The sequence below is a fragment of the Dermochelys coriacea genome, chromosome 23 (assembly GCF_009764565.3).
Source record: "Dermochelys coriacea isolate rDerCor1 chromosome 23, rDerCor1.pri.v4, whole genome shotgun sequence".
In the NCBI taxonomy this organism is placed as follows: Eukaryota; Metazoa; Chordata; order Testudines; family Dermochelyidae; genus Dermochelys; species Dermochelys coriacea.
The window spans coordinates 7692207-7834743 of record NC_050090.1 but is presented as its reverse complement, the minus strand read 5'-3'; the positions used below and the strand labels follow the sequence as shown (position 1 = coordinate 7834743).

The window sequence follows — 142537 nt, the reverse complement described above, 5'->3', positions numbered from 1 at the left end:
GCTTTCTCAAAATCTAATTACATTATACCCACTGGATCACCCTTGTCCACATGCTTGTGGACCCCTTCAAAGAATTGTATTAGATTCCTGAGGCATGATTTGCTCACTCAGGTACCTGTCCGTGTGGGCCCTGGGCTGATTGGATATGGTGATGTTTCAAGCCCAGTGAGGTCGTTTCCACCTGTAGGTTTAGAATGAGAGCCTGTCAGGGCAGGGGATGAAATGGGAAATCAGGGGGAGCTAAGAGGTGGAAAAAGCAACTCAGCAATTGGGCCCCTCCCCCGTCGACTCAGTCTTTATGGTCACTGTAACCTCCAGGGGGTTAGTGGATTTTATCAGCTGGGGAAGGGACTGGTTCTGGAGCTGCTGGCCCTGACTTCTCTGGGCATACTCTGATAGGCAGCATGCCCCTGGGAAAGGCCTCACTGTTCTGCAGCTTGCCCTGAGGGCAGGCTTCCCCCTTCCCTCCGCCTTACATCAACAGCTGCTGCGGCAGCTTCCCCCGGCTGCATGACAAATCCACTGATTTCCTGATCCCTCACTGGGCATCCCCTCTGTAAGGCCTCTGGGCAGATCCTGGCTCTTAGCATCCCCTTGGGGCATAGACTCTGTGAAGGCTGGGCTGGGTACAGGGCTGAGAGCGGGGACTCCAAACCAGGCCCCTCACCTCTCACCACCAGCTCCACAGGGTCACTGGGATCTGACCAGACAAAGGGTTGTGACGTGCTGCCAGAACGGCAGGTGTAGCTCCTGCTGTCACCTTGTGTAACATTGCGGATGGAAACACAGTCAGGTCTGCAGGACTTTCCATGTGCTGCAGCATGGCATGGTCTCCTCCTTTGTACAGAACAACCCTCAGCCCTGGTACCTACACTCACACTGGATGGTCACGGTGCACCCCATGGCCATTACCTCCCTGGGGCTCACAGAGATGGAGGGTTTGGGATAGAGCTCTGCATGCACAAAGACACAGGGCTTCTGTGGGGGAGACGTATACCCTTGCTCCTCAGTCTGTCTGTCTGTCATTTGATCTCTCTGGGCCCAGCCCTAGGGCATTCAGCTGCCTGCCCTTGTCTAATGTTCCCTGCATTATAAACCCAGCAACAGCACAGGTCCGTGGAGTTCTTGGAAGTATCTGGGCTGGATTCTGATCTCAGTTCTGCCAGTACAAATCTGGAGTTACCTCGTGACTGCAGTGGGGTCAGAGATGGGTTCTGATCCATCGCCCCAGATCTATCTATCTATCTACCTACCTACCTGTTGATCTATTAATGAATGCAACTCTGACAAGGCAGGAGCTGGCTGGGCAGCCCCTGAGTCCTGACTCCTCTATGCATCCCCAGGTCAGGGGCAGCCAAGGAAGGCATCCCCCTATGAAAGGCTTCCCTGCTCTGTGACACTCCCAGGGGAAGGAATCCTCCCTCTTCCCCCCCCCAAATCTATAAGGTACCCCATTAATCTGTGATTCCACAAAGTCCCCATTGAGGCCCCACTTTACCTGTGTGTGTGGTCCCCAGGCTGGCTGGAGTCAAAGATTTTTCCAGCCCACTGGAGTAGTTTCTACCTGTGTGATTAGAATGAGAGTCTTTTGGAGCAGAAGGTGAAATGGGCACCCAGGGGGAGTGATAAGATGGAAACAATGACTCAGCAATTGGGACTCTCCCCCCACAGCTCAAGATTCATGGTCACTGTAATATTCAGGGGGGGTTAGTGGATATTATCAGCTGGGGAGGGTGCCATGCTGGTGCTGCAGTTGCTGGGCCCTGACTTCTCTGTGTGTTCCCAGAGAAGGAGCATCCCCCTGGGAAGCTCTGCAGCTCTCCATGGGGGTAGGATCCCCCTTCTCTCCCCCAGATCTATAAGGTGCCCCATTAATCTGTGATTTCACAGAGACCCCATCAAGGCTCCACTTTACCTGTGTGTGTGGTCCCCAGGCTGGCTGGAGTCGATGATGTTTCAAGCCCACTGGAGTTGTTTCTTCCTGTGGGATTAGAATGAGAGTCTGTTGAGGCACGGAGTGAAATGGGCACCCAGGGGGAGCGACAAGGTGGAAACAATGACTCAGCAATTGGGACTCTCCCCCCACAGCTCAAGATTTATGATCACTCTAATCTCCAGGGAGGGTGTAGTGCCAAAGCTGTAGTCACCGGGCCCTGACTTCTGTGTGTGTCCCCAGAGAAGGGAAGGGTTCCCCCCTGCCTCTGCCCCAAATCAACAGCTATTGCTCCCCCTTAATTGGACAATTCACCCATCATATTATCTCATGCCTAGCTTGGCATCCCCTTGGATATAGGGATAAAGAAATGTTATTATCCTCATTGGATGTGTGATGCATTTGAATGCATTGAGCAGAGTGTTCAATCTGTTTACGTGAATTTGCAGTTATAGTTTCTTATGTAAGCAGGTTCTGAATGAGCTTTCCCAACACCTGGTGATGAGCTGGGGAGAAGACATCAGGAACAGACATGCCCACTCTGCCTAGGTGAGCAGCATGATGGGGCTGCTTTGTCCAAATGATCACTTTTGTCTGGTGTTGGATTGCAAATCACTTTGTTATTGAGGAGGCAGAGGTAATAAAGTGTGGTTATCCTTTTGTGAATCAAGGGGAGTCTCTGTATCGCAGCGGGGTGGGGTCTCCTCCTTTATATAGAACACCCTTCATGTCCTGGCACCAACACTTGCACTGGAAGCCTGGCTGTTTAAAAATAGCCGGAGCCTCGCGAACCAGCTGAGCGGCAGCGAACCAGCGGAGCAGCGGGGACAGCAGAGCAGCTCACAGCAGGAGTTTGCCTGGGACTGGTAAGTATCCGAGTGTGTGTGTTTGCTTGCTGAGGAAGTATCCGAGCGTGTGTTTGCTGGGAGGGAGCCTGAGTGAGTGTCTGATTGGCTGCTAGCCTGCAGGGGGCGGGCATTAGGGTGTCTGTGTGTTTGCGTCAGGGAAGCCTGGCTGTTTAAAAATAGCCGGAGCCTCGCGAACCAGCGGAGCGGCAGCGAACCAGCGGAGCAGCGGGGACAGCAGAGCAGCTCACAGCAGGAGTTTGCCTGGGAGTTCGCCTGGAGTGAGCCCAGTGAGGCTTACATCTTGCCAACGTCTCTGAGGAAGCTCATAGTAGGTAGGTGATATGGAAGGGGGGGTTTCAGCTGTTGTGACCTGCACTGGATGTGCCATGTTTGTCTTTCTTCCACAGGACAGAAGCGACTTTGTCTGTACAAAGTGCAAGCTGGTCTCCATATTGGAAGAGAAGATTGAAGGTCTGGAGCAACAGGTAACGACCCTGCGTTGTATACGAGAGACTGAGGATTTTCTGGACCAAACTCAGGATAGCCTTCTAGGGGCACAAAGCTCTAAAGATGTAGAGCAGGTTGCACAGAGGAGCCAAGAGGCCAGTGAAGAAGCTTGGCAACATGTGACCTCCAGAAGAGGTAAGCGGAATGTCCGGGTTCCAGTAACACAGACACAGGTAACTAACCGCTTTCATGTTCTCTCCACAGGTACCAATGCGGAGAGTGGACCAGATGATATGTCTGGGGGGAGAAAGCGGAAGGAGACTCCGCTGGTTGGGAGGCATGAGATGCGATGTCCTGAGGTTGGGGGTTCCACGACCACCACTCCCAAGAGGAGAAGGCGGGTGGTGGTGGTCGGGGACTCTCTCCTCCGGGGGACTGAGTCATCTATCTGCCGCCCTGACCGGGAAAACCGAGAAGTCTGCTGCTTGCCAGGGGCTAAGATTCGTGATGTGACGGAGAGACTGCCGAGACTCATCAAGCCCTCGGATCGCTACCCCTTCCTGCTTCTCCACGTGGGCACCAATGATACTGCCAAGAATGACCTTGAGCGGATCACTGCGGACTACGTGGCTCTGGGAAGAAGGATAAAGGAGTTGGAGGCGCAAGTGGTGTTCTCGTCCATCCTCCCCGTGGAAGGAAAAGGCCTGGGTAGGGACCGTCGAATCGTGGAGGTCAACGAATGGCTACGCAGGTGGTGTCGGAGAGAAGGCTTTGGATTCTTTGACCATGGGATGGTGTTCCATGAAGGAGGAGTGCTGGGCAGAGACGGGCTCCATCTTACGAAGAGAGGGAAGAACATCTTTGCCAGCAGGCTGGCTAACCTAGTGAGGAGGGCTTTAAACTAGGTTCACCGGGGGAAGGAGACCAAAGCCCTGAGGTAAGTGGGAAAGCGGGATACCGGGAGGAAGCACAGGCAGGAAGGTCTGTGAGGGGAGGGCTCCTGCCTCATACTGGGAATGAGGGGCGATCAACAGGTTATCTCAAGTGCTTATATACAAATGCACAAAGCCTTGGAAACAAGCAGGGAGAACTGGAGGTCCTGGTGATGTCAAGGAATTATGACGTGATTGGAATAACGGAGACTTGGTGGGATAACTCACATGACTGGAGTACAGTCATGGATGGTTATAAACTGTTCAGGAAGGACAGGCAGGGCAGAAAAGGTGGGGGAGTAGCACTGTATGTAAGGGAGCAGTATGACTGCTCAGAGCTCCGGTACGAAACTGTGGAAAAACCTGAGTGTCTCTGGATTAAGTTTAGAAGTGTGTGCAACAAGAGTGATGTCATGGTGGGAGTCTGCTATAGACCACCGGACCAGGGGGATGAGGTGGATGAGGCTTTCTTCCGGCAACTCACGGAAGCTACTAGATCGCATGCCCTGATTCTCATGGGTGACTTTAATTTTCCTGATATCTGCTGGGAGAGCAATACAGCGGTGCATAGACAATCCAGGAAGTTTTTGGAAAGCGTAGGGGACAATTTCCTGGTGCAAGTGCTAGGGGAGCCAACTAGGGGGAGCGCTTTTCTTGACCTGCTGCTCACAAACCGGGTAGAATTAGTGGGGGAAGCAAAAGTGGATGGGAATCTGGGAGGCAGTGACCATGAGTTGGTTGAGTTCAGGATCCTGACGCAGGGAAGAACGGTAAGCAGCAGGATACGGACCCTGGACTTCAGGAAAGCAGACTTTGACTCCCTCAGGGAACAGATGGCCAGGATCCCCTGGGGGACTAACATGAAAGGGAAGGGAGTCCAGGAGAGCTGGCTGTATTTCAAGGAATCCCTGTTGAGGTTACAGGGACAAACCATCCCGATGAGTCGAAAGAATAGTAAATATGGCAGGCGACCAGCTTGGCTTAATGGTGAAATCCTAGCGGATCTTAAACATAAAAAAGAAGCTTACAAGAAGTGGAAGCTTGGACATATGACCAGGGAAGAGTATAAAAATATTGCTCGGGCATGTAGGAAAGATATCAGGAGGGCCAAATCGCACCTGGAGCTGCAGCTAGCAAGAGATGTCAAGAGTAACAAGAAGGGTTTCTTCAGGTATGTTGGCAACAAGAAGAAAGCCAAGGAAAGTGTGGGCCCCTTACTGAATGAGGGAGGCAAGCTAGTGACAGAGGATGTGGAAAAAGCTAATGTACTCAATGCTTTTTTTGCCTCTGTTTTCACTAACAAGGTCAGCTCCCAGACTGCTGTGCTGGGCAACACAAAATGGGGAAGAGATGGCCAGCCCTCTGTAGAGATAGAGGTGGTTAGGGACTATTTAGAAAAGCTGGACGTGCACAAGTCCATGGGGCCGGACGAATTGCATCCGAGAGTGCTGAAGGAATTGGCGGCTGTGATTGCAGAGCCCTTGGCCATTATCTTTGAAAACTCGTGGCGAACGGGGGAAGTCCCGGATGACTGGAAAAAGGCTAATGTAGTGCCCATCTTTAAAAAAGGGAAGAAGGAGGATCCTGGGAACTACAGGCCGGTCAGCCTAACCTCAGTCCCTGGAAAAATCATGGAGCAGGTCCTCAAAGAATCAATCCTGAAGCACTTAGAGGAGAGGAAAGTGATCAGGAACAGTCAGCATGGATTCACCAAGGGAAGGTCATGCCTGACTAATCTAATCGCCTTTTATGATGAGATTACTGGTTCTGTGGATGAAGGGAAAGCAGTGGATGTATTGTTTCTTGACTTTAGCAAAGCTTTTGACACGGTCTCCCACAGCATTCTTGTCAGCAAGTTAAGGAAGTATGGGCTGGATGAATGCACTATAAGGTGGGTAGAAAGCTGGCTAGATTGTCGGGCTCAACGGGTAGTGATCAATGGCTCCATGTCTAGTTGGCAGCCGGTGTCAAGTGGAGTGCCCCAGGGGTCGGTCCTGGGGCCCGTTTTGTTCAATATCTTCATAAATGATCTGGAGGATGGTGTGGATTGCACTCTCAGCAAATTTGCGGATGATACTAAACTGGGAGGAGTGGTAGATACGCTGGAGGGGAGGGATAGGATACAGAAGGACCTAGACAAATTGGAGGATTGGGCCAAAAGAAATCTAATGAGGTTCAATAAGGATAAATGCAGGGTCCTGCACTTAGGATGGAAGAATCCAATGCACCGCTACAGACTAGGGACCGAATGGCTCGGCAGCAGTTCTGCGGAAAAGGACCTAGGGGTGACAGTGGACGAGAAGCTGGATATGAGTCAGCAGTGTGCCCTTGTTGCCAAGAAGGCCAATGGCATTTTGGGTTGTATAAGTAGGGGCATAGCGAGCAGATCGAGGGACGTGATCGTTCCCCTCTATTCGACACTGGTGAGGCCTCATCTGGAGTACTGTGTCCAGTTTTGGGCCCCACACTACAGGAAGGATGTGGATAAATTGGAAAGAGTACAACGAAGGGCAACGAAAATGATTAGGGGTCTAGAGCACATGACTTATGAGGAGAGGCTGAGGGAGCTGGGATTGTTTAGTCTGCAGAAGAGAAGAATGAGGGGGGATTTGATAGCTGCTTTCAACTACCTGAAAGGGGGTTTCAAAGAGGATGGCTCTAGACTGTTCTCAATGGTAGCAGATGACAGAACGAGGAGTAATGGTCTCAAGTTGCAATGGGGGAGGTTTAGATTGGATATTAGGAAAAACTTTTTCACTAAGAGGGTGGTGAAACACTGGAATGCGTTACCTAGGGAGGTGGTAGAATCTCCTTCCTTAGAGGTTTTTAAGGTCAGGCTTGACAAAGCCCTGGCTGGGATGATTTAACTGGGACTTGGTCCTGCTTTGAGCAGGGGGTTGGACTAGATGACCTTCTGGGGTCCCTTCCAACCCTGATATTCTATGATTCTATGATTCTATGGATGGTCACAGCTCCCCCCATGGCCATCACCCCCCTCCCCCCAGGGCTCACAGAGATAGAGGGTTTGGGAAACAGCTCCGCATGCACAAAGACACAGGACTTCATTGGGTGACACACAAACCCCTACCCCTCAGTCTGTCTGTCTGTCATTCTGTCCCTCTGTGCCCAGCTCTGGGGTATTCATGTGTCTCTCCCTGTCTAACATCCCCTGGGTCATCAATCCAGTGACAGCACAGGTCTGTAGACCTCTTGGAACTATCTCGGCTGGGTTCTGAACTCAGCTCCTGTAGTGCCAATCTGGAGTCACCCCATGACAGCAGTGGGGTGAAGGCTGGTTTCTGATCCATTGCCCCTAACCTATCTATCTAATCTATCTATCTATCTAATACAGAGGAGGGCAAACTACAGCCCGCAGGCTACATCCGGCCTGTGGGACCATCCTGCCCGGCCCCTGAACCTCTGGCCAGAGAGGCTAGCCCCCGGCCACTCCACCGCTGTCCCTCCTCCTCCACAGCCATGCTGCCGCGCGGGTAGGGCTCTGGGCGGCGGGTCTGCATGCTCCTGCAGGGCAGCGCGTCTGGCTCTGGCCGGGCAGCGCGGCTCTAGACACGCTGCTCTGAGCGGCATGGTAAGGGGGCCAAGGCCAGGGGGTTGGATATAGGGCAGGGGGTCCTGGCGGGCAGTCAGGGGACAGGGAGCAGGGGGCAGTTGGATGGGGCAGAGGTTTGGGGGAGGCAGGGGATGGGGAGCAGGGGGGGATTGGATAGGGAGTGGGGTTTCAGGGGGTCTGTCAGGGGGCGGGGGTGTGGATAGGGGTCGGGGCAGTCGGGGAACAGGGAGCAGGGAGGGTTGGATAGGGGATAGGATCCCAGGGGGCGGTTAGGGGTGGGGGTCCCAGGAGGGGGCGGTAAGGGGACAAGGAGCAGAAGGAGTTGGGTGGGTGGGGGATTCTGAGGGGGGCAGCCAGGGAGCGGGAAGTGGGAGGGATCGGATGGGGGCGGGGGCCAAGCTGTTTCAGGGGCACAGCTTTCCCTACCCAGCCCTCCATACAGTTTTGCTCTCTGATATGGCCCTCGGGCCAAAAAGTTTGCCCACCCCTGATCTAACGCATCTCTGATAAGGAAGGTGCCATCTGGGCAGCTCATTGAGCCCTGACTCCTCTGTCTGTCCCTAGATCAAGAGCAGCCCATGGAAGCATCCTTGTGCAAAAGGTTTCCCTGCTCTGAAGCTTACCCTAGAAGCAGGAATCCCGCCTCTGTCCCCCTCAAATCTATAAGGTGCCCCTTTAATCTGTGACACCACAGAGACCCCATCCCAGTGCCATACCTGTCTCTGTGGTCCCTGAGCTGGCTGGAACCGGTGACATTTCAAGCCAAATGGTGTCATTTCCATCCGTAGAATTAGAAGGAGAGTCTTATCAGGGTGGGGGGTGAATGGGTACTCAGAGGGAATGAAGAGGCAGAAATAAGGACTCTGCAATTGGGACCTTCCCCCATGGTTCGGCCTTTATGGTAATCTCCAGAAGCAGCAAAGAGTCCTGTGGCACTTTATAGACTAACAGATGTATTGGAGCATAAGCTTTCATGGGTGAATACCACGACATCCCACTACATGCATCCGACAAAGTGGGTATTCACCCACGAAAGCTTGTGCTCCAATACGTCTGTTAGTCTATAAGGTGCCACAGGACTATTTGCTGCTTTTACAGATCCAGATTAACACGGCTACCCCTCTGATACTTGTAATCTCCAGGGGATTAATGGATTTTAATAGCTGGGGATGGTGCCAGTTCTGTGGCCAGTGGGCTCCGACTCCTGTGTGTGTCTCCAGAATGGGAGCATCCCCCTGAGAAAGGCCCCACTGCTCTGCATCTCCCCCTGGGGGCAGGGTTCCCCCTTGCCTCTGCCCCAAATCAACAGCTGCTGCTGCTGCTGCTGCTCGCCCTCAGTGCACAATTCACCCATCAATTCCCTCAAACCTAACTGGGCATCCCCTCTGCTAGGCCCCAGGGTAGAGCCTGGCTTTGAGCATCCCATCAGCACATAGACCTCCTGAGGGTGAGGCTAGCTGTGGGGCTGGGAGCAGGGATGGTAAGCCGGGCCCCTCACCTCTCACCACTAGACTACACTGCACTGTCTCTCTTGTGCTTTCTCTCTGTCTCCTTCTGTGCCACTGTACACTCTCGACTTTGCTCTTCTCAGCACCATCTCTTCTCCTTTGACTCTCAAACCGTCCACACCTAACCGAACCTTTCTCCACCAGCAGCTCTCAACTGCCTGCTGACTTTTATATCATTCTATCAGAACTTTCTAGATGCTTCTGCTAATATCTTTCCGTCCGATCTTTCTTGGACACCTGCCAACTGTCTATTTCTTTTCCTTCTCCTGCCACCTGCCAGTTCAATTTTTAGCCTTGTTTCTAACTGCCACCGTTATTTCCCTTAGTGTTGTGATCTGCTGTTACCATCCTTTTTCCTGACAATTCAGTTTGCCCACCAATGCTATGTGACCTGCAACTTCCATCTAATGGTGGAGTGACTCTTGCTTATTTAAAATGGAAGCCAGGGATACAAAACAGAATCTGGGCACCCCAAAATGGAGTTTCTCTGGTATCAGTGTAGGCCAGGGTGTTACGACATGAGGCTACCAGAGTCAAGGTGGCCGTTAAGCAGAAATCTGCACAGATACAACAGGAGACAAATCAATTGCTGATGAACCAGGAAGCCCAAGACTGAGCTATGCTACAAGAGGTAGTGAAACAACTGAAAGCCCAGACTGCTCTGGCATGTGGCCATGTTGGGACCTGTCAGGGTTCCCTTCCCACTGTGAACTCTAGGGTACAGATGTGGGGACCCGCATGAAAGACCCCCTAAGCTTATCTCTACCAGCTTAGGTTAAAACTTCCCCAAGGCACAATTCTTCCTTGTCCTTGGAACGGTATCACTGTCACTGCCAAGTGAGCTAGACAAAGATTTAGGAAAAGGACCACTTGGAGTTCCTGTTTCCCCAAAATATCCCCCAAAGCTCTTCACCCCCTTCCCTGGGGAGGCTTGAGAGTAAACAGGGTGAGCTCAGACCAGACCCTTGGGTTTTTAGGACACTAAAAACCCCAATCAGATTCTTAAACCAGAACTTTTATTATAAAGAAGAAAAAGTAAAAGAAAACACCTCTGTAAAATCAGGATGGAAGATAATTTTACAGGGTAGTAAGATTTAAAACATAGAGGATTCCCCTCTAGGCAAAACGTTAAAGTTACCAAAAAAACAGGAGTAAACCTTCCTCTTAGCATAGGGAAAATTCACAAGCTAAAACAAAAGATACTCTAACACATTTCCTTGCTATTACTTACTATTTCTGTAAGTTTAGATGTATCATTCAGTAGGAGCTGGATTACTTGCTTGGTCTCTCTCTTTGCCTCCCGAGAGAACACAAAAAACCCAAAACAAAAACCTTCCCCCACAGATTTGAAAGTATCTTCTCCCCTTATTGGTCCTTTTGGTCAGGTGCCAACCACGTTATCTTAGCTTCTTAACCCTTTACAGGTAAAGGAGGGATTTTTGCTACACTTAGCTGTATGTTTATGACAGGACCCAATCCCAAAGGGCCAGCAATTATCTACAAAAAATGACAACAGAAGACGACGTTGAGAAGTATCGCCTCAAGTTTGAAAGAACAGCCTTCTGTGAGGCCTGGCCCAAAGACCATTGGGCTGGTATCCTCCGTCCTTTCCTGAATGGGGAGGTCCAGAAGGCCTACTATGACATGGCAGTGGAATATGCTACAGACTACCCCCCATTGAAAGCTGAGATCCTGGTGAGATGCAGGGTGACAACAGCCATAACAGCCCAGAGGTTCCACCGCCCCTCTCCCTAGAGGCAGAGGGGGGCCCTAGGGTGAGGACTGAGTCGTGTCAATGTTCAAGGCCATGCAGTAGGCCCTTAAGGCTAAACACCAGGATACTTGAGAACTCCAGATGCATTTGACTGACCTGGTGATAGGAGGCCTGATACACTCAGACCACCCTGTTGTCTCATTTTCTCATCTCTCACACACAGCTTCCCCTTCTGCAGGGTTATCTGTCCCTGAAGAAATGGAGAAAGGTCATGAGGAATAACCAGTGGAAAACCCTGAACCCACATGACAACAATAGGCCCCAGGCAACGTCGTAGCCCTTTGAGGCAGGAAGGCAAGTGGGAGACCCACCATATCTGCAGTGGTAGGGGGCTTCCACATTCATTTTATTGTTGATACTGGGGCAGCAACCAGCTTTATCCAAGACAAGAATTCTAGATCCTCCCCTTTGTCATGAGGGCAAACTAAAATCCTAGCAACCTTTGTTAGTAACCAAGTCACCATCAAGCTTACTAAGCCAGTAGAAATACAGGTGGGCAGCATGCACAAAGTTCATACTTTCGCCTTGCTCAAATTATCCGACCCAAGGAATAGCTTATTAGGATCTGATTTCCTATGTGAGCAGGGATATATTGTGGATTTGACTAACCAGTTGTTCTGTGTTACTACAACTCAGGAACTGGATCATCTGCCAGTAATCATGCCTGAATATGTCATGGTATCCCCAGTGGAGGAACCAACCAGTACAACCTGGACAAAGTAGTGGCTGAAAACACAGGCCAACCAAAACTACAGGCCTTACTTCTCAGTCATGCTGATAGTTTTGCCAAACACAAACATGACTGTGGACACATGGCAATCACTGTCTTTGTGAACGGAGAAGTCATACCAGCACAAAACAATATCCTTACCCAGACCAGGCCAAACCCTACATAGCTAGAACTGTTCAGTCCTTAATGGATCAGGGAGTTCTTGATAGCTGTATGTCAACAGTCAGTTCCCCTGTTTGTCCCTTTAAGAACCAGATGGATCCTGGCACCTCACTATTGACTACAGACACCCAAATCAGGTCACACCTGCTTGTGTGGCTACTGTAGCCAAGATGCCAGATCTAATCATAGAATATTAGGGTTGGAAGAGACCTCAGGAGGTCATCTAGTCCAATCCCCTGCTCAAAGCAGGACCAGTCCCCAACTAAATCATCCCAGCCAGGGCTTTGTCAAGCCCGGCCTTAAAAACCTCAAGGGATGGAGATTCCACCACCTCCCTAGGTAGCCCATTCCAGTGCTTCATCACTGTACTAGTGAAATATTTTTTCCTAAAATCTAACCTAGACCTCCCGCACTGCAACTTGAGACCATTGCTCCTTGTTCTGTCATCTGCCACCACTGAGAACAGCCTAGCTCCATTCTCTGGAACCCCACTTCAGGTACTTGAAGGCTGCTATCAAATCCCCCCCCACCCCCCTCACTCTCCTCTTCTGCAGACTAAATAAGCCCAGTTCCCTCAGCCTCTCCTCGTAGGTCATGTGCCCCAGTCCCCTAATCATTTTCGTTGCCCTCCGCTGGATTCTCTCCAATTTGTCCACATCCCTTCTGTAGTGGGGGGACCAAAACTGGACACAATACTCCAGGTGTGGCCTCATCAGTGCCGAATAGAGAGGAATAATCACTTCCCTGGATCTGCTAGCAATGCTCCTAGTAATACAGCTCAATATGCCGTTGGCCTTCTTGGCAACAAGGGCACACTGCTCACTCATATCCAGCTTCTCATCCACTGTAATCCCCAGGTCTTTTTCTGCAGAACTGCCACTTAGCCAGTCGGTCCCCAGCCTGGATTCCCCATGCAATGCATGGGATTCTTCCATCCTAAGTTCAGGACTCTGCACTTGTCCTTGTTGAAACTCATCAGATTTCTTTTGGCCCAATCTTCCAATTTGTCTAGTTCATTCTGGACCCTATCTCTACCCTCCAGCATATCTACTTCTCCCCCCAGCTTAGTGTCAGATGCAAACTTGCTAAGGGTGCAATTCATCCCATCATCCAAATCATTAATAAAGATGTTGAACAAAACCGACCACAGGACTGACCCCTTGGGCACTCCGCTTGATACTGGCTGCAAACTAGACACTGAGCCGTTGATCACTACCCGTTGAGCCCGATGATCTAGCCAGCTTTCTATCCACCTTATAGTCCATTCATCCATTCCATATTTGTTTAACTTGCTGGCAAGAACACTGTGGGAGACCGTATCAAAAGCTTTGCTAAAGTCCAGATATATCACATCCACCGCTTCCCCCATATCCACAGAGCCAGTTATCTCATAATCCTTTGACCCTGAGGCTTTTGTCCTTCTTGGGTCTACCCTGAGATCCACCTTCTAAATACTGAAAAATAAAGCCCAAGTGGGGAACAAAAACTCTCTGGAGTGGGATTGATTTGCTCCAGGCCCCCCACAGTCAAAGGGAGAAATGCTGAGCCCGGTGAGAAGAAGGAGGTGCCATGCCACACCATGTGTAAGCCTATAGTCTGCCATTGATCTATGAAATGTGGAGAAGACCTCAACAGCGCACCGTATTTGCATGGACACACCTACCATGCCAAATTAATCAATTTGACCTCTTTTTGGTTAAAATTCACTTAAGTCTTGGGTGCAGGAACAATGAAATGCTGCTATTCTTGTTGTATGATGAAAGACCACCAGAACTGAACTTAATATGCTGCAACTGATGGGGACACCCAAAGCTGGGCCTCATTCATTAAGCAGGGGTACTGGTGTGTCTGCTCCTTGTCAGGTTTTGGAAAGTTTTTGACTCTTTTTCTGTGGGGCCTTAAGATGTAGCTCCTATGGAGAGCTCTTGTTTTTGCTTAGTGATTCTTAAACTGGATTAGGGGTGTGGGAATTCCCAAAGTGGGAATTTTCTATAATATTTGTCTGAATCTGGTTTGTACCTCGTTTTCCCCTGTGTGCTATATTGTTACCTACTGGGTGGAAAGGGACTGCTTGCTCTGGGGCAGGCTAAGACACAGGTGTGAATGGTGCCTAGCTGTCTGGGACTAAGTGGGTCATTGGAAAGGGCCTGGCTGAGGCTGACTCCATAGCAGTGGTGAATCCATGACAAAAATGACAAATCCAATGACTGGGTCTTTGGTGCCTAGCAACCAGTGCCCATAGATTGCCCTACATCTCTACAGGATGCTGAGCAGCATTTCCCCAGGTAGAGAACAAAGAACTGGGATGGGCGATATGAGGTGAGGGTCTAAGTGTTGGCTGCTGGAGGCAGCTGGGGCACACCCGCAGATGGAGGAGGTCAGACTGAGCAACACAGGGACAAAGCTCTGGGCTCTGGCTACCCAGAACGGGCTCTGCTGTAACCTTCATTTCTCTGTGTTCACCAAGGCTTCCAATGCTGGGGGCCAGTCGTCTAATAAACCCACCCGCGTGACCTGCCCCTAGTCTGGTGCCTGTTAGGACAGGAAACGTAAGTGCACAAGAAGGAGAAGTAGCAAACAATACTTCCACTAAATTGGTAAATCAGATAAAGGGAGAAAATAGAACAGTTGATAGAGCACATTAGAAGACGGGCTGTGACTTGATCACAGGGGGACGGGTAAAAAAGAATTTCAAACTGAAAAACTGAGAGTGAGTGGGTTAACACTGGGGACTAATGCATTACTGCATGGAGTTGCTCAGAAATGATTAACTGCAGCAGAGAAGGGCAATATTGCAATCTATTTGGCATGCAGACAAAAGCAACAGGGACTGGAGAGACAAATTTAGTTTTTGCAAGAGCAGGTAACAACCCCCACTCTCCTCTCAGAGCCAGGATACAATCCAGGGGTATGGGTTCCCATCCCCTGCTTTAACCTACACATTCCCCGCTCCTCGCTCAGAGCTAATAATATAACCTTCTTTCTCAAATAGTTTTACATATGGATTAAGTTTTACTTTATATCCTCTCTCAATTTGCTAAATTTGCTGCTGTTACTTTGATAACTTGACAGAGATAACGTATCTTGGCTCAGGTCTCCTTCCCTTCCTAGGTTGCTCTTCCCTGCCCCCTCACTTCTGCTCTCTCTTTGTTTTAAAAGTTAAAAGTTATAGTTATTACAGAACCTTGCACTGGTGAAAAAGACGCAGCAACTAAACACAAAACAACAAATAAACAAAGAGAAAACAAGATAAAAACTTTACTTTGAATAAGCCCAGTGAATTACTTATTTTAATCCTTCTGGAATGCAATAGCTGGATATATTCCTAGCTTTCTTGAATATATGGTTGCCAGGCAACATGAACGTTACCTCTGCCTCTAATCCTAACCACTGACTAATATTTGAAATATGGGCTTTTCTTATTTCCATTTCATAGCATATTTTTAAAAAATGTAGGTTTGTTTTGTATGTCATATATGTTGGCCTGTGTTGTATGTTATGTGTGTCACATGACTTTTTTTTTGTTTCAACAAGTTTATAATTTTTTTAAATGTAAGGGGAACGACCTATTTTAATATTACAGCTGGGGTATAACCATCATAATACCAATACATGTTTTTTGCAATGCTCACGAAGACCTCAAATTTGCAAATGACATCAAAGAGAAACTGCTGAGCTTCACAGGTTTCAGAGTAGCAGCCGTGTTAGTCTGTATTCGCAAAAAGAAAAGGAGTACTTGTGGCACCTTAGAGACTAACAAATTTATTAGAGCATAAGCTTTCGAATGCATCCGATGAAGTGAGCTGTAGCTCACGAAAGCTTATGCTCTAATAAATTTGTTAGTCTCTAAGGTGCCACAAGTACTCCTTTTCTTTTTGCTGAGCTTCAGTTCATTTGCAAATTTGACACCATCAGCTCAGGAATAAACAAAGACCGTGACTGGCTCGCCAACTACAAAAGCAGTTTCTCCTCCCTCGGTGTTCACACCTCAACTGCCAGAAGAGGGCCTCATCCTCCCTGATGAACTAACCTCGTTATCCCTAGCCTGATTTTTGCTTGCATATTTATACCTGCCTCTGGAAATTTCCACTACCTGAATCCGACGAAGTGGGTATTCACCCACGAAAGCTTATGCTCCAATATGTCAGTTAGTCTATAAGGTGCCACAGGACTCTTAGCCATCTTTATTATGTTAACCAACTTAAGATGCATAAGGGTGCATCCCGAAAACATCAGAAGAGATCAGTGCACAGTGAAGAAACCCCAGGTATCAGGAAAAGAAAAATGAAGTCCTTTATATATAACAGATTGGTCAACTAATTTCAGTCTATCATGTATGGACAATTGAGTATGCAATTGCTTACAGAGACATTATAGAAACCACTAGCTGGGCCAGGTTTAACTGTTGTTTTAAAATGTATATTAATGAGCAAAGTAAGTTCATGTGCCTGTGGTTTTAAATCTTTATCACTGAAATATAGATGAATTTGGCTACTGTGTAAAAGCAACTGTATTATTGATGTACACTTCTGTCTTAGATATTATACTAGCATTTCATCAGGAATGCACACAAGAATCCAGAGCTGGGCAAAAGACTATTCTGCAATCTGGCATCTCTCAAAATAGGAGACTCCAAAATCTAGATGAAATTATTTAGTATATTGAAAGATTATCTGAATCTAGAGACCTATTTGAAACAGGGATGATATGAAATATATGTTTGTATATATGTGTATATACAAAAAAAAATTTGACTGCCAGGTGGTGGAAACTGTCTCTAAATTTGTTAGTCTCTAAGATGCCACAAGTACTCCTTTTCTTTTTGTCTCTGAACCTGTAATTCATGGTACTGAGGGCCTGGCTACTGACGAAACAGTACATCATTTACAATGTGCATGACATTGCTAAACTATTTAACCAAATACAAATAAAAATCAACAAGCTAATGGCAGCAAACAATATCAAAGGCAAGAAAAAAAACAGATTGGTAAAGAAATGTTAAATGTTGTGGTATTTACACAAGTCTGTGGGTTTTTCTGAAACAAAACAATTGTACTTTAGTAAGCCCCAAATGATCAGTGGGCATGTATGTAAGTAGAACCCAGCTGCAGAGCCAAAAGGGACATTGTGGCAACCATACTGGGTGGCACAGAAATTTGGGTCTCCCTATGAAATTCTGCAAACATTCAGTCTCTAAGGTGCCACAAGTACTCCTTTTCTTTTTGCGAATACAGACTAACACGGCTGCTACTCTGAAACCTGCAAACATTCAGAAATTGAACCTTAAAATTAACTCACTAACTGGTGGATTAGGTCAAGCCATTAAAAAAAGGTAAAATGATCAAGATTGTTAAATAGCCCAATTATCTGGACCACACTAGTGGAAAAAGGAATTCCTAGTACTGGGGGGTGGGGTGGGGGAATTGCAATTTGAAAGGCTAGAAGGTCTTGGACCTTGGGCACCACATGAAATTAATAATTTGACTGTGTCAATTATGGTTGCTATTCCTAGATGGAAAGGGAATCCTAAGGAATTGGTATATTAATAGTATGGATATAATAGAAAATGGGACCTATAAAGAGCATTACCCCAGTGTAAAGGCGCAACACAAGGAGGAAATGAGACAAACACAGTCTGCTTTTACCCAAGCAAAGATGGTTGTGTGAGGGCTTGGCCCAAATGAACCTGACCACAAGCGAGGGAGGTTGGGTCTGACTAGTCATTAAAGAAAGAGTGAAGGAGGCGGTACATCTCGGGGATACAGTATATGCTCTGGGATACCACAACTTCTCAGTAGGGTCAACATCATGCCAGGAGAGCCAGGATGGCCAAGCGTGAAGATGAAGGAGAATGTGACCAAGAATACTGAATGGGAGTCTCTGGTGACCAATCTCTTTGCACCTGTACCTCTGCTGTCTATTAACACCACTGATTTGGTACAAAGGAAAATAGAGCACTCGGTGCCCATTGCTCAACTAATAGCCAAGTAACACACAATTGGGGATGATATTGTTCAGATAATGGAGACATCCTGGTGGGCTACACCAAAGAAGAGGTGGGCTTGCACCCCCTGGTTCATACTTTAAGCCTAATACTGATGGTGGTTCAAATGATTACCATCACTGTGGTCTTGGGAACATGCTTCTGGGTAAGAAACTTGAAAAAGAAAGCACAGAAAGGCAGGAATATGATGCAAAGAAAATGAATGCTGATGTAAAGAGAAAGAAGCAAGGGAATGTAGCTATAGCCTGGTCATTAATACATGGAGGGAGGCCTCATTTTTTGGAAGATAGAATTCGGGACAGAAATAAATTATTAGGTTGCAAACAGACTGTTTGTGCTAAATAAGATAAGTAATCAGGGCGGTAGGCCAAGAAGACATAATGGCTGAGCCAACTAAGATAAGAGGCATGGGAACTATTTACTATTAACTAGATAACAAGGGATAAAGAAAGTAGAGATGAGGTAAAGAGGAAGTCGAAACATGGTCAAAAGAAGAAAAGGAGTACTTGTGGCACCTTAGAGACTAACAAATTTATTAGAGCATAAGCTTTCATGAGCTACAGCTCACTTCATCGGATGCATCGGAAACATAGTCAGTGTGTGTACAAAGAAAAGGAGTACTTGTGGCACCTTAGAGTCTCTAAGGTGCCACAAGTACTCCTTTTCTTTTTGCGAATACAGACTAACACGGCTGCTACTCTGAGTGTGTGTACAGTGCATGTTGCACAGTGATTGGTTCCTGCAAAGTAACCAAGCCAATCCAAAATTGTGTGAGGCGATGTATAGTAAATGTAATCAGACATGTAGTATATATAAAGGGAGATTTCTGTGGAATTCTGAAGCTGCGGTGTGCCCTGCATCCATTCCCCCACCCCCCGACTCCTGTTTGAGTTTGTTGAACTCAGCGTAGCACTGCAGTATGTAACTTGCCCTTAGTATAGACAAGTTTCCTGTTAGTACCAGTCATAATTTGGGGTCAGTGACACCTCATCCTAACTAAGGCACATGTTATTCAAAACAATCTTGTTCAGTGTGTCAGATTACTGATATTGAATCCTGATACAGCCATGTTTGATAAATTGGTTACTGTCAGTTCAGTAGGTTATTGGAAAACCACATCTACGAGAAACAACTGGATCTATATCAACTGCTGATGCATCACAGAACAATGTAAACCTAAAGAGCATCCCATTCGCACATGACTTGTTATGCAAGGAAAGTTACCCACCAAAGCTTATGCCCAAATAAATCTGTTAGTCTTTAAGGTGCCACTGGACGCCTCATTGGTTTTTTTTGTGGATACATACTAATAGGGCTACCCCTTTGAAAGTTGTTGCTAGTATAGTAGGCACTAGATATTTACATAAATATATTCCTGCTACTACAGATACATCCTAATTTAGTACAATATAAGGTGGTTTGACAAAATAATGAATAGGGATGTGTTGTCTAAGATATCAGGAACAAGGAGAGGTAACAAACAGATGCCATGGGACACATAAGGGGTTTATCCCAGTCTATAAATGTCGGGGTACCTCACCTTAACCCTTTGTGTGGCTGGAGGGACAGCAGAGACTCTCGCTGCTGACTGAGCCACTCCTTGCCAGTGGGCACTTATGTGTTCGTGTACATATAACCAAGGGCGCTGGCACCGTGCCTTGAGGGCAATAAACCTGGCTGAGTGCCTTTGTCACCAAACCGAGCCAGTGGTCTTTCTATGAGTAACACCGAGAGCTGCTGAATGAACACACCGCATGTCTGCCAGCACAGCTGACATTGGGGCTTCAAGAATGTAACAAAGCTGCTGCAGCAGCAACAACATTCCTCAGCACTTAACAACAAATGTTTGTAGGAAAACAGAAAAAAGAACAGGAGTACTTGTGGCACCTTAGAGACTAACAAATTTATTAGAGCATAAGCTTTCGTGAGCTACAGCTCACTTCATCGGATGCTGTAGCTCACGAAAGCTTATGCTCTAATAAATTTGTTAGTCTCTAAGGTGCCACAAGTACTCCTTTTCTTTTTGCGAATACAGACTAACACGGCTGCTACTCTGAAACATACAAACTGTGAGAGGCTAATTAGTTAAGATGAGCTATGATCAGCAGGAGAAAAAAACTTTTTTAGTGATAATAAAGATGGCCCATTTAGACAGTTGACAAGAAGGTATGAGGATACTTAGCTTAAGGAAATAGATTCAATATGTGTAATGATACAGCAGGACACACCACACGATCCATTGTCTACAACCAAGCTCTAAGATACAACCGCATTTGCTCCAATCCCTCAGACAGAGACAAACACCTACAAGATCTCTAACAAGCATTCTCATAACTACAATACCCACCCACTGAAGTGAAAAAACAGATTGACAGAGCCAGAAGAGTACCCAGAATTCACCTATTACAGGACAGGCCCCACAAAGAAAACAACAGAACACCACAAGCTATCACCTTCAGCCCCCACTAAAACCTCTCCAGCGTATCATCAAAGATTTACAACCTATCCTGAAAAATGATCCCTCACTCTCACAGATCTTGGGAGACAGACCAGTCCTTGCTTACAGACAGCCTCCCAACTTGAAGCAATTACTCACCAGCAACCACACACCACACAACAAAAACACTAACCCAGGAACCTATCTTTGCAACAAAGCCCGATGCCAACTCTGTCCACATATTTATTCAAGTGACACCATCACAGGACCTAATCACATTAGCCACGCCACCAGGGGCTCATTCACCTGCACATCTACCAATGTGATATATGCCATCATGTGCCAGCAATGCCCCTCTGCCATATACATTGGCCAAACCGGACAGGCTCTACACAAAAGAATAAATGGACACAAATCTGACATCAGGAATCATAACATTCAAAAACCAGTAGGAGAACACTTCAACCTCTGTGGCCACTCAGTAAAAGATTTAAGGGTGGCAATTTTGCAACAGAAAAGCTTCAAAAACAGGCTCCAAGGAGAAACTGCTGAGCTTGAATTAATAATGCAAACTAGATACCATTAACCTTGGTTTGAATAGAGACTGGGAGTGGCTGGGTCATTACACATATTGAATCTATTTCCTTAAGCTAAGTATCCTCATGCCTTCTTGTCAACTGTCTAAATGGGCCATCTTGATTATCACTACAAAAGTTTTTTTTCTCCTGGGGAAAGTTTTTTTCTCTTGCTGATCGTAGCTCATCTTAATTAATTAGCCTCTCATAGTTTGTATGGTAACTTCCAACTTATCTGAATGTATATCTATATATATCTTACTATATGTTCCATTCTATGCATCCGATGAAGTGAGCTGTAGCTCACGAAAGCTTATGCTCTAATAAATTTGTTAGTCTCTAAGGTGCCACAAGTACTCCTGTTCTTTTTGCGGATACAGACTAACACAGCTGCTACTCTGAAACCTGTAGGAAAACAGGGCACAAGCGGGCAAAATGCCCAAAGCTTGATGAAACAAGGTTTGTCTGGGACAGAGAGGCTGGGTCATCCTCTGTCTATCCAAGAAGTCAGCCTTTAGCCAGGCTCTGAGAGTGAAACGTGATTTGACCTGTCAGAGGAAAGCAGTCACACAGCCAGCTCCTCAGGGGCACAGGGGTGGTGACAGACGGGTTCCGACATCAGGCAGCGATGCACATGTCCTGTTGTACCCTCCTGGGCTCAGGCACCTCTGACCCGCAGTGGGAGTGGAAGGTGGTGGTGGTCAATGGGAAGACATTCATGGGGTGGAGAAATTCTGGGACCGAGAGAACCCTTGTCAGACCTGTGTGGTGCAACCCCATCAAATGCTGAAGGGCTGCATAACCAGGGTTAAGGTCCCAAATGTGGAGCCCTTTGCCTTGCCTACGGCTCAGATCGCTGGGCAGATGCAGGAAGGATCGGGGAGGCTGGTAGTTGGGGTCTCCAGGATATCAGCTCTAATGTCATTGTGGAGAATGACTGTATCCCCTTAGGAGAAAATTCAGACCCTGTTTCATTACCAGCCAAGGGTTTGAACCCCACGAGCCAGAAGGCTCAGAGTGGGGGTGTCAGTGAAAATGCAAATAGCGTGGCTAGCAAAAAGGAGGGGATTTTCCCCTTGGTTGTAACACAAAAGAAAGGCTGGTAAGCCCAAGACACCTTCCTGTCTGTTACAAGACACCTGGCTTTGAGTTTCAGAGTAGCAGCCGTGTTAGTCTGTATTCGCAAAAAGAAAAGGAGTACTTGTGGCACCTTAGAGACTAACAAATTTATTAGAGCATAAGCTTTCGTGAGCTACAGCTCACTTCATCGGATGCATTTTCCACCAAATGCATCCGATGAAGTGAGCTGTAGCTCACGAAAGCTTATGCTCTAATAAATTTGTTAGTCTCTAAGGTGCCACAAGTACTCCTTTTCTTTTTGCTGGCTTTGAGTGGAGCAGAGGAATGTCCCCCACCCATCTCCACACAGGAGATGTGAGTCACACTGGCTCAGCCGGTCATTTCCCTGAAGCCTGATGCTTCTGACTGAGGGTCCCAGCTCAGGACCTGCCCTCACTGAGGAAGCAGAGGCAGAGCTGAGCCCTGTGGTAGCTGAGACCCCTGCTGAGCGTGGGCAACACCCACAGGGCAGGACGGCTGCCAGACAGGTTTGCCTTGTCCAAGCGGGAGAGAAGCCCCTGAGAAAGATAAAGCAGCTGGAATGTCGCTGCTGGCAGAAGAAACACCTGGTCAGAATGTAGCCGGGGTCAGGGTGGACTCTCTTAACCAAGAAAGCCTGAATCACAGCCCACCTGGAAGGGGGTCGAGAGAGGACTCAGCCCAGGGGGTGAGGACAACAGATTAACCCCAAAAAAGGGGAAATGGGCTCCTTGCTTACGCACTGCCCTGGGGTTGAGACACAACCCCAGAAGGGGCCTGCCAATGTGCAGGAGCACCCTGCATCCCTGCCTCATTAGCCCCTGGGACATAAGAGCCCTAGAGACATGGCTGAATTAAGAGCAATTGCTCAAGTGGTCACTTCCTATCCCACCCCAGCCTAGGGGTAAGGACACCCCAGGCTGTAGCCAAGACGGCTGACACATGGAGGAAGGTGGGGTCCTGCCACTACTTCACTCATTGGCCCACAGGGAGGAGAAAGGAGTGGCAGGACCCCATCCCAGTTTCAAACAAAGATTTTGCGGTGGCAGAAGGGCTGGGGACTGCATGAAAACTCCTCCTGTGCCCCCTGCTAGTATCATCCAACTGACCAGACCTAAGGGAGGATGTCAAACTGCTTTGCGCTGTGTATAGGAAACTGTGAATTTGATTTGCAACTGTGCTGTAAGAATCTTGGAAGCGCTGGGAGGAACAGGTACCGAGAGGATGGGAAAGATGCTGTGGCATCTATGGATAATATCTGTGGGTTTGAACTTCCCCAGGTCACTAGTAAAAGTGACCCTACTCAGTTCAGCATTGAAAGGGAAAGGGATATGTCAAAGTGGGAATTTTCTGTCATATTTTTATGAATGTTGATTGTGTCTGTTTCCCCTGTGTGCTGCATTGTTGCCTAGTGGGTGGAAAGTGACAGCTTGCTCTGCGGCTGGCTAAGACACAGGTGTGAATGGTGCCTAGCTGTCTGGGACTACATGGGTCACTGGAAAGGGCCTGGCTGAGGCTGACCCCATGGCAATGGAGAATCCATGACAATGACAAATCCAATGACCAGGACTTTGGTGCCTAGTAACCAAGGCCCATAGATTGCCCTACATCTCTGCCGGATGCTGAGCAGCATTTCCCCAGATAGAGAACAAAGGACTGGGAGAGGGGTGTGAGGTGAGGGTTTAAGTGCTGGCTGCTGGAGGCAGTTGGGGTCCACCTGGAATCTGATGGATAGAGCCCAGCGCGGATACAAATTTCTATCTGCAGATAGAAATCGGTATCTGCTAAACTGCAGGACTCTCCTGGGAACCGCAACGGTGAAAGGAAAAGACTATGGGGCCTCTGCTCCCAGGAACAAGCGCTCCGCACTGGCAGCAACTCCTGGCTGTGCAGCTGTACCACCCCCAGCCCTGCCCCCAGGGGGGCTGTACGACCCCAGAAAGGAGCGGCCGCTGTGTGGGAGGGCTGGGAGCAGGGCTGGGGGTGGTACAGCCACACGGCCTGGAGGAGCTGCTGGCACAGGGTGCTGGCTCCTGGGAGTGATGGCCCCACATTCTTCTCCTTTTGCTGCTTCGGTTTCTGGGAGAGCCCTGTGGTTCAGCGGATACCAATTTTTATCTGCGGATATCCACATCCACAGATAGAAATTTGTATCTGAGCAGGGCTCTACTGATGGAGGAGGTCAGACTGAGCAACACAGGGACAGAGGTTTGAGCTCTGGCTACCCAAATGGGCTCTGCTGTAACCTTCATGTCTCTGTGCTCACCAAGGGCTTCCTGCACTGGGGGTTAGTCAACAAATAAACCCGTCTGTGTGACAGCGCTGGCTGTGTGTCCCTGCACATGCTGGTGTAGGGGTGCATTGCTCCCTACAATTGTATAAGTCTCCCTCAGTTGTCTGTCCCAGTGGGACTCCCTGAAAGGTGGTGCAGGGGGGCTGAGGGCCCAGAGGTCCAGCCTAAGGAGGCGGTGAAGCCACAGGGTTTCCCCTGGACCTGGAGGGTTCTGGCACACTGACGGGGTTCTCCCAGGGACTGTTCCAAAGCTGGGGTTGTAGCCCTGATCCTGTGGCTCCGTGACAAGGGGATGAGCCTTTAATGTGGTTGGGGGACAGAGCTGCTGTACAGGCAATGCAGTAGAGACAATGGCAGTTGGTGTTGCCCACTCCCCAGTGCAATCACTACAGGAATGTCCACTTCACTAAAACCCCGACAGCAACACGTTGCAGAGATCAAGTCTGCAGACTCAGGCTCTTGCTTTGGCACTAAAAATAGCTGTGTGGACGTTCCTGCTTGGGCTTTGAACTCAGCATAATTGGGGACCACTAGCAGGAATATTTACCCCACCCCCAACATATAATAAAAAGCAAAAGGGGGGCCCCTTGAGCTGCTCCAGGCCTAAGCAATTGCTTAGTCTGCTTATGCCTAGCACTGGCTCTGCCCAGGAGCAATCCAGAGTCACCCCCTGACAGAAGGGGGGTCTGGGCTGGATTCCAGGCTGACACTGATGTTAGATCCGTTTCTCCTGTCACTGCAGTGGGTGGGTGAGGATCTCTTTCTCCTCTCTCCTCTCTGCTTAGTGGGGCTCCGAACTGTGATAGCATGTTGGGTTTGGAATTTTGGGCTCAATTCAGTTTTCAGGGAGAAGATCTGGTTTGACCTTAACATTAATGTTTCCTCAGCTCTCCCCTGCCCCACCCTGTGGATATTCACGGCCCGGCACCCCACTCTGCCAGAACAGCCTGCACTCTGCAACAGAGATGGCTTGTTAGTGATCTGACCCCAGAGCAAAGGAGACACTTTCCCTCTGAATTCTCAGGGTCCCCAATGAGATGTGACATCAGCCCTGCCTTTGTCGCCTTTCACACCCTGGTCTACGGTCGGCCCCCCACACCATGGCCTCATGCCCTGGTCTCAGATTCCCCGACCCCCTGGGCTCATGCCCTGCCCAACTCCAATACTCACGGAGGAAGAGGACGGTGAGATCACACCGCATGATGGACCCGTTAGCGCTGCCACCAATGCCCCTGCTTCACAGAGCCTGACACCCAAGTGAGCCCGACTGAGGAACTGAGCCTCAGGGAGCCTGTGATGCTCTCCACCCATTTCTTCATTTTCGTGTGGTTTCTCTGCAATGTCCTGGGGACATATACTGCAGTCAGAGCAAACTCAGGTCCCTGCAGTGCACAGCAAACCACAACCCCTCTCCGGGCTGACCACAGCCCTTGCTCCCAGCACCTGCAGACCACAGGACAGGGGCTCCCCCGACCCCACACTTGAGCTGCCCAGTACAGGATTGAGAGGTGTCTCAGAAGATGTCAAGAGGTGCCCAAGTATTGACAGCCTGCTCCCAACCTTCTCCGCTGCATGGTCTAGCCAGGGTGCCCCCTTCCCTCCTTTTGTGCTGGATCAGAGCAATGAATCCAGCTAGACCCGAATCCCTGCCTCCGTGGTGCAGCAGATCAGACCAGAGGAGGGTGAAAATCCCCCAGAATGCACCTCACTGAGTGATGCTCTCCCTTCCTGACAGGGCCCAGCACCTACGAGGGAGCAGGAGGGTTGAGGGGACTGGTAAATTCCATTCTCAGGCAGCATCTCTGCAGATGCTTTTCTTAGTTGAGTCCATCTATGGGAACCGGAGCTGGGGCCAGGGCACGGGTGGTTGTAGATTCCAGCCCCTGCATGGTAGGGGGTATAGTTTCCTAAAAGCAGAAGCAAGGAAATTCAGAAAAAGGATAAGCCACCCCAGAGCTGACTATTGATCTCAGGCTGAGTTTATTTCCTGTGAAACAGACTGAAACCTGTTCCAGCAATGGTGAAATAGCTTTCTGCTCGTATAAGAGACTGGCTGGAGCTGGGAGCCAGGATTCCTGGGGTCCATCAATTGACCTAGTCATGGGGGAGTGGGGTCCAGTGGGTTAGAGCAGGGATGCTGGAAGCCAGGACTCCTGAGTTCTATCCCTGGCTCTGGGAGCGGACTGGGGTCCAATGCATTAGAGCAGGGGTATTGAGAGCCTTGGGTCCTGGGTTTTATCTCCAGCTCTGGGAGGAAAGTGGGGACTCAGCACCAGCCTTTCTTTCATGTTAATCACAATTCCCTGTTTTCTCCACCTCAGTGCAGTAATTTGTGGGGGAAGGATGCCCCGGCAAGGGCAGGTGGTGCTGGATCCTGGACCCGTGGGCTCATCCAAGCCAGGGAAGTCTATGGTCTCTCTTAGCCCTGCCCATCCCCCTCACTTCTCTCCCCGGAGCTGCTTTCCTGGGGTCTCACTGCCACTGGAGCGAGGGGCATGACCCTGCAGATGGAAGGACGGCTGGATGGGCACAGACAGATGGGGGGATCTGCAGTGATGGACAGACAGATTGTCCTGTCTCACAGCTGGGGACACTGAGGCTCCAAGAAGGAATTATGCCCCCTCCATGCAAAGCAGGGATCCCAGTTGTTCTCCCCTCCAGTCCCATGTCTCCCTGTCCACCTCCTCCCCCAGTCACTCCCCCAACCACCTGGGTCTCTGCTCTGAGTCCCCAGCTGGGCAGTCTCTCTGGGGAGAGCCCTGAGCTGAGTGCTGGGCCCTGGTGTGGGTGTGGGGGGGGTCTCCCCAGTGCTGGATGGAGGGGAGTCTCCTTTTCCCCCCAGATCAGGAGGCCTCGGCCTGCACCACACACAGCCCCCTAGGCCTGTTTTGCAGCCATGGCCAATTGCAAACTCCTGCCCCATTGCTGCCCTTCGGTCTCTCCGGGTCAGGGCCTTGCGGGGGGAGTCTCTGGAGCTGGTCCCTGTCTCTGGCATGGTGCCTCGGCCCCAGGCGAGGCAGATCCCAGGATCTCCCCTCAGGGCAGTGGCAGTAGGGGAGTGAGGGATAGCTGGAGTCCGAGTGTGGGTCCTACCTGACCAGTTTTGTTGTGGGGATTAGCAGGGCCTGGGGCTGCCCTGGAGAATGGCACAGACCCACCCCACCCCATACCCTGAATAAGGGCACTCCCCTCCCCATCCCCCAGTTACAGGGCCCTGGCTATTTCCAAACCCCAGATCTGCCCCACACAGCACACAGGACCTAAGGGTTGGGTCGCCTCACAACTGTCTGATGAATAGCCAAGAGGGGGTGCTCAATTGGACCTGTGACACAAGGGCTCTGTGTCCCTCCCCCTCATTCTCCCCTCCACCACATGCAAGGGGCTCTGTGTGCCCCCCGCACCCCATTTCCCCCACGAATCTCATGTCTGTTTCGGAAATACACCAGTCAAGGTACCAACAATTTAAACCCCATTTGGACAATGGGCATAGCTGAGATGGGCGGGGGGGGCATTATACAGAAAGGCATTAATGGCAGCTGTCACAGTTGCAGGGTAACTGCACCTGCACACACACCCCCACCTCCATGGGTCATTTCAGCAGTGCCCAGTCAGGTCTCAGCTCTCCAGCCATCACTTCTGGGCAGGGACCCTTGTCCCACTCTCTTCTGACCAGGGGGTGTTAAGGTGGCACAGCCTCCTGCCTTACACTGGGATATCCCCAGCAAGCCTGTCTGCTTAATGGCCAGCACCTGCGCCTTGCTTTTTCTCCAAGGGACAACATATTGCTAGCAGTTGCCACCCAGCTCTTTCTAAGCCAGCACCTTTATTTTTAAGGTAAAAGCACAATGGAGAAACCGTAAATAAAAACAATAAAAGGATGTAAACAGATGCTAAACATACCACTGGTCACCCATTAGTACAGCCGTTCCTTGGGTACGGCGAATCAGGGCAACTGCCCTGGGCCCTGCACTTTGGGGTGCCTCACGGGCAGGGAGGTGAGGCAGGAGGTGGGTGGGCGAGCAGGGTGAGGAGGCGAACAGGGAGGCACGTGGCAGGAGGGTTGGGGGGTGAGGATGAGCCCCCTACCAGATCCTCCCCCTCCCCCTAGTGTCTCCTGCCTGCCGGCAGGCCCCACCAATCACCTCTTCCCCCTCCCAGCACCCACCACAGATCAGATGTTTCACGGCATCAGGAGGCGCTGGTGGGGAGGGGAAAGGAGTGAGGGTGCAGTGCTCTTGGGCTGAACTGGGTGGGGAAAAGGCAAGGCAGGAAGAGGCAGGGAGGGATGGGGCTTTGGGGAAAGGGGTAGAGTGGGGGCAGGGCCTGGGCAGAGCCAGAGGGAGCACCCCCTTTCTAATGTCCTGGGCCCTGCACACCCCTAGGGACAGCCCTGCTCATTAGCCTGATGGGGCCCTAATTGGTCAAAGTCTTGCTAGCCCTTCCAAAAGGGTCTCCCCTGCACTCTTGGACAGAAGGTCCAGTTTGTTTCCTGCGTCAGAAAGAAGGCCCCTTGTCAGTTCAAGCTAATCCTTTTTTACCCAAAGCCCTTTCTTTCCCTTCTAGTCTCCCTCAAACACAGTTTCAACCAGTTTATGCAACCTACTCCAGGGGGTGGAACATCTGTTTCCAGTCTCGGGGTGATCACTCCTACTACTTTAGTTCCTGCAGGAATTGCGGTACTCCTACCCCGTGGAGTAGAACACAATCACATGTAAACTATTTCCCTCTTTCATTTTTCCTGATTCCTCCCCCCGTGACGCCTGGAGCATTCCCTGAAATGTTGGAATTGATTGGTGCGATACAATGTGCCCTTGTGTCCACACCCTACATGCTCCAGCCAGTGGGGTGGTGTAACTGACCACGCCTGGCACAGACCAAGAGGAAAGATGCTTACTGAGGGGCTGAGCCAGCCAGACCAGCCTGGCTGATGTCACAGGGAGGGAAGAGAGAGAGTGGAGCAGCGGGGGCTGTGTGCGCAGCTGTCCTGGACTGTGATGTTCCATTATTACAGCAGGTCTGGGGTTAGTAACTGCTGCAGAGAAGGGACAGAGATTGGCAAAATTTAAAAGTAACAAACTCAGAGGATCCTAAGGAGTACTTGTGGCACCTTAGAGACTAACAAATTTATTAGAGCATAAGCTTTCATGAGCTACAGCTCACTTCATTGGATGCATCAGAAAGCTTATGCTCTAATAAATTTGTTAGTCTCTAAGGTGCCACAAGTACTCCTTTTCTTTTTGCGAATACAGACTAACACGGCTGCTACTCTGAAACCTGTCAGAGGATCCTGACATTCTCCATTCTCTGAAGATGTGACTCTTCCTCCTGCCCTAGCCCTCCCTGCTGCTAGAACAGGTTTATCAGCAACCAGCTAAGGTTCTCTCTTGTCTTTTCCCCACTCCTCTTTTTTTGTCTCTTTTTACATTTCCTGTATTTTCACAGGGTTTGCTTTCTATTTTCCATTCACAAGCCTGTTTACTCCCCCACACGATTCCCCCACCCTACAGCCCTTCCCACATGCACCCCATCCAGTCTCACCTCTAAAATGTGTTCTTTCTATTTGCTCCCCATTAAGTCTGCTGCAGATGGTCTAATAGCACAACAATTTCAGTTAATGATAGGAAGGATTGTACCTGCCTAGGGTGGGAGATTCAAAAATGCCTCCGTAACTGTGAAGTTCATGTCCCATGGAACGTCACCTACCCCTGGTTATTACAGACTCTGAAACTTTCCTAAATTACCTCCTACCCACTGTGCAGTGTGTACAGGACACAATGCTAGGGGTTGAAGCTTTTGTCAGCATAAATTTACAAAGGAAAACATTAACTCCTCCTTTTTCTTTCTGGAATAATGTGGCCAAATCAAACTCAGATGCATAAAAAAAAATCTTTGTAGGTTCATAAATTTTAAGGTGCCAAAAGACCAGCTTGATTAGCTAACCTGACTTCCTGCTTAACAGATTTACACTCAGGAATTCCTGCATCCAGCCAATAAGTTGTAATAGAGCTAGAACAGATCTTTTAGAAAGCCGTCCAGTCGCCATATAGAAACACTTAGGTATGTGCTGGATTCTCCATCATGTGAAAAGTTGTTCCAGGAATTAATTATCTCCATGACCAGTTGATCATGATCGAGGGGTTGGTGACTCACAGCTGGTTGGTGACCACTGGTCTAGATAATACTTAGTCCTTCCTCAGTGCAGGGGACTGGATTAGTTGACCTATTAAGGTCCTTTCCAGTTCCACATTTCCATGATTTCTATGAATGGTGGTGTTAGGATCCAACAGGCTGTGGAATCCAGTAGAGCTGGGCCTTTGAGGGATTCTGTTCTGACTTTAACATGACAGTTAAAAGCATGAATTTGGTGCTATTCCAATGAAATGTGTGTTTTAGGGTCCAAACTGTCTGTAAAATCTAATAGAACTTGGTCCTTTTGTGGTGAAATGTTTGTGTTTAACCTGCTCTATAGCGCTTGCCAAGTAACAGCCATGAAAACAGCACTGATTGACCAAGTGGATGTCTCAGGGTCCAACAGATCTGGGCTTTTTTGGTTCCAATTTCTGTTCTCAATGTGCTCTGCAGCGATCTACTTGTGGATGTGTCATATCAATATCTAGAATACTTCATTATGAAATACATAACACTGGCCCTAGCTCACTGCATGCTTAAGTTGGTGTCTGTAAGAGGGTCAGCACCCACCTCTCAAAAGTGCCCTCTTCCCTGGCTTATAGTGCCTGCAATCACAGGTCTTCAGCAAATCACCCCAAGCCACATTCACTGATCCCAGCTTCTGGGGTATACAGTCTCAGATTCATTTCCCAACCCTGGTAGGGGCTGTAGCACTAAGGCTTCTTCTGAGAGCCTCTGCCTTCTTAAACAACCCATCTCAGTACCCACAGCTGGTGTCCTTTCAGCAGTCCTCCCTGAGGGAAAGAATCCCTTAGTTGAGACCCTCCTTCCAGATCTCAAGATGTCCTCCCACACTCCGAGGGAAGGGACCCTAGTTATTAGGAAGAGACAGGCAAAAGTAATGGGGGATTTGATTATTAGAAATACAGATAGTTGGGTTTGTGACAACCGAGAGAATCGCATGGTGAATTATGGGCCAAATGTGAAAGTTTTGGATGTACAAGACATCCAGATAGAATTATCTGCAGTGCTGAGGAGGAGCTGCTGATGGTACAGGTAACAACAATGACAAAATTAAATACATCATAAGCAGAAGTCTGCCAAATAAGCAGTGGGAACACTGAATGATTGAGGTACTAAAGGAGCACTCAAGGAACACAAGGCCATTGTGGAGAAGCTAAATGAATTCTTTGCATCAGTCTTCACTGATAACTGATAACAATGAAAGTTGGTAGAAAGGGTAGGAAAAGGAGACAAAGACTGGATTAGTCCAAACAAAAATAGCTATTGATGCCACCAAATGTTTGTGTTAGCGTTGTGACTGATAAATAAGGGAAGGGTAGGGACTGGAAATCAATGGACCAAAGTTGGTGTGTCAGAAATTAGGCCTAATTGGTGAATGAAATAATGACTTAATGGACTTGTAACAAAGGACAATATCCTGGATAAACCTTACTGAAGTAAGTTAAACCTTATTGAATTAATTTTAATACCTTTGTGGTCTATTGTATTCCAAATGCAATTGTTTCATATGTTGTAGAATTATATGTAACTTTTCTAAGAGATATGACTAATGTAAACCTTGGGGAAATGTTAAGCACTTCAAAGAACTGGCTGGGACAATACATGTGAAGTGCGTTTCCTAGCAGGCACACGGGAGGCCTTTTGAAGCTATGCCCTGAGGAGAAAAGCCCACTATCTGCTGATTAGCTGCACCTGGAAACCCCAGATCCAACTATCCAACTGAACTGTAGAAAGGGTGGTCTAAACTTTTCATGAGTGTGCTAGTTCTGAGCTGAGGCTGTTAGGAACTTGTGACCACAGAAGCGATTCATTGGTGGTATTTGAAGGACTAATCACCTGCCAGAGCCCATGCTGCAGTTGGGGTGATCTCAGGTAAGATTACTAGCATGCATGTAGGTTCTGTTATTGTTTTAACATGTTTTCTCTGTAATGCTATTACCCTGTGAGTTAATGTGCTTGCTTAGAAAGAGCTGGGTGCTAACTCATCAGTGTGCAATGACACTGCTGTTAGTCACTGAAGAGAAGGGAAAAAGCAGCAAAGGCAGCCTGGAAACATCCCAGTCAGGAGGGAGGGAAACAAGGGTCTCCACCCAAGGGAGATGACAGCTGGGGAGCTGGGAGCCTAGACTGGGTGCCCTTGCTGGACAATAGAGAGGGGAATATAGGTGCAGTTGCCCTGAATTGTGACAGGGCTATTTCGCCCGCTACCTCTGCCTGTTTGGAGCTTTAAAAAGGGAGATTTGGGGGACCGAATTGGCAGAGCAGACCCCTGGGATTCCCTGGGGAAAGGTTGACAGCTGCTGCTTCACTCCAGAGACTCTGACTTCAGAGGTGGGAAGCACTCACTGGGATGTCCAGGCCAGCACACCAGTGAGGAAAACCATCCTCAAAGCTGGATCATAAACACTCCAGCTGCATGCACATGAGATCCTACCCTGTCTTCCCTTCCCTCCTGTGCTTCTTTCCAGCCCTCGCTATCTTCGTCCCATCATCCCCTCCTCTCTCTGTTCTTTTCCTGAGCCATTTTGTAAGAGTCACATTCCTAGATTTCAAGGCCAGCAGGGACTCTTGTGACCATCCAATCTGACCTCCTGCATAGCACAGGCCAGAGACCCTCCCCTGGCAAGCCCTGCATCTAACCCTTAGCTTGTGGCTAGGCTGGAGCATGGAAAAGACATCCAAAATTATCCAGTTCCCTGCAGGAAGCCCCCTTCTTGTGTCTTTGCACGGTCCTTCCTCAGCCTCCTCCCTCCTGGGACCCTCTGTCACCTGTGTGACCCCAAACTGATACTGGCCATTCCAGGCCTGACAGACCCCAAACAGCCAATCCCATCCCCCCTGCTCCCAAACAGCCAATCACATTCTGGCCATCCCCACAGCTTGGAGAATGGATGGATGCACGCCCCCAATGGGGGGCAGTAAGCAGAGCTGGGCAATGTGGGGCCGAGCCCCTCCCCTGCATGCAGCACAGGAGCAGCTCGGCCAGTGGGTGGCACTGCAGAACCATGCAAGGGCTCCTGCTCCCCATGCTGGCTCCTCTCCGTTCCCCATCTCCACAGGCTCCACCCCATTCCAGTTACCATCTCCCTTGCTGGAGGGAGCCCACCCACCGTCACTGCCAGGAGTGGGGGTTGCTCAGAATGGGGCTGGCTCCCAGCTCCAAACACTCAGCCAGTGGGGTGGTGTAACTGGAGCGGAGGGGCGGGGGGAAGCCGGAGCCTGTGTTGTTGGGGTAGCAGAGCCTGGGGAGCCCTACGAGGCAGCAGCTTTGCAAGCAGCCTGCAGCCCTTGGTGGCCTGGCTCACACGTGAGCTCTGAGCAGTGTGGCACTGGCCAGGATCACCAAGCCTGGCACAGACCAGGCGGAAAGATGCTTACTGAGAGGCTGAGCCAGCCAGACCAGCCTGGCTGATGTCACAGGGAGGGAAGAGAGAGAGAGGAGCAGCTCCCCCAAGGTGGGGCTTGGGATAGCCAGATTCAGGACTCGGTTCAGCTCCCTCTCCCACCCCAACTCCTGGGTTATATGCAGGAGCCAGCTGGTTTGCAGGGACCAAGGGTCAGTGTGGATTTCCCCTTCTCTGCCTCATGGGAAGCACCTGATCTCCCATCTCTGTCCCAGCCAACGCTGTGGGTCCCTCTGTCCCATCCCCCAGACTTTCCCCCTCCCTATAGTAACCAGCCCCAGATGTTCAGTCCCCCCACAGAGGAGCCCCCTCCCCCAGCTGTAACCATCCTCACCCCTGGGCCCTGACCCCTCAGCTCTGCTGGAGACTTTTGCAGATGGGATCTTGGCACTGGAGGGGAGAGGGGTGCACTGTTCACTGTCTCCAGGGGGCACCCCACGGCTCTATCCAAAGGCAGGGCACATTCTCCAGGGGCCCCAGTCCAGCTCTCATGCACCCAGCGCTGTGCCAGTGACCCTGCTACACTGAGCCCTGACTTCCATGGAGCTGCCCATGGCCTGTCCCTGTACTGTGACAGTTTGTGCAGACTCAGGGGATGAGGGTGAGGGGTTCACATGGCTCCCCCCAGCCCCAGACACCTGACCATTTACCAGCCTCCTGGCTCCCCGCCATTGTGCTGCCCATCCCCCAGCCTGCTCCCGTCCCTGGACTCCCTGGATAGCTCTGTGTCATCTGCACCGGTCTCCCCTTCCCCCGCTCACCCTGCTCCCAGAGGGGGAATAAATGTGTGAAACAGCCACCGCAGGACGAGCCCAAGCCTGGGGGCTCCTCTTTGGCCCTGTCCACACCAGGCCAGTAGCCGCAGTTGGAGGCTCGCCAGCTAAGACGTTAACTAGCCCGGCTGTAAACCCTCGTGCAGGCTGAGCGGAGCCCTTTAAACGTGTGTGAGCTGGGTGTCCAGGCCCAGGGGAAGCACACCCGGTGCAGGCTGAGTTGTCAGGGCGCTGTCTGCACCAGGCTTGGGAACAGGCTTGGTGGGGTGTCAGAGCGAACGCCTCTGAACAGCCGCACGTCCTGGCAGCCTCGGCTACGCACTCGGACACCGTCTCCATTCAGATTGGGGGTAAAGCTCATGTTAGGCCTTGTCCCCATGGGAACGTTCTCAGTTCTTGTCACCTTTGTCAGCTGCTTCCTGTGCAGACGCAAGGCAATATCAGCAGTGAGGACCTTGGTAGCCAAACCCAGCACCCACCTCCATCAGCTCTCGGTTCAGTTTCGGCTGCTCTCTTGGGGCAGGAGACCAATGAATTACGAAACGTGTTTACCAATGAAATATGCTAGGCAGACAGCGATCACGTAGGCAACAAATGCTTCCCTGTTCCGCTGAGATCGCCAAGGAGGGATATAGACCAAACATCCACCCCGAGCACCTTCAGGAGCCAGACAGAGACTGAGCCACGTGACGCTCGAGCCGCAAGGAGGCCACATCCTTTTGGGACTTGCAGAGATGACAACATGGGAAGGTGGCTTGGGCATAAGCTCAGCTGTGAATGGACCCGCTCTAGGTACGGGGGGGGTGTCCCCACGGGGTGAGGCCAGTGCAGTGATGCCCTTTCCCTGGGCAGACAAGAGCTGTGTCTACACCACAACCGCAGCAGTGGCCCAGCCCAGCGCTGTGGCTACGCTGCTGTGGTGTCGTGATGCAGACGCTGCAGCAATGGAAGGGGCTTTGCCGTCACCGTAGTTAATCCACCCTCCAAGCTCGGTCGACCTAAGCTATAAGTGTCGACCAGACCAAGCCTCAGCCTCCTTCAGCTGGAATAAAGGCACCCACACAGCCCTCAGCATGGCTATAACTGCATGGAATGACCCTCGCACACTCAGTCCAACCCGTGCGCCTGTCCTGTGTCCACCAGGCCTCCGTGGATCAGTTCTGCTGACTCCCTGTGAACCAGCTCTGGGAACAACCCCTGCACCCCATGTGTCCCAGAACCAGCTGTTCCAAGAAGGGTTGGTTTGCTCAACATGTTCCAGGAACATGTATTTCACAATCCAATGATATAAATAAAGCCACAGCGCAGGGCACAAGGGTCACTCCTCTGTGGGCTCAGTTGTGCACACCCACTGGGTCACTGCAGGAAGGTGCGGAGGGAAGGGTCTCTGCAGTGAGAGGCCTGTCACATCCCCTGCCCCCTTGGATTCCTGCCTCCTTGGGTGCCTGCCCCACCTCCCCAGTCTCCCAGCCTGTGACTGTCAGAAGCAGGGGCCAGCGAGTTGTATCTCCACATGGTGCCTTAGCACCAGCAATATTCAGAGCCCAGGGGCCCAGCTCCACCAATATTTGGGGCTGGGTGTCCCTCCCCGACCCCACCTGCCACACCCCCCCGCGCCTCCCCCGAGTGTCCCCCAGCCCTCTCTTGCTGCCCCCGGCCCCCCACGCGCCTCCCCAGGTCCCTGGAGCAGAGCATCCCTGCCCCTGCCTCTGCCTCTTCCAAGCAGCTCCATGGTCCTAGTGCCCCCAACTCCACTGCCAGGGCAGACTGACTGAGCCTGTCCTTCCACCTCAGACCCTTCCCTTTTCTGGCAGGACCCTCCACCAGCACAGGGCCCCCCCCCTGCAATCACCGCTCCTGCCCCATGCTGGGCAAGGAGGCAGCCCCATCCCTCGCCCCCAGGGAGGCTACAGTCAGGGGCCACAGCAGGGGAGGAGGCACACGCAGCGCCCCCCGGCACCCACCGTGCGGGAGGCAAGGGAGATTCCTGCACCTGAGAGGGGCCCTAGAAGCACAAGCAGTGACAGTGGGGGGTGAGTGTGCTGATGGGGGGCGGGAAAGGGGGGCTCCTCCCCAGAGCTCACTGTTGCCGGCAGGGAAGGGGCTGGGGGGAGTCCTCCTCTCTGGCTCCTGTCCCGGAGCAGCCTGCCTGCACCCCAAACTCATCCCCAGCCCTGTCCCACCCCAGAGCCAACACCCCCAGCCAGAGCTTTCACCCCCTCCACACTCTCAACCCTCTACCCTAGCCCTGAGCCCCTCCAACACCCCAAACATCTTATCCCCAGTCCCAGCAAGAGCCCTCATCCCCCTGCACGCCAACCCCTTGCCTTAGCCCTGAGCCCCTCCAACACCACAAACCCCTCATCTCCAGCCCCTGACAGAGCTCTCATCCGCCTGCACTCCAACCCTCTGCCCCAGACCTGAGCCTCTCTAACTCCCCAAACCCCCCATCCCCAGACAGAGCCCTCACCCCCCACACTCCTACTTTCACTCTGAGCTCCTCCCACACCCCAAACCTCTCATTCCCAGCCCCAGACAGAGCCCTCACCCCCTACACCCCTACTCTTGCCCTGAGCCCCTCCCATACCCCAAACCCTCATCTGCAGCCACACCTCACAGCCCTCACCCTGCACCTCCTCCCATCCCCAAACTCCCTCCCAGAACCTGCACCCTAGCCCCCTTCCGCAGCCTAGGGCCTGCACCCCAGACCTCCTCCCCCACCCAAACTCCTTTCCGGAGCCTTGGGCAGGTGGGGGGCGGAGTTTGGGCGGGGGCGGGTTCTGGGCACCTCCAAAATTTCTACAAACCTGCCACCCCGGCACACTGAACTGAGCCTGCCACTCTCACAAGGACAATTGCCTGTCCTAACGCCTGGCCACGCTGCCCCACGAGGACTGTGCTATGAACATGGGATTTCGCGGGTGCCTCCTGCTCCCAGATGGGCACCCCCTTGGCAGGAGCTCAGCTGCCTGTGCTGGAGCTGGGAACACAAGGATCCCCATCCTCCTGGCCTGGTTTTGGGGTGAGTGGCCTTTTCTCTTTGCTCTGGCTTTGAATAGCCCTGGGGGCAACCTGTGATTCTCCAGCCCCACCCATCAGACATGGCTTAGCTGTGTCCTGGGAGCCAGAACTCTTGGGGTCTATTCTGCCTTGGGAAGTGGAATGGGGTCTAGTGGATAGAGCAGAGGGTCTGGAAGCCAGGACTTCTGGGGTTTATTCCTGTCTTGGGAAGGAGAGTGGGGTCTAGTGGATAGAGCAGGGGGTGCTACCAGGATCTATCTAGCTGCATGTATGATTTTACAATAGAATTAGTTTAACTTTTGTTAAGCATTAAAAGAGTAAAAAGAAATTGGCATGTCTCTGAATCCTGGAGGTGTTTCCCAGATGCCCTGGGCTGGTCTCTTTAGGAACACGGGACACAGGACGCGTCATATAATCCTAGTCACACACTTATCAAGCGCCATCTTCATGTGAGTTAGCACATTCTCCCCTTACCCATTAGGAGGCTGTTCCTGAACCTTCTTCTCATTTCCAGCCTAACATGACTCCATATCCCCACTTGTTCTTGTGCCAACAATTTCCTTTGGCATTACCTGGAGTTAATCCTGCTTTGAGCAGGGGGTTGGACGAGATGACATCCTGAGGTCCCTTCCAACCCTGAGATTCTATGATTCTGTGAGTAGCTCTTCTCACTCTCTGTGGTTCCCATGATGGATTCGTACAGAGCAACCAGATCCCTGCTCAGCCTCTGCTGTGCCAGCTAAACGAGCCAAGCTCCTCTTGTCTGACCAGCCTCCATCCCCCGACCGTCCTAGCAGCCCTTCTCTGCACCTGGTCCCATCTGAATCCATCTGCCTTGCACTTAGGTGACTAGAACTGCACACGGGATTCCAGGGTTCCTGTCCTGCTCTCACTGTGTTTGTTCAGTGTTTGACGCTTCATTTCTTAATTATTATTTATTATGCAAACACAAGAATTCATGTTACGGCAGCACTGTCTGCCGAGCTCAAGGTCCTGTGGTGCTGGGCTCTGCACTGGCAGGATGACAGGCAGTCTGTGTGCTCGAGAGCTCAGTTTAAATGAAGAGGATAGAGAGGGGGATAGGGACACAGAGAGGGGATGTGATAGCAGCTGCTGGGAATGGACCCTGGTCTCATCACTCCCCGCCCAGTGCCCCTCACTGGTTGTGTCGCAACACACAACCAGAGACAGCCATTATCCTGCTGGCCTCAGTCACTGTTCCTAGATACAGCCCTTCTCAGACTCAGGTAGGCACTGACAGAGCCTGTGAGACAAGGACAAGTTAATATTACAAATCTCAGCTCCCTCTCAGCACCCACCAGCATTTCCAGAGGGCCAGCAACCAACTTTGTAAGCCCAAATAAAGAGACGATGGCTCTGTCGCTGGACACTGAAAGAAGAGCTCATCACTGAGAAAGGTTGCAGATGACACAATTGTGAGAATGTAAATAATGAAGAGGACAGGTCATTGATTGAGTGATCTGGGCACTTTGTAAACTGGGTGCAAGCAAACCATATGCATTTTAACAGAGCTACATGCAAATGTATATATCTAGGGACCAACAACATTGTCCATACTTACATGTTGAACTCTCTCCTGGGAAGCAATGAGTCTGAAAAGGTTTGGGGTCACGGTGGATGAACATGAGCTCCCAGTGTGACACTATGGCCAAAAGATCTGCTGTGATCATAGGATGCATGACCAAGGGAATTTCTAGTATGAGTAGACAGTTTATTTTACCTCTGCACTGGGCACTGGTGTGACCGATGCTGGAATCCTGTGTCCAGTTCTGGTGTCCCTAATTCAAGAAAGAGGCTGAAGAATTGGAGAGGGCTGAGAGAAGAGCCATGGGAATGAGGAAAGGATTAGAAAACCTGCTTTATAATGATGGACTCAAAGAGCTCGATCTTAAAAAGAGAAGGTTAAGGAGTGACTTAATCACAATCTGTGAGTATCTACTCATGGAACAAGTATTTCATAATGGGTTCTTCAATCTAGCAGAGAAAGGGAGAACAGGATCCAATACCTGGAAGTTGAAGCTAGACAAATTCAGGCTGGAAATGACTCATTTATCAAGGGTCGTGGTGGATTCTCCATCACTGTCAGCTTTTAACTCAAGATTGGATGTTTTTCTAAACAATCTGCTCTAGGAGTTATTTCATGGCAGGTCTCTGGCCTGTGCTATACAGGACTCAGACTAGATGATCACAGTGGTTCCTTTTGACCTAGGAATCTATGAATCTGTAAAAATCACTGAGTCAGACTGAAACCTTCTACCACCCTATCAAACTGTGTTGGGTGTGCAGGGCTGAGGAAGATTTTGTGAAGCCCCTGGAATCTCATAAAGCTGCTGAAACACTGCATTCAAAGTTTCTCCCTTGATTTGAGATGAGCGACATTGGGACCCCACTAGGATTCCAAGTCTGGTAAAGAATTCATTCACTAGAATGAACGTAGTACATTGGTTCATTTCATACTTATTAGCCATGATGGATCATAGAATCATAGAAGATTAGGGTTGTAAGAGACTTTAGGCGGCCATCTAGTCCAACCTTCTGCTCAAAGCAGGACTAACACCAACCAAATCATTCCAGCCAGGGCTTTGTCAAGCCAGGCCTTAAAAACCTCTAAGGAAAGAGATTCCACCACCTCCCTACATAATCCATTCCAGTGCTTCACCACCCTCCTAGTGAAATATTTTTTCCTAATATCCAACCTAGACCTCCCCCACTGCAACTTGAGACCATTGCTCCTTGTTCTGTCATCTCCCTGAGAACAACCTAGCTCCATCCTCTTTGAAAGCCTGCTTCAGGTAGTTGAAGACTGCTATCAAATCCCCCCCTCACTCTTCTCTTCTGTAGACTAAATAAGCCAAGTTCCCTCAGCCTCTCCTCATAAGTCATGTGCCCCAGCCCCCTAATCATTTCCGTTGCCCTCAACTGGACTCTCTCCAATTTGTACATATCTTTTCCGTAGTAGGGGCCCCAAAAGTGGACGCAATACTCCAGATGTGGCCGGGACAGTGACAGAGGGGAATAATCACTTCCCTCGATCTGCTTGCAATGCTCCTACTAATGAGGCCCAATATGCTGTTGGCATTCTTGGCAACAAGGGCACACTGCTGACTCATATTCCAATTCTTGTCCACTGTAATCCCCAGGTCCTTTTCTGCAGATCTGCCACTTAGCCAGTCAGTCCCCAGCCTGTAGCAATGCATGGAATTCTTCCATCCTAAGCGCAGGACTCTGCACTTGTCCTTGTTTAACCTCATCGGATTTCTTTTGGCCCAGTCCTCCAATTTGTCTAGGTCACTCTGGACCTTATGCCTACCCTCCAGCTTATCTACCTCTCCCAATGAAATCCAAACTGATTATTAACTCACCCGCAATCCTGGCTTCTTGCTCGAACTCCAGTGCTCCAATTTTCAAACCCAATTTCCCCCATTTTTGGAAGGACGCACACTCCCCAGTCATGGGGCATGACTACATTGCACACAGAGCATACTGTGGGGGTGTGAATTGCAGAGCACACCAAAGAGCTGCACTTGGACTGTCCTGTGTGGACGTTGCTGGCGCAAACTGAAGTTTCCTAATTCGAGTTAACATGCTGTTTGAAAGACGACTATGGTAACTACATTAACAATGCCCACCTACACTAGGCGGGCAGGGGGAGCTCAAACACTGTAACTGTCTCCCACACACACACTAGGGAGAGTGCAAGGCCTGGCCAGACGTGGGGGGAACAGGGTGTGTCATGCTCCTGTTCCAGATGTGGTCTGACTACAGAACTTGTTTGTCCACTCCAGTTGAGTTCACCGTTAGATCCTTTAATGCCCTGTCAGGTATGGCTGAGGTTCGGCTCCATCAGGGATGTTACACACAGCGCCACCCAGTGGCTGAGCAAGCACTACAGGTTAACATTCCAGTCCATCTCCCCCATTAAGTTCCATGTTCCTGCCATTTATTCACACTGTCACACTGGCTGTGAAGTTCAGGACAGATCAATCTGCCCAGTGTCTCTAACCCGTACTGGGTTCCTAACTGTAAAATACCAATGTGTAGCAGCTTGGCCACCTGGGTGGCCATTAGTTGCAATGATTGCCTGGGGTAGTTTTGGAATCCTTGAGTTGTTGTCTACTTGTTCTGCGTCTGCCGTCTGTCAAGTTTGCTCTGTGGATTGTTCCTTCTGAGGAACTAACTGTAGCTGTTGATGGTTTCTGTTGGATTCCCCCGTCAGTCTCAGTCACATGTAATCTGGGTGCTGCATTCTTTTCCTTGACGACAGGTGGAGTCGTCCATTCTTTTTCTTCCTCCAATTCGATGTGAGCACGGTCACCGGGTTCCAGACCCAGCAGGTCTCAAACAGAGTGATGGCTCTTGTAAACATGTCTTGTCGTGTAGGGACCAGTTGCCATCACTGGCACTGGGTGGGTTATTTGGCTGTCCTCTCCCCATGCCAGGAGAGAGGGGAGGGGACAAGGTGGATTTGGGACTCTGGGATTGAGAGGGCCTCTGACCAATCAGAGAACTGTGGAGGAGGGCCAGTGGGCAATAGCCAGCACCCCAAGTCAGTCTGATTGACCAGGCAGCCGGGCCAATCACGGAGCCCAGCTCAGATCTAGCCTTCATGCATGTTGGGGAAGGAGACAGCGAGAGCAGCCCCCGGGGAGGAGCTGGGGTGGGGCCAGGGAGAGGCCGGGGACTGGGTGGGGCTGAGTAAAGACCTAGTACATGTGTGGGAGCTGGCAAGTGGGGCGGGGCTGGGCTGGGGTCAGCACGTCCGGCGAGGGTCAGTGATGGGGACAGCACCAGGGTTGGTGAGGGGGTGGGGCCAGGGTTGGTCGGAGGGCAGGGTGATGGTCAGTGAGGCAGGCAGGATGTGTGAGGGGACGGGGACATGGTCACTGAGGGGAGTGGAGCCAGGGTCAGCTAGGGAGGTGGGGCCAGTGAATGTGGCCATGAACAGTGAGGGGACAGGGCCAGGATTTCTGGGAGGGGGGTGTCACAGGTCAGTGAGGGGCGGGGTCAGGGACATTGAGAGGGTGGGGCAGCAAGGGGGCAGCGTGAGGGTTGATGAGGGTCTGGAGGCGGGGCAGGGAGTGGGGCCAGTGAGCAGGGTGAGAGTTGGTGTGGGGTGCAGGGCGAGAGTTTGTGGGGGAGCCAGGCCAGGATCAGTGAGAAGGGTAGGGTGAGGGTTGGTGAGGGGGGGTGGAGCCAGGGTTGGTGAGTGGGGCACGTCCTGTGAGTGGGGCAAGTGTTGCCAAGTGGGATGAGAGGCGGTGGGGTGGCAGGGCCAGGATCAGTCAGGAGGCAGTGTGGAGGATGGGGCAAGGTTCAGCGAGGAGTGGGATGAGGGTTTGTGAGGGGGGTGGGATGGCAGTTTGTGAGGGGACGGGGCCCCACCGTGACATGGTGACAGGCCCAGCCTGGCAGGACCCTATGGAGGGGAGCGAACCCAGCAGCAGAGACAGGGGCTGCAGGGGAGCCTGGGGGATCATGACCTCACTGTGAGGGAGCAGGAGACAGGCAGAGACCTAGCGAGGGGGAGTGAGTGAGCAGCAGAGAGGGCTGAGCTGTGGTATCCTAGAAACTGCCGGTCCCCTGTACTGCCCTGAGACCCACCATGCAGGGAGCCATGACTACCCTGGCCTGGGGGGTTTCTGGCAGCCCCTGAGCCAGGCTGATGACTGCAGCCATCTCTGCAGAGACTTCTCTGATCTGGTCCTGCAGCAAAGCCACTGCGTTAGCCGTGCACGGCCTGGACTAAGGCAGCCCCACCTCATAGTAGGTCAGGGAGTCCGTGGCTCAGAGGAGGACGGGTTTTTCTTTTCTTGATTTCTCTCCTTTTCAGTTGACCCTTGGCCTCAGTGGCTGAGTGGTCTGATCCCCCGGTGAGTACTTGGCTTGGGCATTCACCAGTGTGCGAGATGGGTCTTTGTCACTCACGAAAGCTACTGGGGAACAATATCTAGTGACCTTCTGAACTAGGCTCTCTGTTGGGGGGAAGACGTGGGGCTAGCACAAAAAGAAGAAAAAAAAGGGGGAAAGTCTGGACACTGCTGTGATCATTTCTGTGGAACGTCGAAGAAAGCCATAACCCAGGGGATGGACATCACCCTCATCACACCCCTTTCAGGCACTAGCAAACTGAAGAGAGAAATTTCAGCACCCCAGAGAAGACACTGTTACTGTTAAAAGTGTGTTAGTTTGTATGTGTACATACAGAGTAAATAGTTCGGTATGCTTCCCATCCAGGTGTAGGTCGTAGTGTGATGATGGCTTTAGTATATTTTAAACCTTTCAGCTGCTTAGTATATTCTGAAACCTGCTAATAAGTTTTTTCCCAGTTTCAGGCTGTTCCTGAGAGAGATTAATCTGTTGTATTTGAGTTGGCATTTTGTGTGTGTTCCCCTTTAACAGTTTAGGTGTGGATAAACCTACTACCCCAGTTAGGGGAATGTTATTTATTGGGAATCTATCTAGTAGCCAGGCAGGAGCACTCCAGCTCGCAGATGGACCCGACATGGATAAGAGGAGAAGCTGGGGAGGAGGTATTGTGGTGAGGGGACAAGGCAATTTGGAACCCCCTGTGCAATAGTTTCCATTGTTCAGATTCAGTCCTGAGGTCTCACGAGCAGCTGTGAGGTCCCACAAGAGGTAGGATGACTGGTAATTGGGTTGCAGCCTTAAACCCAATTCCAGGGTGTTCTCAGGTCCCAGTAGGCAAGGCCCTGCTGGTGTAGCCTTGCTAGATAAATTGGGGGGAAGGAAATCCCCTGGAGTTACTAGTGTCCCTCCCCTTCCCAAAGACTGTGCACCATACCCAGCCTGTTCCTCTGGGTAACACTAGGGTTGGTAAGAGATGGGTTGCTTCTCACTGAGATAACTTAGGGTGGAGTAGGGTCCTGTCATAAATATAAAGGGAAGGGTAACAACCTTTATGTACAGGTTTCAGAGTAGCAGCCGTGTTAGTCTGTATTCGCAAAAAGAAAAGGAGTACTTGTGGCACCTTAGAGACTAACAAATTTATTTGAGCATAAGCTTTCGTGAGCTACAGCTCACTTCATCGGATGCATTTGGTGGAAAATACAGAGGTACAGAATCACTTACCTATAAGGGGTTAATCAGTTCAATTAACCTAGCTGGCACCTGACCAGAAGGACCAGGGGGGAAAGAAGATACTTTCAAATCTGGGGGGAGGGGGAAGGTTTTGTTTGTGCTCTCTTTGTGTTCCCTCTTGAGACAAAGAGAGAGACCAAGCAGGTAATCCAGCTCCTACTGAAATTATACATCTAACATTACAGAAATTGTAAGTAATAGCAAGGAAATGTGTTAGATTATCTTTTGTTTTAGCTTGTGAATTTTCTCTATCCTAAGAGGGAGGTTTATTCCTGTTTTGTAACTTTGAAGTTGAGCCGAGAGGGGAAATCCTCTGTGTTTTAAATCTGTTTATTACCCTGTAAAATTACCTTTCATCCTGATTTTACAGAAGTGCTTCTTTTACTTTTTTTCTTTATAATAAAATTCTGCTTTTAAGAACCTGATTAGTTTTTAGTGTCCTAAAAACCCAAGAGTCTGGTCTGTGCTCACCTTGTTTACATATTTGGTTGGTATATTATTCTTAAGCCTCCCCAGGAAAGGGGGTGAAGGGGTTTGGGGGGATACTTTTGTGGGGATAGGGCTCCAAGTGGCCCCTCCCTGAATGTTTGTTTAAATCACTTGGTGGTGGCAGCAATACCATCCAAGGACAAGGAATTTGTGCCTTGGGGAAGTTTTAACCTAAACTGGTGGAATATAAGATTAGGGGTCTTTCATGCGGGTCCCCACATCTGTACCCCAGAGTTCAGAGTGGGGAAGATACCCTGACAGGTCCCATTTTACAATACCCCACCCCAATGACATTACAATAAGCTCAGTTTTGCCTTTTTATCCGATTTGGCAAATCTCTTCATGTCTGGCCCCTTTGGAGATAGGCTGTTTTCCAAAGTTGGACCAGTCGTTCAGAGTTGTTTTCCCAACAGGAGTTGTGCAGGACTATATCCAGCAGCTGCTATCAGCGTTGATCTGTAACTCAGAAGAACAAAGAATGCGACTTCCTGCTATAGGATTTTCTTGGCTGTCTGTACAGCTCTTTCAGCTTCTCCGTTCACTTGGGGTAATGTGGGAGGCTCACAATAAGATCAAAATCATATTTAGTTTGGAATGACAACTTCTGCTGCTATGAATTGTGGTCTGCTGTCTCTCACTAGTTGCTCTGGAATACCAAAGTGAGCAAAAGTGCACTTCAGTTTCTCCATAACACTGTGATATGTCTTTCAAGTACATTATCTCTATATACCTGGAAAAATAGTACATGATGACTGGGTAATGACAGCCTCTGAATTTCCATAAATCTGCAGGTATCTCTTCAAGGTCTCTCTGGTAGAAATGTTTGTACACTGTACAGTTCAGCAATGTCTCTTAAGTTGATTTGTACTGGATCTCCTTTCAAAAGCCCAATATCATAAGCATATAAGAATGGCCATACTAGATCAGAACAATGGTCCATCTAGCCCAGTATCTTGTCTTCCAACAGTGGCCAATGCCAGGTGCCCCAGAGGGAATGAACAGAACAGGTAATCATCAAGTGATCCATCCCCTGTCACCCATTCCCAGTTTCTGGCAAAAAGAGGCTATGAATACCATCCCTGCCCCTCCTGGCTAATAGTCTTTGGTGGACCTATCCTCCATGAACTTCTCTAGTTCTCTTTTGAACCATGTTATAGTTTGGGCCTTCACAACATCCCCCCACAAAGAGTTCCATAGGTTGATTTTGTGTTATATCATCAAATCCTCCAGTGAGTTCTTCCACCTTTCTCACTAGGCCCATCGTGGCTGACAGGCTGCTGCTGTGAAGGCTGATGGTCTGTGGTTGTTGAATCACATGCATTCTGAATGCAAAGCTTTTGTCTTAATAAGCTATTTTTGTGGTGAACTGGCCCATGCGTTTAAGAGTACCTCCAGGGCTAGTCACAGTCCTCAGGTGACTTCAGCTACAGGAGGATCTGACAGGGTGCACTTACCCCAAACTGGATGGGGAAGAATTAATTCCTCACTGTGGGTGGAAGAGGCCACACCCCCATGTCCCTACCTGGCATGCACCAAGTGTAGCACTTCTATAAAAGGGAGCAGCACAGCTCAGTCAGGGCAGACTGCTGGAGAGGAAGGACTCACGCCCCAGGTTCCAGCCCGGGAGCTGTCAAAGCCCCAGACTGCGCAAGCCAGAGGTGCCAAGACTCAGGCACATGCCCAGGTACCTGAGGACACCACTCGGAGGTCACAGCCACCAGGAGCAGCACAGCCTAGGGAGACCAGAGACCCAGAAGATGTCTAGACCAAGACAGCAGGAGTCACAGTAGGAAGTAGCCCAGGGAAGGACTAGCCATTGTCCCTACGGCAGATCTGTATCAAACAGATCCCCCCTAATGAACCTCATCTGTGTTTGTGGGGAGGAAGCTGTCCAGTCCCAGCTGCACTCCAGCCGTAGAAATTACAATACCTTCGGGCAGATATCAAGGGACATGATGGAAAGGGGCCATGATCAGGACGCTCTGCATTGTAGGGTTCAAGTGAAGGAGCTGCAGAATGCCTACCGCAAAGCCCGCGAGGCAAACAGCTGCTCCAGTGCTGCCCCTGCGACCTGCCGTTTCTACAAAGAGCTGGACATGAAACTTGAGGGCAACCCCACCTCCACTCCGAGTACCACCGTGGACACCTCAGAGCACAGTCCAACAAGGCAGGAGGAAGAGAAGGAGGAGTAGCAAAGCAGGAGCAAGGGTGCTGAGAAGGAGGAAGACACCCCGGCATCCCTAGGTGCATGCAGCCAGGAGCTGTTCTCAAGCCAGGAGGAAGGTAGCCAGTTGCGGCGGCCAGTGCTTGGGGAAGGACAAACACCGGAGGAGGTTCCTGGTAAGCGGCTTTTATTTTGGGAAGGAAGTTATTCAGTGCGGGCTCTTGGGGTTAGGACTGCATGCATGCCTAGATGCGGAATAGGGCATTGGTTTGCTCTCTCACATCGTGGTAATTGGCTTCAGTGATCTCTTCAAAGGTCTCATCCAGAACTTGGGCAATGCGCTTAAGCAGGTTTTATGGGAGAGCCACTGTGGTCCTTGTCCCAGTCAGGCTAACATGTCCGCGCCACTGCTGCACACAGGCAAGCTGCATATGGGCGAGGGCGGAAGCTGGATTGTAGTAGAAGATCCTCCCTTGCTTCCCAAGTCACCCTTAGCAATGAGATATCTTCCAGGACAAACTCCTGTGGAAAATGTGGGGACAATGTTCAGTATAGGGTCCCCTGCAGCTGTTGGCTCTCCCCAAGACACAAAAACCCAGAGGACAGTACAGCCATGAAAGAATCAGTCTCCCTTGACCCTGAGCTTACTCACCATTTTGGGGCTCCCAGGGGTTATGTGTGCTTGCTTTTGGACAGGCAAATTATGTGATTGTGTAGACTGTGCTTGCCCTCCTTAAGTATGGGGGAATCATTGCTCTGTCTGGTGTGAACAATGCTGCCTCTGTTAAGTGTTGCATTTGCCTTTACAGATGCAATCTTGAGATCTCAGCCGTCCGAGTTATCACCGGCTGAGAGGCTGCAAAGAATCAGGAAGAGGCCACATAGAAGCAAAGAGGACATGCTTCATGAAGTCATGCAGCACTCCCTTAATGAAAATCAAAAAGTGCAGGAGTGGCAGGAGAGTGAAAGGAGGGTCCTCCAGCAGAATGCGGATCACTAGCCCAAAGCACAGAGCAGCTGATAAGCATCATGGAGCACCAAGAGGACTCGATCCAGGAGCTCGTAGCCATGCAGGCGGAGTACTTCCGCGCCCAACCCCCCCGCAGCCCTTGTCCCAAAACTCTTTCCCTTGTGCCCCCATGTCACCTCCAACCCACTTTCCCCAACATCCGGGTTCTTATTGCAACCAGCTGGCTCTAACACCTGTAGCTTCACCACCCAGCCCTGAAAACTAGGACTCTTACCCACTGCACTCAACCCCCATCACCATGCAGTGTAGCCATCCTGAAGTGCATCACTCATTGCACAGCACTCCAAACAGGAAGGCTAAGTATGGTAACAGGACATATGTAAACCTGTGATTGTACTGTTCCCCACTCCAGCCCCTTGCCCTTTGTGTTTCCCAAGCAGTTGTTTTTCTTTTCAATAAATGCATTTTCTTTTCATTAAATGGATTTTTTTGCTTTGAAAACATTCTTTATTATTGCATAACGTAAAAGATACCTTAGCCCAGGAAAGCAACATCATACATAGCAAACACAGATTCCTACTAATATTGGATCCACTGCATTTCACTCCCGTGCAGGGCATCAGACATTACTGGTGGCTTTCAACCTCAAATTGCTTCCTCGAGGCATCTCTATCCTTGCAGTCCCGCACTGGGCCCCTTTAATAGCCCTGCTCTCTGGCTGTTCAAATTCAGCCTCCAGGTGTTGAACCTCCAAGTTCCATGCCTGAGTGAATCTTTCACCCTTCCCTTCACAAATGTTATGGAGGGTATAGCACACGGATATAACCGTGGGGATGCTGTTATCAGCCAGGTCAAGCTTCCCATACAGAGAGCACCAGCGGCCCTTTAAATGGCCAAAATCACACTTCACAGTCATTCTGCACCGGCTCAGCCTGTTGTTGAACCACTCCTTGCTGCTCCCTGTGTAGAGTTTCATGAGCCACGGCATTAAAGGGTAAGCAGGGTCTCCAAGGATCACAATGGGCATTTCGACTTTCCCTATGGAGATCTTCTGGTCTGGGAAAAAAGTCCCAACTTGCAGCTTCCTGAACAGACCAGTGTTCCAAAAGATGTGTGCATCATGCACATTTCTGGGCCAGCCTGTGTTAATGTCAATGAAATGCCCATGATGATCCACAAGCGCCTGGAGAACCATAGAGAAATAGCCCTTCCAATGAATGTTCTCAGAGGGTAGATGGGCTGGTGCCAGAATTGGAATATGCGTCCCAACTATCACCCCTCCACAGTTAGGGAAACCCATTTGTGTAAAGCCAGGCACAATGTCATGCACATTACCCAGAGTCACAGTTCTTCTGAGCAGGATGCGATTAATGGCCCTGCAAACTTGCATCAACAGGATTCTAACGATCGACTTCCCCACTCCAAACTGGTTAGCGACCGATCAGTAGCTGTCTGGAGTTGCCAGCTTCCAGATTGCAATAGCCACCCACTTCTCCACCATCAGGGCAGCTCTCAATCTCATGTCCTTGCACTGCAGGGTGGGGGCGACCTTCTCACACAAACCCATTAAAGTGGCTTTTCTCATCCGAAAGTTCCACAGCCACTGCTCGTCATCCCAGACTTGCATGACAATGTGATCCCACCACTGAGTTCTTGTTTCCCAATCCCAAAGCACTGTTCCGTGATGGTGAGCATGTCCATGAATGCCACAAGCAATCTCGTGTTGTATGTATTACTCACATCGATATCATCATCAGAGTCCTCGCTCTCACTTGGATCTTAAGGAGTAACTCGACTGCCAAACATGATGTGCTGGCGAGACTCATCAGCATACTCCTCAGCTGTTCGGGCTCCATTCCCGCAGACCAAAAGGGAAGACAGAGTGTGCAGTACAAAAAACGTTGAAAGATGATGTCAATTGTGGACGGAAGCAGAGGGATTGCTGGGATGCAAACCAATGTATCACAGGGCATTGGGACAGGACCCAGAATGCCCTGCACCCCCCGCCCCCTTCCCACAAGCCACAGCGCCAGAATGGGAAGAGGTGCTCTGTGGGATAGCTGCCCACAATGCATTGCTTCCAGTGCCACAAAAGTGGACACGCCAGTGCGCTTGCAGCTGTCAGTGTGGACAGACTGCAGCGCTTTCCATACTGCACTCTATGAAGGCTGGTTTAACTCAAAGTGCTCTACATCTGCAAGTGTAGCCATGGCCTAAGGAGCCATGCATGACTAAGCTGCCCCAGGCACCCTAAATCCTGACCCGCCCACACTGGCAAGGCACTTAGAGTGCCTGGACTCTGCAGCTGGAGCCCTCATGGTACTCCACCTCCACGAGAAGTATAACGCTTGTTGCGCCGCGGCTGAAACACCCCAGCATCAGTGTGAATGCATTGTTGCATTACTGCACTTTGATTGGCCTCCAGAAATGTCCCATAATCCCCTTAAGTCAAGTGGCCACTCTTGCCATTGTTTTGGAATTGGCTGTAGGAATGCGGATATGCCCTTTCAAAGCTCTGTTTCTGATAGCCAGCTGCTTATCTGCTCTGGGACAAAGCAAGCCAGTAGTGTGGAATGTTGCTTGCTGTGAGTGTGTGAGAGAGAGGCGGTGGGGAGGGGGGTCTGAACTTACAAGACAGCATGCTGACACAATCTCAGAACCCCAAAAACCCACTCTCTCTCCCTCCACATTCACAAAGCACATTCCCTGTCACATTCCACCCCACCCCCCACATTTGAAAAGCATGTTGCAGCCACTTGAACACTTGGATACCTACCACAATGCACTGCTCTTTGTGGCGTTGCAAGAGCTGCTAATGTGGCCATGCCAGTGCGCTTCCAGCTGAGAGTGTAAACATTCAGCAGCGTTTTCCTTGCTGTGGTCTCCGAAGGCTGGTTTAACTCTCAGCGCTCTACATCTGCAAGTGTAGCCATGCCCTAAGCTGACAGGAAAGCTCTCCAGTTGGCTTCACTACTCCAGCTCCATGAGTGGCAGTAGCTATGTTGGTAGGAGAGCTTCTTCTGCCTACATCATGCTGTCCATACCGGTGCTTAGGTTAGTGTAACTTACATTGCTTAGGGGGTGGCTTTTTCACACCCCTGCGTGACATAAGTTATACCACAGCAAGTGCTAGTGTAGGCATAGCCTAAGCTAAGCCATAGCTAGTTTCAGGTTTATCAATTTGCTCCTGCCTTTTGTTCTGTTGTTTGACTAATTCAGACTGGTTTGCTATTTGAATAGCTGTGGCTAGGGTTAAATCTCTCTTCAGTTGTAGCTGCTGTGAATTTTTTTTATCTGTTAGCACACAGAGGCTGATTATTGGGTTATTTGCAACCTTTGCATTCCCAAAATCACAGTTTTCTCCCAATATATGTGGAGCTCTTATAAACATTCCATACTTTCCCCTGGTTCTTGAGTTCTCTGGTGGAAAGAAGCTTTTTCATAAGCTACATTTCTCTGAGGTATAAAGTATGCATCAAACAGAGCCAGACCCCTTTCATAGTCACCTTTGTGACTGTCTTCAGTAAAGTCAAAGGATTTAAAGATATGCTCTGCCTCCTTCCCTTAGGCTACATTAAAGACGATACCTGCATATCTCCAGTTTCCTTGTGCAGCTTGGCAGCAATGTGAAATCTTGTTTCCAGTCTATCCATGGTGAAGTTTGTGAAAGCTGAAGTTCTCTGGGGCACTAAAGAGTGGCATGGTGATGAGATCCTACAACCTTTGTAGCTTTGTTCCTTCTGTTTATGTTCTTAATTTACTCCACACGCCATGTCATGTTCTTCTGTACCAGACATGGACTGATCACAGAATTTGCTTTTACATACCATGATCCTTTAGTGCTCTGCCAGGCATGGCTGAGATCAGCTTAAAATAAGGTATTTTACATACATCTCCATCTAGTGGCTGAACAGTATAATACACTTTTGCATCCCATTACAGGGTGTGTGGGGTTGTCACACTCCAGGGTGAGGGGATACTAGCCCCAGTAAGGTCTAGGGGGAGCAGGGTGTGTGGGACCTTCAGTGATGCAGGCAGTGTGAAAGCAGGTGGCTCGGTTTGGAATGGCGGGTGCAGTGTCATTGGTTCTGACGTCGCTCATCACGTCTTGTATTTTGTCAGCTACTTAGGGCTCCTCTGCACTGGAAACATTACAGCATAGATGCTACCAACCCTGACAGAAGAGGTTCTCCGATCAGTGTAGGCAATCCACCTCCCTGAGAGTCAGTAGCTAGTGTCACTGAAATATAACATGCAGCTGAGACCTTTGCTCCCAGTGCATCAACAGATGGCAGGGGAGAGCTCACTCAGGCCACTATTTATATCAGCCAGTGTTTGGAGATCCCTGAAATGTCCAATCATGGAGACAGAGACTTACCTCATCTCTTTGCTTTATTTCAGCTTCCATGACAGGATTCTCCTTGGCAGGTAAATATGAACATAGGCAGAGGGTGCGGGGTGTGTGTGGGGTGCATGCTGCAGGGTGCAGCTCTGTGTGCAGCTGTTTTATAAATCGGGGTGGGGAAGGGCAGAGTTAAGATTATTTAATCTAGTGGTTCAAATGTAGAACTGGAGACCTGGGTTCAAATCCTGCCTCTGCCAGACACACCTTGTGGACTCAGCCTATCATTGCCTCGATACGTGCCTCAGTTTCCCCACCAGTGAATTGTTAACAAGGTGGACTGTGTGGCAGAGTGAAGGGCATCCTGGCTATTGGGTCCCTGTGGAAATACTCAGGCCACCCAGCATCTCGAGAACTCAGCCTTACCTAGCAAGTCCGAGTTCCATTTGGGCTGTGGCAGCTCCTGGCTGAGCCGCTTAAGTCTGGGGTGACCCCAGATTTACCCTGGAATAGGATCTGCCCCAAGAGATATGTTTGCCTTTAGTTATTGTTAGAGCCATTTCAGCTCAGCTCTGGCTGTAGCTGGTACATGGCCCCAATCCCTGCACCGGGGGAGTGGAGGTGCCATGAGTGACACCAGCTGGGGCCTGTAGGAGGTGGCAGTGGGGTGCCAGGAGCTGGGCTGCTGTGGCACCCTCAGCACCAGGACAGCACAGGGCTGGCCCTGTCTATGTGGATGCTGTGGAATATAGAGGAGCCGAGTCAGCCCCAGTGGAGGCTTTGGGGGAGCAGAACTACAGCCCCGCAAGGCTGCTGCTGTTGGCTCTGGTAGACGGGGGCATCAGGGCACAGATGGGTAGGGGGCTCAGGCAGGGGCAAAGGGCAGTTCAGTCTCCTGACCAGTTATGCCCTTTGCCCTTTGAGTAGGAGCCGCTCGGACTGAGGGCTGGGCTGGGCTGCACACACCTGTCCTGTCATGGAGGGAAATTAACCCCAGCAGCTTATTTCACATTTTCGGCATCAGAGAGCTACAATGGCTGCAACTTCCACTCACTACCAGCTTGGACCCACGATCCCAGACATGAAAACCCAGTGCCTGTTCCCCCCACACCAGCCACTGTCCCTGCCTGAGCTAGGGCCAAACAGGAACCGGGGCCCTCCAGGGGAAAAGCTCCCGGTCTCCTTCCCCCAATGTACTGCGTCACCTCATCCTCCTCGCGCAGACTGTACTGGAGCCAGAGTCCTCTGGGAGAAAGACCCTGTGTCCCATCCTCCATCCCACGAGTCCCAGCCATTCCGCCGTGCCTCGGGCTGGATCAGAGCTGGTGACCTCCAGAGAGGAACCCCCCAGTGTCTCATTCTCAGCCCCCCGGAGCCAGCCAGTCTGCCACACTGGGACCTAATGGGAACCAGAGCAAACGATAGGGAACAAGCCCCATATTCCTTTCCTCTAGCCCATCCTTAACTCTTTATCCCCTGGGGTTGTTTGCAGACTCAGGCATTTCAGAAGTGGCTCAGCTCCGACTGGTGAACGGCCGGAGTCGCTGCTCTGGCAGAGTCGAGGTGCTTCACAAGCAGCAGTGGGGAACCGTGTGTGATGACAGCTGGGATTTAACTGAGGCCAGAGTGGTGTGCAGGCAGCTGGGCTGTGGGACGGCGTTATCAGCCCCACGTGAGTCTCGGTTTGGACAGGGAACTGACCGTATCTGGCTGGATGAGGTTAACTGCACAGGGACAGAAGCTGCCCTCTCCGAATGCAGGGCTAGGCCTTGGGGAGAGCATAACTGTAACCACGTGGAAGATGCCAGTGTTGTGTGCTCAGGTAAGCCTAGGATCTCTTCTGTCACAGTGGGTGCTGCAGGGAGTGGATTAGGAAGCTTTCAGCCCAGTCCTGGTTCCCTGTCTGAGTTCCCGTGCCCCAGCGCAGCGTTGTGGGCCTGTACTGAAGGGAGCAGGCTAGGAAGACAGGAGGGGGTGCTCTCCCCTAGCAGTCTGGGCTGACCTCAGTCCTCCGGCTGGCTGACAAAAGGTCTGTGCTACAGGGTATGGGGCTCTCGCATCACAGTCAGCGACACTCACAATTCCCCAGAGCGGCGCTAGGGGGCGTGAGCTGCAGAGGGTGAAGTGTGGGGCACAGTGAGAGGCCCTCCCCCAGCTCTGATTGCTCTGATCCCCCACCCTCCCTGGCACAATGGAGCGCTGGGTAAGAACAGATCCCAGCTGTGGGACTTGGTGTCAAACAGAGCTTGCAGTCGCTCCTGGGGACTAGAAACCCAGGGTCACTTTGACAAGAGTTGGGCTCCTAACTCAGCCATGCTGGACAATTTGCACCACAAACAATTAGCCCTGAATCTGTAACGTCCCCCGCAGCTCTGACTGGACAAACATTTTCCCCAACTTCCTGTCTGCACAGTCGCCATATTTCTGTGCCCTGACTCTCAGCTGCCCTGTCCCACCCCAAAGTGGCAGCATGTCCGCGGTGGGGACTGAGCCCTGGGCATGGAGTGGCTGTGTGAGGAGGCCAGTCACACCCATCCGTGGTAGGCAATACAGTCATCAGCATCACTTGTGATCAGATGCACAGGAATCTCCTTGAGTATTTATTGCATTTGCAGACTCGATCATTCCAGACCCAGGTCCTCTCCAACTGGTGAACGGCCCCAATCGCTGCGCTGGGAGAGTTGAGGTGCTTCACAACCATCAGTGGGGAACTGTGTGTGATGACGGCTGGGACATAACTGATGCTGGAGTCGTGTGCAGGCAGCTGGGCTGTGGGACAGCCTTATCAGCCCCAGGGCGGGCTCACTTTGAGAGAGGATCTGACACCATCTGGCTGGATGAGGTTAACTGCACAGGGACAGAAGCTGCTCTCTCCGAATGCAGGGCTAGTTCTTGGGGAAAGAGTAACTGTCACCACGGAGAAGATGCCAGTGTTGTGTGCTCAGGTAACCCTCCTCTGTCATGTCACTGGGGGTGCTGCCTGGAACAGGCTGGGAAGCTTTCGGCACAATCCCTGCTTTCCTGTCCGAGCCAGTGCTGATTCTAGTGTCTCAGTGAGGTGCTGGGGGGCTGTGCTGCAGGGAGATGTGTATGTGTCCCTCTGAGAAACCTTACCCCGTCTCTCCTTGCTCCAGTCCCATTTCCAAGCTATAGCACAGTCTGGCACTCCGTGGCCATTGGTCCTTCCAGTCAGATTCAGTGTCAGCTGGAGCCTGTAGCTGTTCACTGGGACTGGGAACCCTGCATCACTTTGCTAAGCATCATGCTCCTGACTCCATTGTCCCGGGAAATTGGCAACTTAACTAATGTTATCCTTGGCGCAGACGGGATTGGACACTGTCAGGACCAGTAACAAGGTGGTGTGGCCTACTGGTTAGAGCCAGGGTGGCATCGGGATCACGGCTGAACGTCACACAAAAGGTGAAAGCCAGAAACAGAGTCCGAAGCCTTGCCCAAGGTCAAGCCACAGTCAGAGTTGGTCACTAGAGTTAGGGTGAGGAAGCAAGAAAAAGGGGCAGTAATGGGAGCAAGGAGCAGGCACAGGGCCAGGCAGCAGGAGCCAGGAACAAGGGGTGGTAACGGGAGCAAGGAGCAGGAATTGTGTGAGGAGGCAGGAATCTGGTCCCTGGGGTCTGGCCAGCAGCAGCCTTAGCAACGAGTTGCTCAGCCAAAGGGTAGGATGGGAACAGGAAGCTTTACACCTGGAGGTGTCCAATCAGCAGTCTGCTTCTAGTCACCTGCTCATGGTGGATGGGCCTCTACTGGTGGCCCATTAGCTACAATTCCCTCATCTCACCGTGATGTGACAGGTAAGGCTGTAGTTCAGCAACCTCGTGGATCTGGGCTTGAGGCCTGTAGTGTATGGGAGATACCTAATTCTTTCCCATTTCCTCCATAAACAGCTCAGCCAACTTTGCTGAGCATGTCTCTCAGCTGCCCTGATTCACCCCAGAAGTGGGAGCATGTCAGTGGTGGGGAGTGAGCCCTTGATGGGTATTCACTGTGTGGACCTGTAAGTGGGAAGCACTACATTCTCCAGTGTCACTGGTGATCAGATGCGCAGGAAACTCCCTGAGTGTTTATTCCTTTGGGGTATTTGCAGACTCAGGCATTTCAGAAGTGGCTCAGCTCCGACTGGTGAACGGCCGGAGTCGCTGCTCTGGCAGAGTCGAGGTGCTTCACAAGCAGCAGTGGGGAACCGTGTGTGATGACAGCTGGGATTTAACTGAGGCCAGAGTCGTGTGCAGGCAGCTGGGCTGTGGGACGGCGTTATCAGCCCCAGGGGGGTCTCGGTTTGGACAGGGAACTGACCGTATCTGGCTGGATGAGGTTAACTGCACAGGGACAGAAGCTGCCCTCTCCGAATGCAGGGCTAGGCCTTGGGGAGACAATAACTGTAACCACGTGGAAGATGCCAGTGTTGTGTGCTCAGGTAAGCCTCATCTCTTCTGTCACAGTGGGTGCTGCAGGGAGTGGATTAGGAAGCTTTCAGCCCAGTCCTGGTTCCCTGTCTGAGTTCCCGTGCCCCAGCGCAGCGTTGTGGGCCTGTACTGAAGGGAGCAGGCTAGGAAGACAGGAGGGGGTGCTCTCCCCTAGCAGTCTGGGCTGACCCCAGTCCTCCGGCTGGCTGACAAAAGGTCTGTGCTACAGGGTATGGGGCTCTCGCATCACAGTCAGCGACACTCACAATTCCCCAGAGCGGCGCTAGGGGGCGTGAGCTGCAGAGGGTGAAGTGTGGGGCACAGTGAGAGGCCCTCCCCCAGCTCTGATTGCTCTGATCCCCCACCCTCCCTGGCACAATGGAGCGCTGGGTAAGAACAGATCCCAGCTGTGGGACTTGGTGTCAAACAGAGCTTGCAGTCGCTCCTGGGGACTAGAAACCCAGGGTCACTTTGACAAGAGTTGGGCTCCTAACTCAGCCATGCTGGACAATTTGCACCACAAACAATTAGCCCTGAACCTGTAACGTCCCCCGCAGCTCTGACTGGACAAACATTTTCCCCAACTTCCTGTCTGCACAGTCGCCATATTTCTGTGCCCTGACTCTCAGCTGCCCTGTCCCACCCCAAAGTGGCAGCATGTCCGCGGTGGGGACTGAGCCCTGGGCATGGAGTGGCTGTGTGAGGAGGCCAGTCACACCCATCCGTGGTAGGCAATACAGTCATCAGCATCACTTGTGATCAGATGCACAGGAATCTCCTTGAGTATTTATTGCATTTGCAGACTCGATCATTCCAGACCCAGGTCCTCTCCAACTGGTGAACGGCCCCAATCGCTGCGCTGGGAGAGTTGAGGTGCTTCACAACCATCAGTGGGGAACTGTGTGTGATGATGGCTGGGACATAACTGATGCTGGAGTCGTGTGCAGGCAGCTGGGCTGTGGGACAGCCTTATCAGCCCCAGGGCGGGCTCACTTTGAGAGAGGATCTGACACCATCTGGCTGGATGAGGTTAACTGCACAGGGACAGAAGCTGCCCTCTCCGAATGCAGGGCTAGTTCTTGGGGAAAGAGTAACTGTCACCACGGAGAAGATGCCAGTGTTGTGTGCTCAGGTAACCCTCCTCTGTCATGTCACTGGGGGTGCTGCCTGGAACAGGCTGGGAAGCTTTCGGCACAATCCCTGCTTTCCTGTCCGAGCCAGTGCTGATTCTAGTGTCTCAGCGAGGTGCTGGGGGGCTGTGCTGCAAGGTGTGCTGTTTCCCTGTGAGACATACACCGCTCCCTGGGCCAGGCAACAGGCGTCAGGAGCAAGGGATGGTAACAGGAGCAAGGAACAGGAACTGGGGGAGGAAGCAGGAGTCAGGAACAAGAATAAGGAACGGGGGCAGGTCCCAGGGATCTGGCCAGCAGTCAGCCTAGCAACAGGTTGTTTATATAAGGGGTAAGATGGGAACAGGAATCTTTATACCTGGAGGTGTGCAATCAACAGTCTGCAGCTAGTTACCTGACCATGATAAGTCAGCAGGTGTGGCCTCTGCTGGTGGGCCATTGGCTGCAGTGACGCATTACGCTCTAGTTGGGCAATCTCATAGACCTAAGTTTCAGACCTGCAGTAACCGAGAAAGACATAATTCTTCCCCACTTCCTGCCTAAACTACTGGGCCAGCTTTCCGTAAACTGTCTCTCATCTGCCCTGTTCCACCCCAGAGGTGGTAGCATGTCTGTGGTGGGGAGTGAGCCCTTGATGGTCAGTCGCTGTGTGCTGAGGCTGTTTAGACCTGTCAGTGGGAGGCGCTGTGTTCCCCAGCATTGCTAATGATAAGATGCACAGGAGGCTCACTGACTACTCCCTTGGGATGTTTGCAGACTCAGCCCTTCCACACCTGGCTGAGGTGCGATTGCTGGACAGCCCAAGTCGCTGCTCTGGGAGAGTTGAGGTGCTTCATAACCAGCAGTGGGGAACCGTGTGTGATGACAGCTGGGACATAACCGATGCCGGAATCGTGTGCAGGCAGCTGGGCTGTGGGACGGCGTTATCAGCCCCAGGGAGGGCTCAATTTGGACAAGGATCTGGGCCAATTTTGCTGGCTGAGGTTAACTGCGCAGGGTCAGAAGCTGCCCTCTCTGAATGCAGGGCTAAGCCTTGGGGAGACCATAACTGTCACCACACAGAAGATGCCAGTGTTGTGTGCTCAGGTAACCCTCCTCCATCATGCCCATGTGAGTGCTGTGAGAAGTAGTTTGGGGACTCACTGGGGCGCTCTCCCCTCACAGTGAGTCCTGACCCTAATGTACCACCTGATGCAAAAGGCTGTGCTGCAGGGAGCGGGGCTGGGGCTCAGCGGAGGCTGCTCTCCCTGCGGGCTCCTGCTTTACCACAAGGTCTCAGGTCGTGTCTAAGGGCCTTGCTGCAGGGGGCAGTTTGAGAATCACAGGAGGGGGCTGCCCTCTCTCAGAGTCAGTGCTAACCCCAATGCCCCAGCGTGGTGCTAGGGCACCGTGCTGCAGGCTGAGGTGTATACATCTGTCAAGGTTCCTTCCCCACTCTGAACTCTAGAGTACAGATGTGGGGACCTGCATTAAAACCTCCTAAGCTTATTTTTATCAGCTTAGGTTAAAACTTCTCCAAGGTACAAACTATTTTCCTTTTTCCCTTGGACTTTATTGCTGCCACCACCAAGCGTCTAACAGATATATAACCGGGAAAGAGCCCACTTTGAAACGTCTTTTCCCCCCAAAATCCTCCCCAAACCCTACACTCCATTTCCTGGGGAAGGTTTGATAAAAATCCTCACCAATTTGCATAGGTGAACACAGACCCAAACCCTGGGATCTTAAGAACAAAGGAAAAGCAATCAGGTTCTTAAAAGATTAATTTTAATAGAAGAAAAAGTAAAAGAATCACCTCTGTAAAATCAGGATGGTAAATACCTTACAGGGTAATTAGATTCAGAACATAGAGAATCCCTCTAGGCAAAATCTTAAGTTATAAAAAGACACAAAAACAGGAATATCCATTCCATTCAGCACAGCTTATTTTCTCAGCCATTTAAACAAACAGAATCTAACGCATATCTAGCTAGATTACTTACTAAGTTCTAAGACTTCATTCCTTTCTGTTCCCAGCAAATGCATCACACACACACACAGACAGAGAGAGACTTTGTTTCTCCCTCTCTCCAGCTTTTGAAAGTATCTTGTCTCCTTATTGGTCATTGTGGTCAGGTGCCAGCGAGGTTATCCTAGCTTCTTAACCCTTTACAGGTGAAATCCCTCTGGCCAGGAGGGATTTTAAAGGTGTTTACCCTTCCCTTTATATTTATGACAACTTCGCTGTCAGAGCCCGTCTTCCATGTCTGCTCACTCTGATCCCCCCACCCAACTCCAGCCCTATGGGCGCTCTGTGACCGGTGAGTTCTCGTCAGACTCACTTGCTGTCTTCTTCTGATGAGATGAGAGGTTTGGTTGCCTAAAGGAAGAGCCCTGATGTGCTCTGCCATTAGACATCTGCCATTTTTGTATGCAGTGTAGTTGCAGCCATGTTGGTCCCAGGATACAAGAGAGACAAGGTGAGTGAGGAAATGTCTTTTGTTGGTCCAACTTCTCTTGGTGAGAGAGACAAGCTTTCGAGCCACACAGAGCCCAGACCTGAAGAAGAGCTCTGAGTAAGCGCCAAAGCTTGTCTCTCTCACCAACAGAAGCTGGTCCAATAAAAGACATTACCTCACTCACCTCATCTCTCTAGATTGGGGTGGGCAAATTTTTTGGCCCGAGGGCCACAGCTGGGTGGGGAAATTGCATGCATGGCCATGAATGTAGGGCTGGGATGGGGGTTAGGGTGCAGGAGGTAGTGCAGGGTGTGGGAGGGGGTGCGGTGTGCAGGAAGGGGCTCAGGGCAAGGGGTTGGGGTGGATGAGGGATGCGGGGTGTAAGAGGGGACTCAGGGCAGGGGGTTGGGATGAGGGGAGGGATGCAGAGTGCAGGAGGGGGCTCAGGGCAGGGGATGGGGGGTTGGGGTGCAGGAAGGGTGTGGGTGCAGCAGCAGGCTCAGGGCAGGGGGTTGGGGTCTGGGATGCAGGAGGGATTTGGAGTGCGGGCTCTGGCCCAGTGCCACTTACCTGGAGCAGCTCCAGGGTGGCAGTGGTGCAGCACCACTAAGGCAGGCTCCCTGCCTGCCCTGGCCCTGCGCCACTCCTGGGAACGGGGAACTGCGGCCAATGGGAGCTTCGGGTGTGGAACCCACAGGTGAGGGCTGTGCACGGAGTCCTCTGCCACCCCCCCGGGGCTGCAGGGAAGTGGTGCTGGCTGCTTCTGAGAGCAGCGCGGCGCTCACAGCACCACAGGGGTGGCAATCCCGCAGGCTGTATCCAAAGCCCTGAGGGGCCAGATCTGGCTCACGGGCCGTAGTTTGCCCCCTCCTGCTCTAGATTCCTGTAAGGAATTGACTTGGCACTGCATGAGAACGATGCAAAATCGATATTGTACATGATAAATCAATTAAAAACTGGCCAACTTCCTGGTCTCAAAATGTAATTGTGAATGGGGAATCATCATCAGGCAAATGTGTTTGACTGGGGTCCTGAGGGATCACTTCTTGGCTCTACACTATTTAACAATTTTATCAAGGGACTAGAGAAAAGCATAAAAACATCACTAAAAAAGTTTGCAGATGACACAAAATTTGGGAGACTGGTAAATAGGAAGAGGACAGGTCCCTGACACAGAATGATCTAAATCACTAGCAAACAAGATGCCTTTTAACATGACTGAATGTAAAATTATACATCTAGAAACACAGAATGCAGGCTGTACTTACAGGAGGGGGGACTCTCTCTTGGGAAGCCCTAACTCTGAGAAAGATTTGGGAGTGGGTGGTGGATAATCAGCTGAACAGAGCTCCCAGTATGACTCTGTGACCAAAATGGCTAGTGCAATTCTGGGATGCACTTACAGGGGAATCTCGAGTTGCTGTATAGAGGTTATTTTACCTCTGTAGTTGGTGCTGGTACAACCACTGCGGGAATCTTGTGTCCAGTTCTCTTGCCCACAACTCAACAAGGATGCTGATAAATTTAAGAAGGTTCAGAGAAGAACCATGAGAATGATCAAAGGATTAGAAAACCTGCCTGGTGGTGACAGATGAAAGGAGCTCAATCTGTTTAGTTTAACAAAGAGAAGGTGAAGGGACCACTTGATCGCAGTCTATAATTACCATCATGAGGAACAGAAATGTGATAATAAAGGATTCTTCAATCTTACAGGCAAGTGATTAATAAGATGCGATGTCTAGAAGTTGAAGAGAGACAAATTTAGATTACAAATAAAGTGTAAATTTGTAACGATGAGGATTATTAATTGTTGGAACATCTTACCAAGGGCTGTGGGGGATCCTCCCTCCCTGGTAATTTTTAAATCAAGATTGGATGTTTCTGAAAGATCTGCCCGAGGAATTACTCCGGGGCAGGTCTCTGGCCTGTGCTACACAGGAGGTCAGACTAGGTGGTCACAGTGGGCACTTTGGGCCTTGGGAATCTATGAATCCCGCTGATCAGATTCAGTGTCAGATGGATCCTGCAGCCATTCACAAGGAGTAGGTTCCTTGGGACACTTTGTCAAGCATCAGGCTCCTAACCCCATTGCCCCGGCCAATTAGCATCTTAGCTGATGAGCCATGAACTTTTAACTTTTGGCACCATTGTGAATGGATGCAGAATTCTTCCCCATGTCCTCCCTAAATGACTGGGCCAGATTTCTCTCGGCTGTTTCTCAGCTGCACCCTAGTGGTGGCTGCATATCAGTGGTGGGAAGTGAGACCCTGATAGGTGGTAGCTGTGTGTGAAGGTTGTTCAGACCCATCAGTGGGAGGCTCTACATTTCCCAGCATCACTACTGATCAGATGCACAGGAACCTCTCTGAGTGTTTATTTCATTGGGGTGTTTGCAGACTCTGGTATCTCAGAAGTGGCTCAGCTCCGACTGGTAAACGGCCCGAGTCGCTGCTCTGGGAGAGTCGAGGTGCTTCACAACCAGCAGTGGGGAACCGTGTGTGATGACAGCTGGGATTTAACTGAGGCCAGAGTCGTGTGCAGGCAGCTGGGCTGTGGGACGGCGTTATCAGCCCCAGGAAGGGCTCAATTTGGGCGAGGATCTGACCGTATATGGCTGGACGATGTTCAGTGCACAGGGACAGAAACTGGCCTTTCCGAATGCAGAGCTCGGCCTTGGGGAGACAATAATTGTCACCACGGAGAAGATGCTGGTGTTGTTTGCACAGGTAACCCTCATCCATCACAGTGCATGTTGCAGGGAGCAGGGTGGGAAGCTCATTACAAGGCATTGTCCCCTCACAGCCGTTACTAACCCCAGCATGGTGCTTGAGGCCTGTGCTTCTTCAGGGAACTATATGGTAGTTCCAGCAGGGTGCACTCTCCTCTCACACGCTGTGGTGACCCTAATTCCCCTCTGCGGATCTATAGGCCTGTGCTGCAGGCAGGAGGCTTGGATGTCAGTAGGGGGTGCTCTCCCCTTGCAGTTGTCCTGGCCCTAATGCCCCAGTGCAGTGCCATGGGCCCCTAGCATGAGGAAGCCTTGTCTGTGCCCGCTGGGGGCAGCTCTCCAACTCCCTCAGCCATAGGCCACACAAGCTGTGCCCTCTAGGCGTTGAGGCATGGCCTCTCTCCAGGTTGGCAATAGGCACACTCCAGCCCCCAGCCCTCCGAGTGTCCCCCTGCAGCTCCCAGCCGCTGTCCCACTGGGCATTCACAGCAGTCACAGATCCACTGTTCCCAAAGGAACAGGGCCCCCCGCTAACCAGCTCCACCTCCCATCTCTGCCCCAATCAATGCACAGCCCTAGTTCACTTCATAGTGACAAGGACAAGTGATTTCACAGAGAGTAGAGATTCGAGGAGTAGCAAGGAGAAGGGTTGGAAAGAAATGGTTCCATGGCCAATAAAATCATACCACGCTGACTAGTGCCTAGACTCATCAAATGAGATACTTTTCTGTCTGGTAGAGCAACGCCCTTCCAGGGTTTTACTCCAGCCTTGGCTGTGATCTCCTGTTCCTGAGAAAAGAAAAGGAGAACTTGTGGCACCTTAGAGACTAACAAATTTATTAGAGCATAAGCTTTCGTGAGCTACAGCTCACTTCATCGGATGCATTTGGTGGAAAAAACAGAGGAGAGATTTATATACACACACACAGAGAACATGAAACAATGGGTTTATCATACACACTGTAAGGAGAGTGATCACTTAAGATAAGCCATCACCAACAGCAGGGGGGGGAAGGAGGAAAACCTTTCATGGTGACAAGCAGGTAGGCTAATTCCAGCAGTTAACAAGAATATCAGAGGAACAGTGGGGGGTGGGGTGGGAGGGAGAAATACCATGGGGAAATAGTTTTACTTTGTATAATGACTCATCCATTCCCAGTCTCTATTCAAGCCTAAGTTAATTGTATCCAGTTTGCAAATTAATTCCAATTCAGCAGTCTCTCGTTGGAGTCTGTTTTTGAAGCTTTTTTGTTGAAGTATAGCCACTCTTAGGTCTGTGATCGAGTGACCAGAGAGATTGAAGTGTTCTCCAACTGGTTTTTGAATGTTATAATTCTTGACGTCTGATTTGTGTCCATTCATTCTTTTACGTAGAGACTGTCCAGTTTGGCCAATGTACATGGCAGAGGGGCATTGCTGGCACATGATGGCATATATCACATTGGTAGATGCGCAGGTGAACGAGCCTCTGATAGTGTGGCTGATGTGATTAGGCCCTATGATGGTATCCCCTGAATAGATATGTGGACAGAGTTGGCAACGGGCTTTGTTGCAAGGATAGGTTCCTGGGTTAGTGGTTCTGTTGTGTGGTGTGTGGTTGCTGGTGAGTATTTGCTTCAGATTGGGGGGCTGTCTGTAAGCAAGGACTGGTCTGTCTCCCAAGATCTGAGAGAGCGATGGCTCGTCCTTCAGGATAGGTTGTAGATCCTTGATGATGCGTTGGAGGGGTTTTAGTTGGGGGCTGAAGGTGATCATAGAATCATAGAATCATAGAATATCAGGGTTGGAAGGGACCCCAGAAGGTCATCTAGTCCAACCCCCTGCTCAAAGCAGGACCAAATCCCAGTTAAATCATCCAGGCTAGTGGCGTTCTGTTGTTTTCTTTGTTGGGCCTGTCCTGTAGTAGGTGACTTCTGGGTACTCTTCTGGCTCTGTCAATCTGTTTCTTCACTTCAGCAGGTGGGTACTGTAGTTGTAGGAATGCATGATAGAGATCTTGTAGGTGTTTGTCTCTGTCTGAGGGGTTGGAGCAAATGCGGTTATATCGTAGCGCTTGGCTGTAGACAATGGATCGAGTGGTATGATCTGGATGAAAGCTAGAGGCATGTAGGTAGGAATAGCGGTCAGTAGGTTTCCGATATAGGGTGGTGTTTATGTGACCATCGCTTATTAGCACCGTAGTGTCCAGGAAGTGGATCTCTTGTGTGGACTGGTCCAGGCTGAGGTTGATATGCTCTAATAAATTTGTTAGTCTCTAAGGTGCCACAAGTTCTCCTTTTCTTTTTGCGAATACAGACTAACACGGCTGCTACTCTGAAACCTGTTCCTGAGACAAATGCTGTCAGCCACCTCCTGAGTGAAAGGGAGCTCTTTTCCCCTCTCCTCTTTCTTTGTACAGAATGGTACAGACCATTGTCTCTTCCCAGAGGAGGTCTCTCTTCGGAGACTTATCCTGGGGCTCTTTGTCTTTGTAGATTCTCAGGCCCCCACTGGGCCCAGACAGTGAATATAGCCTGTCCCCACAGCTGGGCTTTGTGCTATGTGGTGACTGGCTCGGCCCAAGGGATTGCCATGGTACAGGTGACAAGCTTCACTTTAATGCTTCTGGAGCATCATATTCCACATTTTACATGTCTCTTCAACTATGTCCCATACAAACATCTTACCCCCATTAGGGTGACGAGTGGGCTGCTGGCTCTAGGTAGAGACCTCACATGCCACCTTTGATGATCTATTGTGCATATATCTCACCCGGGGGATCCCCATATAACTCTAGGTATCCCTCTGCCCTCTGCCAGTTGGCATCTAGTTATCCCTGGGCCAGACCCCTCTGCAGCACAATGAGGGGCTGGATAACTATAGCTTCCACTGGTTGGATTTGGTGTCAATGGAGCCTGCAGCCGCTCACTCAAACTAAAAATCCAGGGCCAATTTCTCAAGAACCAATTTCTATAATCACTGTGTTCCGAAGGATTTGCATCCCAGAAAATTAGCCCAGAACCTGTAACTTCCCCAACAGCTGGATATAGGACACTTCCTGTCCTGCACAGCCTAAATATTTCCCTGTCCTGTTTCTCAGCTGCCTTGTCCTACCCTAGAAGTGGCTGCATGTCAGTGGGGGGAGTCTTCTTCTTTTGCGTATTTCACAAGTCAATATCTATGTAACCCTTCTGCCAGGTGGAGTTGGCAGCGACCAGGGCTGAATTCAATATCTAGGGGTTCCTTTTCAGCAATACCACAGAACTGGCTTGAGTTCCCATCCAGTAACCTGGGACAATTACACACCACCCCCTGGGTGCGTCTACGAGGCAAAGCTTCCCCGCTCGCAAGCAGAGTCTCAGTGCAGAAAAGAAACTTTTTAATAAAAGGAGGGAAGTAACCCAGCATTAACTTGGGAAAACGCCGGAAATAGGTTTAATCATGAGCAAAACACCTATCCCAGAGTACATCAGACAGTGTCTTGCCTCAGGTTCTTTAGTCCAGCAACCAAAAGTTCCTTTAACATGCCCCTCCCTTCTCTCTCCGCCACACCCCACTCACAGTGGTGGTCCTTAGTTAGTGAAGACGCAGAGGTGCACCTGTGTGAGTTCAGCTCCCACCATGGGGGTGGGGTGGGGAGGAGACGGCCTGGCTCACTCTGCTGTCTGGGTGCTTGCTCTGGTGGCAGCTGCCCTGCCAGCCACTCACCACTCTGCTCACCCTCACCTTCTGCTGCCCCCAGCCTCTCTACTGTGACCTCTGCAGGTCTAGCTCTTGAGTCTCCACCCAGCTCTCAGTAACTGTCAGCTCTTAGTGGAGAGACCTCAGTGCTGAAGCAGGCTGGGTAGAAACACTGACTCACAGCAGGTTTCAGAGTAGCAGCCGTGTTAGTCTGTATTCGCAAAAAGAAAAGGAGTACTTGTGGCACCTTAGAGACTAACAAATTTATTTGAGCATAAGCTTTCGTGAGCTACAGCTCACTTCATCGGATGCATTCGGTGGAAAATACAGTGTGGAGATTTATATACACACAAAGAGAACATGAAACAATGGGTTTTATCATACACACTGTAAGGAGAGTGATCACTTAAGATGAGCCATCACCAGCAGCGGGGGGGGGGAGGGGGAGGGGGAAGAGGAAAACCTTTCATGGTGACAAGCAAGGTAGGCTATTTCCAGCAGTTAACAAGAACATCTGAGGAACAGTTGGGGGGAGAAATAACATGAGGAAATAGTTTTACTTTGTGTAATGACTCATCCATTCCCAGTCTCTATTCAAGCCTAAATTAATTGTATCCAGTTTGCAAATTAATTCAGGCTTGAATAGAGACTGGGAATGGATGAGTCATTACACAAAGTAAAACTATTTCCCCATGTTATTTCTCCGCCCCCCACCCCTGCTGTTCCTCAGATGTTCTTGTTAACTGCTGTATGATGTGTGTATGATAAAACCCATTGTTTCATGTTCTCTGTGTGTGTATATAAATCTCCCCACTGTATTTTCCACCAAATGCATCCGATGAAGTGAGCTGTAGCTCACGAAAGCTTATGCTCAAATAAATTTGTTAGTCTCTAAGGTGCCACAAATACTCCTTTTCTTTTTGACTCACAGCAGGTGATTTCAGCTCTAGTGATCGCTTAAACCAAAAAGATTCCTAATGGAGCCTTAATTAGCTCTACCTTTGAAGAATGGGGGAGGGGGGTAGCAGATTGAACCATGCCTAGACTTCTTACACAGAGAGAGAGAAGAAAAGGAGTACCGGTGGCACCTTAGAGACTAACAAATTTATTAGAGCATAAGCTTTCGTGAGCTACAGCTCACTTCATCGGATGCATCCGATGAAGTGAGCTGTAGCTCACGAAAGCTTATGCTCTAATAAATTTGTTAGTCTCTAAGGTGCCACCGGTACTCCTTTTCTTTTTGCGAATACAGACTAACACGGCTGCTACTCTGAAACAGAGAGAGAGAGAGAGAGAGAGAGAGAGAGAGAGAGAGAGAGCAGGAAAACCCATCTTCACTCCCTCTCGCTCTTGATAGGGATCTGGTGTCTGAGCCCCCTGGTTAGTGAGTTCAGTTCAGTTGTGGGTGAACCCTTAAGTCAGGGCAGGCTAAGCACAGTTCTGCTGCCCTTTACTCACACAATCAGGGTAATAACATTTCATTGTGCCTGTATTCAGTACTACAGTGATTTGTAACCCAACACCAGCCAACACAGCTCTCTCTGCTGGATACCTAGTGGGTGTGTTCATGTAAATACAGTCTGGTCCTGAAGCCTTTTCCCCTCCCCAGCTCATCACTAGCTGTCAGGGGAGAGCTCATTCCAACCTTGATTACCTCTAGCTTAGGGATCGGCAACCTTTGGTACGCGGCCCATCAGGGAAAGCCACTGGCGGGCCAGGCCAGTTTGTTCACCTGCAGCATCTGCAGGTTTGGCCAATTGCAGCTCCCACTGGCCGTGGTTTGCCATTCCAGGCCAATGGGGGCTGAGGGAAGAGGTTGCCAGCACATCCCTTGGCCCGCGCCGCTTCCCCGCAGCCCCCATTGGCCTGGAACGGTGAACCGCAGCCAGTGGGAGCTGCGATCGGCCGAATCTGCAGATACTGCAGGTAAACAAACCATCCTGGCCGGCAGCAGATTTCCCTGATGGGCCACGTGCCAAAGGTTGCCGATCCCTGATCTAGCTTGTTCAGCCATCTGACTGCATCCTCAAGGTTCAGTCTTCTAACGGGGCTCTCCTCCATCACGTGTGACCATCTGTATTGCTGCCCCACCTCTTGTTTCATTAACCTTTGCTCTCTCTCATCCTCCCACTCTGTTCCCTGTCACTCCTTACCGTTCTTTTTACAGCTTCCGCCACGATTTAAAAAAGCTACCTATCGCTTACCAGAACAATTTACCTTTCCTCTGCTCTATGCAACCCTTAATTTTAAAACAACACCCTTATGAAATGGTGGGTAGCTATTATCCATGCTTAACAGAAGAAGGAACCCAAACACAGAGGATTGTCCCAGATCACTTTGTGAGCCCATGGAACAGCCTGGGCTATAACCCAGGCACTTCTAGTTGTTGTATTATTATTTCTAATTTGAATTCCAATCGCTCTTTGAAGATGTAACGGCTGCTTCAGAAGATCAAGCTAAGCCAAAACTCTGCATGGCAGCAGTCCTTCTGGCCAGTCCAGTCAGGGGCCCATGAAGCCTACTCCAGGATATGTGTCCCAGGCTGCAAATAGGAAGATAGAAGTTAGGGCTTCTGAAATTCATCAGCAAGCCAGTCTCTGTATCCCAGAGTTGCCGCCCCTCTGTGAGGACACAGCTTCTCAGCCCAGCTCTGCCATTGTTCATCTGAGACTGGTACTGGGCTGGCAGCACTAGACACAAGTGCAGCATTAGCTGCCACAAAACGATGTTGCCAGGTCAGTCCTGGCAAGTCAGAAGGAATCGCAGGGGCAGGTGTTCACTTCAGGAGGGGGTCGATCTGCTTGTAGGAAGTGTGCATTGCCTCTGCACTGGGCGGAACCCTTGTCAGCCTGGAGCGCAGCAGGTTGCTGCCAGCCGTCACTGCACTCCAGGCAGTTCTAAGGGGGGATCATAGAATCATAGCATATCAGGGTTGGAAGGGACCTCAGGAGGTCATCTAGTCCAACCCCCTGCTCAAAACAGGACCAATCACCAACTAAATCATCCCAGCTAGGGCTTTGTCAAGCCTGATCTTAAAAACCTGTAAGGAAGAAGATTCCACCCCTCCCTAGGTAACCCATTTCAGTGCTTCACCACCCTCCTCGTGAAAATTTTTTTCCTAATATCCAACCTAAACCTCCCCCACTGCAAATTGAGACCATTATTCCTCATTTTGTCATCTGGTACCACTGAGAACAGTCTAGATCCATCCTCTTTGGAACCCCCTTTCATTCTTCTCTTCTGCAGACTAAGTAATCCCAGTTCCCTCAGCGTCTCTTCATAAGTCCTGTGCTCCAGCTCCCTAATCATTTGTGTTGCCCTCCGCTGGACTCTTTCCAATTTTTCCACATCCTTCTTGTACTGTGGGGCCCAAAACTGGACACAGTACTCCATATGAGGTCTCACCAATGCTGAATAGAGGGGAATGATCACGTCCCTCGATCTTCTGACAATGCTCCTATTTATACAGCCCAAAATTCGGTTAGCCTTCTTGGCAACTATGTTGACTCACATCCAGCCTCTCATCCACTGTAACCCCTAGGTCCTTTTCTGCAGAACTTCTGCCTAACCACTTGGTCCCTAGTCTGTAGCAGTGTATGAGATTCTTCTGTCCTTGGTGCAGGACTTTTCACTTCTCCTTGTTGAACCTCATCAGATTTCTTTTTCTTTCTCTAATTTGTCTAGGTCCCTCTGTATCCTATCCCTACCCTCCAGTGTATCTACCACTTCTCCCAGTTTAGTGTCATCTGCAAACTTGCTGAGGATGCAATCCACACCATCCTGCAGATCATTAATGAAGATATTGAACAAAACCGGCTCGAGGACTGACCCTTGGGGCACTCCACTTGATACCGGCTGCCAACTAGACATGAAGCCATTGATCACTACCCGCTGAGCCCAATGATCTAGCCAGTATTCTATCCACCTTATAGTCCATTCATCCCGCCCATATTTCTTTAACTTGCTGGCACGAATACTGTGGGAGACCGTATCAAAAGCTTTGCTAAAATCAAAGAATAACACATCCACTTCTTTTCCCTCATCCACAGAGCCAGTTATTTCATTGTAGAAGGAAATTAGGTTAGTCTTGCTCTTGTTGAATCCATGCTGACTGTTCCTGATCACTTTCCTCTCCTCAAAGTACTTCAAAATTGATTCTTTGAGGACCTGATCCATGATTTTTCCAGGGATTGAGGTGAGGCTGACTGGCCTGTAGTTCCTCGGATCCTCCTTCTTCCCTTTTTTAAAGATGGGCACTACATTAGCCTTTCTCCAGTCATCTGGGACCTCCCCCATTGCCATGAGTTTTCAAAGATAATGGCCAATGGCTCTGCAATCATATCCGCCAACTCCTTTCACACCCTCAGATGCGTTGCATTGGGCCCCATGGACTTGTGCTCATCCAGCTTTTCGAAATAGTCCTGAACCACTTCTTTCTCCAGAGAGGGCTGGTCACCTCCTCCCTATACTGTGCTGCCCAGTTCAGTAGTCTGGGAGCTGACCTTGTTCGTGAAGACGGAGGCAAAAAAAACATTGAGTACATTAGCTTTTTCCACGTCCTCTATCATTAGGTTGCCTCCCCATTCAGTAAGGGACCCACACTTTCCCTGATCTTCTTGTTGCTAACATACCTATGGAAATCCTTCTTGTTACTCTTAACATCCCTTGCTAGCTACAACTCCAATTGTGATTTGGCCTTCCTGATTTCACTCCTGCATGCCTGAGCAATATTTTTATACTCTTCCCTGGTCATTTGTCCAAGCTTCCACTTCTTGTAAGCTTGTTTTTTGTGTTTAAGATCAGCAAGGATTTCACTGTTAAGCCAAGCAGGTCGCCTGCCATATTTAATATTCTTTCCACACATTGGGATGGTTTGTTCCTGGACTCTGGGTGACGTTTTCAGGGAGCTATGGAGCCAACACATGTAAATTCGCTGCTGATGTCAGGCTAAGACAACCACTAATGACACGGGTGACTGCGTTCATCTCCCAATCACCAAGATGCTTATGACAGCATCTGACCTGCAGCACTGCACAATATCCCACTGAAGGGAATACCAGCACCAGGAGTGAGGGTGTAAATCTGCTCCCCAGGAGGTTCCTGCCAGTAGTGCGGGGGGGTGATCTTTTTCATTAAGTGCTCTAGTGGGAGCAGTAGGTCAGACTGCAGTCCAGTCTGCCTAACTAGGTGAGAGCTGGTGGGAGGGGAGTGGACAAACTTCAACATTGCCTAAGTGATTAGCCTGGTCAGTGGTGGGGAGCCCTTGACAGGCAGTGGTTGTGTGCACAGACCGGTCAGATCCGTTGGCAGGAGACGCTACATTCCCCAGCGACACAAGAAATCAGATGCACAGGAACCTCCCTGAGCGTTTATTCCCTTGGGTGTTTGCAGACTCTGGCATCTCAGACGTGACTCAGCTGCGATTGGTGAATGGTTCGAGTCGCTGCGCTGGGAGAGTCGAGGTGTTTCATAACAAGAAGTGGGGAACCGTGTGTAATGACAGCTGGGACCTACAGGATGCTGGAGTCGTGTGCAGGCAGCTGGGCTGTGGGACAGCATTATCAGCCCCTGCCGGGGCTCACTTTGGGCAAGGATCTGACCATATCTGGCTGGATAATGTCAACTGCACAGGGTCAGAAGCTGCCCTCTCCCAATGCAGGACTAGCCCTTGGGGAGACAGTAACTGTACTCACGAAGAAGATGCCAGTGTTGTGTGCTCAGGTAACCCTCCTCCATCACTTCACTGTGGGTGGTGCAGGGATCGGGCTGGGAAGCTTTCAGCACAGATCCAGCTCTCCTGTCTGAGTCAGCGCTGACCCCAGTGCCCCAGCATGGTGCTAAGGGCCTGTACTGCAGGGAGCCCATTGAGGGCCACAGTAAATGTCGCTCTTCCCATGTTGTCAGCACTGATCCCATTTTCCCCACACAGTTCTACATGCCTGCGCTCCAGGGGGTGGGATGGGGACTCAGCAGGGGGCTCTCTCCCCTCGCAGTCAGTGCCGAGCTCAGTGTCCCAGCACAGCACTTGGGGCCTGCGCTGCAAGGAGCAGTACGTGCGCTTCAGTGAGAGACCCTCCCCGTCGCTGATTGCTCTGATCCACCTGCCCCGCGACAGCACAATGGGGCGCTGGGTAACCGTGGATCCCATTTGCAGGATTTGGTGTCCAATGGAGCCTGCAGCCACTCAGGGGCCCCTTTTTGAAGTGTAGTCACGCCGGGTGATTTCCATCTCAACTAATTTGCCTGAACCTGTAACACCCCCCACAGCTGTGGCTGGAGACAGGGTTCTTCCTCACTTCCTCTCCTACACACCAGTGAGTTTCTGTGCCCTGTCTCTCAGCTGCCTTGTTCCACCCCAGAGGTGGCTGCATATCAGAGGTGGGAAGTGAGTCCTTGAAAGGCAGGTGCTCTGTTTAGAGGCTGTTGAGACCTGTCAGTGGGAGGCACTAAGTTCCACAGCATTACTAGCAATAAGATGCACAGGAACCTACCTGAGTAGGTTATTCCTTTGGGGCATTTGCAGACTCAGACATTTCAGAGCAGACTTCTCTCCGACTGGTGAACGGCCCAAATCACTGCACTGGGAGAGTCGAGGTGCTTCACAACCAGCAGTGGGGAACCGTGTGTGATGATGACTGGAACCTACAGGATGCCAGAGTCGTGTGCAGGCAGCTGGGCTGTGGGACGGCGTTATCAGCCCCAATCAGTGCTCACTTTGGGCGAGGCTCTGACCCCATCTGGCTGGATGACGTTCACTGCACAGGGACAGAGGCTACCCTCACCGAATGCAGGGCTCGGCCTTGGGGAGTCAATAACTGTCACCACAGAGAAGATGCTGGTGTTGTGTGCTCAGGTAATCCTCCGCCATCCTGGTGGATGCTGCAGGGAGTGGGGTAGGAGCTCAATACAGGTCAGTCAGTTCAGATCGCAATGTAACAGCACTGTGCCAGGGGCCCGTGCTGTAGGGACAGCATGCGGGCTCCTGAGAGACTGCTCTGCCCTCGCAGTCAGTGCTGACCCCCATGTGGGTGAAGGGACTGTGCTGTAGCGAGCCGTTTGGGGACCACACAAGGGAGCCTTTCCCTCTGAAGTTCGTGCTGACCCCAGTGTCCCAGGGTGCTGATGGCTGTTGTGCTGTAGGAGGCAGGGTGGCGGTTTCAAGAATAACATCCTCCCATTGCAGGCAGTGCTGGCCCCAGTGCCCCAGCACAGCACTTGGGGCCTGCGCTGCAGGGAGCAGTACATGTGCCTCAGTGAGAGACCCTCCCTGTCGCCAGTCGCTCTGATCCCCTGGCCCACGACAGCATAATGGGGCATTGGGTAACCGTAGATCCCATTTGTGGGATTTGGGGGTGAATGGAGCCTGCAGCCACTCAGAGGCAGTAGAAACCTGGGATCCCTTTATGAAGTGTGGGACTCCTTCCCCCGTCACTCCGGGTGATTTCCATCTCAGCTAATTACCCTTGAACCTGTTATATCCCCCACTGCTGTGACTGGAGACAGGGTTCTTCCTCACTCCCTCTCCTACATAGCCCATGAGTTTCTGTGCCTGGTCTCTCAGCAGTCCTGTCCCACTCCAGAGGTGGCTGAATGTCAGTGGTGGGGAATGAAGCCCTGAGAGGCAGTTGCAGAGGTGGTTCACAGCCGTCAGTGGGAGGTGCTGCTTTCCCCAGGGTCACTAGTGATCAGATGCACAGTAATTTACTTGCGTGTTTATTCCCTGGGGGTGTTTGCAGACTCAGACATTTCAGAGCAGACTCAGCTCCGACTGGTGAACGGCCCGAGTCGCTGCGCTGGAAGAGTCGAGGTGCTTCACAACCAGCAGTGGGGAACCGTGTGTGATGACAGCTGGGATTTAACTGAGGCAAGAGTAGTGTGCAGGGAGCTGGGCTGTGGGACGGCGTTATCAGCCCCAGGCAGGTCTCAATTTGGGCGAGGCTCTGATCCCATCTGGCTGGATGATGTTCACTGCGCAGGGACAGAAGCTGCCCTCTCCCAATGCAGGGCTCGGCCTTGGGGAATCCATAACTGTCACCACGGAGAAGATGCCAGTGTTGTGTGCTCAGGTAACTCTCATCCATCACTGTGGGTGTTGTGGGGAGCAGGATGGGGGCTCAGCAGGGGGATCTCTCCCCTCGCAGTCAGTGCTGAGCCCCGTGTCCCAGCACAGCACTTAGGGTCTGCACTGCAGGGAGCAGTAGATGCTCCCCAGTGAGAGACCCTCCCCGTCGCTGATCGCTCTGATCCCCCTGGCCCATTACAGCACAATGGGGCGCAGGGTAACCATAGATCCCATTTGTGGGATTTGGGGTCGAATGGAACCTCCAGCCATTCAGGGGCAGTAGAAACCCTGAGTCCTTTTATAAAGTGTGTGGCTCCTACCCCCATCATAGTGATTTCAATCTCCGCTAATTACCCCTCAATCTGTAACATCTCGCACTGCTGTGACTGGAGACAGGGTTCTTCCTCACTCCCTCTCCTACATAGCTTATGAGTTTTTGTGGCCTGTCTCTCAGCTGCCCGTTCCCACCCCAGAGGTGGCTGTGTATTAGTAGAGCAGAATGAGCCCCTGCCAGGCAATTGGTATGTGTAGAGACTGATCAGATCCGAGACGCTACGTTCCCCAATGTCACTAGTGATCAGAGGCAAAGGAATCTCCCTGAGTGTTTATTCCCTCGGCGCATTTGCAGACTCAGCCATTCCAGAGCAGGCTCCAATCCGACTGGTTGATGGTTCTAGTCTCTGCGCTGGGAGAGTCGAGGTGTTTCACAACCAGCAGTGGGGAACCATCTGTGATGACAACTGGGACATAACAGATGCCGGAGTTGTGTGCAGGCAGCTGGGCTGTGGGACGGCGTTATCAGCCCCTGGAAGAGCTCAGTTTGGACGAGGATATGACCCTATCTGGCTGGATGACGTTCACTGCACAGGGACAGAAACTACCCTCTCCCAATGCAGGGCTCGGCCTTGGGGAGACAATAACTGTCACCATGGAGAAGATGCTGGTGTCAAGTGCTCAGGTAACCCTCCTCCATCACGTCACTGTCGGTGCTGCAGGGATCAGGCTGGGAAGCTTTCAGCACAGACCCAGCTCTCCTGTCTGAGTCAGTGCTGACCCCAGTGCCCCAGCATGGTGCTAAGGGCAGGTACTGCAGGGACCTGGTTCGGGGTCACAGTAAGTGTCGCTTTTCCCATGGTGTCAGTGCTGACCCCATTTCCCCCGCACAGGTCTATGTGCCTGTACTGCAGGGAGCGGGATGGGGGCTCAGTAGGGGACGCTCTCCCCTCGCAGTCAGTGCTGAGCCAGTGCCCCAGCTCAGCATTTGGGGCCTGCGCTTCAGGGAGCAGTACGTGCGCCTCAGTGAGAGACCTTGTCCCGTCGCTGATCGCTCTGATCCCCCTGGCCCACGACAGCACAATGGGGCACTGGGTAACTGTAGATCTCATTTGTCGGATTTGGGGTTGAATGGAGCCTGCAGCCACTCAAGGGCAGTAGAAACCTGGGTTCCCTTTATGAAGTGTGGGGTTCCTCCCCTCATCACTCAGGGTGATTTCCATCTCAGCTAATTACTCCTGGACCTGTAACATCCCCTAAAGCTGTGACTGGAGACATGGTTCTTCCTCACTCCCTCTCCTACACAGCCCATGAGTTTCTGTGCCTGGTCTCTCAGCTGCCCTGTTTCATCCTAGAGGTGGCTGCATGTCAGATTTGAGGAGTGAGTCCTTGATAGGCAGGCGCTGTGTATAGAGGCTGTTCAGACCAGTCAGCGGAAGGCGCTAAGTTCCCCAGCATCACTAGAGATCAGATGCACAGGAAGCTTTCTGAGTCATTAGACCCTTGGGGTTTTTACAGGCTCAGTCAGTCTAAGCTTTGCTCCACTCCAACTGGTGAATGGCCCAAATCCCTGCGCTGGGAGAGTTGAGGTGCCTCACAATCAGCAGTGGGGAACCGTGTGTGATGACAGCTGGCAGTTATGTGAAGCTGCCATCATGTGGAGGCAGCTGGGCTGTGGGACAGCGTTATCAGCCCCAGGCAGGGCTTGATTTGGGCTAGGGTCTGATCCCATCTGGCTGGATGATGTTCACTGCACAGGATCAGAAGCTTCCCTCAGTTAATGCCCGGCTAAGCCTTGGGGAAACCATAACTTTCACCACAGAAAAGACGCCAGTGTTATGTGCTCAGGTAACCCACATCAGTCACCCTGGTGCAGGGAGGGGGATGGGAACTCAGTAGGGGGCACCCTGCCCTCACAGTCGGTGCTGACCCCAACACTCCAGTGTGGTGCTAAGAGTCTGTGCTGCAGAGAGCAGCTCAGGTACCACCATGCGAGCCGGATGTCAGTGGTGGTGATTCAGCCCGGGACAGGCAGTCGCTGTGTGCAGAGGCCATTCAGACCTCTCATCGCTATGTTCCCCAGCATCTCTAGCAATCAGAGGGATAGGAATCTCTCAGTGTTTATTCCCTTGTGTGTTTGAAGGCTCAGGCATCTCAGAAATGTCTTTGCTCCAGCTGGCGAATGGCCGCAGTCGCTGGGCTGGGAGAGTCAAGGTGTTTCATAACCAGCAGTGGAGAACTGGGTGTGATGGCAACTGGGACTTACATGATGCTTAAGTTGTGTGCTGGGCTGTGGGATGGCATTATCAGTGCCACATGGGGCTCGTTTTGGACATGGATCTGACTGTCCCTGGCTGGATGATGATAACTGCACAGAGTCAGAAGCTGCCATCTCCGAATGCAGGGCTAGGCCTTGGGGAGATCATAACTTCAGTTATGCAAAAGACACCAGTGTTGTGTGCTCAGGTAACTCTCACCTTCCCTTGCACTGTTGATGCTGCAGAGAGCCTGTTGGGAAGCTCAATAGAGCATGCTTTCCTGTCTGAGTTAGTGCTGACCCCAGCACCCCAACACTATGCTGTGAGCCTCTACTGCAGAGAGGGGTGTGTGTGCTGTGTGGAGAGGCCTTCATCCCCATTTGATTGTTCTAGTTAGTAGAAAATTGATAAGGGAAGCAAAGGGGCAGAATAAGAAATCTATGGCCAGCAGAGTTAATGGCAACAAGAAGGTGTTTTTAAAATATATTAAGAACCAAAAGAATCCTGACAATGATATTGGTCCATGTTTAGATGAAAATGGGAGAAATATCAATAACAATGCAGAAAAAGCAGAAGTGTTCAATAAATATTTTTGTTCTGTATTTGGGAAAAAAAAGATCATATAGTCTCACCATATGGCGATGATAATACTCTGTCCATTCCACTGATCTGTCAGGAGGATGTTAAACAGAGGCCACAAAAGGTAGATAGTTTAAAATCAGCAGGTCCAGATCATTTGCATCCAAGGGTTTTAAAACAGCCAAGTAAGGAGCATGTTGGACTGTTATTACTGATTTTCAATAAGTCTTGGAGCACTAGGAAAGGTCCAGCAGCCAGGAAGAAAGCTAATGTTGTGCCAATTTTTAAAAAGAGTAAAAGGGATAGCTTGGCTAACTAAAGGCCTGTCAGCCTAACGTCAATCCCAGGGAAGATAATGAAGTAGCTGATATGGGAGTCAAACAATAAAGAATTAAAGGAGAGTAATATAATTAATGGAAATGAACATGGGTTTATGGAAAATAGATCTTGTCAGACTAACTTTGATATGTTTTTTATGAGATTACCAGTTTGGTTAACAAAGGTAATAGTGTGGATGAAATAGACTTAGACTTCTGTAAGGTACCGCAAAACATTTTGATTAAAAAAACTAGAACAATATAAAATTAACATGGCAGGGAATGGCTCTTGAACCTATGATATTTAACATTTTATCAATGACTGAGAAGAAAATATAAAATCATAGGCGTTAAAATTCACAGATGATACAAAAATTGGGGGAGTGGTAAATAATGAAGTGCATAGGTTACTGATTCAGCCTGATCTGGATTGCTTGGTAAACTAGGTGCAAGCAAACAATATACATTTAAATGTAAATATCTATATCTAGGTACAAAGAATGCAGATCATGTTTACATGATGGGGGGTTATATCCTGGGAAACAGTGACTCAGAAAAAGATTTCCAGGTCATGGTGGACAATCAGTTGGGTATGAGCTCCCACTGAGACTCTGTGGTCAAAAAGGCTAATTCAATCCTGGGATGTATTAAGAGAGGAATCATGAGCAGGAGTACAGAGGATATTTTATCTGTACATTTGGCACTGCTGTGGCCATTGCAGGAATACTGTATTCAGTTCTGGTGCCCACAATCCAGGAAGGATGTTGATAAATTGGAGAGAGTCATAGAGCCACAAGAATTATTAAAGGATAAGAAAATCTGCCTTACAGTGATAGGCTCAAAGAGCTCAATCTATTAACAAAGAAAAGGGTAAGAGGTGACTTGATCACAGTCTACAAGAATCTACCTGGGGAATAAATATTTAATAAAGAAAAGGAGTACTTGTGGCACCTTAGAGACTAACAAATTTATTTGAGCATAAGCTTTCGTGAGCTACAGCTCACTTCATTGGATGCATTCAAATAAATTTGTTAGTCTCAAAGGTGCCACAAGTACTCCTTTTCTTTTTGCGAATACAGACTAACACGGCTGCTACTCTGAAACCTATTTAATAAAGGGCTCTTCAATCTAGCAGAGAAAGGTAGAACAGGATCCAATGACTGGAAGTTGAAGCTAGACAAATTCAGAGTGGAAATGAGGCATACATTGAGAATGGTTAGGGTAATTAACCGCTGGCACAAATTACTACAGGTTGTGGTAGATTCTTCATTGCTGACAATTGTTGAGTCAAGAATGGCTGTTTCTGTAAAAGCTCTGCTCTAGGATCAGACTAGATGCTCAAAAAGGTACATTGTAGCCTTGGAGTCGATGAATCTATGACCCCCTGCCCCGCTATGGCACAATGGGGCACTGTGTAATCACAGACCCCACTGGTTGGGTATGGTGTCAAATTGAGCCCGTAGCCAATTACATGGACTAGAAATGAGGGTCACTTTGTCAAGAGTAGATCTTGGATCCCCATTCTTGTGGCCAATTTGCATCTTAGTTAATTAATCCTGAACCTGTAATGTTCTCCAGGTGCTATGATTGGACTCAGGCTGCTTCCCCACTTCCTGTTCTAAACAGCTGGGCCATATTATCCTGTTCTGTTTCTCATCTGTCTGGCCCTACCCAAGAGGTGGCTTCATTTCAATGGTGAGGAAAGATCCTGTTCTCCCATTCTCATGCAGTCTCAGTGGGTGGAGCCTATTCAGTTTAACAGAGTTTAAGGCTGGAGGGGAGCGGTTTGAGCATTGAGTCAGGCCATCGGCAAAACATGGTGAGAGAATCTCTCTTGAGCCAAGGCCACAACTTCTGTTTGAATTATAACAGATTTTTAAGAAAGACGCCCAATCTTCTTCTTCCTGTATAGACTTAAAGTGCCAGAGGATCTCACATGTCCCTAGATACATTGTTTCAGTAATTAATTAACCTCACTGGTATCAATGCCCTGATATTTCTAAATATATCTGGCTTCAGTCACTGGATCTCATTCTGTTTTTGCCTGCTGGATTCGAGAGCCCTCTGTGTCCTCCAATAGGTACTGATAGAGTGCAATCAAGTCATCTCTTAACTTTCTCTTAATTAAACTAAATAGGATGAATGAACTATAAGGTGGATAGAAAGCTGTCTAGATCATCGGGCTCAACCAGTAGTGATCAACAGCTCAATGTCTAGCTGGCAGCTGGTATGAAGAGGACAACAAGGCATCCAGTGGCACCTTAAAGACTAACAGATTTATTTAGGCATAAGCTTTCGTGGGTAAAAAAACCCACTTCTTCAGATGCATGGAGTGAAAATTAAAGATGCAGGGATTATATACTGACTAAAATTCATTTGCAAATGTAACACTATATCACTAGAAGGGTGGTAAAGCACTGGAATGGGTTACCTAGGGAGGTGGTAGAATCTCCATCCTTAGAGGTTTTTAAGGCCTGGCTTGAGAAAGCCGTGGCTGGGATGATTTAGTTGGTGTTGGTCCTTCTTTGAGCAGGGCATTGGACTAGATGACCTCCTGAGGTCTCTTCCAACCCTTATCTTCTATGATTCTATGACAGAGCTTCCTGTGTTTTTTTCATTGTGATGCTGGTTTTCCAGAACTCAGACCCTACTTGGCGCTCTTTTCTAAACCCTTTCCAATTCGTCATCATCCCGTTTGAAGAATGGACATGAGAGCTGGATACAATATCCAGTAATGGTCTTGCTAATGCTGTTTACAGAGGTGATACCACTTCCCTGATCCTACTCAACATCATTCTCCAATTTATACATCCTGGGATTGCAGTGGCCCTCCTAGCTACAGCACCGAGCAGAGAGCTCATCTTCAGTTGGTTTCTACCACGACCACTAAATTCTTTGCGGAGTCATTCTTTTCCACATTACAGTCTCCTGTACTGTACACGTGGCCTACATTATTTGGCCTATATCCCAAAAGGGACTCAGGCAGCCACGTCCCAGTGCAGTCAATGGGACTTAGGCACCTAAATATCCTTGAAGACATGGGCCTTTGTCCCTAGGTGTGTGACCTCACACTTGTCTGTGTTTAAATACATGTTGTCCAAATGAGTCCATCTTACAAAGTGACCCAGTTTGCTGTGTAGAAAGGACCTGGCCTCATTATTATTTACTTACTGCTCCACTAATCTTTGTGTTTCCTGCAGACTTTACCAACAAGGAATTGATATACTCTTTTAGATCACTGATAAAGATATTGAATAGCACTGGATCAAGACCAGATCCCTCTGAGACCCCACCAGAAACATCCCCCTCCCCTCCCCAGATGACGAGTCCCATTTACAATTATTTTTGAGAGCCACTTTTTAATCCATTTGATCTGGGCTATGTTGGTTCTGTATAGTGTTAATGTTTCTTATCAGAATATCTAACTCCTTACAGAGTCTAAGTATGGGCAACCTTCTAGCAGGTGGAGCCAGCAGCAAGGGTCAGGGTGCATACAAAACAGAAGAAACACAATACAAAACAAAGCAAAAGAGAACCGGCTCAAGCCCCCACCCACTGATCTGGGAAAATTAAACACCACCTCAGGCGCCTCGCAAAGGCAATACTTGCCAACTTGCAAGCACTGACTCTGCGTATAGCAAAGATAATATCTAACAAAAAGGTAAAAGGAACCCGCATTAGTTTGGAAAAACACCACAACCACCATTCAAAAGAATATGACCATGAGCAAATACCTACCCCAGAGTATGTTGGGCAAGTGTCCTTTCCCTCATTCAGATCGTGCTTACATATAGTACATAAATACTGTTATATTTATCAACCGAACCTGTAATCCTGCTTCTTCCCAAAGGCAAAACAGAAATACTGATCTCCCATGTCTGCCTTTTCTGCATCCTTATTGACAATTTTACCATCACTGCCATGCATCGGATCTAGGCCATTCCTGGGATTTCTGTTTGTTCCTGATACATTACAAATACTACTTTTTACTGTAGTTACTCCTTTTTGATCAGAGCAGTTAGCTAATTTTCAGGATCAAGTGGGTTGTTTCTGATAGAAGGGGAGATTGAAGATGCTGTAGCTAAGCGGGCAAACGTGATCCTGCGATGTATAAGTGGAGGAATATCAAGTAAGAGCAGGGAGACAGTTATTAACATTGCTGGATTTCTGCAATGCAGTCCTGGTTATGTACAAAGCATGTACAAAGTCCCGTCTCGCTGAAAACAGCAGAAATCAAACAAAAGGAGAGAGTTTCGTTGTTCACAGGTCAAAGTCTCTCTCAGCTCACCCTGACCCCAAAGTTCTTAGCATGTTTCAGACGGTCACATGATCAACGATTCTCTGGCTGTGTCTTGGCTCCTTCTCTGCGTCATTCTCTGTAACTTAAGACTCAGATAAAGATTCAGCATCAGCCCCATCTGTTGGTATTGGTGTTGTCTGCACTGATCACTAGAGCTTTCCCCTCCCCACTGCCAGTTAAATGAGAATTTAAAACAATAACTCTTAGGAACCCAGGTACTCTGCCATCCACACAGGTTTCCTTGTCACTCTGCCTGCTCGAGTCCTATATTCGCTCATGGAGACATCAGTTGTAGCTGGACCTAGACTATCAGTGAGTTCAGGGCTCATGCCCTCTTGGTGAGGCCTATCTGTTGTGGACAGGCTGTCTGTAGAAGATGGCAGTGTGCTGAGGTAAGCTGCACGCTCTTGCTTTCGGTATCAGCAAGGATAAGTTGTTCAGCTTTTAATGACCATGTAAAGTCCCCTCCAAAAAGGAGTACATTTGGGATTGTTTTCCAGGAGGCTTTTTCCAGTCGTGTAGCCGCTGCTGCACCTTCTGTCCTTCCTGCACGGGCACTCCATTCTCCTCTCTCCTGGCATCTCATGTCTGCCATGCTCCCTTCCGGCTCATCTGTTCCTCCACCTGCTGGAATGCTGTCCTCAGGCCACCGAGACAAGGCCAGGGTTACGCTACACCATTACTTCGGTATAACTACGTTGCTCAGGGCTGTGAAAAATCCGCACCTCTGAGTGACGTAGCTATACTGACCTCAACTCCCCATGTAGAAAGTGCTATGTTGGCAGGAGAGTGTCTCCCGTAGACATACCTACTGCCTCTCACGGAGATGGAGTTAGTAAGCCGACCGGAGAGCTCTCCCCTCGGCTGAGAGCAGTGGTTTTCAATCTGTGGTCCGCGTGCCCCGGGTGTTTGCAGACTATGCCTAAGGGGTCAACGAAAGGTTGTTGTTACCATAGAACCGTTGTTTTCAGCCTATGGTCCATGAACCCTTGGGAGACCACAGACTATTTCTGAGATTTCCAAAGGGGTCCCCACCTCCATTCGAAATATTTCAAGGTTTGCAAACGAAAAAAGGTTGAAACCCCCTGGCTTAGAGCGTCTTCATCAGAAGCGCTACAGCAGCATAACTACAATGGTGCAGCTGCGCTGATGCAAGTTTGTAGTGTCGACCTGCCCTAAGACTCCACTGTATCTCTGACCTGTATAGGTGCAGGGGGCCTGGCCAGTTCTTGCTGCTGAACATCAAGTTTTCAGGGTCCACAAATTATCTCAGAAGCAGAGTAAGGGATAGTTGACTGATGGCTGTGCTAAGATAACAAATGATATCTTCATTTCCCAATCTTGTTGGTCTTCATCAACTCAGGCTGTAAGAATGGAACCAATGGTGTGGTTTACTCTCTCCACTGCCCCTTTACTCACAGGATAGGCAACACTGGTACTCACCTTGGTTATCTGGAGTTCTCAGCAAACCTCGTGTAGTAACTGTGATATAAATTCCTTCTCCTCATAACTGCAGGCGCAGCCTGGTGGGATGAACTTCAACCCTATCTGTTTCATCAATGCAGTCATAGCTGTTTCAGTCCTTTTACTCTTCAGTCACTGCAGCACCACATGCTTTGGGAAAGTGTCATACATGGTCAGCGACTACCAATTTCCAAGCAGTGTTTCTGGCAGTGAGCTTTTCAAGTCAATCTGTGTGAACATTAGTAGGTTAGGGCAGGGCATGACTCCCAAAGGACTTTTGCCTCTCCCTGCTAACAGATAAGACAGGAAAGTATCAGATCCTTAATATGTGCAGAGAGGAGCAGCAAAAACATGTGTTGGATATATAACTCAGGTTATTGGGTCTGACGAAAAAGGGAGACAAGCTTCTTGTGGAATACATGGGAACTGGGGAATACTTCAGTGTGTCAATTTGCCAAGGATGTTGAGCTCTGTGATAGGGTGAACCCAGGGGGATGGAAGGATGACTGAGCCAATTGGAGGGGAGATGAGAGGAGGACACCTTTGCCCAAGGGAGGTTGAGCGCTCTCCTGCCTCGCCTTGCTTAGGGAGTGTGAGTAATCTCCTGCCTCACTGTGTCCGAGGCAGTGTGAGAGATCTCCTGCCTCGCCCTGCCCGAGGGAGTCTGAGCGATCTATTGCCTTGCTGTGCCTGAGGTAGTGTGAATGATCTCCTGCCTTACTGTGCTGGAGAAGGAATCTCCTGCCTCGCCCTGCCCAGGGAGTGTGAGCAATCTCCTGCTGGCCCTGTTGAGGGAGTGTGAGCAATCCCCTTCCTGGCCCTGCCCAGGGAGTGTGAGTGATTTCCCTCCTCTCCCTGCCTAGCAAGTGTGAGCGATCTCCTGCCTCACTGTGACACTATGAGCAATAGATCTATTGTGATCCTGGAATGCATAAACAGGGGAATTTCGAATGGGAGCAGAGAGGTGATTTTACCTCTGTACTTGGCACTGGCGTGACTGCTTCTGGAATCCTGTGTCCAGTTCTCGTGTCCAGAATTAAAGAAGGATGTTGATCAATTGGAGAGGGTTCAATGAAGAGCCACGAGAATGATTATAGGATTAGAAAACATGCTTTGTAGTGGTAGACTCAAGGAGCTCAATCTATTTAACAAAGAGAAGGTTAAAGGGTGATGTGGGGGGTGCACTCACCCCATACTGGAAGGGGAAGGGTTAACTCCCTGCTGTGAGCTGAGGAAGTCACATCCCACGTCCCTACTGGGCATGCGCCAGGTACAGCCCTAGTATAAAAGGGAGCAGCCAGGCTCCGTTTAGGCTGACCACCGAGGAGGAAAGATGTTCCTTGCTAGCTCCTGCCTAGGAACAGCTGGAACCCCTGACTGTGGATGCCAGAGGCACCGAGACCAGAGATATGCCCAAGTGCATGCAAACACCCGAGAGGGATCAGAGTCACTGGGAACCGCATGCACGAGAAGCCTGGTGATCTCGATGGCAGCTCCAAGAGACATGGTAAGAAGTGGCCCGGTAGGGACTAGCTATAGTCCTGTGGGAAGTTGGTTTGTTTTGGTTGCAGCCCCGCTGACTCAGTGGCGGAGCACTCTGCCACTGGTAGGGCCCTGGGCCGGGACCCAGTGGAGCAGGGTGGGCCTGGGTCCTCCTACCCTGGCCACCCCGCACACACACCCCCAGCTGGCGGCCCATTGGCACTGACTGCAAGATCTTACTGCCCTGAAGATTAGGGCAACTCTACTGACACTGACCACAAGGCCTTACTGCCCTGCAAGAGAGGGCAACTCTGCTGACTCTGGCCATTGGGCCACACAGCCCTGAGACATGGGCTGTCCTATTGGCTCTGGCCTTTGGGCCATCCAGCCCTGAGGGAGAGGGCATCTGTATCGACCTTTACCATTAGGTTTTCTACCCCTGAGGACAAGGGGAGAAGAATTGACTCTGACCACTCGGCCATACCATCCCAGAGGCAGAGGCGATTATATCGACTGTAGCCATTGGCCTCATGGCGCTGAGGCAGAGGTCAGCTCAGAGTATGGGGTGCACTCACCCGCATTCATTGTGGTTCTCTCACCCCATCACACGTGGTGCAGAATGTGGGCATTGATCAAAGCCTCCTGATAGGCTTACACTAAGGAACCTGACAGAGGGACAGGTTTTCCATGTGTTTGTTGTAGAATTGGGAGAATATTAGAATTAGAAGTGGAGTCGGATAAAGTCTTGCAGTGGTTACCTGAGAGCCAGCAACCACAAGCAACTCGGCAACAGCAGCACCAGGTGGAGCTGTTGCAACCGATCGCTAACTAGCAACAGCAATTGATGAGTGAACTATCTATGAAGCCACAGGGCCAGCGGGAAAGGCTAGTTCAGCAGATGGCAATGTTACTATGGCCTAGAGGGGCTTTGACTGTCACCCCGACTGAGTCCAACCCAGGGTCCGTGCTGTCTGGCCTCCCACTGCAGCTTGCCAAGATGGGGCCTGGGGATGACCCCAAGGACTTCCTAGTGACTTTTAAAGGGTGGCCATGGCCGCTCAGTGACCTCCAGAACACTGGGCTACCCTTCTAGCCCCATACCTGATGGGGCCAGCCCAGCTGTCTTACCAAAACTTGGATCACCAGGATGCCTTGGATTATGTCAAGGTGAAGGTAGCCATCTTTGACCAGACTGGTACCAACAGTGGTCCCGTCGTGAGCGGTACCCCACCGGGGCTAGACCGAGGGCAGGAGCCCAATGCCTCAGAGATTATGCCTGAAGGTGGCTGGAGCCCAACAAGAGGTCTGGAGCCCAGGTGGCAGAGGCTGTAAACCTCGAGCAGTTCACCCAGATCCTCCTGGCAGGAAGGAAGGCAAGGGTATGGTGACACCAGCCTGTGACACTTGTGGATGCCGTTGTACTGCTGGAAGATTACTTAGCAGCTGAAAGTGTGGAGCAATCTCACATGACTGATGATTCGGGGGGAAGAGGTAAACCGTTGAGGAAAGTACACACCAGACTAAACCTGGAGGGCCATGACATTCATCTGGGGGCCCAGGCATTACCTCAGACCTGACCCGGAGATTGATGGCCACCCGAGTCTCAACTCGGCAGGAGGAAGACCCCTGAGCAGAGATTGGCTGGGTAAAAGCATACCCATCAGCTGAGGAAGTATGTGTGTGTGTCTAAGAGGGACATTTCATCTGGGATTGTCACTATATGGATGGTAACTGTTTGGGTATCCAGCCCACGCACTTGAAAGAGGACCCTGGGGAAGCTCTGAGTCCCTGTGCTTGTAAATGAGACATCCGCGGTGGCGCTGATTGACTCTGGATGTAGCCAAACCCTTTTCCAGGGTGAACTGATCCCAGATCCTGAGCCGAACAAGACCCAAATAGCATTACAATGCATCCACGGAGATGTGCACTCTTATCCAACTACCTGGGCAACGCTAGACATCTCCCACCGTAGTGCAATGTGGCCCCTAAACTGGACTATCCAGTGATCTGGGGTGGGACTAGCTGTGGTTTCAGGAACTCTTGCAAGGATGCACCCATTACTCGCTAATAGCGGATAATGATGGGACAACGCTGTGGGAGCTCCTCGGTTACAGCCTAGAAGACCCTCTCAGCTTGTGAGGATCCCTGATCTTGTCTCTCACTCAGGCAGACACACCCAGAGAAGACTCACAGGCAGAACTTGAGAGTGATGGTGATTTTGTCTGCAAGCAACGGGAGCAACTCAGACTCTTAGTCGAGCCTGGGAACAGGCCACACTAGGGACCAGGAGGAAGAGGGTGTGCCCCAGACCTCTTGGGGGCCCTACTTCAAGATACGGTGGGACTGCCTCTATAGGGTAGTGGAGGAACCCCAGATCTAAGAAATGCTGTGATAGCTGTTGGTTATTTGAAAGTTGTACCAGGGCCTTTTACATGTGGCCCACTCAGAGGAAAAAACCCTCCAGAGAGTACACGGAGGTTCTTCTGGCCTGGCATCCATCGAGAGGGCGAAGGGAGTGGCTCATCATGTGTTGCAGTTGTGGGAACGATTCCTGATGCTGGGGACCTTTGCAAGAGAATTTAACACAGGCCCAGAGAACCCAGGCTCAGCAATATAAGAGGGGCCAATTACTGAGTTTCAAACCGGGTTCTACTCCTGTTACCTTCGATGGAATCCAAGCTCCTGGCTAAGTGGCAAGGTCCTTCAAGGTCACTCGACGGGTCAGACCAGTAGATTATGAGGTCTAGATACCAGTATGGTGTCGTGCAATGTGCACGTATCATGTTAATCTGCTGAAGGCATGGAAAGCTAGGGAGGCCCTCCTTATCAACCCCTATTCCTCCAAACCAGAGCTTGGACCGCTAGTTGACAGCCTTCTCGAGGCTGGACCACACAGCTCTGAGGTGCGGGGCAGTCCTATTAACTCTGGCCATTGGGCCACACAGCCATGAGGGATAAAAGATCCATATCAACTCTTACCATTAGGTTTTCTACCCCTGAGGACAAGGGCAGCCGAATTGACTCTGACCACTAGGCTATACAGTACTGGAGGCAGAGGCAATTGTATTGACTCTAGCCATTTGGCCACACCGACCTGAGGCAGCTCGGAGGATGGGGTGCACTCACCCCACACTGGATGGGGTTCCCCCACCCCGTCACAGGTGATTTGATCACAGTCTATAAGTCCCTACATAGGGAACAAACACTCTAGCCAAGAAGGGTATAGTACAATCCAATGGCTGGAAGATGAAGCTGGACAAATTCAAACTGGAAATAAAGCGTACATTTGTAAGAGTGACAGTAATTAAGCATTGGAACAATTTTCCAAGGGTTGTGATGGATTCTCCATCGCTTGCAATTTTTTAATTAAGATTGGACGTTTTTCTAAACCATCTGCTCTAGGAATTGTTTCTGGACAGTTCTCTGGCCTGTTACACCAGAGGTGAGAATAGATGATCACAATGGTCCCTTCTGGTTTTAGAACCTATAAATCTATGACACCAGTTTCAACAGATGACTCTCTATCAAAGTAGGATTGAGGGGTCCCAGCACATCCCAGTGCTGCCCCCTTTTCTCGAGAATCTTCCACCCCAATGTGATCGCTGGGATTTGGTATTCCCAAGCATTTGACTCTGTGGCCCCTGTCAAAATCCCTCTTCTGCTGAGTTTTTTCTATTCATCTTCCTTCTCCTGAACTCTCTGGAACTCAGACCATCAACGGTCTAGTTTGGGGACATTTTGGGGTCGTTCTGTTAGTTGGCTGACCCTCAGCCCTACCATGAGCCTGTCTCTGATACGTTCTTCTCTCACCTCCCCATAGCCACAGTGTTCGACTAGGTTCTCCTGGGCTCTTGTAACTCATTCACTGGCTCCCTCTTCTCCGGCTTGCATAAGTGAAATTGTACCTGCTCAGACACCACAGTGTAGCGTGGCATGAAATGCTCATCCAGTTCTTCTCACTGTCTTGAACGGTTTCATCTGAGAAGCTGTGAGGCTTCTGGGAGGGACAACGACTCCGCTGCAGGCCCATTGTACAGTGCACGGCATTCCCTTGTTTCTCCTCTGATTGCTGAGCTCAGAAAGACTTACACCTGAGGGAACTTCTGTAATCTGCCTACCCAGAGTGGCCAACCTGCAGGGTGCTGTCAATCACATTCTGCAGGGGGGGGGTTTGGAAAAGGCTGGGTCTGATGGAGCTGTTTCTGCTGTTTTACCAGACTGTGAACCCTTCCCCTTTTTCTGTGTTGCCTTTATGTAGCCTAGGGTGATGTGGCCCACTAAGGAAGCATTTGTTGACCGATGTTGCTGTGGGTCTCATCTAGGGTTGCCAACATTCCCGTATTACAAGGGATGTCGCTTATTTAAACAGAAAATTGCCTGTCACGTACTGAGTCAGCACGGGACACCTTTTATCCTGTATTCCAACAGCAGGGGCCAGTACTCACAGGTGCATCTTTCCACTCCCCTCCCAAACCTTCAGTGCTTCTCAGGGAAAGCAGACAGGGCTGCGCTCAGGGGCTCAGGGTCGGGAGGGGAGTAGAAAGATGCGCCTGTGAATACTGGCCCCCTGCTGGACAGGGCCCCCTGCTGACTCCAGCCCTTGAGCACGGCCCCGGCGCAGGCCCTGTCTAAGAGGGCAAGTGGACGGGGCTTTGTCCCTGGAGTTGTGCTGAAGGGCCAAGGTCAGGAAGGGTCTGTCTGGCAGGGGGTCAGTACTCCCAGGGTGTAGCCTGCCCGCTAGCAGAGTCTCTGCTAACGTCCCCAGTAGGGTTCACAGCCCGGCAGCAGGCAAAGACCAGCAACTGCAGCCTCCAACTCGGCACCTGGTGCCCACGCAGAACCTGAACAGGAGTCGCAGCAGATGCTGACCCAGCACCTGAGGACCTGGGATCTCTGCAGCATCCAAAGCTGGAGAGAGACAAGCCCTAGGAAGTCGGAGGTGGGGGGGGAAAGGGACTTGCCACCAGGGGTTCAAGTCAAGACTGGGGACATCTGAGGTCTGGCCTGTATTTTTAAATACAATGTTGGCAACCCTCATCTTAGCTTCTGCATCCCTTACTCACCCACCCTCATTCCCTGCTGCAGCCTGGACTCACCACAGCCCGTCTCTCTGGGCCCTCTGTGCATTTAGGCCTCTTCTCCGTCTGCTCGGCTGTTAGCTCTGCAGCTTTGGGCTGTTCTGGCCTTGCTGGATAGCCAGCTGGTCTGTTTTCCTTTCCCCCTTTCCCCTTTCTGAGGGGGTGCTCTGTGATCTCTTGGGCTTTTCGTTGATCCCACCCCTCACACCCTGTAGAGATGACAGATACCCAGGGCTGCCTTCAGTTCCTGTTTACACACAGAGACTCTTACCTATTTGCTCTGTGCCCCTATTGATCACTCTGAATGATCCCAACTAACACTGCAATCCCCACCAGCCCCAGCATAACTGTACTGAAGTGCACTGGCCATAGATTATATACACTGATACTTTAGGTTCCCTTATCAACTGTCTGCATCTCCTTACTGCTAATTTATAGCCTTCGCTTTCAGCTTCCCTCATTTTCTGTTTGTTAGATATTGTTTTAATTATTAGTCATCATTATTATTATTATTTGTTGCTGCATTACTTCCCTTCTGAACCAGGATATTTTTTTAACCAACTAATCAATCTTCTGTGATTGTAGAGTTGACGGCTGGGACTGGGGGGTTGCAGTGTTAGTTGGGATCATTCAGAGCGACCACTAGGGCATCCTAAAGATTTTCCAATTATCATTCACAGTTTGGGTTTAAACCTTTCTTCTCAATCAATTTTGTTCATAATTGTTTTCAGCTTTGGGAAACTGGCCCACCAGCGCTCCCTGTCCCAGCTTTACCAGAACGGGCCGCTAGAAGGAGCCAGCCCTTTTCATCTGCCCTGCTGGGCCCTGATCTCTCTCTGCTCCCCATGCTTCTAGGTGCTGAGGAACCAACTCTTGCTGATTCTGCCTGCAGCTGATCATGGGAGACCTCTCACGGCATCCCCTGGCAATCTGAACTCACTGCTCTTCCCTTCCAGCAGGGCAGCCTGTCAGGGCAGGGTGTGCCGAAGTGGTGGGGTGTCCATAAGAGGGCAGCAAACATCTGGTACACCCCATCACCACTGTCAGGGCAGTTTTTTGTGTTTGCATATAGCCAGTGTAATCGGGTCTGGATCACTTGCACTTCTGCACCTTCCCATTTGTAATTCTGTGATAAATTCTCCTTTATCCGTCAGTCTCCTGTAGGGCCAGCCCGAATCAGGGGCCATACTTGATGTGTTAGAAAATTATCATTGATCATTCTTAGAAACTCCAGGGATGTTTTTCTCGTGGCAGCACAAGACCCCAGCAGGCTCCCATAGACTGATTCCCCAGAGCAACACAGAGTGTCTTTCAACACACTGCAGCAGGTATTCAAAGTGCTGTTCATCCTAGTCTTTGATTTGGGGGGCGTTGCAGATCCTAGTGGTACCCCCTCTTGCCATGTCTCAATGGGAACAGTGTTCCCTACGCTTTCCATGTCCAGCACAGCTGAGTGCTCACTAACTTTAAAGCAAGTCAGGGTGCCACCCCCCACTGCCATGTGCCCACTCTGCTCTTCCTAAATGAGGAGTGTTGCCCATTTGTTGCATTATCCATAGTGGGGCCTTGACGGGTGTTTCTGGAAAGAGGAGAAATTGATTACACAAGTCAAGTGTTTCTTTGGTGCAATCTGGTTTATTTACAAAGTCCTGTTTCCCTGAACACAGTAAAAAAAAAAAAACAAAAAGGAGCCGGCATTTTCCTTGCTCTCAATTTCCAGAGTCTGCCTCTCCAGCCAGTCCTGTGTCTCAAGGCACTACATTCCCTGTGTCACTACAGATCAGATTCACAGGAACCTCCCTAAGTCTTTATTCCCTTGGGTGTTTGCAGGCTCAGGCATTTCAGAAGTGGCTCCACTCCGATTGGTGAACGGCTCGAGTCGCTGCGCTGGGAGAGTCGAGGTGCTTCATAACCAGAAGTGGGGAACTGTGTGTGATGACACCTGGGGCTTGTCCGAGGCTGAAGTCGTGTGCAGGCAGCTGGGCTGTGGGACAGCATTATCAGCGCCACATGGGGCTCACTTTGGACAAGGATCTGACCATGTGTGGCTGGATGAGGTTCATTGCACAGGGGCAGAAGCTGCCCTCTCTGAATGCAGGGCTAAGCCTTGGGGAGAGCATGGCTGTAACCCCGGAGAAGATGCCGGTGTTGTGTGCTCAGGTAACCCCCAGGGTGGTAGGAGTCTGTGCTGCTGGAAGTGGGGTGGGGGCTCTGCAGAGGGTGCTAACCCCTGAGAGTCAGCCTAGGTGTGGTGGTGTACGTGTGCATTTTGGGGTTTGTTGTGATTGTCTCTGTACCCGTTTGTGGCAGCATCTGTGTATGTGTGTGAAGGGGTGTGCACAGGACAGTCTGAATATTTGCATACATGTGTGGCAGTTAGGGTTGCCAACCCTCCCAGACTGCCCGGAAGTCTCCTGGAATTGGCCTTGATCTCTCAGAAGCTACTGAAACCAATCTGGGAGATTTTAGGAGCTAAAAGTCCAGCGGCACAGCAGGGCTAAGGCAGGCTCCCTACCTGCCCTGGCTCTGCATGGCTCCCGGAAGCAAGTACCACGTCCCTCTGACTCCTAGGCGCAGGGGCAGCCAGGCGGTCTCTTTGCGCTGCCTGGTCCTGAGTGCTGACTCCGCAGCTCCCATTGGCCGCAGCTCCCATCCCCCTCCTGCACTCCAATGGCCTGCCCCAGCCCTCTCCCGCACTGAAACTCCCTCCTGAAGCCTGCACCCTGCACCCCAACCGCCTGCCCCAACCGAATGAAAGTGGGTGGGGGAGAGCAAGCAACAGAGGGAGGGAGGATGGAGTGAGTGGGAGCAGAGCCTTGGAGAGGGGGGCAGGGCAGGGGGCGGGGCAAGAGTGTTTGGGTTTGTGCGATTAGACAGTTGGCAACCCTAATGGCAGTATGTGTGCATGTGACAGTGTGTGTATTTGAGGCAATGTGTGTGTGTGCATAAGGATGTATGGGACTTGCGTATGGGACTCCGTGTATGTGTCTGCTTGTGTAGCAGCATGTGTATGGGGGTGCAGTATGTATGTGTGTTTGTGGCAATGTGTGTATGGGTGCACAGGGCCATATAGCAGTTGTGCATGGGATTCTGTGTGTCTGCTTGTGTAGCAGCATATGTATGGGGGGGGGGTGTGAGTGAGTGCCCGCATACATGTACGCAGGTCGGATGAAATAGAAATATTCCTCTCTGCTCTGTGCAGACACGCACACCCCATCCGCGTGCGGTGCTGGGTATCCGGGCGCGTGGCGGCAGGGAACAGCCTCTCGTGCCCTGTGCTTTGTGTTTCAGATCAGGGCCAGCTGAGGCTGCGGCTGACAAGTGGCCCAAGCTCCTGCTCCGGGCGAGTGGAGGTGCTGATTAACAACACCTGGGGTGCCGTGTGTGATGCCGGCTGGGGCCTGCCGGAGGCGGGGGTTGTGTGCAAGCAGCTGGGCTGCGGCACGGCACTGTCAGCCCCGGGCGTTGCTCAGTTCGGTCACGGGGCCAGCGACATCTGGCTGGAGGGCGTGAGCTGCTTGGGCCAGGAGTCTCTCATCACTGAGTGCCAGCTGAGCCGGCTGGGTCCCGGACTGTGTGGCCGTGGCTCCGAGGCCAGCGTGGTGTGTGCTGGGCAGGCCGGTGAGTGATCAGTGCTGTGCGCCGTAGCCATGCCCATGTTCTGCAGACATGGGGTGGGCGGGAGTGACATCCTGGCCATGCCAGGGGGTGGCCGGTCTCCAGGGGGGCAGTGCCAGGGCTCCTGCTCAGCCTGGGGCACCACTCCTGGGTCTCTGAGCAGCCTCCTCTGCCATGGGGCTCCTTCTCCTGCCAGCCCTGGCCCCGGTGCTGGAGGCTGCAACCCCTGCAGGCAAACCCAGAGCACAGATCTGGGGGGGCAGAGAGCCTGTGGGGCCTGGGGAGGAGTCTGGGGGGCAGGGCCTGTGAAAGCAGCTGGGGAAAGGCCTCTGGAAGCTAGTGCCCCCGACCCTCTCTCTAACACATCCCCCTCCCCTGGACTCCTTGGACTGGGAATGGTCCCTGGGGACAGCCCAGCCCTGAGCCCCCTCCTGCACCCAAACTCCCTCCCAGAGCCCATACCCCCTCCCGCACCCAACCCCCTGCCTCAGCCTAGTGAAAGTGAGTGAGGGTGGGGAGAGCGAGCAACGGAGGGAGGGGGGGAATGGAGTGAGAAGGGGTGTGGCCTTGGGGAAGGGGCAGGGGGCGGGGCAAGGGTGTTTGGGTTTGTGTGATTGACAGTTGGCAACCCCTTAGCCATCCCCCATGCAGGGCCCTGCACTGCCCCACACTTCGCCCTCCTCCTCAGGGCCTGTGGCAGAGGGGGTGGGGTTGGCAGCCAAGGTTGTGAGGGCAAGAAACTCAATCCCAGGTCAGGCTGTGGGGTGGGGCAGGGAGGTGGCCTCAGGATGGGGACTGTGGAGGGCAGAACAGAATCAGCTACATAGGGACTGTGGGGCTGGGGAGGGAGTGAGCCGTGGGGGGAGGGGGGCTGTGGGGTAGGGACAGAGTCAGACCGTGGGGGGAGTTATAGCCGAGGGGATGGAGTCAGCCTTGGCAGGGGGCTGTGGGAGGGGAGAGAGTCAGTCTCAGGGGCTGTGGGGCAGAGGCGGGGGTCATCCCCATGATTGTGACAGGTCCGTGGGGGGAGGCACAGTTCACTGCCTGGCTCTCTCCCCAGGCTCTGGGCTGCTCTGGTCCGTGCTCCTCAGCCTAGTTGCTGTCGCTGTGCTGATCTGCGGGGCCCTGCTCTGCTGGAGGATGCGTCAGGACAGAGCTGCTAGGAACCCCCTGGGTAAGAGACCTGGACCCCGAGCACAGCGCGGCAAGGAAGCGGGGCTGGGATGAGGGTTGCCATCCTAACCCAGGAGTACAGCGCCAGCTGGAACCCAGTGCCCTGTCCATGCCCTGTGCTGCCTCCCTGCACGGGGACCTGCTGCTCTCACAGCTACTGGGGACCCTGCTCTGACTGCCACGCCCAGGCCCACAGTCCCGGCCTGCAGATGCCCCGTCCCTACAGCCCTGCCCTGGCAGTGGGGTTGGGTTGCCAGGCATCCAGTTTTCGACCAGAACGCCCATCTGAAAAATGACCATGGCGGCTCCGGTCAGTGGCTCAGCTGGGGCCTGGGGCTATGGCAGGCTCCGCGCACTGCCTCCGCCCTGAGTGCTTGCTCCACAGCTCCCATTGGCCGGAACTGCAACCAATGGGAGCTGTGGGGGCAGAGCCTGCAGACATGAAGACAGCGCGTAGAGCCTCCCTGGTCACGCATGCACCTAGGGGCCACAAGGACCTGGTGGCTGCTTCCTGGGAGCCGCGGTAAGCGGCGCCAGGACTTTGCACCTCTAACCCCCTCCTGGACCCCCACCCCCTGCTCCAACCTGGAGTCCCCTCACTCAAACTCCCTCCTGGAGCCCGTACCCCCCCATACATCCCAACCTCCTGCCCCAGCCCCCTCTTGCACTCCAAATCCCTCATACCCATCCCTGCCCCAGAGCCCACAGTCCCAGCTGGAGCCCGCACCCACTTCTGCACCCCAATCCCCTGCTCCAGCCAGGTGAAAGTGCGTGAGGGTGGGGGAGAGTGAGCGATGGAGGGAGGGGGCATGGAGCGAGTGGGGGCAGGGCCTTGGAGAAGTGGGGGGCAGGGGTGTTCGGCTTTGTGCGATTCGAAAGTTGGCAACCCTGCGGTGAGGTCCTATTTACAAGGCGCCCTGGCACATGGGTGAGATGGGGCCAGGGGCATAGGTCATTGGCCCAGGTGCTTTACCCTGTCCTCTTGCTTGCAGGCCATGTGCATCTGGAGGAGCTGGGGGCTCCAGGTACCCCACCCCAGCCCCAGGAAACGGCAAATCCAGAAGCCCCTGAGGAGCCGGACAACGAGATGACCTGGCTGGTGAGGGAAGATGTGGTGCTGTGAGAGCCACATGCCAGCCAGGCTGGGCTGGGCTCAGCCTGCAGTGAGAGACGAGCCAGTGGGATCCTGCACAGAGCAGCCCCAGGGCTGCCAGCTGCCTGGGCTGTGGGGACACCGATGGGGCTCCTCTGGGGGCTGGGAGTCTCCACTCCCCCTGTGGAGTCCCTGGCACCATTGTCCCCCACAGCTAACTTGGAAGTTAGCTCCAACCCCTGCTCCACCCCACCTTCAGCTTTCCCTGGTGTAGCTCCCAGCAGCTCCCATGCCCATCCCTGAGCAGCCTGTGCCCAGTCATGCAGACAGCATGTGGTGCGCCATGGAGAACCATTGTCAGGTGCACAGGACAGCCGGTTCCTTCCCCACGCAATGACCATCCCAACATTTAAATGAGCTATGGGGAGAGACTGACTATGGGTGTCTGCCTGTGCCCGATGTGCCAGACTCTGGTAAAGCCTGGTGTTCTTGTCTGTCTGTACCCAATGCCTCCTGAGCTCGGGGCACCAGGCCCTGTCTGTCCGTGCAGCAGCCAGCCCGGGCCCCCAGTAAATGATCATTACAGTTTCTAGTGTGTAGATAAGGTGCAGAACTGAGTGCAGCTGCATGATGGTGCCTTGCTTAATGGAAAGGAATGGGTTGGGTTACAGATACAGAGAGCTTCCCTCTAACCTTCCCAAATTCACTCCCCGCTCTGTCCTGGCCCTCAGTTCTTCCCCGTCCCCTCCTTGTGCTGTATAAAGACCCTGCGGTAATATTACACAGCTAGACATAGAGACGGCAGTTGTATCCAGACACGAGCCCCACTGCACATTTCACAGGGGATGATGTTTGGGAACAACCACATTATTCCCCCTTCTCTTTGTGTTTAGTAGCATACTGACAGCTGAAACCTTTCTGATTTCTTAAAAAGAAAAGGAGTACTTGTGGCACCTTAGAGACTAACAAATTTATTAAATTTATTTAAATGTGTTAGTCTCTAAGGTGCCACAAGTACTCCTTTTCTTTTTGCGAATACAGACTAACACGGCTGCTACTCTGACTTCTGATTTCTTGTAATTCCCAAAAGCTTCCACAAGGTGTCAATGGCTCCCCACTCCTCAAAATTCCCCACTCTCACCCGCTCTGTAGTAGGATGACCATATGTCCTGTTTTGGCAGGGACAGTGCCCTTTTTCAGATCTGTTCTGGCCGTCCCTACTTTTTCACTAAAACTGGACATTTGCCATGATTTGTGAAGGCAGCGCTGCCTTCAGAGCTGTCCCCCCGAGCAGCAGTCCCCGCTTTCCGCTGGACACTACAGGCAGTTCTTATGGCTAGGTCAATCTAGGACAGCTCTTCACTGCTTGCATTACAGGATAGTGAAGAGTTTACTTAAAAGGATTGTACCTCAGAGATGTATAATCCCTTCCCAAGGAGCCTGGGGTTCTGGTAAAATGAATGTGCTGCACACATTAAAATGGTGCACTCCTCCCTGAGCTCAGTGACTACAGTCATGACTGGTCTTTGAGTAGGATGCATGAAGAGTAGGGTGACAGGGTGGAGAGCAGAGAGCTGTGGCTGCTGCCAGGGGGATCAGCTCTGAAGGCAGCGACGCCTGCCAGCAGCAGCAGAGAAATTTGCTGCTGTCAGGCGGTGCTAATTTCAGAACTGGCCCCCAGGGAAGCAGCCCCACTTGCTGGCTGCAGGGCAGAGCAGAGAAGTAAGGGTGACATGGTATTGCCACCCTTACTTCTGCATAGCCTCAGAGTCTGAGCCTTCCTTACTGTGAGGCTCACTACAGCATGCTTTGAGCAACTTAACCGGAGGCTGTATAGAAGCACTAAATTAATTCTTCTATCAGCTCAGTGCAAGGTCAGCATCAAGAAAGTAGGAACTGATGGGCACAGATCATGGCTAAATGGATTGTCAGCATCCGCAGGGTTGAAGGGTGCCGCACGCAGGTAATCCGATGGGGGTTAGTGGCAGTGCTCTAATTTGTAAACGCTGATTTTTTTTTTCTGGTTAGCTGAGTTGCAGCTGCAGGCTGAAAGCAGTGTGATGGTCTCTTCCCAACTCCAGTGTTTGCCTCGCTTGGGAGCCTGAGTGTTGAGACAGTGTGAAATAGGAAGGGTTTTTAATTGCACATTTTGTGGTAGCTAAGAGTCCCCCTGAGCCAAACAGGCTGCCTGCCGTAGAGGCAGAGTGCTGTGTTCAGATGCTGGGCTGGGCCAGTGTTCTGAGAGAGCCTTGTGAAGGAACACTTGCAAATCAGTTCTACCCTAGTGTTTCAGTAGCGGATTTACCAGGCCATGGAGATCTCTGGGGTAAACCCTTCGACTTGGAGATTAACTTGGCCCATAGCAAGAAATTAGTTCAGCAAAATGGGCTGCCAGGAGCAGGATCCCAGCCAGAGGCAGACTGACATCAGGGGCGGCGAGTTATATACACTCGTGGTGCCCGGGCTCCAGGAATATACAGGGCCCGACTCCACCAATGTATGGGGCCAGGTCTCTCCCCCGGCCCCGCCTACCGCCCCCCCCAGACCTCCCCCGGCCCCCCAGAGCCCGCAGCTCACCCTGACTTTGCTCTGCTGGCTCCCTGCATCAACTGCTGCCACAGGGTCCTAGTGCTCCCTCCAGTCACTAATGGCAGGGCAGGCTGCCCTTACCCTGCCCTTCTGCTCTAGCCCTGAGCCTCTCCAACACCCCAAACCCCTCAACGCCAGCCCCAGACAATGCCCTCACCCCCCCGCACCCTAATCCTCCGTCCCAGCCCTGAGCCCCTCCCACACCCCAAACCCCTCATCCCCAGCCAGAGCCCTCATCCACCTGCACCCTAATCCTCTGCCCCAGCCCTGAACCCCTCCCACACACCAAACCTCTCATCCTCAGCCCCACAGCCCTCACCCCTGAACCCCTTCCTATCCCCAAACTCCCAGAGCCTGTACCCCTCCCCCTTCCCACACACCCCCTCCATCCCCCAAACGCTGTCCCAGAACCTGCACCCCCTCCACCCCCAAATGCCATCCCAGACCCTGCACCCCTCATCCCCTCCTGCACCCCCACCCCCTGCCCCAGCCCGGAGCCTACACCCAGCACCCAAACTCCATCCCAGAGCCTCACCCCTCCTGCACCCTAATCCCCAGCCCAGGGCCTGCACCCCAGACCTCCTCCCCCCACCCCAAACTCCCTCCCAGAGCCTTAGGCAGGTGGGGGGTGGAGTGGGGAGGGAGGCAGGTTCTGGGCACCACCAAAATTTCTACAAACCTGCCACCCAACTGACATCATGTATCCAAAACATCCCTACAAGGAAGGAGCACACACAGTTCATTCACACGTATGATCTCCTTTGTCAAGGGCTGGTTGCGTTACAAGTAAGGGTGGCAATACGACCATGCTACTCTTACTTCTGTGCTGCTGCCGGCGGGGGCACTGTCTTCAGAGCCAGGCACGCCAGCAAGCAGCTGATGCTCTCCATTGCCCAGCTGTGAAGGCAATGCTGCCACCAGTCACATGATGTTGCCAGGTGATGCTTTTGGGGGGGGGGGAGGTGGCAGGGGGAGAAGGACTTGTGCATACCTGTGTCCTTAAAAGAATCAATAGTTTGTGTGTGGTCATTTTTTGCTATAAAAATGTCTAGGAAACATCTATGCAATTGTAATGAAGACCTCCAAAAACGGTTCAAGTTTTTGAAAAAAGACACTTCAACATTAGACAATAGCAAAGTTGTATGTGAAACATGAAGAGCACATTTCTCCATTGCTAACGGCAGTCAAAATGACATTACCCAGCACCTTCAAAGCAAGAAACACACTTATGCTGGTAAAAGTGTTTAACACCAAGTGTTTCAGGATTTTTTCTGAGGCAAGACACAGAAACTAAAAAAGTTTTTGCCAGTGAGGGCGTGTTTGCTTACCACTCAGTGCGGCACGGACAGTTTCCTTTCTAGTGACTGGTTTCAGAGTAGCAGCCGTGTTAGTCTGTATCCGCAAAAAGAAAAGGAGTACTTGTGACACCTTAGAGACTAACAAATTTATTTGAGCATAAGCTTTCATGAGCTACAGCTCACTTCATTGGATGCTTCATCATTCAAGCTTATTCTCAAATAAATTTGTCAGTCTCTAAGGTGTCACAAGTACTCCTTTTCTTTTTTCTAGTGACTGTACATCACAGTTTAATTAGGAAACTATGCTAATCTAAGGGCATGAGGACACTTGCAGATGTAGAGGGCTGGGAGTTAAACCAGCCTTCCGAGACCACAGCAAGGAAAACGCTGCTGACTGTTTACACTCTCAGCTGGAAGCGCACTGGCGTGGCCACATTAGCAGCTCTTGCAACGCCACAAAGAGCAGTGCATTGTGGTAGCTATCCCAGCGTTCAAGTGGCTGCAACATGCTTTTCAAATTGGGGGTGGGGTGTGTATGTGGAGGGAGAGAGAGTGGGTTTTGGGGTGCTGAGAGTGTGTCAGCATGCTGTCTTGTAAGTTCAGACCCCTTCTCCCCGCCTCTCTCTCACACACTCACAGCAAGCAACATTCCGCACTAATGCTTGCTTTGTCCCGGGGCAGATAAGCAGCCGGCTGTCAGAAACGGAGCTTTGAAAGGGGATAGCGGCATTCCTACAGCCGACTCCAAAACGCTGACTAAAATAGTCACTTGACTTAAGGGGATTATGGGATGTTTCGGGAGGCTGATCGCAGCGCAGTAATGCAACACCTCGTTCACACTGACGCCAGGGCATTTCAGCCAAGGCACAACAAGCGTTATGCTTCTCGTGGAGGTGGAGTACCAGGAGCGCCCCAGCTGCAGAGTCCAGGCGCTCTAAGTGCCTTGCCAGTGTGGACGGGTTGGGAGTTAGGGCACCTGGGACTGCTTTAATGTACTCTAACTTGCAAGTGTAGCCAAGCCCTAAGTTTTCATCTGCTCGCAAAAAATCTGAGGCAATCGTTTGCAACATCGTAGCCCCTTTATCCATTGAAAACGTGCAGCTTGAGTTGGACAAGTGTTCCTTTGTTACTCTTGCCCACTCCTGTTCTACATGCTTCAAAAGGTACACAAACGGGAACCGAGGCAGACCCATCATAGCTGGCTATGGCACTCTTACTGAAGGAATATCGGGATTCATAGAAACCATCTTCAAAGTGCTCACCACACAAAATAAATGTAAGAGCAGTAGGACAATGGAACAGATGCCTAGGAAGGTTGTGGAAGCTCCTAAACTGGAGGTTTTCAGAAGGAGGCTGGAGCCATCTGGCTGCATGGGCGATGGGTGGAGCCCCCCTTTGGGGAGGCTAGCCCCGGCTCCGCCCCTTCCACCCCCCTCCCACGGCTCGAGCCCCAAGACCTCCTCCCCACCCCGCTGCAGGTGTAGTGCGAGAAACTGCTACCAGTAGGAATTTGCTACATCTCATAGCATTTTTTTACAATCCCTTACATATGAGTAATTGCTACAGGTAGCAAATTTCTACAGCTAGCAGTTTCTTGCACTACCCCAGGATCCCCAGACTCCTCCCCCGGAGGAGCCCTGAGACACCCCTCTCAGCCGGAGGAGTCCCCACATGCCCGGAGGAGCTGGCCCCCACCTGGAGGAGCCTGGGGCCAGCCCCTCTGTGACATTCTATACCTTGGGGAGCATCCTGGAACACCCATATTCCCCATATTCATATAATCGCGATCTTACATATAAAGCATGTCTTGTAAGGTATCAGGGGAAAGGTTTTGACCTGCTGAAAGCCATTTCTTTATCCATATATGTATATCATTAATACATATGAAGTTATGAGAATTGTGTTGTATGATTGTCACTAAAACATGCTGTAAATTCAGGAATCCGCCAGATATTAGCTCCCCAGAAGCAACAAGGAAAGTAACCAACGCCTGGGCAGGTGTCAAACAACCATCAACAGCCATTGTCCAGCAAGGGAGCTGCAATTCAATGACTCACCTGCATAAGGCCACACCAGGGGAATTGCTCAACTTTGCCTGGGGACTCAGCAATGCCCCAGACATTCCTGGACTTGTGTTTTCCAAGCACATGGACTGAGGACATAAAACAGACACAGAAGCCATGTTCTGGGCCCTTCTCCTTCCCCCACCTACGCTGCAAGCACCTACGACACTGAGAAGAAAACAAGATTCCAACAGAGGAGATTGGCCTAGATTTAAGGAACAAACCTGTATATTAAGGACTGCAATATCCAGTGGGGTGAGAAAAACTGCTTAATCTAGATGTTGCCCAGTCTAATAGGGTTGAGAGTTTAGACTGTGTACTTATATTTTATTTCCTTTGGTAACTAACTCTGACTTTTTGCCTACCACTTAATATCACTTAAAATCCATCATTTATAGTCAATAAATTTGTTTAATTGTTTATCTTTACCAGTGAATTTGTATGAAGTGTGGGATAAATCTGCTCAGGTTTGACAAAGGCTAGTGTATGTCCACTTTCCATTACTGAAGTGGTGAACCAATTAATAGATTTGCACTGCCTATCTTTGAAGTACAGTGCCAGGAGCTGGGGGGATTTTGCTGGTGCCTTTCTCTGTGTGATTCATGAGTGGCTCTGGGAGCATTCATGCAATCGAGCTGGGTGTGGGGTTCCGCATGCGATTGTGCTGAGTGATCACAGTGCCTGGAGGGGTTTGCTGCTGGTCACTAGCAAGACATTGTGTGAGACAACCCCGGCTGGAGAGAGTTAAGGGGGCACAGCAGTCCCACAGGCCCAGGCTGCACCTCAGGAGGGGATCCCATCACCCCCCCCCACCACCACCACCACCACGGCTCAGAGGAGTCCAGGGCCAGCTGCAGCCACATCGTGCTGTGCCTTCCCTCCCCAGACCCCAAGCCACCCGAAGAAAAGCATCTCTCAGACTTTCCTCCAGAAGAAGCTTTTGATGAGTCTCATGCAGGTTCTGGCGTGGCTGAGGAGGCGAATAGCACATACCGTCTCCTCAGCCACCCTGGAATCTGCACAGGGCATAATAAATCAAAAACTTCCCCCCAAAATCCGGCAACTGAGGGTTTGGCGGCCGCGGCAGCACCAGGGAAGGCTGAGCCTGCCCTGGCCTATTATACCCATCACCCATGGCTGGCTGTCTTTCTGATTCCCTTAGTAACATTACTACAGAATTCCTCAATATCTTCACTAATGCATTGCTCATTCACATATTCCTCACATTTGCTTCTAAAGAATTTCCAAATTGCCCATTTAGTGGGGATATTATCCTTGCCTTCAATATTTCCTTGATCTATAATTAATGTCAGGAAGTGGTCACTACCCAGTCCTTCCTCTCTGTACATTTCCCTGCTGCATTCACTTGCTATGATGCTAGAAGTTCTTCCCAGTTCCAGACATGAGAAACTTCTGTCTGCCGTATTGAACCTGGTAGGTACTCCATCATTTAATGTCACTAAGTTATCCTCTTCAAGTAATTTCTGTAAATATTTTCCACTGTTATCATTTTCCTTACTTCCCCACAATCTGCTGTGACTACTCAGATCAGTGCACATAATGAAAGGGCATGTGACATCTGCAATCAATTCTTTCAGGTCCATAGCCTAGTTTCCTGCATGGGCTATTGTGTCACCCACAGGACTGTGGGACCACAGTGTCCCCTTTTACTTTCTGGATCAGGGTTCCTCTCATACTGCTCTGCTAGTGACAAGCAACCCCTTCAGGTTTCATTCTCACACAACCATTAGCTTGTGAAGGCACACCCAAAGTTAGATGCAGGCTCTCACAGCCTCTCATGAACTATACACAGGAAGACACCAACAAATCCCCTTCTGCCTAAGTCCCAGAGCGATGCATGAACCAGGAAAATAGGAGTTCCTCCACTTAACTAGCCTGGGGCTTGATCTGGTCAGAATACTCGGAGCTCGCCTACTGGATCAGGCCCCTATAGCCGAGCTAACACAAAACAACTACAGGGAAGGGGTCAGAGGCCCTTGCTCATGACTTTTAGCCCAGTGGCTAGGGTACACACCTAAGGCATGGGAGATCCCCAGTTCAACTCCCCTTTCCATCTGAGAGAGGGGAGGAGAATTAGGATCTGCCACCCTCCACATGGGTATTGTAACCACTGGGCTTGAGAATAGCCTTATCTGGGGAAAAGCCCCCAGTCGCTCCTATTGAAGATGTGCCACTGTGAAGAAATCATTTAAAAAGTCATCAGAGCAGACTGTCTGGACCCCAGGTCTCCCACCTCTCCAATGAGTGTACCAACCACCGTTTTGTTCAATATCTTCATAAATGATCTGGAGGATGGTGTGGATTGCACTCTCAGCAAATTTGCGGATGATACTAAACTGGGAGGAGTGGTAGATACGCTGGAGGGGAGGGATAGGATACAGAAGGACCTAGACAAATTGGAGGATTGGGCCAAAAGAAATCTAATGAGGTTCAATAAGGATAAGTGCAGGGTCCTGCACTTAGGATGGAAGAATCCAATGCACCGCTACAGACTAGGGACCGAATGGCTCGGCAGCAGTTCTGCGGAAAAGGACCTAGGGGTGACAGTGGACGAGAAGCTGGATATGAGTCAGCAGTGTGCCCTTGTTGCCAAGAAGGCCAATGGCATTTTGGGATGTATAAGTAGGGGCATAGCGAGCAGATCGAGGGACGTGATCGTTCCCCTCTATTCGACACTGGTGAGGCCTCATCTGGAGTACTGTGTCCAGTTTTGGGCCCCACACTACAGGAAGGATGTGGATAAATTGGAAAGAGTACAACGAAGGGCAACAAAAATGATTAGGGGTCTAGAGCACATGACTTATGAGGAGAGGCTGAGGGAGCTGGGATTGTTTAGTCTGCAGAAGAGAAGAATGAGGGGGGATTTGATAGCTGCTTTCAACTACCTGAAAGGGGGTTTCAAAGAGGATGGCTCTAGACTGTTCTCAATGGTAGCAGATGACAGAACGAGGAGTAATGGTCTCAAGTTGCAATGGGGGAGGTTTAGATTGGATATTAGGAAAAACTTTTTCACTAAGAGGGTGGTGAAACACTGGAATGCGTTACCTAGGGAGGTGGTAGAATCTCCTTCCTTAGAGGTTTTTAAGGTCAGGCTTGACAAAGCCCTGGCTGGGATGATTTAACTGGGACTTGGTCCTGCTTTGAGCAGGGGGTTGGACTAGATGACCTTCTGGGGTCCCTTCCAACCCTGATATTCTATGATTCTATGATTCTATGACTACACAGTCATTCTTATGCTTGTTTTCCCTCTAGCCCCATGAGTTTTCCATTGTTTATCCACACTGGAACAGCTTCAATATGAGAGAGTGAAGGAATCCCCTTCCTGAGCAATGCCACACCGAAATTCCTTTGTGAATCTATCCCCAAATATAATTGATCAGCAGAAAATAAGTGTTTATCTTAGTATGAATGATAATTGGACTTGTGTGACAGTCTGTACCTCAAAGTAGCAGCTTTGAACCTCCATATTCACCATGGTGATATGATTACGATATGTTTTCTACAAAGTAAACCTTGTGAGGTATCATTTTAAAAGTCTTGATCGGTTGAACATTAATATCCTGTTGGATTGTATGAACTAGCATGGTTTGTGAAGTTATGAAGTATTTCTATATGTTACTGAAATAGGTTATGAAGTTGGGAACACCCAAAACCAGCCTTTCAGTTACAACAAAGGAGTAGTCATCAATAGCCAGACAGCATTAATGGCTCGTCAGCAAAAGAATCCACTATCCCAGAGACCCCTTAGAGAAGGCATATATGCAATGGAGACTGCTTGACCAATGGGGACCGCCTGATCCCCACTTCACAGCAAAGATCTTTCCAGCAAGCTGAAGAAGTATAAAGGGGGTGTGACTGGGGTCCCAGGGGAGTCACACTGAGATTGCTTAATTGCAAATTGCAAAGAATGGGGCAGAGAATCCCCAAAACTGATGGTTATTGCCAGCAATAAAAACAGCCTCCACCATGCTTTACTGGTTAACCAGCAGGCAAAAATACAGTTCCTTTAAAGACAGGTTTCAGAGTAGCAGCCATGTTAGTCTGTATTCGCAAAAAGAAAAGGAGGACTTGTGGCACCTTAGAGACTCACACATTTATTAGAGCATAAGCTTTCGTGAGCTACAGCTCACTTCATCGGATGCATTTGGTGGGGGGGAAAAAAAAAAAGTTTGTTTTTTTTCCCACCAAATGCATCCGACGAAGTGAGCTGTAGCTCACGAAAGCTTATGCTCCAATAAATGTGTGAGTCTCTAAAGTGCCACAACTCCTCCCGTTCCTTTAAAGCAACCCAGCCACGTGCTTCCACCCACACAGCCCAGCCAGATACCATGAGGATTGTTGAAAATCTGGTTCATCATATAAAAAGCTGTGCCAACCCTAAAGGATCCGACACCTTACCTCCCAGGTCAATGACTATTTCAGCTCTTACCCTAGCACACGCGGCCAATTCTTATTAACTAAACTAAGACTGATTAAAAGGGCCCGGGAGGGAGTATTGGTTAAAAGAGCAGGCGCCAGGCAGACCTGACTAGAGTCCTGCGGCCGGCTCCCTAGTAGAGATGATGCCTCCGATGCAGTGAGCTGCAGCCCACGGAAGCTTAATGCTCTAATAAATGTGTTAGTCTCTAAGGTGCCACAAGTCCTCCTTTTCTTTTTGCGGATACAGACTAGCACGGCTGCTGCTCTGAAACCTCTAGAGGAAGACTCACTAGGCTGCAGCAGCTAGAAGGAAGGGTCTTCATCCGATGCAGTGAGCTGTAGCTCACGAAAGCTTATGCTCAAATAAATGTGTTAGTCTCTAAGGTGCCACAAGTCCTCCTTTTCTTTTTGCGGATACAGACTAGCACGGCTGCTGCTCTGAAACTAGTAGAGATGCTGAGCTTTAGGGCTGCCCCGAGTCCTTTTCAGGATCAGTTCATCAGCTCATGAGGCCACTGTCCAAACAGCCAGTATCCGGGTGGCCCAGACGGGGCAGGAGACCGCAGCCTCCCGGCTCCACCCTCCCCGGCATGAAGCGGAAGCTTTGGCTCGGGCTACTGGTGACCGGGGGCCGCTTATCGGCACCAGACAGACGTTGATTCTCGCTTCTCACCAGCTGGGCACCGATTATCGATTAGTCGCGGCGCGGGTCGCCGGGGGCTCACTGCGCATGTGCGCAGCCGTCCCCCCCCCCCCCCCCGGCGAGTCGAGCTCCGAGCGAAAGGGGGGGCCGAGCTCCGGCCGCCTCCTTGGCGCCGGAAGCGGGGCTGCCCCCAGTCACGTGGGCTCGGGTGCCGCAGCCCGGAAGTGTTGCTGGGTGGAGCGGTCGGCGGAGCCGTTTTGCTGAGACACCGGCCGGATGTGAAGGGTAGAGGGGAGCGAGCTGGTGGTGGCCCGGTGAGTTCCCTGACCGCCCGCCCGCCCGGGGATGAATACCCCCCTCCCCGGGAGAGAATGGGATCGTCCGCGCCTCAGGCACAGAGCGGGGCGGGCGAGACCATTTATGCGCCCGGGGAGGATGGGGGAGACCAAGGGGAGGATGGACTTGCGGATGGGGGAGACCATTATGTGGGGAGGAATGGGGAGGTTTGTGATGTGTTGAGGGTGTTTGGGGCGGGGAGTGGATGGAGACGGGGGATACGATTGTGTGCACCCTGAGGGGGGAGGGGATGTGGTTGCACATGGGGGGGAGACCATTGTGCGTGGGGGGGGCAGGAAGGGGATGGGGGAGACCATCTTGTGCACCTGGTGGGGATGGGGTAGCAGATGGGGGATACTAATGGGGGGGGCAGGGAGAAGATGGGGGAGACCATTGTATGAACCCTATGGACTGGGCGTGGATGGGGCGGGAAGACCACTGTGTGGGTGCCCTGGGGGGAGTCCTAGATCCCAAGGTAGAAGGGACCCTTCCCGTAAGCTAGCACGGCCCAGAGAACTGCCCCACACTGATCCCCGGAGCACAGCTCGTACAAAAACATCCTGTCCGGGTTCAGAAATGGCAAGTGACGGCGAATCGGACACAACCCCAGGCACCTTCTTCCAACGGTTCGTCGCCTTCCCCATTGTACAGGTACACCTTATGGCCAGACTGAATTTGTCTGGCTTCAGCTTCCAGCCGTTGAGTCATGTTCGAGCTTTCTCTCCTAGATTGAAGAACCGGTTGTTAAATATTTGTTCCCCATGTCGGTTCCCATTTTAAAACAACACAAAAGTCCTTGAGCCCACTCATCTCTCAATTCCGTTCCTCCAGTTCCATCCTAGACCCTCTCCAATCCGGCTTCCACTCCCAACACTACATTGGCACAGCTCTCACCAAAATCTCCAGTGACCTGGCTCTAGCCAAATCTCAGACTCACTCACTGATCCATCCTCATCCTTCTCCTCCAGCCAGCCACCAACCTTTGATGCAGTTGACCATGCTATTTTTCTTGAAGTCTAATCCTCCTTGGGCTTCTGTGCCTCTGTCCTCCCCTGGTTCTCCTCCTCCTCTTTAATCACTCCTTCACCATGTCCTTCGGAGAATCCTCCTCATTCCCCCTCCAACTTCTGTAGGGTGTGACAAATGTGGGAATTTTGCTAATATCTGTATGATTTGTATGTGTGCCTCAGTTTCTCTCCATATTTTGCATTCTTGTGGATGGAATATAAAGGGTTAAAAAGCTGCTTTAGGGGCAGAGCAGGAGACATGACATAAGACATTGGGTCAGGTAACTGTTCATAGAATATCAGGGTTGGAAGGGACCTCAGGAGATCATCTAGTCCAACCCCCTGCTCAAAGAAGGACCAATCCCCAACTAAATCATCCCAGCCAGGGCTTTGTCAAGCCTGACCTTAAAAACCTCAAAGAAAGGAGATTCCACCACCTCCCTAGGTAACACATTCCAGTCCTTCACCACCCTCCTAGTGAAAAAGTTTTTCTTAATATCCAACCTAAACCTCCCCCACTGCAACTTGAGACCATTACTCCTCATTCTGTCATCTGCCACCACTGAGAACAGTCTAGATCCATCCTCTTTGGAAACCCCCTTCAGGTAGTTGAAAGCAGCTATCAAATCCCCCCTCATTCTTCTCTTCTGCAGACTAAACAATCCCAGTTCCCTCAGCCTCTCCTCATAAGTCATGGGTTCCAGCCTGCTAATCATTTTTGTTGCCCTCCACTGGACGCTTTCCAATTTTTCCACATCCTTCTTGTAGTGTAGGGCCCAAAACTGGACACAGTACTCCACATGAGGCCTCACCAATGTCGAATAGAGGGGAATGATCACATCCCTTGATCTGCTGGCAATGCCCCTACTTATACAGCCCAAAATACTGTTAGCCTTCTTGGCAACAAGAGCACCCTGTTGACTCATGTCCAGCTTCTCGTCCACTGTAACCCTTAGGTCCTTTTCTGCAGAACTGTTGCCTAGCGTTTGGTCCCTAGTCTGTAGCAGTGCATGGGATTCTTCCATCCTAAGTGCAGGACTCTGCACTTGTCTTTGTTGAATCTTGTCAGATTTCTTTTGGCCCAATCCTCTAATTTGTCTAGGTCCCTCTGTATCCTATCCCTACCCTCCAGCATATCTACCTCTTCTCCCAGTTTAGTGTCATCGGCAAACTTGCTGAGGATGCAATCCATGCCATCCTCCAGATCATTAATGAAGATATTGAACAAAACTGGCCCAAAAACTGACCCTTGGGGCACTCCACTTGATACCAGTTGCCAACTAGATATGGATCCATTGATCACTACCCATTGAGCCCGATGATCTAGCCAGCTTTCTATCCACCTTATAGTCCATTTATCCAGCCCATACTTCTTTAACTTGCTGGCAAGAATACTGTGGGAGACTGTATCAAAACCTTTGCTAAAGTCAAGGAATAACACATCCACTGTTTTTCCCCTCATCTACAGAGCCAGTTATCTCATGATAGAAGGCAATTAGATTAATCAGGAATGACTTGCCCTTGGTGAATCCATGCTGACTGTTCCTGAGCACTTTCCTCTCCTCAAAGTGTTTCAGAATTGATTTCTTGAGGACCTGCTCCATTATTTTTCCAGGGATTGAGGTGAGGCTCACTGCCCTGTAGTTCCCCGGATCCTCCTCCTTCCCTTTTTTAAAGATGGGCACTACATTAGCCTTTTTCCAGTTGTCCGGGACCTCCCCCAATCACCATGAGTTTTCAAAGATAATGGCCAATGGCTCTGCAATCACATTGGCCAACTGCTTTAGCATTCTCGGGTGCAGCGCATCCGGCCCCATGGACTTGTGCTCATCCAGCTTTTCTAAATAGTCCCGAACCACTTCTTTCTTCACAGAGGGCTGGTCGCTGCCTCCCCATGCTGTGCTGCCCAGTGCAGTAGTCTGGGAGCTGACCTTGTTCATGAAGACAGAGGCAAAAAAAGCATTGAGTACATTAGCTTTTTCCACATCCTCTGTCACTAGGTTGCCTCCCTCATTCAGTAAGGGGCCCACACTTTCCTTACTTTGTTCTTGTTGCTAACATACCTGAAGAAACCCTTCTTGTTACTCTTAACATCTCTTGCTAGCTGCAACTCCAAGTGTGATTTGGCCTTCCTGATTTCACTCCTGCATGCCCGAGCAATGTTTTTATACTCTTCCCTGATCATTTGTCCAATCTTCCACTTCTTGTAAGCTTCTTTTTTGTGTTTAAGATCAGCAAGGATTTCACTGTTAAGCCAAGCTGGTCACCTGCCATATTTACTATTCTTTCTACACATGAGGATGGTTTGTTCCTGTAACCTCAATAAAGATTATTTAAAATACAGCCAGCTCTCCTGGACTCCTTTCCCCCTTATGTTATTCTCCCAGAGGATCCTGCCCATCAGTTCCCTGAGGGACTCAAAGTCTGCTTTTCTGAAGTCCAGGGTCCGTATTCTGCTGCTCTCCTTTCTTCCTTGTGTCAGGATCCTGAACTCGACCATCTCATGGTCACTACCTCCCAGATTCCCCTCCACTTTTGCTTCCCCTACTAATTCTTCCCCTACTAATTATCTGGGATGGTATCAATGGGTTGTTAAAGGACTAGCTGAAACCAACCCAGACCAGCTGAGCCTCCTGAAAAACAATGGAAACCTGAATGGCAGGGACTTTCATGCCTAGCAACCAACAGTCAAAAGGAAGAAAGCAGACCAAAGAAAGACCCTGCGCTGGAGAACAAAGGGGGAGGTATTGGGTGGCTATGTTAAGAGCTAGTCTTTGGAAACAGACAGATGCTGTCACCTGAGATGGATGGACAAAGAGACAGCCAAAATGAATTCTAGCCAGCTTGACTAGGTGGAGTCCGGGCCTTGGCCAGTCTGAACTCTGTCTTCACCTTTGCTTCTTTGTGCTAACCTAAGGACTGCCCTGCTGTGTTCCAGTTGGCGAATAAACCCTGCTCTGTTTTGAAAGGGTGGCCTGGTGTCATTGGAAATCCTTGATGAGGTGCATTGATCCCTGAAGAGGGCAGATAGTCTCTGAACAGGAGTCTGTCTCAGTGAGACTTGTTGGGCAGAGCTCACAGGGTGAAACAGGAGGGCTGGAGCCCAGAATCTGAGGCTTTGAGGCATTGAAGCTGTGTGGCTTACCCTTAAGGAAGAGAGAGACCCCTTCGGGGTCTGGCACACTGATGGTGTTCCTGCAAGGGGTTGTTCAAAATCTGGAGCATAGCACAGATCCCACGGGCCTGGGACACTTGGTGGGAGCGGTGGGATACTGAATGCACCAATAATATTTTGTAGTAAGTGACTTGCAGCAATAAAAACAAGATTAGTCAGAAGAAAAGGCAAGAAAGTGGTGTATATCCACCTCTCTAAGAAGAGCTGTGTAGGGAAAGAGAGTTAAATGTTGGGAAGTTACACAAGGCCCAGCTCATTGCCTGGCTGGAAAAGAGTGATCGTGCCAGGGTCCAGGTCCAGGTGGAGTCCTGAGAGAGTCTGAGGGCAACAGAGGCAGTAGCAAGGTGTCTTTATGACCTGACTCCCCATCGACAGAGATGGAGCAGTGGAAGTTGGAGCTGGAAGTGAGAAAGCTTCAGCTAAAGGAACAGACACTAAAGGACTGTGAAAAGGAGTAAGCTGATTGATTGATAGAAACAGTACAAACATGAGGAGGAACAGCACCAGCATGAACTGGCTAGGGAGAAGTGAAAGAGCACAAGGTCCCATACAAGGGTAGGTGGGGAGAGATCATGGGAAGCCAGTTCCGCAAGGAGTCTAGATATCAAATTGCTCCAGTTTATTGGGAGATGGGATATAGATGCCATTGAGAAGGCTTGCAATTTGAACTTGGTTGACCCTGTGGACCGGCTTCACTGTCTCACCCTGTTATTTGGTCCCAAAGCTATAAGAGGCATATAGCCAGATGGATGGAGTTGACACTGGGGGCTTTGTTGCTTACATTTGAATTGACACCTGAAGCTTCTAGGAAAAGGTTTCAGTGTGCGCACAGAAGATCCAGGGTGCGATGTATTTGGAAGCCACTACCCTGATGGGAGAATCTCTCTACAAATGGGGTAAAAAGGTGCAGGTGTCAAAAAAGATATTAGAATTGGAAAAAGTGCAGAGAAGGGCATCAAAAATGATGAGTGGTTTGGAACAACTTCCATATGAGGAGAGATTAAAAAGAGGGACTGTTCAGCTTAGAACATAGACAACTACTGGGGGTAATGACAGAGATCTATAAAATCACAACTGGTGTGAAGGAAGTGTTATTTCCCCTTTCACATAACACAAGAACCATGGGTCTCCTGCTGAAATTAATAGGCAGCAGGTTTAAAACAAACATAAGGAAGTACTTCTTCATGCAATGCACAGTAAGTCTGTGAAACTCGTCGCCAAGGGATGTTCTGAAGGCCAAAAATATAACTGGGTTCGAAAAAGAGTTAGAGAAGTTGATGGAGGATAGGTCTATCAATGGCTGTTAGCCAAGATGGTCAGAGACACAACCCCATGCTCTGGGTGTCCCTAAACCTCTCACTTCCAGAAGCTGGGACTGGATGACCGAGGACAAATCAATCAATAATTGTCCTGTTCTGTTCATTCCCTCTAAAGCCTCTGGCAGTGGCCATTGTCAGAAAACAGGATACTGGGCTAGATTGACCATTGATCTGACCCAGTTTGGCTGTTCTTACATCACTACGCTGGAGGATTTATATAACCTATTGGGTTGAAACAACTCTGTAGGGTCTGTCCCCATGAGCTTAAAATGTGGTCAGTGAACATGAAGCCTAAGGTGCTGTGTAGCACAGGCCAACTTGGTGATGAGTTTGTGGATGGTAGGGCCCGGTGGTGAGGAGAACACTAAGGCCCAGGTTGGGTACCTAAAAGGGGACGGAAGTCATCACACAGTCGCCCCAGAAGTGGGATTTGAGTTAACCCAAACCAAGGGAGACGGCCAATGTGGGTTGAGCATCTCCAAGAGATCCCAAAAACCTGTGGTGTAGTATCTGTGGATATTGCCCAAGGCTTGATGAAATGAAGTTTAAACAGGACTCTTGAAAGGTTAACTTGGTGAAAGCCAACCTTCCCAAGCCTGTGTGTGCGCACCCGATGGGGGAGACCTGTGTGTGTGTGTGTGCGCACACTCTATGGCATGGGGATGGGGGAGACCATTGTGTGAATGCACCAGATGGGGGAGACCATTTGTGTGTGTGTGTGTGTGTGTGTGCGCACGCGGTCTATGGAGTGAGGATGGGGGAGACCATTGTCTGTGAATGTACCCTATGGGGAAGACCAGTGTGTATGTGTCCTATGTGGGGGCATGGGATGGGGATAGGGGAGACCACAGTGTGCACCCTCTGAGAAGGAAGAAACCACTGTGTGCACCCTACAGGGGGTGGATCAGCCTTCTGTGCATTGGGGCAGAGTCAGTGTTGACCTGTGAATTGCTTCAGGCACCTCATGTCGCTGTTCTCGATGTCACTGCTGCATGTCAGTTGCCTGCCCATTGGGGTGACCACCTGTGCCCCTCCGCTCAGCGAGTATAGCTAGCTGGCTCATGGAGGCTCTTTTGTTGCTACAAACATGATCCTGGCTTGCAGGGGATTGGCCCAAACCAACCTGTGGGGGTGACGTGTCCAGTAGGGGCATCCATGGGGCCTTAGGCACCAGTTTAACTGAACCAGTTTGCAGTGGCAGTGCTGATGTGCAGAAGCATGCAGTTCAGACAGACACGTCCCTTACTTGAGGATTTATTAGAGGATACTCTATATTCCAGTAGAGAGGTGAGGATAGAAGTTGATAAATACAGGTAGGAACCAAAAAGAAACAGTCAAACAAAAGAATCCTATCCAATTACTATATGTAATTTTATATATTACTATATACAAAAACTATATGTATATCCCAAATAATAGTTTAAAGAGAACAGTAAGAGGACCAAAAAATGCCACCATGGCTAAACAGTGTAAAAGAGGGAGTTAGAGGCAACAAAGATGTCCTTTTTAAAAATTGGAAGTCCAAATCCTACTGAGGAAAATAGAAAGGAGTATAAACTCTGGCAAGTTGAGTGTAAAAGTATAATGCGGCAGGCCAAAAAAGAATGTGAAGAGCGCTAACAAAAGACAGCAACTAACAGCAAAAAGGAAATTGTAAGTACATCAGAAGCAGGAAGCCTGCCAAACAATCATTGAGGCTTCTGGATGATCAAGGTGCTAAAGGAGTATTCAAGGAAATAGAGGTTGTTGTGAGAAGCTAAATTAATTCTTTGCATCCGTCTTCACTGCAGAGGATGTGAGGGAGAGTCCTACACCTGAGTCGTTCTTTTAGTTGAGAAATCTGAAGAACTGTCCCAGATTGAGGTGTCAATAGAGGAGGTTTTGATAATTGAAATTGATAAATTACCATCTCCTCCTGAGAACTTCTTATTGTTTATTCAACCAAGAGTTCTGAAGGAACTCGAATATGAAATTGCAGAAGTACTAACTGTGGTATGTAACCTATTGCTTAAATCAGCCTACCAGCTGACCAGAGGATAGCCAATGTAATGCTAATTTTTAGAAAAGGCTCCAGAGGCGATCCTGGCAATTATAAGCTGGTAAACCTGACTCCAGTACCAGACATATTGGTTGAAATTGTAGTAAAGAACAAAATTATCAGACTCCTAGATTGGGAACTGTCAGCAAAGCTTTTTAGAATTCTTTGAGGGAGTTAACAAATGTGCACATGGGTGATCCAGTGGATATTGTGTACTTGGACTTTCAGAAAGCCTTTGACAAGGTCCCTCACCAAAGGCTCTTAAGCAAAGTAAGCAGTTCTGGGATAAGTGGGAAGGTCCTCTCATGGATCAGTAATGGTTAAAAGATGGGAAACAAAGGGTAGGAATAAATGGTCAGTTTTCACAGTGGAGAGAGGTAAATAGCAGATCTGTATTGGGACCAATGCTGTTCAACATATTCATAAATGATCTGGAAAAAGGGGTAAACAGTGAGGTGGTAAAGATTCCAGATGATGTAAAATTACTCAAGATAGTTAAGTCCAAAGCTGACTCCGAAGAGTTACAAAGGGATCTCATAAAATGAGGCGACCGGACAACAAAATGGCAGATGAAATTCAGTGTTGATAAATGCAAAATAATACACATTGTAAAACTTAATCCTGACAATACATACAAAATGATGGGGTCTAAATTAGCTGTTACCACTCAAGAAAAAGATCCCTGAAAACATCCACTCAGTGTATAGCAGCAGTCAAAAAAGCTGACAATGTTATGAATCATTAGGCAAGGATACGTAATAAGACAGAAAATATCATAATGCCTCTGTATAAATCCATGGTGTGCCCACACCTTGAATACTGTGTGCAGTTCTGATTGACCCATCTCAAAAAAGCTATTTTAGAATTGGAAGAGGTACAGAGAAGGGTAACACAAATGATTAGACGTATGTAACAGCTTCCTTATTAGGGGAGATTAAAAAAACCGGGAATGGTCAGTTTAGAAACAAGATAACAAAGAGGAGATGCAATAGACATTTGTAAAATCATGACTGGTGCAGAGAAAGTGAATGGGCAAGTGTTGTTTACCCCTTCACATAACACAAGAACTAGGGGTCACCCAATGTAATGAATAGGCAGCAAGTTTAAAACACCCATAGGGAAGTACTTCTTCACGCAATGCACAGTCAGCCTCTGGAACTCATTGCCAGGGGATGTTATGAAGGCAAAAAGTATAACTGGGTTCAAAAATAAATTGGAGAAGCTTGATGGAGGATAGGTCTATCAATGGCTATTAGCCAACATAGGCAGGGATGCAACCCCATAGAATATCAGGGTTGCAAGGGACCACAGGAGGTCATCTAGTCCAACCCCCTGCTGAAAGCAGGGCCAATCCCCAATTTTTGCCCCAGATCCCTAAATGGCCCCCTCAAGGATTGAACTCTCAACCCTGGGTTTAGCAGGCCAATGCTCAGTGGGTGCGGGAGGAGTGGGATTGGATGCTGCCCTGCACAGGGCGTCGGGTATCTTTTGCCTGTCCCTCAGCGTGAGTGAGCTGTGAACATCCTGGCCTCTGCTGGTCAGAGCCGGCCCCTCCGCACTGGCTGGGTGTAGTCATGGCAGGATCTTGGCCCCCCCACCCTTTTTTTCCCCTCCCCTCCCCCTCGAATGCAGAAGCTCACTTTTTGTCTGGCAGCCTTAGGTGTGGGCCCCGCAGGCTCCCTGCCAGGGAGTGATGGGCTGCCTTGGGCAGCAGGCTCAGCCATCTGGCAGGGGTTATCGTGCTGGGCGAGCTCATTGGGTCCTGCCTGGTTCATGCAGCAGGAGCCAGTGCAGGACAGCTCCCTGCTGCCTGCTCCCCTGGGCCTGCACCCCGCCCCCAAGAGAGTTGCTGAGGCTGATGGGTCCCACCAGAATGAGCTGGACCCAGACTGCCCCTACGGCCGAGGCCTCCAGTCATTCAGGGCAGAGTGCTAGACCCTGGTGCAGTGAGAGCCTGAGATCCCTGTCCTGGATACTTCCTCTTGGGGACCATGGGGCGGGGATACCACACACACAGGGAAGGAGTGGGGGCAAGGGAACCTGGGAGCCCCAGGGAGGGAGAGCATCCTGGAGGGAGCATTATGTGGATGTGGGCCACACATCATCTGACCATGCCCTGCATCCCCTCCTGTCCCGCTCCTTGTTCTCTACTCCCATCCCTGTCTGTGTGCTTTCCCAGCTCTCACCAATCTAGCTTTGGTTTTCACCCTCCCGTCCTTGGAACGGTTGTGCCCATGTCTGACCTACTCCATCGCACCAAAGGGCGTGGTAGGACATCATGTGTGGAAACGGCATAGACCAGGGTAATGGCCAATTTGGGATTGCGAGGGCCATGCCCTGTACACTCTCCTTCCCAAATCATTCACCGTGCACCTCCCTCCCCTCCACGTGTCCGGCTGGTGCAGGTGCTGCCCCTGTTCCCTCTCTGCCTCTGGTGAGCTGATTAGCATGGTAACTGCTGCAAGTCAGCCATGGAAAGCCCCTTTCTTACTGGGATAGGAGCCTGGAGATTGGGCAGAGAGCTGGGCAGAGGGGAAGGCAGGCCTGCGGGGGTAGCGCTAGGGCAGGAGTAGTTGGCCTTGCCAGGGTGAAGGTGGCCATGCCAGGCTCTTAACTCTCCATCCTGGTCTCTTGCAGAGGATCCTGCATGGGACGGGGGCTGGCACAGTCATGGAGGATGATCCGGCTTCTCCTGCCAGCAAGGCCCCGTCCCCGCTGAGCTGCATCCGGATGGTCCAGGCGGGCTGGTCGGAGAAGGAGGATGGGGCGTGGGAGCGGAGCAGAAGGGTGCAGGATCCAGCGATGGTGGGGAGCTCCCCAGGGCAACCCAGGAGTTCTCCCTCTCCTTGCCCACCCAGCCGGTGCCAAGGGAGGCATAGCCCTGCCACCCCCCAGGACACTGATGGGACAGGCCAGCACCAGAACGGGGGAGAAGAGGAGGTGGTGTCCCCTCTGTGCCAGGAGCCCCCCCAGCCCCTGGCTCCAGGGGAGCCACAGCCCCGCAGGCCGTTCCGGCGGAAGCACCGTCTGTACATGAAGCTGGCCCCTTGCCAGGTCACTGTGTCACCAAGCCAGGACCGCAGGCAGCCAGCCACTGCCGAGGAGCCAGGGCCCTCCCAGGGCAAAAGGCTGCGGCTGCAGCGAGGCCACGCCAGCAAGTTCCGGAGGAAGAAAAGACCCTTGGAGAATGGCCAGGACGTGGGGCCTGGCGATGTGGGGCCCTCCCTCCCATTCCCCCAGTGCAGTGGGGAGGAGGGGCAGGACCCTGCACCGGAGGGGGAGGAGGAGGGGCAGGGCTTGGCATTGAAGCGGGAGGAGGAGCAAGAGCAGGGCCTGGCACTGGAGTGGGGGAAGGAGGAGGAGGAGAAAAGGTTCGGCTCCCCCAGGCTGGCTGGGCCTGGCACCGCCCGCCCCAAGCCGGACTTCGTGCAGCTGATCGACGAGCACGGGATCTACTCCACAGCCAAGCTGGTGTTAGGTGGCGCGGCGGGTGAGCTGGATGAGGGGGTGGTGCTGCCACCACACCTGAGGCGGGCAGGCCCCCAGCTGGAGATCCGGGAGGTGATCGTGGACGACAAGCCCTTTGCGTGCGGCGTGTGCGAGAAGACCTTCAAGCGGGCCTGGGAGCTGTTCAGCCACGAGGTGGTGCACAACGAGGAGCGGCCCTTCCACTGCGACCTCTGCGAGGCCTCCTTCAAGCGCCACTCGGACTTCAAGAGCCACCGCCTGGTGCACACTGAGGAGCGGCCTTTCCACTGTGAGATGTGCGGCAAGAAGTTCAAGCGCTCGTCCAACCTCCAGGAGCACCGGCGCATTCACACTGGCGAGCGCCCCTACCAGTGCGCCTGCTGCGACAAGAGCTTCAAGACGCCCTACGAGCTGCAGCGCCACATGCTCACCCACTGCACTGAGAAGCCCTTCAAATGCGGCGACTGCGGGAAGGACTTCCCCACCTCCAACTCACTGCTGCTGCATCAGCGCCAGCACTGCGACGACAAGCCCCACGTCTGCGGCATCTGCGGCAAGAAGTTCACCTACGGCCACAGCCTCAAGGTGCACGAGCGGGTTCACACCGGCGACCGGCCCTTCGTCTGCCCCATCTGCGGCAAGGGCTTCAAGCAGTCCAACGCCTTGTCCTCGCACGAACGGGTGCACACCGGCGAGCGCCCCTTCGTCTGCAAGACCTGCGGCAAGGCCTTCAAGCAGTCGTCCTACCTGGTGATCCACGAGCGCTCGCACACGGGCGAGCGGCCCTACAAGTGCGAGGTGTGCCAGAAGGCCTTCGCCCGGCCCTCGCTGCTGCTGCAGCACCACCGGGTGCACAGCGAGGAGCGCCCCTACAAGTGCAGCTTCTGTGACAAGTTCTTCAAGGACCTGGCCTATCTGACGGTGCATGAGAAAGTGCACACAGGCGAGACCCCCTACAAGTGCAGCGTCTGCGACAAGGGCTTCGCCCACCCCTCCAACCTGCTGCAGCACCAGCGCGTGCACCGTGACGGCTGACCCGACTCTTGCTCCAACAGGCCCTGCCAGGGAGTGCAGCCCAGGCTGCGTGCAGCTCCCAGTGGGTGCCACCCTGGCTGGGCCCTCAGGGGAGACAGCTGCCAGCGGGCACTGTGCCAGCCAGGGGGCCCATGGAGACTACATCTCCCAGTGTGCACTGCGGTCCCTCGTGTGTCAGGGTGAAGTAGTGCATGCTGGGAGGAGCAGTCCGGCCAGCCACATCCCCTCCCGATAAGGGGCGATGAAAGCTCCTATGTGCGCATCGGGTATGGGTTATAGGTCTGCGGAGGGCTGGGTTGCCCTGGCCTGAGTTGCTGCTTGGCTCCAGGGCCCGGTGACCCTTTTCTGGGCATTCCCTGGAGCTCGGGGAAAGGGAGGAATGGTTGGCTCCTCAGCGTCAGGTCCCCTGCGGGGGGTTTGCTCTGTGCCTGTCGTGGGGGCTGGGCTGGGCTGGAGAGAGAGTTTTCAGGTCGGATAGCAGGGAAAAGCCCCCTGAGCTCTACCCGTCCGCTCAGCAGGGCAGCGCTAGATCCAGCTGGAGGGCGCTCCCCCTCCCCACAGGGAGCTGCAGTTTGGTGAACACTGAGCAGCGGGCCAGACTCTCCTCTTTGCTCCCCGGCTAGGAAGGGGTTTGTGAGCCCCACCTCTGTGCCATCGCCCCATGGCAGCCTCCCGACAGGGTCAACAAACGGACTGGGCACAGCCAGGGCGGCCCCTCGCCAGGCCCCTGGGGGATGCTCCATCAGCATCCCTGTGGCCCAGAGTTCCTCTCCTTGGATAGCATGGTCCCTGCCAGGGGGTTGCGAGCTGGCAACTCCCTGTGTAGCTGGGAGGGGCTCTCTGGCTCTCCTGGGTGAGCCCCAGGGGGAATGGGAAAGCAGGTTCCTTCTTGGTCAGCAACAGGGCTCCCAGCTGCCTCCAGCTGAGCGGAACTTGTGCTCGCTGCACACCTCCGACTCACTCCCCCACTGCAATGGGGAGCCCCATCCACCCAGTTTAGGATGCTGGGTTGCTTTCTTGTGGGAACTGAACCCACAGGGCAAGGGCTGGGCCACAGCCCCTCCTCTCGTCTGGCACCCGCAGCCCATGGGCACTGGGATGTGCATGTGACCAAGTCGCACCCATCGCTCCACAGACAGAAGGGGAGGTAACAGGATCAGCTCAAACCTTTCCCCCCCCCCTTGGGGTCACAGTAAGAAAACAACTTACACTAGGTCCAGAGCGGGCTCTCTCAGCCTGCACTAAGTGTGAATGTGCCAGAATGGCGTACAATGTGAATTACAGCCCAGAGCCACTTTGCTGCTAGCTGGTGCGAGGCCCACCCCATGTGCTGTCTGCTCTGCTGGGCTGGAGGGCTCCCTTGGGGACTGGAGAGTTGGCACGGGGGAGTTTTCAGCTCTGAGTGTCCCTTTGGAGACACAAGAAGGTACAAAGAGGGGTTGAATGAGGCCCCCCTTGCCAGGCTGGTTCCTGGCCCCTCTGTCCGGGGAAGGCAGGGGTTAAAGATGCCAGTTGTGCCAGACTGCAGAGATGTGCAGCCGGTGGGAGTTTAGGGGGCCCTGCTAGCTGAGCTAGAGCCTGGCCCCTGGGTGACCCACACGAGAGCTGAGGGGTGGCTGGCACAGGGCCCTACGTGCCCAGCACATCAGCTTGTTCTCATGGGATCCTGCACTGCCTTTTGTTACGGAGCGGCCAGGGCCGCCCGTGGACGGTACCTCACGCTGGGGAGGGGCTTTCCTGTGCTAGCACCAGTCCCAGGGAATGTCACCCTGCTGGAGCTCTGGTAACAGGTGTTCCCGTCTGTGCTGACTTACACCGGGCATGGTGTCAGTCACCTCGGCCCTCTAGCTCCCGTCCTGGCAGGACCTAGCTAGTGAGGACAAGGTTCAGTTGCAGCCGTTGGGTGCTGCTGACACCTGAGGGTGGACCCAGAGCCAGCAGGCCTGGCTGTGGGGGGAGAAGACAGCAGGATGTGTCCCCACCATCTCTGTGCTAGTGCTGAGGGAATGTAGATGGGGCTGTGGGGTCCTTGTCCTTGTGTCACACAGCCCTGTTCTCGGAGATGTGGAGCCAGTTTCTCAAATGGCCAGTCCTCCTACAGGGACAGGGGATAGGCCCCCTTTCCTGCACCCATTTAACTCATGCCTACAGGACGCTGGGAGGGGAGTCCCCTGGTTAATGCCCTAGCAGCCTTGTCCCATCTGGGGCTGTGAGAGCTCCTGATCCATCTGCCTCTCCAGGCTTTCTGAGGAGACCCTCAGGAAACCCAGCTCAGGCCCTTTCCTGCCCTTAGCTCCCCCCAGGGCACACAGTGCGTCCCCCACCCCCTGTGCAGCTCCCTTTTAGAGCAGGGTCGATGAGGAGGCAGGTGCCCCCCCTGCAGTACCCCTTCTCTGCTCAAATGGGGTGTGTTCCTGTAGCTAAGGCTGCTCAGAGGGACCCCCCACCCCCAGTGCAGAAAGGGCAAGAATGTGTGAGATGGGACCAGCGGAGCCACGTGTGTAGTAGCGCAAGGGTTTACAGCCTCCCACTCCAGGGGAGCAGGGTGTGGGGTGAGCCAGGTTCTCCAGGGGCTGCTGATTGCACCCATCAGCCAGCAGTTCTCTCCAGGGCTGCGTTTTGGGGCTGAGTGGGGGGAGGGTTACTGCTAGGGTGGGGAAGAGCCTGGGGGACAGTCCAGAACGGGCCCCTCCCCAATTCAAAGGGCTGTAGCTGAGGTGAAGATACGCTCAGACACGGAGTTCCTGCAGGGCGGGTGGGAGTTGTGCCAGCCGGTGCTGTGCCTGGGGGGAGATGGCTGCCGGCTCTGGCCCCCCAGCAGCAGAGCACCTCGCTGCCCAGGGGTTGTGCCATGCAGCAGGGAGCTCGGTGGAGCAGACGCAGGATCACGTTCGTTACAATGGTGCCTAGGACTCCATCGTGCTGGGCGCTGTATGAAGTAAGGGGCAGTCCAGGTGTGCCCTGCCGGCCTGCTGCAAGATGCCCTGCAAGAGCCCAGTTGCTGGGGTGAGGGGCAGGGAGCCAAGGCAGGTGCAGCTGGCAGGTGGGGTTGTTCTCCAGCAAGGGGCACTGTCCCCACGGGGTTGGCGCCGCTTAATGGGCGGCCCAGGGATGGATGGGTGCTAGGGACAGGTCGGTGAGCTGGGCCACCTAGAACCTGCTGCGGGGAGGAGTAACTTGCCCTGTTGCTGGCGATGGGATGTTCTCCTGTCGCATGCACACCCCTCCAGCCTTTGTGGGGGGGCATAGGGGACGTGACCTGGCAGGGGAAGTGGCAGCACTGGGCTCTGCCCCAGGGAGCGGCGGGTAGAGCAGCTCACCCACGCTGTGCCCAGGGAGTTCACCAGACAGCTGCAGCCTGTCGCTGTGTGCTGCACCCCCTTGCTGTGGTGGCCGTGCCCTGCTCCGTTTTAGGCAGTGAGGTGTGGCCGGGTGGGTTGGCACTTGGCACTGTGTGGCCCATGGGCTGAGGGCACTGTGTTCACTCCGTAGCGGGCATGTTTGGTTCAGCATGTGCCATGCCCAGTGCGTATAGATTCCAAACACTAATCCCCACCCCTCCGCAGGGGCCTGGCCTGGTTGCTGGGTGTCCTAGGCCTTGCCGGGGCTGCCCATCCACAGGTGGTTGGCATCTGCAGGGCCTGGCTGAGGACACTATCCCAGCATGCCCGGGGGCCATGCCCTCCTTCAGGAAGTTGGGGGCAGGGCAGCCTCTGGGCACAGGTAATTATTTAAGTGGTCATGGACATTTCAAGTTCCTGGGCAGGTCCTGCATCGCCTGCAGCCTGGAAGGAGCGTGGGGTGCAGGGGATGGGCCCTGCCTGTGCCAGAAACTCATCCAGCCTCGGGGAGAGTCAGGTGCCTCGTCACTACACTGCTGGGCCTGCCTGCTTCTCGGGGCATGGGGCAACTGCCGGGCAGCGTCTCTGGGCTCTGGCTGCTGCTAAGCTCCACTCTGGTTCCTGTGGACTTATGGCTGTGCCTGCCCATCAGGAGGGGGAGGATGGGGAAGAACCTTTCCTGGAGAAGGTCACATTGGGGGCCAGCAACCCCCTGCACCCCAGACTCACCCTGCATCTGTGCTGGCCTGGAGGTGCCTGACTCCACACTAAACTCCCCAGCACCGAAGCCATGGGACTCTGTGCGTGGACTCTCGCTGCCCCAGGTCCCCCTTTTGTATTGCTACTGTAGGGAAGGGTGGGGGACCCCCGCTCAGCTCCTCGACACTAATTACAGGACAGTTATTTAACTGTGTCTCTGTCTCATCTCTGCTCTGTGGGCCAGGCCTGTTCACAGCTCGCCAGTCGCTCCTATTATTCTAGGGGGATCTACTGCCACCTGCCCCAGAGATGCTGGTTTTAAATGTGGGCCCAGTTTGGTGCTTGTAGCAGAGGGGGTAGGGCAGGGACAGGGGGAGAACGGGCAGGTGTTACCTAATCCACCTCCCAGAGTAATGCTGGTGTCCCAACCCTCAACCCCTGCATTCCCAGCCCTGAGGTGCCCCTCAATCCTATCCCAGCCCTGGGTCTGTCCCTCCCCAGCTCTGCTGGTGCCCCTCAATCCTGACCCATAGCCCCCTGCTGCCCCAGCCCTGGGCTCCCCTCCCTCCCCCTGCCTAGCTCTGCTGGTGACCCTCAATCCTGACCCAAAGCTGTCCTCCTGTCCCTCCTGCAGTGCTAGGCCACTCCTGAAAAGCAGGGTGCTGTACAGTGGCTTTGTGACATGCACAAGTGGGCTCCAGCATAAAATGACTGACTTTTATGGCCAAATGCAGAGAGTGGAGCCAGGTCTTGTGTCACAGAAGCGGTGCAAGCTGGAGTGCATCTGTTTGCTCTCTGGGTCACTGATCTTCCTTGTGTCACGGGTTGCCATGGGGCTTGGCCGAAGGCAGGGCCCCTTATGGCCTGGCTGCTGCTTGGAATGGCAACGGTTCCCAACCTTGCCTCTCCGACATCAGTGGAACTGCAGCTTCCCCCCACGGGCATGCGGGGTGGGGTGAGTCTAGAAGCCAGGTTGGTGCTCAGCCTAGTACAACTCTAACGGATAAATGTGGCCTAAATCCATCGGACTGGATTCTGATCTCAGCTCCTCCATGGTCAAGCCGGAGTCATGCATTCGCTGCAGGTCTATAGTAGTGCTGGGTTGTATAGGGCCCTCTGCACTAGCCAGTAGACCACATGGAAATTAGCCAGCTGCCCAGATTTTGAGCTTTTGCAAACCATGGTCAGGTGTAACTAAGTGAGAGCTTCCCCCATCCCAACACCAGGGGGCCATTGGAATTGATGGCCCCACACAGGGCAAAGAAACCCCCCAATCCTGCACTGAGCATTGCCAACCCCAGGACTTCAAAAGTCATGATTTGGGCCCCTGAAATCATGGGATTGCCTTAAAAATCATGCAGTTAAAAAACCTGGAATTCTTTTTATTTGCTGTGTCTTCTGAGCCTTTAGTGGTCACATTTTGAAGCATTTCTTTGCAACCAGGAGGGCTACAAACCTTTTTTAAAAAACATAGGCTGGAATTCTGGCTTATGCTCATGATGCCAGGGGCTCAGGCTTTCAGAAATACACAGAATACTGCCAGACTCACAAGAAGATCCTGAGCGTTGCCAGCACTGACGTGAATGTGCCCTGATGCAGTGATGGTGCCTGAGTCTGCAGCCAGCCTGACTTTCCAGAGGGGTGTGAACCAGCCCCATTCATCTCAATGGGGTGTTGATTCTGAAGTGTAAGGATGGCAATGCAAGTTGTCAGCGCTGTTCATTGGGGTCCCAGCTGTTCTTGTTAGAGGCAGCGTGCAGCTATTCACTGCTTGAGACAGGTTGCTCTTGGGGTGGAGTGCTGAGAAGGGCTTCTGTGCTGCCCCAGAGACTTCTACCTGCTATTTTGTGCCACGAGTCAGAGCCCGTTCCTGCAGCTGGCTGCCCTTGGACGCAGCACGTTCACCAAGGGCCTCTGAGCTGGGGAATTGCTGCCATTATGTGGAGTAGGTCTCTGGCCTATGCCAAACAGGAACACAGGCTAGATGATCACAGTGGTTTCTTCTGGCCTTGGGCTCTAGGAATTTCACTGCCCCCCAAATAATGCCATGGGGGACCCTCAGATGGTGACTCTCCTTAGCTCCATTGAGGGCAGGCATCCCAGTTCCTATCAGCCTTTGGGGTGTGCTGGGAGCCCCTTCCCCATCCATGAAATGCCAGCAAACCAGCTTGTGCTGACAGCAGGGGGCACTCTGGGTTCAAATAACCAGCACGCTATCACAGCTCAGTGTGGCTCAGGGCCCTAGTAGCTGCCTTTAGCCCCTGGCTGTCAGTGCAGACCCCGGGCCGGCTGGCGCTGAGCAGTTTGGGGTAACTCACTTGGAGGGGTTTAGCACTCAGCAAAAAGCTCCTAGCTTGGGACCATTCCCAGACACATCTCCAGACCCTGTGCTCTGCCCCAGAGCTGCCCGTCCAATTGGGGTGATGCTCATTTCGCTCCTTCTCTCTAAGACAGTATTTTTGCCACCAACTCAGATCCTCATTGGGGTTTCACACCGCCCCGCCGTGTCCCTCTCTTGGTTACCAATGTGCCATAGAAATAGCACGGGCTTAATCCTCCTCTGGCATGCTGCAGGCATGCTGGGTATTGCAGTTTCCTCTCACACCTGATCAGTCTTGTGTGCCTGTGGGACTGTGTTTTGAATTTGGCCCTCTCCAGCGCTGGAGAAAGGCACAGACACCTGTGCCCAGGGCTCATCTCCTGAAACCACGGGATGACAATTGGATGACATTTTTCAGGCCTTTTTAGTTGGGGAGGAAGGCTTGCAAATGTGACCTGCCTGAGTGTGCAGGGAGTCTGTAACAATAGCTCCCAGGGGTGTGCTCTATGACACTCGCAGTTCTGGTTGGGCGCCAGCAATACCTCCCCAGCAGAGGGCCCGTTGTTCGCTGCAGCCTTCCGGTTGTGGCTCTGCTGGGATGGCTCACAAAGCCCCCTCCAGCCCCCAGAGCTCTCTGCTTAGGCATGCAGGGGCTGAACCATCCAACCAGGAGGTGTGGCAATTCCCTGACGAACCCAGTGGGGGGACCCCGGCAATTGCCAAGCAATGAGGGGCAGGTCCATGTCCTAGGGGCAGGGGTGCGGGGCGTGCCTAGAGCTCTGTCGCCCCTGCTGGTGTCCTGTGAGCTGGTGCGGATTTGTAGGTTTCATCCCTCCTGCCAATTCAGCCAAGAAGTCTGGAGATTTAGAGTCAGGCTGGGGGCCCTTGTGCACCAACAACCCCTAGGGAAGCCAGTCCCAGGATATTAGAGGATTCACTCCCCCCTGCCATCATGGTGTGTCCCCAGCCAGAGCACCTGGCCTGCAGCTCCAAGCCTCCCCCACCCTCCCCTGCAGCAGCATAGCCAAGGACCCAGTAGGCAGCTGTGCGTGTCAGGATCTCATTCCCATGGGGGGTCTTTCCCATCTGGATTGTTTTACTGCTCACAAAGAGCAGCTCCAGGACTCTCGCACAGTGCCAGACAATAGCCCCTGGAGGCTGGAACATGCCCTACTCCCTCCATTGCACAGCTCAAGTAGTCACAAACGCAACCTGGCTAATACCCACCGGCCCTGTCCCATGCCTACCCCCATGCCGACCTCTCACTCACTCAGTGCTAGCAATGTACTGAGGGACTGTTCTGTTTAACCTAGGGCGGTTTGAATCTTCTCCATTTAAAAAAAATAAAACCTGCCTCTGTCAAGAAAAGCACAAAAGCAAAAGGAAACAAACTGCAAAACGTTTTAATGAGCATAATCATCATCATCATCAAAGGAATGCCCTTCTGACCTTAATATCTATGAATCTATGACTCTGTGAATGCAGATGTGCAATCTCTCTTGATTTAGGCTTTTCACTTCTGTTTCAATTCCTTATATTGACATGGGAAAAGCCCAGCCTAGGATCATAAGATTTTAGTTTTTTTACAACATACAGACAAAATAGCCATTACGAAATACACACACCCTAGCAAATCTCTCTTTGTTTCCATTAATTTTTTGATCAATATTGTGCCTTATAACCTAACAAGCCCCTGCTCTAGTTTTGAGGAGTCTGTCAAACCACTGCACTGCCACTAATTAAAACTTTTTTTATCAGAATCATTTTCCCACCAAAAAATGGGATTTAGTCAAAAATATTTTTGTAGGAAAATGTTCTTTTCAAACTATTATTTGGGATAAAGGTGACAGGATTTTGGACAGCTAAGGAGCAAGCATAACTGGCAGCAATTGGAAATAAAAAAAATAGATTAAAATGCAACATATGCAGACAAACAAACAGGGCGGGCGTGGGCGGGGGGAAATCTTCATTAAAAGTTATAGGTGAAAAATGACCCAACTCAAACAGTTTGCAAATCTCAGAGTTTGTTCATGAGAAGTTCCCAAACAGACAAAAAGGAGAGAACTTCTTAGGGGAAAAGCATCCTGAATTCTGCAGCATGTTGAAAGGGAGTCAAAAGAAGGGGGACATTTCCTGCTCATTTGAAATGCACCATGGGGCAGTTCAATCATTTGCGGGGATTTTATTGCTTATGTTTCTGAAATAAGGATTTTGGCTCATTAAATGGTAGAGAGTAGGCGGGAGGAGAATCAATTTCTTCAATCAGTATCTTAAAAACAGCTTTGCTGTGGTTCGACATGGTGCCAGAAATTTTAAACTGCCCTAGCTTAACAACAAGAGCTGTTGAATTTCTGCCAAGTTTCTCACTTATGAATGTTTCCTTTTGAACCCTGGAGCTGCGCATTTCTTCGTACTTTAACTTCAGCTCATTTTCCCTGAAGTTCTTTTTGCCTTCAAAGATTTCCAGTCCGTACTCAAGATCGTTCAGGTTGTTGTCGAAGGGGTTGGAGAACATGGCAATAAATGAGAAACTGTCTGACTCATAGGTGAAGACTCCTGCAATCCCCCAAGTGCTGAAGTTCCTTTTCACAAACACACAGGTCTCCTTGCTTTGAGGGCTGATGGATGGTGGGACAGGACTGAAGGTGTGACCACTGTAACAGAAAACGCTGTAGGGAGATAGGAAATTGACTTGTTATGTTGCACCCTCAGCAGTGGATTACTATAATCACTAGCTGTTAGCAAAGCAGACATGACGTTTGATCCTCAGAATTTACAGGCTGATTGTACTCCATGCATGGAGCAGGAGGCTCCATTTCCTTCGGTTAACCTACTTTAGGGCTGTGGCTATGCAGATCCCCAGCTGTCTTTCCCTGAACACGAAGTCAGCTTCTAGGGTCTCTGTTTAGCCAGGAATGTCTCACCAGGTCTGGCTGATATTTGTAGATTCAAAGATCTTTTCCCTTAAAAAGTCATTCCCTGTGGATTTTCACTTGAAGACCTTTGCCCTGACACTATCTGGCATTTGCTATGGTAGCATCTGCCCAATATCTTTATTTACACATACCAAAATAGTAAGTAGCAAATGTCAAAGTGGCACAATGCACCCTTAACTCTGCCCCTGGTGGAGATGCACAATGCCCTTGCCCCTTCTTTATCCTTCCTTTTTTTATTGAATCATCTGTTTTCAGGCCCCTGCTGGACGAAGGCCTTTCCTATTTAAGCATTACTTTCTTCAGTCTTTGCAAAAAGAAAAGGAGTACTTGTGGCACTTTAGAGACTAAAAAATTTATTAGAGCATAAGCTTTCGTGAGCTACAGCTCAGCTATTACCAGCAGGAGCTGGGGTGGGGGAGAAGGAGGAAAACCTTTTGTGGTGATAATTAAGGTGGGCCATTTCCAGCAGTTAACAAGAACGTCTGAGGAGCAGTGGGGGGTGGGGTGAGGGGGGAAATAACATGGGGAAATAGTTTTACTTTGTGTAATGACCCATCCACTCCCAGTCTCTATTCAAGCCTAAGTTAATTGTATCCAGTTTGCAAATTAATTCCAATTCAGCAGTCTCTCATTGGAGTCTGTTTTTGAAGTTTTTTTGTTGAAGAATAGCCACTCTCAGGTCTGTAATCGAGTGACCAGAGAGATTGAAGTGTTCTCCATCTGGTTTTTGAATGTTACAATTCTTGACGTCTGATTTGTGTCCATTTATTCTTTTACGTAGAGACTCTCCAGTTTGACCAATGTACATGGCAGAGGGGCATTGCTGGCACATGATGGCATATATCACATTGGTAGATGCGCAAGTGAACGAGCCTCTGATAGTGTGGCTGATGTGATTAGACCCTATGATGGGTCCCACCTTGATTATCACCACAAAAGGTTTTCCTCCTTCCTCCCCCCGGCTTGTAATAGCTCATCTTAAGTGATCACTCTCCTTACAGTGTGTATGATAAAACCCATTGTTTCATGTTCTCTGTGTGTGGATATAAATCTCCCCACTGTATTTTCCACTGAATGCATCCAATGAAGTGAGCTGTAGCTCACGAAAGCTTATGTTCTAATAAATGTATTAGTCTCTAAGGTGCCACAAGTACTCCTTTTCTTTTTGCGAATACAGACTAACACAGCTGCTACTCTGAAACCTTTCTTCAGTCTTGCGCCCTTCCCATCTAAGCAGCTCCCCATCCCACCTACTTTAGAGAGACACGGTGGGAGAGGTGATAGAGACAAGCTTTTGAGCTACACAAAATAAAGAGGCTTTGTAAAAAGAAACTAGATGGGAGCCGACGTTTGGGGAAGCTACCGAGAGAAATATACACTGCTTTAGATGTACTGAGAGAGCATCTGGAAATAAGCATTCTGGATAAACACAATCCCACGTACCTTGGGGATGCAAGGGTCACAGTTGTTTTGTTGGTTATCTCAACTCCCACACATCTTGAATGATCCACACCTTTAAGAATCTCTTCAATGGCTTCGCTCTTGTCCATTTCTGTGGCTCACTAGAGCGCGCAGGGATTTTCTAGCAGATCAGTGAGTCTGAGCTGAGTTCCTCCTTACACAGGGTCTCGCTGCTTCCACCGAGCACCCAGCAAAGCTGAGGAAGCCAGACTTCGCAATGAGCGATAAATGCTCCCAGGCACTAACAGTAAGTAAGCAAGGAGGCAAAGGGCGTCTCTAAGGGAGATCTGGCTGCTGACTGGAGGATTCCAACACCCAGAACCCTGTGGTGTTTCTCTGGAACAGTAAGGCAAAGCTTATGCAAAACCTCTTCCTTTCTAAAAGGGAAAGGAAACGGGTGCTATCTAGAGCTGTCCAAAGGGGGAAACCAGCTGCAACTCCAAAACTGAAGGACATTTGGAATATTTGATTAAATGTCTTTTGGAAACATTTTGAAATGTCCTTCCTGTTTTCCCTGCCTGCCCCAGGATGCAGGAGAATGAAGGATGCCTTGGTTTGGGGTTTTTTCACTTTTTCATTTTTCTGTCTTTTCAGTTTTTCTCAGCTGGTCAAAGCTGGAGTCTTGACTCCAGTGCTGGAGAAGCCCCCACATCCCTTGGGCCTGCAACCCAATGCTTAACCGCCCTTTCTGTTGTGCATTTGTGCCTGTTTCCAGTCGCAATTTGTGTCGCTACAACGTCTGTGTGGAAATGGTGGGAGCTGAGGTCTGGGGCATGGTGGGAGGGGTGACAGGTCTGACCCCTGCCTCACAGCTCCTCTGGGCTGCAGGTGAGATCTCACAACAATTACCCAGAATGCTCTGTGGCTGGAAGTAATGCATGGGGTTCTGGGATATGTACCACTCTGCACCACACCTGGACATACAACTTGCACTCCGGTGTCTCTTGCACTGCTGAATTGGCCCCTACGCAGCTCCACATGCAACTTGGACACACAGAGAATTTGCTTGGGGGTACTAGGGCCTGCCTGGAGCCATGGAAACCTTGTGGCTACATTTCCCATCTTGTCCCCATTCTCCTCCCCTTGCTCTATCCCATCACTACAAGGTAATGCAGCACCCCAGGACCGCATGATGGCAGGCACTGGGATGGCAGCTTGCAGACCAGGTGTGCCCCTCCTCTGCTCCTGAGCTTTGGGTATCACATCGTCAGACAGACGTGTAAGAACCGGAGCGAGTCCGGAGGAGAGCAACACAACTTATCCTAGTTTAGCAAACCTGACCTGTGAGGAAAGGTTGAAAGGATAGAGCTTCTTTTGTCCAGTGAAGAGAAGGCTGAGCGGGACCTGATAGCAGTCTGCAAATATGTTAAGATCTGTTATAAAGGAGACACTGGTTTCAGAGTAGCAGCCGTGTTAGTCTGTATTCGCAAAAAGAAAAGGAGTACTTGTGGCACCTTAGAGACTAACAAATTTATTAGAGCATAAGCTTTCGTGAGCTACAGCTCACTTCATCGGATGCATTTGGTGGAAAAAACAGAGGAGAGATTTATACACACACACACAGAGAACATGAAACAATGGGTTTATCATACACACTGTAAGGAGAGTGATCACTTAAGATAAGCCATCACCAACAGCAGGGGGGGAAGGAGGAAAACCTTTCATGGTGACAAGCAGGTAGGCTAATTCCAGCAGTTAACAAGAATATCAGAGGAACAGTGGGGGGTGGGGTGGGAGGGAGAAATACCATGGGGAAATAGTTTTACTTTGTGTAATGACTCATCCATTCCCAGTCTCTATTCAAGCCTAAGTTAATTGTATCCAGTTTGCAAATTAATTCCAATTCAGCAGTCTCTCGTTGGAGTCTGTTTTTGAAGCTTTTTTGTTGAAGGATAGCCACTCTTAGGTCTGTGATCGAGTGACCAGAGAGATTGAAGTGTTCTCCAACTGGTTTTTGAATGTTATAATTCTTGACGTCTGATTTGTGTCCATTCATTCGTTTACGTAGAGACTGTCCAGTTTGGCCAATGTACATGGCAGAGGGGCATTGCTGGCACATGATGGCATATATCACATTGGTAGATGCGCAGGTGAACGAGCCTCTGATAGTGTGGCTGATGTGATTAGGCCCTATGATGGTATCCCCTGAATAGATATGTGGACAGAGTTGGCAACGGGCTTTGTTGCAAGGATAGGTTCCTGGGTTAGTGGTTCTGTTGTGTGGTGTGTGGTTGCTGGTGAGTATTTGCTTCAGATTGGGGGGCTGTCTGTAAGCAAGGACTGGTCTGTCTCCCAAGATCTGAGAGAGCGATGGCTCGTCCTTCAGGATAGGTTGTAGATCCTTGATGATGCGTTGGAGGGGTTTTAGTTGGGGGCTGAAGGTGATGGCTAGTGGCGTTCTGTTGTTTTCTTTGTTGGGCCTGTCCTGTAGTAGGTGACTTCTGGGTACTCTTCCTGGACACTACGGTGCTAATAAGCGATGGTCACATAAACACCACCCTATATCGGAAACCTACTGACCGCTATTCCTACCTACATGCCTCTAGCTTTCATCCAGATCATACCACTCGATCCATTGTCTACAGCCAAGCGCTACGATATAACCGCATTTGCTCCAACCCCTCAGACAGAGACAAACACCTACAAGATCTCTATCATGCATTCCTACAACTACAGTACCCACCTGCTGAAGTGAAGAAACAGATTGACAGAGCCAGAAGAGTACCCAGAAGTCACCTACTACAGGACAGGCCCAATCTCTCTGGTCACTCGATCACAGACCTAAGAGTGGCTATACTTCAACAAAAAAGCTTCAAAAACAGACTCCAACGAGAGACTGCTGAATTGGAATTAATTTGCAAACTGGATACAATTAACTTAGGCTTGAATAGAGACTGGGAATGGATGAGTCATTACACAAAGTAAAACTATTTCCCCCTGGTCACTCGATCACAGACCTAAGAGTGGCTATACTTCAACAAAAAAGCTTCAAAAACAGACTCCAACGAGAGACTGCTGAATTGGAATTAATTTGCAAACTGGATACAATTAACTTAGGCTTGAATAGAGACTGGGAATGGATGAGTCATTACACAAAGTAAAACTATTTCCCCATGGTATTTCTCCCTCCCACCCCACCCCCCACTGTTCCTCTGATATTCTTGTTAACTGCTGGAATTAGCCTACCTGCTTGTCACCATGAAAGGTTTTCCTCCTTCCCCCCCCTGCTGTTGGTGATGGCTTATCTTAAGTGATCACTCTCCTTACAGTGTGTATGATAAACCCATTGTTTCATGTTCTCTGTGTGTGTGTATATAAATCTCTCCTCTGTTTTTTCCACCAAATGCATCCGATGAAGTGAGCTGTAGCTCACGAAAGCTTATGCTCTAATAAATTTGTTAGTCTCTAAGGTGCCACAAGTACTCCTTTTCTTTTTGCAAAGGAGACACTGAGCAATTGCTCTTCATGTCCACAGGAGATAGGTCAAGAAAGAATGGGCTTAATCTGCAACTAGGGAGATTCAGGTTAGGTATGAGGAAATACTCTCTAACTCTAAGGGTAGCTAAGCTCTGGAACAGGTGACCTAGGGAGGCTGTGGGATCCCCATCAATGGAGGTTTTTAAGGACAGGTTGGACAAACCCCTGCCAGGGATGGTGTAGATTTATAGGGTCCTGCCTCAGCTTGGAGGATGGGCTAGATAACCTCTCGAGATCCCTTCCAACCCTACATTTTTCTGATGTCTGTGACTTGTCTTCACCACCGATTGTTTCGAATAGTTCAGCCAGAAATCTCTCTGGATGCCAAGGAAAGGTAAAGCCCCCTTTGGAATAGTAGTAAACTGCTTCAGCATTTAGAAATAAGCAGCTGGGGCGAATGCCTGGGGGAGTCGGGCGGGGGGGGAAGAGGAAAGAAGGGGAATAACCAAGTGGAAAAGTCTGAGGAGGACAAAGCAAGAAGTGAGTCAGTCCCTGAGATGACAAGAGGCAAGAGAGAAATGCTCTCTTGATGAGGCCCCAATGTGGGCAATGGGACGCAGATGCCCTGAGGGTTCCTGGGCAAAGGCCATGTTGATTGAGGAGTTAATCAGTATCCACAGCCTGTAAATGTGAAACTGAAATGTGTCGCTACCAGTTACAGGAATACAGTGACTGCTGCTGGGAATACTTATCTTTATTGCAAACCCTGAAAAACCTGGGTAGGGAATGGCCAGGATGTTTGCATATTGCGTGTGGATACTAACTGAAGTGACTTGAGTAAAGGGCAGCTCAGGCGGGGAGGTCTGTCAGGCATTAAGATGTAGGTCTGTTTACTTCCTCATCAAGCCGTTTGCACCCCAAATGAAGACAAGTAACCCAGGCCCTCTCCAAGGTCCAGAGAGGCCCGGGCCGATTCCAGCTTTTGAGGCCCCTAACCATAATAAAAATAAAAAATGATGACACATGAAAACAAAATAAGGCACCAAAAAAAGAGTGAGACATAATTTGAATATTTTTTTATTTAACAAATGTTTTCTAGCATTTTCACTAATATATATAGCAAATGCACTAATTATTGAGGAAAAAATCTAGCTTTCGTGCAATGTCACAGCTGATATTAAGCCTGGCAAGCCCATTCAAATGCTCTTGTCCCATTGTTGAACAGTGATAGTTCTTTACCTGCTTCAACACGTTGAAGGTGTGTTCACCTGAAGCCACTGATGCAGGCAAACTGACAAAAATACACAATGCAATTGTAATGTTAGGAAATACCCCAGAGAGTCCAAGTTTGAGTATTTCTTGAAGCAATTCCTTTGGCTTGCAATCCAATTTAAAGTTTGTGGAATATATTCGTTTGAGGAAGATGACCTCATCACTGAGATCTTTTGAGATTTCTTTGTTGTACTGTTGCTGAAATTGTTCAGCTGTGGAAAGTAGAACTTCATTACTCAGTCTGTTGAACTGCCAAAGAAACCCCAAAAGGGTATAAATTAGTCACAATGACTCAAATTGATGTATAAGGCCTGATTGAATAGAGTCAATGATGACAAGGAAGACATTGACCCTATAATGCTGTTCGACATCGGATTCTGTGGGTAAGTTGCGATTGGTGGAGATGAAATGCCAATATTCTGTGCTACTAATTTGGACTCAGTCACGATCGCATCCCTTTGTTCATGAATCTGTTGAATGTCATTGATAAGACTTTCAATGTGTAGCATTGTATGCTTCAATTACCAGATTAGTTCGGTGGATCATTGTAGGTAGCTTCATCCACAAACATGACATCAGAATGCATTCAAATTTGGACATGTGCTTCTGAATAGACTGAAGTTCAGTTTGAGCTTGTGCAGTGAGATTGAGAGATTCAAGCTCATTTAAAGCCTTCCTCACTGAATTCAAATGCTGTGCAATTGGTTGAACACCATCAATCCGTGCAGACCATCTAGTTTTGGACATCCCATGCAGTGAAACAGGAAGATGTTGCTTCAGAATTTCCCACCTTTGTGGACTGCTACTGAAGAGATTGTACATTTGCTGAACAGTTCTAAAGTAAGTAATTGCCTCCTTGCATGATTCAGCACAGTCAACACCTACAAGGTTTAGTGTGTGGTTTCCACAGCTGGAGAAAATACAGTTTGAATTATGCTCAAACAGAACTGCTTGTACTTCCAAGCCATATTAGATTCATTGTCATAGGCTTGACCAATGCAGACTTAAAAATCTAACGTAAAACCTTCTAGAATTGCTAGTATTCCAGTAGCAATTTCTTTTCCAGTTATTCTCGTGAAATTATCAAACAAAATAAACCTTTCTTCAGTTGAAAATGTTGAACTGTCTACAATTTTAACATATTGAATAACCATAGTAGTCTGTTCCTTGTGAGAACAATCTGGAGTGGCATCAACAATGATTGAAAAATACTTGGCATTTTGAATCGTATCAAGAATTGTTGTTTGTAAGAATGACCCACATAGCTCAATAAACTCATTTTGTTTATGCGTGTGGAGAGATAATGGACTTGCGTGCGCTTTTGACTCTCTTGCAATTCTCGAACACGTTTAACATGCTCTGATAAAAATGGGTCATATTTGCTGGGGAGCTCAACTATGCTTAGAAAGTTTCCATTTGCACGATCACCGATAAGTTGACTGGAATGCTCAGAAAGAAAAAGGATGACATTCAGGATGTACTCAAGAAGTTTTTTCCAGTTACTAGTTTCTGTAGATTTCAGAGTAGCAGCCGTGTTAGTCTGTATTTGTAAAAAGAAAAGGAGTACTTGTGGCACCTTAGAGACTAGTTCAGTCAAGAGTAAATTCTCAACTGAACTTTCAGCTGTTGCTGCCCTACTGGCTGATTTCCATGCAACATAGTTTTCTTTGTGTGACATTGAACTCTCATGTGATGGTTTCGGTCTTTCAACTTCCTCCAACCTCTGTTAATGCTCCATCCTGAGTGATCAGAGAGAACTGATGCATTTGCAGCACTTTTGTTCTAAACGAAACAGGGTGCACAGTACAGAGATTGTTTTTCTGTATTCCAGCATAACCAGTCTCGTGTGCAGGTCTCATCATTTGGAAGAGTTTTTGCCAGCATACGAGTAAGGAAAGCGTGATTATCAGCATCTCGTGGAATGTTACTTGGAATTTCAAAATAACTAATTTGAAGAAAAGATTGCATTTGGGCATTGCTCTTGTCAATAATTCCAATGTCAGTCACAGTCAAACCTGTAGTATTCATGAATTGCTCTTGCTGCGTAAGATCTACATCTTCCTGTTGCTGTTGAGTTTCTTGATCGTACACAGGATCTTCTGCTGCATCTATTACTGTTGGCACATCTCCTTCTTGACTACTGTCCTCATGTTCAGGTATTGGCATTGAAATATCACCTGTTGCAGTCACGGAGTTTTCATTATCTGTAGCATTGTTTGTTGGGTAAGGTGTGTTTTCCAGTGGTTTGAGAAATGAAGTTATTGGCTTTGAGCTCTTAGCTGCTGCTTCACTCAGTTGTTTTCGCTGTCTCTTGCTTGCACCACTTTCAAATCTCCTTTTCATAGTGATCTATCTGGTCAATCTGTAGCCTATCCACACTTGAAATATTCTGCTGTAAATAAATAGCTTATCTACACTTGAAATCTTCTACTGTAAACATGTACACAAATGCTGAATGGTACACAAATGCTGAAAAGACTTAAAACGAAGGAATGCTAATTAAGAACACAAAATGAAACAGTCAGACAGGTTATTATCCTTATCACTGAATCAAAACTCAAGCACGCTGAAGACAAAGGGATGACATATATATAGTAAACACAGACATGGATACAGACAGAGGGATAATGTCTAAAAATCTAAAATGTGTGTCTTCACGAAACTCACTGTACAAGATTGTCCTCACAAATTTTCACCTTGAATCTGGGCCTATAGACTACGAAAGCCTATGGTGATGGCCAAGCTACCAAGCTAGGGCTCAACCAACCAACGAGTCACCTCTTTTAGCTACCATATGAAGACAATAATGAGGAATTCTCACACATAATTCTTTAATCAACTAGACTTAAAACTATAAAGACACTAAAATGTAACAATTCTCTACCTTTCAACACACATTTGATCCAGCATGAGCCACTAGTACTGGTTTGTTTATATAATCAGGTGATCTGAGAGGACACGTTCATCACGGTCTAATCTTGTGCCATCAGATCTGATATATTTTTATTAATATTTATGAACATTTTTAACTTTTTAATATGACAAAATCTATATCAGTTAACAAAAAAAAATATGTCTTTTACCAAATCACATCTCTTATTTGCTTACATTTGCAGCTCTAAGCTGAGAGACTGTGTCACATTTTGGTCCGATAGGGATGCGCATACAATAAGTTGAGAAACTTCTCAAATGCCAAAAAATTAACAAGTGTCTACATTTGAGGCTCCCTTTGAGCTTGAGGCCCAGGCCAAATGTCCCTCCTGCTCCCCCTTCCCCTGCAATTGGCCCTGATGTAACCTAATGTCACTGAAAATTTTTTGGAAGGAGTTCTGTGATAAACGAAGAAGAGGATAACTCTCTTTTATGGCACCCAGCCAGCCAGTTAGCTATAAAATCCTTCTTGGTAGTTGTTCTCTACTTGCTTTGCCTGTAAAGAGTTAAAAAGTCTCCCTGCACAGGTAAAAGGAAGGGAGTGGGCACCTGAGCAAAAGAGCCAATGGGAAGGCTAGAACTTTTTAAAATTGGGAAAAAACTTTCCCTTTGTCTATCTGTCTGTTGTTCTCCAGAGAGAGAGGACAGAGCAGAGAAAGGGCTGAGACTATGCTGTAAAAAGCTTTTTGTCAGGTATGGAGATCATCAGATCACCCCATTTGAGACCCCAGATATATAAGTAAATCAGAAAATGTCTAGAAAGACGTGATTAGGTTTATCTCTGTTTATTTCTTACTGGCTTGTGGACTCCTCTGTGCTAACCCCAAATACTTTTGCTTGTAACCTTTAAACTGGACCGCAAGAAGGTTATTCTTGATGTTTAATTTTTGTAAGTGAGTTTTTAAAATCTAGCAAAAGTCTAAGTTCCAGATGTATTTTCTTTCTTTTTGTTTTTAATAAAATTTACCTTTTTTAAGAACAGGATTGGGTTTTGTGTCCTCAGAGGTTTGTGCACATGTTGTTTGATTAGCTGCTGGCAACAGCTGATTTCCTTTGTTTTCTTTCTCCGCTCTTCCCCAGAGGGGTGTGTGAAAGGTTTGAGGGTACCCCACAGGGAGGAATTCTCAAGTGCTCCTTCCTTGGTCCAAAGGGGTTTTTTGCACTTGGATGGTGGCAGCATCTACCCATCCAAGGTCAGAGAGAAATTTAATACAAGCCTGGAGTGGCCAGTATTAATTCGAAGTGCCAGAGTGAGGAATCAGCCTTGGCAGCTCTCCCAGGTTCTGTCTTCACTGCACAGTTAATCCTGGTTCTTACTCAGGTTTTAGTCCAAACCCGCACCATCTACACAGAGACCCTCTGACGGAGTGCTGGAACTAGGAGTACTGGGGCTATGGCAGCACCCCTTGGCTTGAAGTGGTTTCCATCATATACAGGGTTTACAGTTTGGTTCAATGGCTCTCAGCACCCCCACTATACAAATTGTTCCAGTGCTGCTGCCCTCTGACCAGGGTTCGCAGGGGCTTTAAGCCCATGCTAGCTGACCCAGGTCAGGAGGGGATGGGGTTTAGAGCCTGTTTCCATACTGAACAGTGCCCTGGGGCTGGGCTCCAGACCCAAAACAGCCAGGGGCCAATTGGAACCGGTGACCTAGGGAGGCTGTGGGATCCCCATCAATGGAGGTTGTTAAGTACAGGTTGGACAAACCCCTGCCAGGGATGGTGTAGATTTATAGGGTCCTGCCTCAGCATGGAGGATGGGCTAGATGACCTCTCGAGATCCCTTCCAACCCTACATTTCTCTGATGTCTGTGACTTGTCTTCACCACCGATTGCTCCGAATAGTTCAGCCAGAAATCTCTCTGGATGCCAAGGAAAGGTAAAGCCCCCTTTGGAATAGTAGTAAGCTGCTGCAGCATTTAGAAGTGAGCAGCTGGGGCGAATGCCTGGGGGAGTCGGGAGGGAAGAGGAAAGAAGGGGAAAAACCAGACCCAAAACAGCCAGGGGCCAGGCCGAACAGCATCGTGGGCCAGGCTCCAGACTGAATAGTGACATTATTGCTGAAATTTGTACTTCCATTTTCCATATTTATATTAACACCAACAAAAAATCCATTTAGTGAAAGTTGTAGCAGGCACTCAGCCAAACCGTACTGGCAGGCATAAGGCATGTGCATTCCTTTCCACGTCCTACCGTCATGCTGTATGCTGTATCCAACATACCGTCATGTTGGATCCAGACAACCACAGACCTTGTTGAGCAAGTGAGTGCCAAGCTCCCTCCTTCAGGCTCAGCAGAAGAAGTAATAAAGCCCCTTTAGGTACGAGAGACAATTGCAAACAGGGGGCTATGAGCAAGGATGGGGGCATTTCCTCAGTTGCAAATGCGAGGGCTGGGATACTGGGTGCAGGCTGTGGGGACTGGAGCCAGGAAGCCAGGAGGAGAACAGAGAGACCAAGTTACTGGGACATGGGTGGTTGTGCCTACTGGTTAGAACAGGAGTCTAACCAGTGTAAGCGGGGGAATGGTCCTGTTATTGTGGGGAAATTTGGATAGTGAAAGGATCTGAGTCCTCGCTCCCGCTCTCTTCACCCAGAGGCCTGCCTGACCTCGAGGGCTCCCCTTACACTCTCCAGTGTGGCAGAGTCCTCATAACCCCGACAAGGCTGGGCCCAGGATTCCTGGGGGGCTTGACCCCCAACTTTATCGTGGTCACTTAGGACAAGAGCTAAGGTGTCCCCACTCTGGTGTACTATCTCCGCACTGGACACTTCCCTGACTCACTGTTCATTACATACAGTTCAAGCAAACACAATTTATTAAACAGCAATTGTAAGACAAATAAGGGAAAATGGAAGAGGTTAAAGAAACAAGGGATCCCACGCTGTAGGCATGGGGACACTACAAACTGCCGTCGCTGGAACATGAGACAAGGTCACAGTCTGTTCCTCTCACGTCCCAGGCCCTCCTCCCAGGCACTGGCTGCGCTGCGGTGATATTGTGGGTCAGACACTTGCTCTGGTGGTGGCCACATGCCCTCAGGTGCTAGGTGGCAGGACCCTTCTCCCCAGCATTGTCCCTCCTGTCAGGGTCACAACCCCCCTCTCAGTCCAGCCTTCATGGTCCTCTTGTCTGACATGTCCCTGCATTGTGCCCTCTGCCCAGTGCCCCCTACTTGGCCCCAGCCACTTGCTTGCTGCACCCAGCTCCGGTGTTACTCATGTCCCGGTCATGGTGTGCTGTCCCGGCTCTGGCCCCACAGCTCATCCTTTGCTCCCAATCGGCACGACTGGTCTGCACTGCTCCAGCTCCAGCTCCAGCTCCTGGCTTCAGGCTGCTCCACCTCCAGCTCCCCAGCTCTGCCTCCAGCTCAGCTCGGGCTGCTGTCCTCTTAGCTCTGCCCTGCTCTGGCTCAGTCAACTGCAGCTCACACCGAGGACGGGCCCCCAGGCTCCTGACTCCTTCATTGGCCTGCTTGCTCTGTCAATCCAGCTGACCTGGAGTATTGTCCTCTCCCCATTGTCCCTGGGGACTGTCAGTCTCAGTGTCTCCCCTTGCTCTTGGCATTGGAAGGACCTACTGAAAAAACCCACTATGATTCAGTGAAAGCTCAACAGCCCCCTGACATTAGGAATCAAGGTCCAGGGTCAGAGGAGGAGTCAGAGTCCAGATGCCGGAGCCCAGGAAACGAGCCCAGGATCAGGACGGGGCTACCTGATGTGAGGCATGGCGGGAGCAAGGCTGGAACCAGGCAGGAGTACGGCTAGGAACAAGCCGGAGCAGCGCCCATCACAGCCCTGGGCGAATATTTTGAGCAGCTGCTGTTGCTGGGCTCAGGAGCCGGGCTACTGACTCTTCCAATCAGTCAGGTGGCATAGCCAGACAGTCAACCTGCTACAAGCCAGAGTAGGCCACACTCATTACATTGC

At 50.7% G+C, this 142537-nt stretch overlaps 3 protein-coding genes across 6 annotated transcripts in view; 2 read left to right on the top strand and 1 right to left on the bottom strand.

Moving 5' to 3' along the window:
- LOC122457317 overlaps positions 1-1223 on the bottom strand; it is a 5644-nt gene extending 4421 nt beyond the window's left edge. The window contains exons 1-4 of the mRNA XM_043501673.1: positions 1184-1223; positions 879-953; positions 668-760; positions 116-181 (exon numbers count right to left, since the gene is read on the bottom strand). Coding sequence (XP_043357608.1) covers positions 116-181; positions 668-760; positions 879-953; positions 1184-1223 — 274 coding nt within the window. The remainder of the gene's footprint in view (positions 1-115; positions 182-667; positions 761-878; positions 954-1183) is intronic.
- Positions 1224-37534: 36311 nt separating this feature from the next.
- On the top strand, positions 37535-97737 carry LOC119847424 (deleted in malignant brain tumors 1 protein-like). 4 transcript variants are annotated; one of them, XM_043501277.1, is made up of 15 exons: positions 37535-37664; positions 52807-52833; positions 54240-54569; positions 56850-57179; positions 57971-58300; positions 59055-59384; positions 63133-63462; positions 72516-72845; positions 73648-73977; positions 74861-75190; positions 75815-76144; positions 92768-93097; positions 94229-94558; positions 95616-95729; positions 96721-97737. In XM_043501277.1, exons 1-15 carry the CDS (start codon positions 37544-37546, stop codon positions 96849-96851), a joined length of 4023 nt encoding a protein of 1340 aa, XP_043357212.1. In that variant the 5' UTR covers positions 37535-37543; the 3' UTR covers positions 96852-97737. The 4 variants fall into 4 exon arrangements, with proteins under 4 accessions (XP_043357212.1, XP_043357213.1, XP_043357214.1 ...); XM_043501278.1 differs by lacking the exon at positions 59055-59384; XM_043501279.1 differs by lacking the exons at positions 57971-58300; positions 59055-59384.
- A 10211-nt stretch (positions 97738-107948) lies between these two features.
- On the top strand, positions 107949-124486 carry LOC119846872 (zinc finger protein 2-like). Its single transcript, XM_038381080.2, has 2 exons — positions 107949-108168; positions 118367-124486. The coding sequence occupies exon 2, from the start codon at positions 118400-118402 to the stop codon at positions 120230-120232; it is 1833 nt and encodes a 610-aa protein (XP_038237008.1). The 5' UTR covers positions 107949-108168; positions 118367-118399; the 3' UTR covers positions 120233-124486.
- The last annotated feature ends 18051 nt before the right edge of the window (positions 124487-142537 follow it).

Coding starts and splice junctions, on each gene's coding strand:
- LOC119846872 (XM_038381080.2), top strand. CDS start 118,400: ATGGAGGATGATCCGGCTTCTCCTGCCAGCAAGGCCCCGTCCCCGCTG.
- LOC119847424 (XM_043501277.1), top strand. CDS start 37,544: ATGAACATGGGATTTCGCGGGTGCCTCCTGCTCCCAGATGGGCACCCC. Junction 58,301..59,054: donor TGCCAGTGTTGTGTGCTCAG/GTAACCCTCCTC, acceptor GGATGTTTGCAG/ACTCAGCCCTTCCACACCTG. Junction 72,846..73,647: donor TGCCAGTGTTGTGTGCTCAG/GTAACCCTCCTC, acceptor GGGCATTTGCAG/ACTCAGACATTTCAGAGCAG.